We start from the raw sequence: 121,896 nt of genomic DNA on the forward strand, positions 1-121,896 counted from the left end.
AGCTCGTGTGCTAAAAATAGAGATGTCGACGCAGCAATGCAGTCAGCAGGAAGGGTTAACTGCCCAGAATGTCAGCGCACTGGGGTCTTCGGTACTTATGGAGCGGCTAGCCCACTGCACCAGTGTGGCTATGCTGCTATTTTTAGCCTGCTGGCTTGAGCAAAGCAGGTGAGCGTCTAGCCGCATTGGAAATTGCACCAAGTACACCTCCAGCCCCAGGGGAGACATACCCTTAGACAGGGAGAAGACAGGAGAGACCCAGAAGAAGAGGAAGACTGGGGGGGATGGGCTTTCTGCAAAGATGGTTGGGCTGAGGGGAGACAGCTGTGGTGAACAGGGCTGGCTGACAGGAAGCCTCAGCTATGCCGTGGGGAGGATGAAGCCCTGAAAGGAAGGCTGTCGGGTCTGTGAAGCCCAAGTGCTGAGGCTAAGCTCTGAGGAGCGGTGAGACTGTTTGCATTGCTTTCCCCAGCAGCCTGCGGCTTACAGCAGGACTTTCAAAAGTGTTCTTTGTTAGCCTAGCTCTGTTCTCATCCAATCAAGGGTACAACTCCCATTGACATCAGTGGGAGCAGAATTAGGCCGACACTGAACACACATGAAAATCCCGCCCTGTATGTCTGCTCCGTGCTCTGATTTCCTAGAGGAAACAAAATGCCAAAGGAAATGGAGAGGACCAGACCCTTAATTTCCAGCTATGGACAAATGTCTAAAGCACAAAGAATGCAGCTGTCGTCTAGCCGTTTGATTTCAAAAACCCAATTGCAGGGGGGAAATGAAAGCATTGTGAGAAGAAACATGGCCTGGTGATTAGAGGGCTAGTCTGAGCAGAGGGAAACCCAGGGTCAGTTGCTGCTTCGCCACAAACATCCTATGGGGCCCTGGTCAAGTCACTTAGACTCTCTGGCATGTCTACACTGAAGCTGGGGCCGAGCCTCCCTGCTTGGTAGACAGACTGGCACCAGCAGGGCTCAAGCTATCATGCTAAATATAGCTGTGTGGCCATTGCAGCCTGGGCTCTCAAGCCCATCCAACCCCCTGGGCTTGACAGCCTCAGCTGCACAGCTATTTGTAAGCACCCTAGCTCCAGCCCCATTGGTGGAAGTCTTTCTGCCGGGCTGGAAGGCTCATTCATAGCCACAGGGTAGACATACTCCCTGTGCCTCAGTTCCTCATCTGTATAATGGGGATAATAGCACTGCCCTGCCTCACTGGGCTGCTGTGAGGAGAAACACATGACCGGCTGTGAGGTGCTCAGATACTGTGATGAATGGGGCCATATAAGTACCAGATAGATGCTCTGATGATTCATCATTAAAATTGCAGCCATCTCAATAAACACGTAAAGAATACTTCAGTGGATAGTTTTTTCCTGGCTACCTGAGCAATACTTTCTGGTACCTGGCTTTTGATGTAGCTAAAAGATGATACTGAACTTGCCCCAGAGGCCTCCATTAAAGATTTATAAACAGCCCAGCACCTTCTTAATATCGTATCCCCTTACAGAATAGATACCAAATCTTCCAGGATCAATACCGGTCCCCACCACGACTTTCTATCATTCATTTGCTTCAGGATCTTTTTTTATTTTTTTATCTGTTCAACTGCAGTCAGTCAAGAAACAAAGAGTTTCCCTAAATGATGCCTTCTCATCTTTTTCTCTTGGGGCGTAAACAACAAGCACGATGGCATATGCGGGTCCTTCCGTTCCTTTCCCCAGCAACCCACATCCTCAGCCCCACAAAGTAGCCGTGGTGAGGCATTTAACTGACCTTTACACTGAAGGTGCAGGTTGGGGGTTGAAAGATACTCTGGGAAGCTGAATCAGTCCAAGACCTGAGCAAACAGAATTGTAGAACCACAGTATAGGAAGGGGACTCTGAAGAAGAGGGGGTAATCTAGTCTACCCCCTGCATTGTGAGACCATAAATAAAGGTCAGGGACCAATGGTAATTTCTGAAACATGGCAAATTCATTTCTCAGCTCTTTGCTACCTTAACGTAAGATTTGGGAGCAGGGATGCAGCTTCTGCACTCTTGGAATAATCACACATCTCCTGCCCAGGAGTCACCTGCTGAACTGCTGCTCTGAATTCTCCCCGAGGGGCCCAAGAAGTAAAGAGGAAGCAGTGTTCTGCAGAAGTCACACTGCCTGGTAGGGGAAGAGGAAGTGAGACTGAGTGCTTGGTGCTTGGGTCAGAGAGTGGAGGTCTGTGACATTCTCCTGTTGCATGTGAGTCTCTGATAATCCTTGTGGTGTTGGTTTAACTTTTGCTTCAGTAAAGCAGAATCCAGGGCAGAAACCCAGTTTGGACCAGGGAATTAATTGCCTATCACAGTAAAATAATAATAAGGATCCCTACCTAGTCTGACCCAATGACTAGACTGCTGCAGACTTATGTAGATAGGAGGCCTAGCCCTGTGACATTCTGAATGTACTGATCTCACAGGAGGTATTCATTACCCTATAGGATTGAGTCCTTTGTTTGCTACTGCGGCTTTCTACCCTTGTAAAACCACAGGTAAATCTTAAGCCCAGAACATCTGACATAGCCTGGAAAGACTGTAGCAGTGCCCTGAATGGGGAAATCTGAAAAGATATGAAATGTATATTGACTCAAATAATCCTGTGTCTCAAGCGATGAGTAAGAGTTTGGCAAGACACATGGGATCTGATTAGGAAATGAATGTTTAATGAATGTCTTCTTACAGTCTGCAGTTATCCTCAGGTGAGATCAGCGGCTTTTTAACCAGAGTCCACCCCAGTTTCTGAACCATCTTAAAATGCAAATACTTAACCCACATGCCAACCCCACTCCCACCACTCAGCTTAGAGGCTCAAATGTAAATTCTAGTCTTGGTTGAACTGTAGTATCTTAAGGAAATACAATAATGGAGGCATTTTAAGCCCTTGCCTTAACCTGCAATATTTGATTCGTTGAATCCTGCATCCCACAGCTCATACTGGGTGGGTTTAAATTGTGTGCAGGACAAATCATTGTTACTGTGGAATGCAACCTCTGGAGATGAAAATAAGCCTTGCATAGTGTACATACTGTCAGATGCAGAGGGGAAGAGAAAGAACAAAGCAAAGTACTTTTCACTGATTAGATTAATCTCTCCAGCTCCCCTGACACAATTCAGGATTTCTCAGCAAACAGAATCCCCCTGTTTTGCTAAAGCTGGTCTCATAAACTATTCACAAAGCCGGGGAATGCTGAGGGCAGAGTTAGGAGGTTTTTGCTCCCAGTGGACTATTCCACGACAACCTTTCCACCAGGAAGAGGTAGTGGTGTGCGTGTTTGCGTGTCACATGCATACACAGTGGTCTAGCTTGAAAAGAAATGAATACAAGGTCAAGTATAAAGGTGTTGAATGGAGCATTGCTGGTACTCCATTCTAGAAAACAGTATCCCATCTGGGTGTCCCATGTGGGCCTTCAGTTTTGACTGCTGCTCAGGCCAGACCTAGTGAAATGGTTTATAATAAGTTGTTGTGGTCTGTTGTAGGGTGTGAACCATCATCAGGCTTGCAGTCCGGGTGCAAGGAATGCTTTGCTTTGCTTGGCAGTCGTGAGACACACATTGCTCGCCATATCCCCTAAGAGGTACTCCAGATGGTAGACATTAACTCACAACAGATTGCCAAATAAATCAGAACTGTAAGGACAAGTTTGTGACAATCTATTGAGTGGGAAGTCTGGCAGTTTCATTATAAACCTCATATTTTAAAGGTGTGGAGAAAATCCCTGTTACACTGGAATGCATTTTGTGGCCATTTTAACTTGCGTGGTCATGAAACAGCACATCTTATTCAGGAGCCAGTCCCAGAGTTTTTGTTGCAGAAGTGAAACATAGATAGGGCAAGAAACTTCTTCCTTGTCTTTACTTGTGAGAAGAGAAACTTATTTGTTATTGCTACTTCCACACGACATTAGGCCCCCGCCAAGTTCAGGACCCCAATGGGGCCTGTGAAGCTACACATAGCGAAAAGAAAAGGAGGAATTTGTGGCACCTTAGAGACTAACAAATTTATTTGAGCATGAACTTTCGTGAGCTACAGCTCACTTCATCGGATGCACTCAGTGGAAAATACAGTGGGGAGATTTTATATACACAGAAAACATGAAACAATGGGTGTTACCATACACACTGTAACAAGAGTGATCAGGTAAGGTGAGCTATTACCAGCGGGGGTGGGGGAAGGGAGAACCTTTTGTCGTGATAATCAAGGTGGGCCATTTCCAGCAGTTGACAAGAAAGTCTGAGGAACAGTGGGGGGTGGGGGTGGCGGAAGAGGGGGAATAAACATGGGGAAATAGTTTTACTTTGTGTAATGACCCATCCACTCCCAGTCTCTATTCAAGCCTAAGTTAATTGTATCCAGTTTGCAAATTAATTCCAATTCAGCAGTCTCTCGTTGGAGTCTGTTTTTGAAGTTTTTTTGTTGAAGAATTGCCACTCTTAGGTCTGTAATCGAGTGACTAAAGAGACTGAAGTGTTCTCCGACTGGTTTTTGAATGTTATAATTCTTGACGTCTGAATTGTGTCCATTTATTCTTTTACATAGAGACTGTCCAGTTTGGCCAATGTACATGGCAGAGGGGCATTGCTGGCACATGATGGCATATATCACATTGGTAGATGTGCAGGTGAACGAGCCTCTGATAGTGTGGCTGATGTGACTAGGCCCTATGATGGTGTCCCCTGAATAGATATGTGGACACAGTTGGCAACGGGCTTTGTTGCAAGGATAGGTTCCTGGGTTAGTGGTTCTGTTGTGTGGTGTGTGGTTGCTGGTGAGTATTTGCTTCAGGTTGGGGGGCTGTCTGTAAGCAAGGACTGGCCTGTCTCCCAAGATCTGTGAGAGTGATGGGTCGTCCTTCAGGATAGGTTGTAGATCCTTGATGATGCGTTGGAGAGATTTTAGTTGGGGGCTGAAGATGATGGCTAGTGGCGTTCTGTTATTTTCTTTGTTGGGCCTGTCCTGTAGTAGGTGACTTCTGGGTACTCTTCTGGCTCTGTCAGTCTGTTTCTTCACTTCAGCAGGTGGGTATTGTAGGTGTGAGAATGCTTGATAGAGATCTTGTAGGTGTTTGTCTCTGTCTGAGGGGTTGGAGCAAATGTGGTTGTATCGTAGAGCTTGGCTGTAGACAATGGATCGTGTGGTGTGGTCTGGGTGAAAGCTGGTGGCATGTAGGTAGGCATAGAAGTCAGTAGGTTTCCGGTATAGGGTGGTGTTTATGTGACCATTGCTTATTAGCACCGTAGTGTCCAGGAAGTGGATCTCTTGTGTGGACTAGTCCAGGCTGAGGTTGATGGTGGGATGGAAATCATGGTGGAATTCCTCAAGGGCTTCTTTTCCATGGGTCCAGATGATGAAGATGTCATCAATATAGTGCAAGTAGAGTAGGGGCGTTAGGGGACGAGAGCTGAGGAAGCGTTGTTCTAAGTCATCCATAAAAATGTTGGCATACTGTGGGGCCATGCGGGTACCCATAGCAGTGCCGCTGATTTGAAGGTATACATTGTCCCCAAATGTGAAATAGTTATGAGTGAGGACAAAGTCACAAAGTTCAGCCACCAGGTTTGCCTTGTCATTATCGGGGATAGTGTTCTTGATGGCTTGTAGTCCATCTTTGTGTGGAATGTTGGTGTAGAGGGCTTCTACATCCATAGTGGCCAGGATGGTGTTATCAGGAAGATCACCGATGGATTGTAGTTTCCTCAGGAAGTCAGTGGTGTCTCAAAGGTAGCTGGGAATGCTGGTAGCATAGTCCCTGAGGAGGAAGTCTACATAGCCAGACAATCCTGCTGTCAGGGTGCCAATGCCTGAGATGATGGGACGTCCAGGATTTCCAGGTTTATGGATCTTGGGTAGCAGATAGAATATCCCTGGTCAGGATTCCAGAGGTGTGTCTGTGCGGATTTGTTCTTGTGCTTTTTCAGGGAGTTTCTTGAGCAGATGGTGTAGTTTCTTTTGGTAACCCTCAGTGGGATCAGAGGGTAATGGCTTGTGGAAAGTGGTGTTGGAGAGCTGCCTAGCAGTCTCTTGTTCATATTCCGACCTATTCATGATGACGACAGCACCTCCTTTGTCAGGATTTTTGATTATGATGTCAGAGTTGTTTCTGAGGCTGTGGATGGCATTGTGTTCTGCACGGCGGAGGTTATGGGGCAAGTGATGCTGCTTTTCTACAATTTCAGTCCGTGCACGTTGGCAGAAGTGCTCTATGTAGAAGTCCAGTCTGTTGTTTCGACCTTCAGGAGGAGTCCACCCAGAATCCTTCTTTTTGTAGTCTTGGTAGGAAGGTCTCCATGGGTTAGTATGTTGTTCAGAAGTGTGTTGGAAATATTCCTTGAGTCGGAGACGTTGAAAATAGGATTCTAGGTCACCACAGAACTGTATCATGTTCGTGGGGGTGGAGGAGAAGGAGAGCAGAAGGAGAGACCCCGAGATAGGACAGATTCTTCTGCTGGGCTAAGAGTATATTTGGATAGATTAACAATATTGCTGGGTGGGTTAAGAGAGACAGTCCCTGCTCTCAAGAGCTTACATTGTGAATAGACAAATAGTTGGAGGGGAAGTAAAGGCACAGAGAGAAGAAGTGACTTGCCCAGTGACGGACACAGCTGGTGAGTGACAAAGAAAGAACTAGCACCCGGGTCTGTTGACTCCCCGTCTAGTACAATATCCACTAGATTGCACTGCCTCCCAGTGCTCATGAAGAATTATTCTAAAAGAGGAGACTGAGGAAATGCTGGCGCTATTAAAGACAAGTTCAGACTTTCTTAGTAAGCAATTTTTCTCACCTGTGATGCTCGTAAGTAAATCCTGGTCTGAGCATTGCTTGCCTAGCTTGAACGAATTCTGCTTACTTACCTCCATGAACTGTTGGGAGCATCCATCTAAAAAAACGAACTACTACATGCTACAATAATGCTTCACCACTATAACATTGAAGGAAAAGTGTGTTATAATGGCATATTAATGCTGTGCGGTTATGCACGCAAATCAGAACATGCCAAAGGTGAAATAGTAGTTAATCACAAGATCGCATACTATCTCAGGCCTGGTCTACACTGGGGGTGAGGATCGATCTAAGATACGCAACTTCAGCTACGAGAATAGCGTAGCTGAAGTCGACGTATCTTAGATCGACTTAGAATCACTTACTTCGCGTCCTCGGGGTGCGGGATCGACGGCCACTGCTCCCCTGTCGACTCCGCTTCCACCTCTTGCAGTGGTGGAGTTCCGGAGTTGATGGCAGAGCGATCAGGGATCGAATTATCATGTCTACACTAGACGGGATAAATCGATCCCCAATAGATCGATCACTACCCGCCAATCTGGCGGGTAGTGTAGACGTGGCCTCTGAAACAATAGAATACAGTATGCTGTGGTTTCTACACCTTTGCAGCACGCTGTAATGCTCTTTTCATCCTGGTATGCTTACACTCGCATGGTGGTCCAACATACCATTAGTGACTTAGGGCACAACTGATTGGGAAACAATTAAGGTCTGACTTTTCAGAAGGGCTGACCACTTACACGCCTTTGGGCACTGCAGCGGCTCAGCACCTGCTAAAATCGGGCCCAGGGGGACTCAGATTGGGGCCCTGAAATCAGAGGCCACCTTTAAAAGCTTTGCCCTTAGAATTTTGATATTACTTCATTTTCAATGTATGTAATTGAATGAGGTAAGACCTGGATTCAGCAGAGCACTTAAGCACATGCCTAACCTTGAGCATGTGCTTAGGTTCATCCCTATTCAACAGAGAATTTAACTTTCAGTGCATGCTTGACTTCAGTGGAACTGAGTGCTCTTGGGCAAGACTGTGTGCCTAAGTCATTTAGGCTCTCTTGAAAATCCCACCCATCCCAAATAGGGATGCTTTCCTGAATCAGGGCCTTAGTCATAATCCATGTGCTCTCCAGTCAACAGGATAGTTTTGTTTTCCTTTTCAGCCTTGGGACAGGATTTTTTCAGTATTTCACAAGCTGCTTCTTCACAAAGTACTTGTAAAGGTTCCAATTCTGATCTTAATGGGGCCTGATCGAAAGCCCATTGAAGTTTATTTCCATTGGCTTCAATGGCCTTTATATCAAGCTCTTAATTCTCATCTTATAGCTCCAACTGAAGAAAATATTTAAGCACATGCTTAAGTGTTTTGTGAATTGGAGTCTTAATGCCAATGCCCTAAATACGCCCGCACATTTTTACTGTTATTTCCTTTTGTTACAATTCAGCTGTTGTAAATATGGTATATTGTGTCCCATTCATATCAATAACTTTCACAGAGTCTGGCTGACTAACCTACGTAGCAAAGCACATGGTAAGGCAAGATGCTGCATGCTTAGCTCGTTTGTTTGGGCATTAAGCAGCTTGTAAGAGGGTTGGTCTTTTATTCTCCCTCCCATCCCCGGACGCACCATTTTCTGTTTACCTTTATAGCTAATTAGTGAGTTTAAAAAAAAATCAACCTGTAGAAAGTGAGACACGCAGATTTCCAAAGGCTTGATTTGTTTCTAAGTTGTTCAGAGATAAAAATCCTGCTCACTTTTTGTCCTTTTACCAAGAGACTTCATATATAAACCCTGCGTGGGAGCTGCCTGGCTCAATGTCTTTCTGATTTCAAGCCAGTTCTTTATTCACTACCTTGATCCTTTTCAGCTGCAGCCCTTGTCTGCCTTGTGGTTCGTTATCAAAGGCTGTCTTGAAATCCAGATAAACTATGGCATATGCACTGCCTTTCTGAACTTTGAAAGTAACCGCTCAGACATGCTGAAGAGATTACACCAGGAGCTCTCTCCTTCCATTTGAAGCCAGCTATGAATTTGTAGGCTGTTCCTATGTGTTAATCCATTCATATAAAAAACCATATATAGAGAGAGAGCTGCCGCTCTGCCAAGCAGTAGCAGATGTCTGAGGCCTTGCAGATCGACTTCTTACCAGAGGAGAAATCAGGGACATCCATTCTAACTGTAACTAGTTACACATACATACCCGTCCAGGAACTGAGGTGGTCAAACAGTATGCAGGTAATCCCTGCACAAACATCTAGTCCCAAGGAAGCAACTCTGCCTCAAGAATTGACTCTATTCAGAGACCAAGACAGAAAGTAAACCTTGCATAACTTGCGTCACAAAGTACTGTACCATAATCAGTTAGATACCATACTGGCCACTGTGGCAGCCACTAGTACTCAGCAACTGATCACTCTCAGCCTTGGATGGTGGAAACTGCATTTTACAGGAAAGGGGGATATGGCAGAAAACCAGGGTTATCCCCCATTTTGAAGCATGTTATTTCTAAGGCCTGGCTACACTCCAACTTTTAACCAAGTTGCGACCCAGTTAGAAGAAATGGTTTGCGATCGCAGATAGCAGGATGTTTACTGCCATGTTACGAACCGGAGCCTGGCACATGGTTTCTTCCTGTATCCAGTTTGGCATTTTTGCATGGACAGGACATGCTTATGGGTCTGTCTGTAACCAGTTTGGCCTGTACACCTTCCTCCCAGCTTTCTGGTTGGTAGGACATCCCAAAGTCCCTCGCCCCTCGTGCTGTTCCGTGTGTAAATGCTTTGGGCACTCTGTCTGCCTGAGGCACTGTGAGATATTGAACTGGATTCTCCCAGGATACCCCAATACACACACGGCTAGGCAGTGATGTAGTTGTGGACACACGAACGTAGTTGACACATTCATGTGGTGCAAAAAGCAGCCGTGTGGTCACAACTCACCTGGGCTTGTTGCAGCCGGCTGAGCTGAATATCACAAACAGATTGCAAACACACAACGGTAGCTGTAGTAAACATAGGGCAGGGGAGGAGTGGGGTGAGGCCAGTGGTTCCACGGCTCTTTGATCCACAAGACACTGGGCCATACTGAGCAAGAGTATTGGGAGCTGATGGATCCTCAGGGCTGTAGGAGTGGCCAGAGTGGCTCAGCTAGCTGTATCTAGACAGAGTAAAAGGGATGATTCTTCATTGCCAGGCACCACAGAATATCGCTGCACCAAGCCCAGCTCCTCATGTTTGTTGCACAGGTGAGAATTTGGACCTTTGTTAGCAGACTTCGGACAGGGCCACATTCAACCAGCAGTGTGATTATACTGGGTGGAGAAGGACATACCATAAATTGTCTGGAGAAGGAAGCTTGGGCTGGGCTGTGTCAGGCAGTGGAGTGGGAATAAAGACTCCTGGTTTCCATTCCCATCTCTACCACTGTAACACTTCGGATGTCATTTCACATCCCTGTGCCTCAGCGTAGCCCTCTGCCTAGATGAAAGACGCTATAGAAATGCCAAATGATAACTATTTATTCTTATTCTTGCCGCTGCCCAGAAGAGTCATCGTCTGTTTATAAGCGCTCCTTCCCACACAGTTTGAGGTGTATCCTAGTTAATCATTTTTCCCCCTTTCCTGGTACTTAGTGCTTTGAAATACCAAACATTAATAGCACTATACGAGCTTCAGTTGTTCTGTTTGTTCAGCTTTGGGGTCATTATACCATCAACTGTCCCAGTATGAATTCTTTCTTCCATTACTCCCCCAGATTTACCCCTCTCTGATTAAATTAACGGTATCTTGAGCTGTTTGCCCATTATGGTGAATTCCCACTGAAAAGCATGGGAAAAATATGACAAGACATGGGATAATCAAATGAAAATTTAATGAGCACTTGCGAGAATACGTTAAGAGAAACACCAATCAATATAAAACAGATTTCCTGTTTTTAACACAAAATGAACCCATACTAGAGAAGTCACTTCCCCTAAACCCATGTCCCAACTAACCCAAACATGCCAGTAAGATTGTGTGAGATGATTGCTATTTAAATAAAATGAGGCAATTACCTGAAGGTGCTGGAACAATGTGTCCATAAAACACAAGTGCTAAAAGATGCCCACAGTGGTAATGCACTCAGAAGCTTTTAAACCCAAAGAGCTGCATGTTCCAGACACTCCTGTTACGGCCAATATGCAAACGGAATGGAAAACTGCTTGACATCATTTTGACCGACATTGTTACATTCCCTGTGCAGCATCTGATTCAGGTTTGTCTCAGTGCTTTGACTCTAATCTAAACGAATGCATTTTGTACCCTCCGTAGTCTGCGTTGTGTGACCAAGGATTTCAGATTCCCCTTTGTTCCTAAGAACAGCTGAATTCTAGGCAACAGCAAAAGCCAGTGGGGAGGTGTGCTGCCGTCAGAGGCGTGATTGCAGTATGTGTAGGCATACCAGAGTTCGCTTTCATTTAGCCAGTGCAAGGGAAGTAGCGGTGATGCTGTGGCAGCATGGACTTCAGTGCGGGCTAGTCCTTGAGTAAGTACCCAGAGTCCCACATGGTCTTGTATAACCTGCAGTGAAGCCCAAGTTGCCGCAAGCCTCACTGCTACTGGTACTTGCCCAAGCTAGATCAAAGCTAGCTCAGGTATGTCCACATATGCTGCTCTCACATCTCCGACTGCAGTGTCACTGGACCCGAGGAAGTCTGGTTTTCCTCACGCTTGCACCAGTATAACTACTGAATCCAGTGGGGCTGCTCCTGATGTACACGAGCACGGGAGACAAGAACCAGGCCTTTCCTGTGTGAATTCTGGTTGAGGGGAAATGGCGGGCTGGAGGGCAGAATTGGGACTATGGAGCCATGCGTCGAGTCCAGGTAGGTTGTGAGCAAATGTTGTTAGTGTGACCGGCCTTTGCGAATGGGTTTGGTGGTCTCCGTCTCGTGCCCAGTGGAAAAGCCACATACACATTGTTAAGCTATCTGATTGGCTGTCTCAGCAGAGAGGGAAAAGGGTTGATTGTTCTCTGAAGTTGAGAAGTTACCCCTCTAGGTCACGCTTGAGGCATAGGGTGGGGCAGCGTTCGGAAACTTGCAGCGATGCTGTCCATGCTGTCCCTGCTGTGCAAATAAGGAGAGCCATCTCATGTCTCAGAGCCATCATTCTTTCATCTTGCAGACGCATGAAATGCACACAAAGCATTTAAACAGAAAGGATTTTTAAAACGTCTCAGATGAATCACCTTTACTTAAGACTGGTGTCAGCAGCTCAAGGTTTTTGTTGGCCTCTTTGCTGTCATTTCCCTTTAAACAACGCGAAAGACTTCATTTTCAAGCATCTGTGCTTGATTTGCACACACCATCGCTGCAACTGTGTATGCCACTGGGGAACTGACCAGCTAGGTGCCCAACTGGCTGCTTGTACACACAGGAACCTCTTTACATTGGCAATTGCCATAAGCGTTTGTGCATAGAACTGCACTTTTCTTTTTTTTTCTTTTTTTTTTTTTAGTATCAGGCCTGCAAGGTCATAATTGTCATTTATGAATTACTATTACAAGTGTTTGGAAGGGCATCTGTCACTCACATCATGTAAAGTGTATCCAGATTGCAAGTGGAGAGCAATTAGTTTCCGGTACGTAGGGGTCATATTAACTGCCAGACTGAATCAGACCAATGCTCCATCTAGGCCGGTATGCTGTTTCTGACAATGGGGAGCTATGGCATAAAATGCCCCCGGGGAAGTGTCTTCCTAGTGTTAGAAATGCAAAGTAATCCTGAGGCCACCACAAAGGTTAAGAGCCAAGAAACTCCTGCGTAGTCCTTGAGTCTAATTCTTTCTTTGCTGTTGATTCCTCTCGGCCGGTTGTGTGCCCATCTTCAGCTAACACTCCCTTTGAAATCAGTGGAATGGCCAGATATTCTTGGCAGATCGGTAGTCGTTTCTGCTTGGGCCACAAGATGCATCTGACATACACAGTGACATTGCGCGTGTGTCCTGCCAGCTGTACTGTAGCTGGTCCTTTAGGCAATAATCAACAGAGTACAGCATGGTCTGGAGATTTGACTTCTTATGTTTTATCTAACAGCTGCTAAAATCCAGTCAGGCTGCTGCAATGGTTATCTTGGCTTTCATCCTGTATACGCAAAAACTAGAAAAACATTAAGCAGCAGATTTTTAAAGGTATTTAGACACCTAGTGGGATTGATTTCAGTGGGGGTGGGGTGCCTAGATGCTTTGGAAAATCCCACTAGGTGCCTTAATACCTTTTAAAAATCTGGGCCCAGGCCCCCACTTTAGCAGGGTACTTAAGCACATGCCGATCTTTAAGCACATGAACGGTCCCATTGACGCCCATAAGTTTATTCACATGCTTGAAGTTGAGCATGTGTTTATGCATTTACTCAACCGGGGCCCAAGGTACTGATTTGCAGAAGTGCTGAGTACCCACAGCTGCAGCTGATGTCAAGAGGAGGTATGGATCTTCAGCTGCTCAGCACATCAGATCCCGAAAGGGTTAAAGGGCCTGATTTCTTAGGCAAAGCCAGGAATGCTGAGCATCAGCATATACTAATGGACTATCACGCTGTGCTTAAATAATAGGTATCCTGCATCAGACTCCAGCAGACAGTATCCTCTATAAAAGTCAGTCACTCACAAAATAGCTATAAAATCCCGTGACTTGAAATCTTTACCCTGTTGGCATTAATTATGAATGAATCATTAATTATGTTGCAAGCCTCGCAAACAAAGTACCCGAAATGTACTTCACTACTGGCTTTAACACAGACTTCACAGGGTGGCTACTGTACGTGACACAACAGCGACCGACCACAGAAGCACCGGTTTTGAGGCTTGACAGCTCTGTACGACTTCCCCTGTTTTATTACCTAATGGTTACGCCTACATTTTGAATAATCAGCAGATATTAAATTATAACCAGTTGCTCTTGGAAGTGAGATCCAGTGACTAGGCCTGTGACAGACAGTTAACAGAAGACAATCATACTGATCCTCAGTGAAAACATACTGATTTGTTCTAATGGGAAGGAGCAGCCTCCAAAGGGCTGGAAGAGCTATGTTATGATGGGATTTCAGATCCTTCTCCTCCCAAGACCCGTGCACATCTCCCAAAACCCCTGTTGCCACTGCCCTGTGGAGAGCCCACAGAAGGGTTCTATTTCCAACTCTGTAATTGACTCACTGTGTGACCTTGGATAAGTCATATGGGGCCAGATTTCCCAAAGGAGCTCAGTGCTAGGTTTTCAAGAGCTCAGCACTAAGCGTCGGGGCCAGATCTTCAGAAGAACTCACTTCTCATGTAGGCACCAAATAAAGGCCTGATTTTCCAAACAGCTCAGCACGTTGGCTTCTGAAATTTGGAGCCTAAATGGCAGCTGAGTCCTATTGAAAATCTGCTGCTTAAACTCTTTAGGCCAAGCAAATCCTTGAGAAAATCACTGGAGTTGCTCCAGGGATGAATTTGGCTCTTTGTGCCTCAATTTACTCCTCCATCAAATGGGGTAATGAAACGTATCTATCTGATAAGAGTGGTATGAGACTCGGTTCATTAAAGTTTGTAAAGTGGTTTGAGATCCTCAGATGCAGAGATGTTATACTAAATGGGTACTTGTCCTTTATCAACAAGACAAATCCTCAGGCAGTAGAAAGGCTGTCTCATAACCAGCCAGAATTCAACCAACAGGTTGCTAGTTCAACACCAAAAGAACAAGGGACTGTTTACGCAGACTGAGGATCCCTGCAAAGTCAGACAATTAGGACAGGCTGAGGCCCCAAGATGCTGTGTGTGGCTTTTTCACTCCCTGCACTCCAAGCCTCTATGCCAGGCCAGCTGTCAGCCTGGGAACGGACCAGGGGAATAGGTAACAGTATGTGACTTTCCATTGCCTTCTACCTTGGGCAGTTATTCACCTGTAAAATGATACCAAGTCCAAATGCTCCACACAGTCACATTGGTGGTACAAGCGACAAGGCAGTGGAGAATCAGGCTCAATGAGTCCAAAACTGCTGAGTGTATTTGTGGAGGGCATGGTGGGTCAAGATTTCCTGTTAAACAAGAGGAAGGGAGGAACTTGTGATGTGCCCCTGCATCTACAATAAAAACCAAGTAATCCTGATTACCCTCCATGTCTCAAGTTCCCATCCACCCAGAGCTCTCTCTGCACAAAGCAGCTCATTCTCCACTGCTTCCAGCATGGGGCTTTGAATAGTAAACATCACATTAGCTCTGGTTGGGACCCTGTGATCTGGGGCTCCTTTCAATTGTAGGTTTAGCAGCCTTGGCTTAACCAGCCTTGAAAAGCCGTATCGATTGTATGAATTGTAGGCTTAGAGGACTTAAGTGCATAGAGCAGCTGTAGAGGAAGGTAGATAAACGATGATGTTTAGAAGAGATGCGGATGGTGATTGTGGGGGCTGAGGTTTGCCTATCTCATGGCTTCCTTATACGTAAAGCTGGTTGATATTTCAACCATTTTCAAAAATGTGGTTTTACTGAAATAAAAGTTTTCCTTGCGAAATGGTCGATTTTTGGACAAACTATTTCACTTTCTGATCTGGAGAACTGAAATGGAACATCTCATTTCAAACCAAAATTTTTCATTTTTCAATGTCACTACGAAGTGACAATTTCATTTTGACCCGTCTAATCATTTTGTTTCACTTTGACATTTTGTGTTCACAATTCAAAACTCTTTGGAATTTTTCATTTTATGGAAATGTGTGATATTTTGACTTTTCATTCCCAGGGATGAGGAGGCATTTCCTATGAAAGGACATTTCATATTTTTAACACCGCTCTATCCTAAGCAGCCCTGTAACTGAGAGTCTTGGTTGTTCAACCTTTCACATTCCGCACACTAAGGAAAAAGTGAACCGAAGGACCATGGGAACACAAAGGAGAAGTCTTAATATATCGTTTCACAAACTAAATTTACATTCAAACAACCAAAAAGAAATCCACAGTGGTCCTTCCAAAACTGCTTCGCTTGGCGCGTTCCAGTTTCTATTGCGTTCTCCCCATTTTGTGCACAACAGCCCTTTTGTTGAATATCACATCCGGAAAGAATTTAATACCATTTTTATTTTTAATTCATCTCCTGTGTTTTGTTTGGACTAATCCAGTGGAGCTCCAGTCTCAAGAAGTTCTTTTCCAGTGCTACTGAATTTCTTGTAACTTAACCCATTGACAACTTCAGAACATATTTCTGCCCTCATTAAAAAAGCATCATTATACATTCAAGTTCACCACAAGTACTTAGGTATGTGCTAAAAATCAGATATTGCTTTTGGATAAGGGTGCCTATCTCATTTCATTCATCAGGAGGCCAAAACAGTGCCTTATCCAAAGGGGAGACATCCTTCATCATTTATGCCAGAAGCTCATGAAATATCTGTCTTATGTCTAATTTTAAATTGATGTGAGATAGGCTTCTCTTCTTGTACAAGGTGATGAGAACTGTGAAGTGCAAAAATATAGGCTAAGAACAGGAAAATAAAACGGGAGCAGGATCAGAAGAACAAGTTACATTAAATATAGAATTTATAAGTAATATATATAGATTAAAAACATGGTTTAGTTGCACAAGTTCCTGTGAGGTTTATTGATAGTAATATTTATTATTCTGTTGAACTTCAATAGCACATTTTGTTCAAAGATCTCAAAGAAAGTTACAGACATTAATTAACTGAATCTCACAATGCTCCTGACAGATCGATCAATATTATTATCTCCATATTACAGATAGGGAAATTCAGATGCAAAGGAGCGAACCGCCTGATTTGCAGAGGTGTTGACCATCCACAGTGCCTATTTATTTCTGCTGGAGTTGTGGGAGGTCAGAACTTCTGAAAACCAAAGTGATTCACATGGTGTCACAGCAAATCCGTGGCAAGTGGGAGTTGAACCCAGGAGTCCTGACTTCCAGTCTCCTCTTTTCTAACTAGACAACACTCTTTTTTTTTTTTTTTTAATCCCAACCCTGAAAAAAAAATCTCTTGGATGAGCCTGTGAATGTTCAGAGCAGAGAGGCACAATTGTCACTTAAATGGTATATCCCCAAGCTAACATCTTAGTGCTAGCACTCTGATGCATGTGTGTGTTCACTGGAGACTGGTTGAACACACTGTTCTGTTCAGTTTGCATTGGAGTTTGTACTCTTCTCATCTGTGGTCAGAAAAGAAGGAACAATCCTGCAATGGCCGAAGAGGGATTAACTAGACAAACTGTAACAGACACCATTTAAATATTGACATTTACTGAACCGCAGTACTTACCTTTACCACAGTATTTGCAGTGTCCCCTATACGGTACTTAGACTATGAACTAGACAGGCAGGATGGTCCAGTGGTTAGGCAACTAGCCTAGGACTTGAGAGACATGGATTTGGTTCCCTTTCCACTCAGATTTCCTGTCACCCTGGCCAAGTTACTTAGCCTCTCTGTGCCTCAGTTCCCCATCTGTACAATGGGGATAATAGCACTGGCCTCCTCACATTGGTGTTGTGAGGGGAAATACATTAAAGATTGTGAGGACCTCAGCTAGTACAGTGATGGAGGCCATGTGAGTACCTTACTTAGAGAGAAATATAATTACTGGTATATGTATAGGTAACAAATGCCTCATTTTAATGACCTGCACTGAATGTGATTTTTTCCTTCTCTTGACTTCTATAGGCCAGTTCCTTGGCTGGTGTATTTTTGGTGAAGTTCCATTAACTCCAATGGAACTACATCAGTTTACACCAACAGAGGATTTGGCCCTGTGAGTCTGTCTAGAGGAATCCCTGTGGCCACATTTAAAGTCCATAAGTAGCCAGCCCAACACCATCTAGATTCTGATGTAGTAGTAAATGTAGCCCTGAGTCACCAAAGCACTTAAGCATGTGCTTAACTTAAACCATGTGCTTAAGGTCACCTCTGTTCAACAAAGCACTTTAATTAAAGTTAAACCTGTGCTTAAATCCCTTTGAAGTCAATGGGACTTAAGCATGTGCTTAAAATTAAGCACATGCTTAAGTGTTTCACTGAATCGGAGCCTGTATGCTAAACACTGTACACTCCTATCATATCCAGGTCTGATTTTTTCATTAAAATGTGCGTGTGTATATTACATATAATCTGAATGGAGCCCATATTGTATGCAGCATTAAGTACAATGCAGATGAATCTTTGAGCACATCTGGAGCCTCTAGCAGTTTGGGTCATGAAGAAAGTTAGCTGATGTGAAATAACACCCACATAAAATGGCTTTATATAATCCTTCCAAAGCGCTTGACTCTCAATCTGTGGATTTTTTAGAATTAAATCCAGATTCTGCTTTGAACTACAGATAAATTACATTTTGCTTTTATTGAAATATGTATCTTTTTGTTAATTAACAACAGGAAGGCAGGACAACGTGGAAGCGCTTGGAGGAAGTTCATTCAGGGATTACATGTTGTTAAAGAGATTCATAGCTGTCCTGCTCTATAGGAAGGAAATCCAAGCCTAGCAAGGATAGAGTTCCTAGATTAAGGCTGGATGGTTAAAGGCCCAGAATAGGCCTGCGAGAAATATCACTTTGAACGTGCCTCAGAAGAAACTGATTCAAGGCCAGAAGGGCCAACCATGATCATCTAGTCTGACCTCGTGTATAACACGGGCCACAGAACTTCCCCCACCCTCAAAATTCCTGTTTGAACTAGAGTATATCTGGTTTCGGTTGCTGTGTGTTTATCCTTGTGGGTTCTAAGATCAAAAGTAGTGTGTTAGGCTGCAACCTTCCAGCAAACAAATTTTCATCTAACTTCTCTGAGTGTATAGCAGGAACACAACCCGTTTCCTTTTCTGTGACCAAAAATAGAACCCAGGGAGATGCACACAACGTATGCAAATAACTGCAGACAGCCATAGCAACACAATTATTTAAAAGAGTGAGAGTAAAGGAACCAGGCTGGTATTTATCCTGAAGCCCAGCTGGAATGATGAATGACTGCAGGAAAGCACATTTACATGATGGTCATCAACACCCATTTCTAATTGCTTAGGAAAGTGCCTTGCACTGCTGACGTTACAGCTTTGCCGCTATTTTTGATGTACATCTTAATGTTGCTCAGCAACAAATGAAGTACATACAGCTTGTGAGTGCAACTTGATACTACACCAAATCTTGGCCTGTTCTCCTGCCATTAATATTAACGATACAGAATATTAATGGCTTTTCAGGAGCTGTGGATGTTACAGGAATTTTGCATGGGACAGCGGGGTTCCTGTAACTAGTTCTTTCTCTGTGTGGGTTTTCTTAAGTCAAGTAAACACTTAAGAGGCCATTTCAGAGCTCCTCACATTACTCAGATCTGTTGCTGGAGCAGCACTACAGATGTCACGTGAGGAGTCAGACAGAAAGAAGCACTTGAATACAGAACAAGGTTGTACAGTAAATGGAGGCAATTAGTAAAATCCATCCATCGGAGCCTCCAAATGACAAATGGCCCATTTTTGTTCACCGGGAATCTGTCATTCTTGGCTTCCCCAATTATAACGCCCATTGGGAGGGTAGCTCTGGGGGTTGCAGTGTGCTCTCTGGCTGGCCAAAGGATGTCACAATTCTTAGCTGCAGTCCACAAGGGCAAGAAGCATCACTTTGCAAACACACACAAACATTTTCACTTCGTGCATTCTTTGACCTGGTGAAAACGAGAGACTCTTCAATCTCTATGGAATCCATTATAGACTCATAGATTCTAAGACCAGAAGGTCTCATTGGTGATCATCTAGGCTGGCTCCCTGGACAGCTCAAACCAGAGAACTTCTCCGAAATAATTCCTGATTTTACTAGAGCCTATTATGGTTTTGACGGATGATGTTTTGAGACTTCGCTGAGCAAGGTGGCCTGATGGGCTTTTACTGCTTACCTGTGACTTGTTATCTTGAATAACCAGATTCAGGAAGTTTACAAGGCTTTGATTTGGTACAAGTATTAAACAGAAACCAGAATAATCCTGTTGCTGCGCAGACTTCTCACATCTGCACACTGTGACCCAATGGACTTCACAAGCACAAGCAGGGATGGAATACAAGACCGTCTTCTCCAAAGACACAGCTACTACCACTGAAGCTAAAGCAGAATCTGTTGGGCTCAAAAATGCCATTAGTTGTCATGTGATTAGGATCAGCCACTAGAGATCACAAAAACTTCTGCACGTCTAACAGGTCATCCAATCAGGCGTAATGGAGACACACATGCACCAACGAGCCACACTCCAAGAGACAAACAATTGGTACTCCACGTTTCATTGCCACAAAACAAACTAGTTTAGTAGGATTTATGAGCATTTTAAATGGCTATCAGATCTCATCCAGATCTTCCCAGGCTAACATTTTAGGAAGTGATCTTCATTTATGTTTCCCCCACAAGATACACACACAATTCAAACTCCAAACCAACTCAGGCAGCTATATCTGAGTCTCTCCCAAACACATTTACAAGGCTAGACTTAGCAGTCAGGATAACACCCTCAAGGCTAGGCTACAAGAAACTTCAAGAGAGGAGTCCATCCCTGGAGCACAGACAGCAGGGTGAGGTTAAAAAACCCCATAACTCAGTAAAGGCTTGTTGAGCTTGTGAGCCTGGGCTAATGACACTAATGTCCCTTGATCTCTGAGTTTTGCTCAGTTTCAACACAGGCCTCATATCCCCACCCAGGTTCACTCAAAACCAAAGTCAATACTAAGCTTTTGCCAAATATGGGCTTTGTTGCAAGTTTGGCACAAACCCCAAAGCCAGGTGAGTTCTGTGTAGGGTCGGGTTCTGTCGTGATCATTGTGCACAGATGTAATTTTAAGTGAAGTGTTTCCTTTTGTCTCACGGAACTATATTCCCCATGGTTAACTACCAGGTTCGTGGCAGTACAAATACTGTGCACACCCACTGAATAAACTTCACTGGATAAACTGTGAAGAACTGGGAGACAAACATCTCATTGACAAAGTATTCTGGAATAACTGTCTGGGCTGAAGCTGTTGCCAAATCCACCCAAACAAAGAAATCTCTCTGAGGCTGATTTAATGTTGTTTGAGCTTTAAAGATGCAGCAAAATGGGAAGGGGGAGGGGGGGATGATATCAGGATTAGGGCACTGCACTAGGACTCAGTAGATGTGGATTCAATTCCTGGCTCTTCCACAGACTCACCGTGTGACCTCAAGCAACTCCCTTAAATTTTCTGTGCCCAGTTCCTCATCTGTAAAATGCATACAGTAATGATGATAATTCCTAGCTCACACATAGCACTTTTCACCGATAGATCTTGAAGCACTTTACACAAGAGGGTGGTACCATTTTACAGATAGGGAAACTGAGGCACAGAGGGGGAAGAGACTTGTCCATGGTCACCCAGTGGGCCAATGGCAGAGGTGGGAATAGAATCCAGTGCTCCATCCACTGGGCCATGCTGTCTCCTTAACACTTGCCTACAGGAGTGTTGTGAAGACAGTGTATGTGAAGGTCTTTGCTAATACGGAGATGGGGGCCATAAAGCACCTATAGTAAGAAAATTAACAACAGAGGCATCCAAATGTTGACAGATCTCTTGCTGGGACTTTTCTACGGGATCTATCATTCTGCATTCTGAACTCTATGTTTAGGGGTATATGCAGAATGCTTTGGATGGAGTTTTAGCCATACGAGTCCCTTTCTTTTGACTAAATGCACAGGGTTCTTCTAGGAGGCAGCCCTGTCTCATGGAATTCAGGTTTAGAACAAATGCACACGTTCCATTAAAAGTTTCCTCTTTGCCACACCTGCTTCCTGCCCACTGGCCACTCCTTTGTTTCACTGTGGGGAAAGATCATTATTTGCAACAAGTATTATTTTGGGGACTGTGGGAGGAACTCAGAACTTTAGGGGCAACAACTTAGATAGTGACAGTTTCCAGTTTAGAGCTTGAAAACAATGGGCCTGTAAATATTTGTGCCCTCAAAGCGACCCACACATCCATTACACATGCCCCCCCTTTTGTGCGTGCTAATCACATAACTGGGTACCCAATCTGAATGCACAAAATGGGGGTGCATGTAAATTGCAGAGAGATTGCAGAGTGGTTCTTTTTGCAGGTGCTGACTTGGAGGCTGCTTCCAAGCCAGCTGGAAATTTGTCTCTAACAATTACCTCCAGAATCTAAAAATCCCCAGTTACTGTTGAAAGGAGCAATTTTTCATCGACAAGGCAAACTGTCAAGCAGTCCAACCTGGCAAGACCCATCATTGCTTTTTCTCTTGGCAGCTCAGCTAATCAACAACATGTTCTGCTTCCTTTTGTCTCCTTTTTCTCTCTTCTTCTCACCAAGCTGCTTTTCCCCGCCCTAATTCCAGTAAGGGCTCAGAGTGCTGGTGAGGTCATGCTTTGCCCAGACATAGTCAGTGGCTTTTTTAGGTTGGTTTCTTGAGCCGAAAGAAATCTTCAGTTATCGTCTTTTTTTTTTCCCCCTGGGCACCTTAAAGAATTTAAGCCTCCTTGGATTTCACAACCAGCAACAACAAAGTTTTTATAAAGCTTAAAACTGACACGGCAATATTTACAAGAAGCTCCCCTGGTAGCTGTACTCTGCAGAATTCTGCTCCCCAAAGCGTAATCTCCCGAAAGAGTATTCTAGGGACTTCAGCCCAATGATATGACTGGGGGGGATTTCGAAAGGCACAAAGGGGAGTTTGCTGCTCAACTCTCATTGAATGGCAACAGGAGTTGGGCACTTAACCCGCTTTGTGCCTTTGAATATCTCCTCTTTTAATTGTATTTCAGTAGCACTTAAAGGCCCCAGGTACACGGGAGCCAGGTTTGTATAATTTTTGGTGGTGCCCAGAACAGGTCCAAGCAGAGCTGTCCTGTCTATAGGATGCACTGGGGCAACTGCCCTGAGCCGCATGCTTTGGGGGACCCCACACTTCAGGGGGACGTGTGGTCCAGGGTGACCTGGGGCCTTAGCGGGGGGCCTGGCGCTGGCAGCAGCAAGTAACTTGGCCCCAGCCTGCCCCGCTGGCTCCTGGCATCACTCAAGGGAAGGAGAGGGGGCTTGGAGGAAGGGGTGGAATGGGGGTAGGGTGGGGGCTTGGGGGTGGGGTGGAGCAGGGGTGGGAAGAGGTGGGGTGGGAGCTTGGGGGAAGGGGTGGAGTGGGGGTGAAGGAGGATGGGCTGGGGCCAGGTCGCTCGCTGCTGCTGGCGCCAGACCCCTTGCTAACCCTCCAGGCAGCCCTGGACCCCACATTCCCCTGAAGCGCGATCCCCTCCAAACCACACAGCCCAGGGCGGTTGCCCCGGTCTGTCCTATGGATGGGACGGCTCTGAAAATATAAGCCCAAACATTGGTGGAGCCGGGCCCACATTCCTGAATATTAGTGGAGCACGGGCACCAGGGGCCCATATAACTCACCGCCTATGCCCAGGTGAGATCAGGGCCTCATTGTGATAGGTGCTGTACAGGACAGTAACAGAGATGTCCCTGCCTCAAATAGCTTACAAATAAATAGACAATAGGGAAACTGAGGCACGGGGTGTGACTTGTGCAAGGTCATCCAGCAGGCGAGTGAGTTCTAAAGAACTCTTCTGAGTTCTAGTCCTGTATCTTATCTCATAAGTGCATTTTTTCAGTTGGATGTGTGAGCTCCAGAGTTGGGAAGCTTAGAGGGGTGAAAGTCTCGACTTTCCTCTATTGGAAAAGAGGTTAAATTACATATCATTTCACCGCAGTGCATTTCTGTCAGTGTTTTATTGCTCTGTGTTTGGTTGTGGTCTCTTTCTGGAATTTCTATTTAATGGTGCATGTAAGTGCATTTATGTAAAGCAGGGAGATTATGAGAGGAATAGTCTCGGGAAAAGTGGGTCACCCTGATCGAAAGGTAGGAGACTGTGAGCATGGAGTCCAAAAGCCAAGGAACAGGGAGAGCTGAAGGACTCTGTGTGGAAAATATGAGACGCTCTCCCTGGGGTCTTGGTGCGGCCTGGATTTCCCACGCAGGCATTCTGGAGTCCTGCGAGTCGTGGATTCTCTGACTGGACCTTACAGCACTGGATTGGTGACAGAGTAGACATGACTCTCTGCGGTTGGTAGAGTGGACTCAACTCTGTGGGCCTGGCTCAGTGGTGATGGAGTGGACCTGAGGTTGTAGAATTGGAGCTGTGGAGGCAGAGTGGAGTGGGGTGTGACACTGTAAACCAGACAGACGGGGAAACCCTCTGCTTAACCACCCACTGGATCTGAGTGAGTGAGGTTTGGATGGTGGGATGGAGTTCTTCCCCCTTGATCAGTGGAGGAGAGAATGAAGTCTGTGAGGTGGTTTTGCATGCACTATGTGGGGTTTGCCCACTTTATTTTAGGTAAACATCTGCTGCTTGTGTTTACCTGGATACAGGTGGTGGTGATTCATATGTGTGCTTGGAAGTCAGGAAAAAAAGAGCTGGAAAGGGGAGCCAGGAGGTTAAATTTTAGTTTCGTGGAGTACGGCTCTGGGTGGGGGGATGAACCTAGGCTCACTGAACCCTGCCCCTCAGGCTACCGTCTATACCAGGAAAAAACTTGGGACATCTGGGTCTAGAAGCATGCGCCTCTGCTGTCTGAATTAGAAGAGCCAGGTCTCTTAACCCAGGCTGTAGCGGGCTCATCAAGTGCTCTTTGTCACCCAGCCAGTAGAGGGAGACAGAGCACCTTGGGTAATAAGCATGGGTTACAGATGTAGATTAATTCCACATGCCCTTTTTTCAATAAGAAATATTAAAAGTCCAAGAGCCTATTTACTCATGTTAGTGGAAACAATGTGTTGCCTAGAAAGAGCTTGTTAATTAAACCACTCCCTGCCATTTCATAGATCCCATCGATTTATCATAGGGTGAGTCACTGGCATCAACAGGAGAGTGGCCAGTTTTCCCTACCAGTCATCCTCACGCTGCTGAATGGAGATTCAGCTGTGAGAGGCAATAACCCACCTCACCCAGTAACACAGTGTTTCTCTCCTGCCCACAGAAGTGGTTGCTGTTTACCAGGGATAACAACTCACTATCCAAATAATAGTAAGCAGACTGTAGGCTCCAGTTCAGAAGCTTAAGAAGATCACTAGTCTATCAAGATCTAGTTTTGGGTCCTCTTTTGCTAAGAAGGAGGTCTGCGCATGGGCTAAAAAAATGGACGTGTGTGAAAAGAAGCTGTTATGAAACTTGGGGCTGAAAAGATATAGTGCTTGAAAGGGGGGAAACGAACACAGCTCACTCACCCCCCCCCACTCCGTATAGCGAAGTAAAACCCAATATGTGGGCGACAGTAAAGATAGCCTCAGCTACAATGTTTACTTAATAATTTTGCACAATAGCACCCTTTATATAGATAGACTTTGTTTTCCCTCTCCTGGTTATGCATGAGACCACTACACAGACAAGGAGGCACCATGTGTATAAAAACTTGCTGCATCTTGCCTAGAGGCAGCAAATTTAAAAGCAAAATTGGATTCTTAGGGCTTCATGGAAAATTACTAAACCCGCCATTCAAGGTTTGCTGACAGTTACATTAACTCTCTGTGTATTACATTTTACATTAGAGACATCCAGTATCCCTAGGTACTCACATACCATGCTTATAAGCATGATATAAGAACCTAGATCATAAAGCAAGACACAGACAGATGGTGAAGGCTTTCTTAAGGGAACAATCAAGGGCCCTGCAAAGACTGGTGGCTTAATAAAGGGAAAGCAAAGGGAAGGCAAAACTGAGCTATAGTCTAGTCTGGAGAAGAGGGCACTGGAGTGGGAGTCAGGAGACGTGGGTTCTTTTCCTTGCTCTGCACGAAAAATAGTACCTCACTTTAGTGCTTTTCATCAGTAGATCTCAAAGTGCTTTACATATGGGGAAACTGAGGCAGAGTTGAATTCACTTGCAGGCCAGTGGCAGAGCCAGGAACAGAACCAAGGTCTCCTGTGTCCCAGGTCCATGCACTGGGCCACAGTACGTCCCCCCACTAGCCAGCTGTCACTTTACTTCTTGGCTGTTTTCCTTCCCACCCTTTGCCCATCTTGTTTCGTTATTCTATCAGTTCTTTGGGGCCAGGGCTCTCTCACTATGTGTTCGTACAGCACCTAGCACAATGGGCCCCAAATTCAACTCAAGCCTCTCGGCGCTACCACAGTATAAATAATACTAACTACTCGGTACATTTAAAGATACTTCACAGCAGTCTCTTCAAACAGGCAGTTGTTTACTGAAGGTGGTCTCTTCTCCAGATTTCACTGGATAGGTTTAGATGTGAAAAAAGAGACTTTTTTTGTATGAACTGTGGAATGTTTTCCACATAATTTGTGTTTGTTCAAGGTCTGGCCGGACTGGGGACTATGCTTTTTGTCACTGGCAAAGTAGATGACTTCGGGTAGTGAATTGCCTAGCCTGGCAATAACTTTTCCATCTGCCGGGGTGTTTCTTTTTATGAGTGGTTTCTAATCTTCTCTCATTTCTGCCTGCATAGTCACCATATTCTAGCTTTCTTCATAGAGAAATGGCCTCCCTGCTGCTCACTTCAAAGGAGAGCGAATCAGTTTTTAGGGGCAGTAAAATGGTGACTCATTCTATACCTCACCAGGGTCAGCACAGTTCCTCCCACATACGGTTTGCAAGTGAAAACTCTCCTAAGGCAGCTGCATTTGCAAATGTATTTTTTCTTATTATCCAGCTCCCCTCAATGCTGCTCTTGAGAAATCACTCTTGCAACACACCTAAAAGGCCTCAGACAAGATCGGGGACCCATTGTCCTCGATGCCATCTGTACACATAGTAGGAGACAGCCCCTGCCCTGAAAAGACTCCTATGCATTTTTAGCAGAAAAAAAAAATTGGGGACTGGATTCAGATCTTTAGTTACATCAGGGTAAATCCAAATAACTCCTCTTCAGTTAGCAGTTATCTGGTGTAACTGAGACTGGAGTTGGACCTTTAGTAACCAATGTAACATAGTGCCGTCTTTCCAGTGTGCTTATTTCGTGGGCCAGTTTTCGAACAGGGGTGTATCTATAAACAAAGCCTTTGCATCCAGTGAGCACAGCTATCCGCAGAATCCCCCGGGTGTAAAAATGCGTATTTAAGCCTTACTGTAATGAGAACTGGACTCTCCAAACACTTTGACCCTCCCACCTCCTCTCAAGCCCACAGTGCTCCCCTACTGAAAGATTCACGCCTTTGCTTGCATACGGGTTCTCTCCAAGAATGTGGCATGCAGTTGATTACCCTGAAATCTATAGAGAAAATAGGTCAGGTTCCTTTATTAAGCAATAATCTATTAGGAGTGGTTCTGTGGCTTTGGCCTACTACTTACTACAAAGCTGAGGGCTAAAAGCAGGGTCAGAGCCAAACTCTGCCCATTACTTGAGGTAATTCCTGTAATTTTCTATTAGATTATGGGTATAAAATGTTCAGAAGCTTTTGAAGTATTGGAGCTTTTTTTCCTTTGAGAATTAATGTTCATACACCATATTTTGAGGCTCCTGCTTTCTCAAGGCATGCTGACTCCCAGCTCTTCGAGTAATACATGCTGAGAGAGGCAGAACTGGCGGTAACAATAAATTCAGTCGCGCCAGATGAAATTAGGGCAGTTATAACATTGCTCTGGCTTGGCGAAGTTTTGGGCACAGGTAACCTACCAGAGAAAAACATAAACAATGCTTGCAGGGACTCAGAAAACAATTACTAGACATGTTAACTCATGCATTCCCTCAGAGCCGTAATCTGGCCCAAATATCTCTCTTCTGCAAACCAAATAAAAATCCACTCAGGTGCTCCGCTTTAGACCCACAGACCTTTTCAGTAGCGATATTACAGGCCTGATTCTGATCTCAAGTGCACACGTACAAATCAGGAGGAACTTCTTTGCAGTCAATGGAATTACATTGGTCTAAAGCGACGCGAGATCAGAATAAGCCCCCTGGCAGTAGCAAAACTTCTAGCACGTTGACTGGAGCGAATGGTTACAACAGTCATTCACCTGTATCAGGCTGGCTTTTTGCCAGCTACAGCAACATCAAACAGTTTATGCAGGTTCTATGAAATGATACTTTAGAGCAAAGCTGCAAACAACATGCCGTGTGCTCACGCACTGGTCTCACAAAGCTCCCACTGAGTTCTGTGGCCCAGCATCGGGCCCTAACTTTGTTTTGAAACTGAATTGAAACATTTGCTCCGCTCTTGGTTTGAATGACTAGGGATGAGTCATCTTCCATGTCTTTTCAATGGGAGGTCATATGTTTTTAAAAAAACTTCCCTATGGTTTTGATCACTTGTAAAATTTCACAAGATGTAGCTGGTTTAGAGCATAGTGCAACAGTGCATCTTTTCCAAGGGGCAGACATGTATTTTTATGTTTTCTTGCAGCTCTCTTATGAGGCTGACCTATCCCACCATTTATGACATCCAGCATGTGCGTCTATCTGTGAGCAACTCTCCGAGCTCATGAATATGAGCATATATCACAATACACAGATAAGCAGAAGCTTTTATCTGTAGCTTAACAATAAAATACAATACTAATATTATTCCTGATTTGTGTTACTGTTGCATTTGGGAGCCCCAGTCGTGGACCAGAACCCTATTGTGCTAGAACAAAAGGACCATCTTGTCAGCTATACATCTTGCTCAGTAGTTAGCAACGGGAGCTGCCGTTAACATGCAAGGCATAGAAAAAAAAGTGGCTTTAGGAACTGGTTCAGGCTGATTGCATTCGTCACGGGCCACATGTGGCTAGTCTTACTCCCACTGGTTGCAATGGGACTGCTCACATGAGTTAAGCGAATGGGATCTGCCCCATGTACGGTACAGTGAAGTGCCTCAACCCACTGTACACTGGGGATCCCTCCGTTTGGCGTCGGTAAGAAGTAACAGCAGAACTTTGGCTGTCATGAAAATCCAGTCATATTCACAGAGTGCTGTGGAATAGCTAACAAACCAACAATGGTTTTCTTCTTCACTGCTTCAGCGAAATATGCAACAGAACTGGGCTCCCTGCTTTGATGATGAGACTGCAAATGTATGCAGTGTCATTCGCAGCATTATAAAGAGCAGACAGTTCAACAGCCAACACCGTGGGAAATGAAGACAGTCTCGCAGAAGAATACTGGCTCAAAGGGCAGAGCAGTGTTCTCCAATAACAGCTCGGCCCCGTCAGCCTCATGTGTCAAGATTTATTTTTTTTTTCCATTTAGGCTAAAGAGGGAGCTCACAATTTAGATCTGCTTCCTTGTTTGTGTTTTTCATCTGCAGAATATTTGCCCCCAAAATGTTGGAGTTAGTTGGTATATTTGTAAGCTGAAAGAATATCAACCACAATGTTATTTATAAGTTTGCTTTTGACAAGCACCTTTGGTTTCTCTTTGCAGCTCTTTTTAGCATGCTAGCACCAGCCCTGCCAGCATGAGTCCATGGACCCAGCCTGGCTCCCAGCTGTGGTGTAGAAATACCCATGCACTCTTAGTCTTCTAAATGCCTCTTGTGAGGTTCTGAGTGCTCTCAACTTGTACTGCATCAATAGGAGCTTAGGGATCTAAGCATCTTTTCGAAACCATGTAGCTCCTCACAGAATTTGGCCTTTAAGCATTCTGTGCTTCATTTCCCTGTCTGCAAAATGGACATAATTATTAGCTACTACAATCATCAACCCTTTTGGGGGTCTCTAGAGCGCTGTGTTGAGCCTGGCATGAAGCAGTTTTCCATCCTGGAAATATTTTCAAGAGTGAAATTTTTCTCCGTCTCGAATTGGGATGAAGAGTCCAAATCTCAAAAATATTCTCAAAGCCAAGCTGTTTTCCATCTCAGGTCAATCAAATTGTTCTATTTCAATGTCAAGTTCTTTTTTATTAAAGCCTTTTGGTCAGTCTAATTAACTTACCTTTCAAAACTAAAAGTCATTTTAAACAGGAAAACCAGGATTTTTCGTCCCAGAAATGTAAAACAAAACATTTCAACATTTGTGGTGCTTTTCTTTCTTAACTTTTTTTTTTTTTTGAGTTTGAAAATTCATTGAGCCTGACCTGGATTCACAAAGAGAATCGGTTTCAACAAAATCTGCATTTTTGGATGAAAATGATTTGCCAAAGAATTGCCGACCAGCTCTGCTGTTGTGTTACACAACCCCTCTGCATGTTTGCTAGTTTGCTCTGTGTATTATGAGTTCAGACAGAGTTCCTATGAGCACTTCAATTAGTAGACCTTAAAGTTCTAGCACATGGCGGGTCCCAGATAGCACCCTGCCAAGTATATCCAACCACCATATTCCTTCCAAAGCCCCCAGCCACCCTGCCTTCCAGTTACCCCAGAACCTTTCCCTCCAAGTGACCTATCTTCTGACCAGGAGGAAGAGAGCAACAGCTTTACCCTTAGCAGGTTCATCATACGCCCCTCTGCTGACCTTCCTGTGCCTCAGTTTCCCTGCCTGTAAAATGGGGACAATTCTTAAATACATCACAGGGATGATTTATCTAAATACAATGGGATTCTTATTGATTTTATCACGTAGAATTTTAAGTGCTTATTCCTAATTTTCTCTAGAGAACTGGGGCATATATAGACAACTACTGTTATGAGCTTGTTATGGGTTGAGTTAAAACTTCACTCATTCTGATGCATGAACGAGTCCTCCATTTAAGATAGCTGTAAGAGACAGTTGAGGGGCCACACCAAAACAAAGCCTAGGGGAGTTTGCCCAGAAACTAGCGCCATGGGGGCAGAGGGTTCGCCGCGGTATTGTGACCAGGTGGGTGGGGATGTTTGAGAGAACACACAGACAGATACTGAGGTCACAGACAAGAAGAGATAGAGACAGAGAAAACAGAGGCAAGAAAAGCCAAGCAGGAGCCTGTAAGCACAGCGTCACCCTGGAGAAAGCTAGAGAGCATTTTTGTTGACTTAAGGTTTTTTCGGGGTCTGGTAAGCTAAGAAACTGCTCCTTATTGTTCTTTGTTCCTTCTGCCTTCAGAGACACGGGACTTTGTACATTCTCTGTAAATAAACAAGATTGCATCCAAGAAATACCTGCCTACCACCAATTTCTACTCCCACCTGGAACACCAAGAAAGCCCCAAACTTTGATTAGCCACTTGGGTGAAAAGGAGGCAACACTATTCTAGTTAACATCCCTGTTCAATATAAAATACCAGCTTTCCTGGTGTGATTATCCCTACAATGTAAACGTTAACAAATAAAGAATACAATACCATTTATTAAAAACTCTATAACCAAAAAAAGTCTCCCTTATTGTCTTTATCTGAACCTGGGCCACTGTCTCTCAACACCAACAAAACTAGAAAAGGGAAAGAAAAGATATCCAGATAAATTAAAAGGGCTCCTAGCCAGTAAGCAATGTGCTACAATCTCTATTCCACCATGTAGCACCAGGAGCTATAGATGAGATGAACAGCAACTCATAGATGATCACAGAGGAAGCTGACCATGGCTCTAAACAAATGTTTTCTAAAATAGCCTCATGACAGAAACACAAAAGAGAATCCCCGTTCTTTGAGAGCTCTATTTTGGAAAATACTGTACCAATCCCACAATTACTGCAATTTCTCCTAAAGCCTTCTCGAAAACAGATGATCCAAACAATATTTAAATACATCTCCCTTGGATGAAAGCTCCTCCATGTCTCTTCTGAGATTCCCCACACATTTTAGTTTGCTCTCTAACCTTAATCTCAGTCATGAGTTTGCCTGACTGATCAGCGTCACCCCACTCAATCAGCTCCAACAATGTTCTGACTCAACAGGGTCACTGACCATCTGTGGCAACAGGAACCAGACAAGACTATAGAACCACAGCCACAGGCTTCTGACACACAATGAATCTACCAGGAAAAGAAGTGGGGAAGAAAAGATGTGGGGTGAAAACCACTTTGGGACACTTATCACCTACCCTTAGGAATAGGTCTCAGTAAGTGATCCATGGGGTCATACCCTTATACATTTCATGTCCCACTGGGAGAATTAGAGATTGGCATTTTATTTGACTCATTGCAAATGTGTGTTTGGTTCTTCGTTGTTAAATCTGTATAGTGGGGAACTATGTGAGCATGTTAACATTCTGGTAAGAGGAAACTGTTTAGATCATTTAGATCAGGGGAACATATATGATTTCTAAGATATAAGCTAAATTGGATCAGCCCTCCTTGTAGTATATATCTTCATATTCATTTCAATGTATTTTACACTGTCTGTGCATTTTCAGTTTGGAGTGCACCCTGGATTTTTTTTCTAATAGTGGATCATGACGGAGGTTTTCACAGCTGGCAAGGGGGCAGCAAGGACTTTTGGAACCCAAGGAGACGTGAGAGGTGGCTTGGAATAGTCAGAGAAGCATATTAGCAAGGTACTTTTGTTAAGCACTAAAATAGCTAACTAGGTTGATATCTAAATGTGAATCACGCATGCAGCCTGGCCATTGAAGGTATCTGTTCATGAACGTGGCACCCTAATACTGGATGAAACCTTTGTGGAAGCAAATAAACCCAAAGGACTTAGAAAGACTAAATGGCTCAGGGCACGATTCATTCGTATGAATACAACAGTATCCAAACTGACAGGAAGAAAAGTGCTTTGAGGGCAGATTCTGAAAATGACTAGCATCTATACAAAATGCAGACTCCCTGGGTCGGTCTCAAGGGACCACCCGGCTGGCAAAAGCTCAGGCTGCATTTCTCCTTATTCTCATAACTAACAAGAGCATGTCTTCCTTGCCCACGAGTTGCAACTTTGTCTGTGCATGTAGGTCCCGGCTCCGCCTCAGAGGCCTTCTGACTTCTGGGTGGGCACAGTTGCAGGATCAGGGTCTTTGATCTCAGTTGAGTCACTGTCAAGTGATTTAGGCATCAAGTTAAGATTTTGTTCCCTGCTTATTGGCTTTATTTAGTTAATTAGTTTGCATGACAAATTTTAAGCAATTTTAAGCACGCTGTAAATCAGGTCTATACTTGGCATTTGTGCTCAGGCAACTTAATAGAGAAGACAGATGCAGGGTGAGAGAAAGGACGGATTATTTATTATCCTATTGTACCGTGGAGCTGAGGCACAAAGAAACTAAGTGTCTTGCCCAAGGTCAAACAGGAAATTTGTGGCAGAGTCAGGAATTGTACCCAGATGTCCTGACCCCCAATTCAACCAAAAAAACTGTCCTTCCTTAAAAAAATAAAAACCGGATTTCTTGTCATTGATAGTACCCTGTGTCTAGTTTTTGCATATATATTTTTGCCATGCATGTGTTGGTCATTTTTTCTTATTCCACACAAAGAAAATAAAGTTAAAAACATGGGCCCTGGTCCTCAAGTGGGTCTTAGAATCACACAGTGAAGCATAGGAGGTGCAGTGCAAAAATGGCTTTTGATTCAGGCCTGCCAGTGCCCCAGGCCAGTCCCCTAGTGGAATTTAGAGCCACCTGAAATTGTGCCAGCTGCCAATCCCTCCCCACCCCCACCCCTGCCCAGCGGCTGCTGGCTAGTTGCTGAAAAGCCCCAGTCACTGCCCTTCGCATTCCCCACAGGGAGGGGAATAATGTAGGAGCTGCTGTGCTGGCTCTGTGCCTCCAAAGGATTTTCCCATGGCTGGCTATGCCTGACTTAGGTTCAGTTTGCACTGGAGGAAGAGAGCAAAGAGGCCACAATGCAGAAGAAATAAAGATCATGGGCCAGACTTTCTCAGACAGGGGAAAGTGGGATCCCGTCTGGCCTTTTGATGCCAGGTTTTGATGTCCCGTAACAGATGAGGGTAGAGAGAACAATGCTGTTCCTTTGGGTTCCTAGATGACTGAGTTCCTTTAAAAGCAGATGAGAAAATAATACTTTGTGCTTCTCTTCTACCTTCTGCCCAAGGATCTCAGTGCAGTGTCCCAGCATTAATGAATGAAGTCTCACAGCCTGCATACAAAGTTGATAAATATTATGCTCATTTTGTCTATGAGAATAGTGTGGCTCTGCAAAATTAAGGGCCTGATCCTTCAGCCCCTGGCCCTATCACCTTTGCCTCTGTACATTTGTGCACTTACTTTGCATGTATAACAGTAACTGTGAATGATTAAATCCCTGGTTGTGTGCACACAGGGGTAGCTGTCTGCCTGGCAGGCTGCATGCATGCATGCATGGAGAATTGGGATGTTCATGCAAAGCAGCAGGAATGCACTTCTGCACTCAAAGTATATGAATCTTCTGGCTTAAGATCAGGATGTAAGTGATTTTACCCATGGTCACAAAGCAGAGAATGAGGCAAACACTTAATCTCATCAGCTTTCACTAGTTATAGATTTCCTTTGCTGGAATATTTAATGTATTACAAGAACAACTTCCCCCAAGTTAAGCAGAAATCCTACTGGTTTGGAAAAGCTTTTGCCTTTGGCCCCCAAGGACAGTTCTCAGCAATGTGATAAAGGAGTGAAGCTACTGCATAGGTAGCAGGCTCAAGTGATTGCTTCTCTGTGCTGGGGTCCAGTTGCAAAGCACAAGAGGATCTAGGATCCTTGTTTTTAGGCTGTCCCTGTTTCAGAATGAGCCTGATTCTCCTGTCACTGCAAATGACATAAATCAGGAGTAAATCTGCCAAAGCCAACTGAGCTACACTGGTGTGAAGCCACCATGAGACTAGGAGCAGGCCTGTAGTTTCTCATCCATAATGAAGCAGCTCAGGGAGACGTACTCACACTAGCTCTGATCCCGCTAAAAGTAGAGCATAGCTGTGACACACAAGCTGCAGGACGGGCTAACTGCTCCAGGTATGTGCTCAGGGTCTCTGATGAGGACATGCTCAGAGAAGCCAGCCCATCGGACCACCCGCACTGGCATGGCTAGGTTCTATTCTGAGTGCACCGCTTGGATGAGAGCCAGCATGTGTGTATCTCCTCAAGCTGGGACTCACGTCCCCAGCTCCAAGTGCAGACATACCCTACGATTCTCTTTAAGGGCCAACTTTTCAGCTCCTTCCCATCGACATGCTCCAGCCTTGACATGAGGGGAAAACCTCTGAGAATCAGAGGGTAGTTCATTTTTCTTGTCTTCACTCAGACCTTGGTCTCAGTGGTGCCAATTTTTATAACGTGGACACCTGTCCAGTGGGAAATGAACTCAAACCACCACATTCATTTTATGCCAACCACCAAATCGCCATCTGAGATCAATGACTCTGAGTCGTTGCTCATCTTGGTCAAATTTGAACCAGTGACCCACAAGTGAAAGCTTCTATAGTCATCTGCCAACAGTGTTCAGACCCACTCATTGAGTTCTCTACTAGTTATTGTTATTTATTTGAAATGCTATTTTAATATTGATTTGAATAATTGTCTTTGGTTGTTTATTATTTTAAACAACCATTCATAATAAGCTAGTGAATGTAATTATGGCTTTATTTATTGAAGTTACTAAATATGTAACACTGAGGCAGTATTTGTTGGACAGCGTATATAGACTTTATTCTTCAGGTGGAGATATTTAATCAGCGAAAAAGATACAGGCATATTAATCAAAGGAAAGCAACCTTAACTACAATATTTGCAGCCCACAGAGGCTATAATTACTGCACACTACTCAAATCTCTCTTTAAATCTATAGAATCAACAATCCCTTCTCTCTGGAATGTATATATCCATGAATAACTTTGCTGTTTTCCAGTGGCAGGTGTATAAGGAACAAGACGATATGCCATGAATCTAAGTTTGCAGCTAGTTTAAGATGACTGGAGTAGCTCGGGGGGGTTTAGAATGGGTAGATGAGATGTTTAGAAAGTTGGCAGTTGTACTTGTTAATGATTACAGCAGTATTTCATCCATGTTATGTCTAGTCCAGTCTGTTCTCTACTTCATATGCACAATTTGGGTGAGGCTTTCAAAAGTGCTTGGGAGATGATCCACAAAGGGATTTAAGTGCCTAACTGCCACTTTGTGTGCCTAGGTCAAAAATTTAGATCCTCAAAGCAACTGCTGCTCATCTAACCTCGTAAGCACCTAAATTCTCTAGATGCTTAAGTTTCCACCAGTAAAACCCCCGCGGTACCTATATTTCTGCCGGCGGGTGCCACCTAAATTCTGATGCTGCTAAGATGCTCCGTGCCTGAGCCCTAGCGGGATCCTCAAACTAGGCGTTCCCCCACCTCACCTACTGGATCAGGCCCTGTGTCAAGGTTCCTCCCCCACTCTGAACTCTAGGGTACAGATGTGGGGACCTGCATGAAAAACCTCCTAAGCTTATCTTTACCAGCTTAGGTCAAAACTTCCCCAAGGTACAAAATATTACACCCGTTATCCTTGGACTGGCCGCTACCACCACCAAACTAATACTGGTTACTGGGGAAGAGCTGTTTGGACGCGTCCTTCCCCCCAAAATACTTCCCAAAACCTTGCACCCCACTTCCTGGACAAGGTTTGGTAAAAAGTCTCACCAATTTGCCTAGGTGACTACAGACCCAGACCCTTGGATCTTAAGAACAATGAACAATCCTCCCAACACATGCACCCCCCCTTTCCTGGGAAATGTTGGATAAAAAGCCTCACCAATTTGCATAGGTGACCACAGACCCAAACCCTTGGATCTGAGAACAATGAAAAAGCATTCAGTTTTTTACAAGAAGACTTTTAATAAAAAATAGAAGTAAATAGAAATAAAGAAATCCCCCCTGTAAAATCAGGATGGTAGATATCTTACAGGGTAATTAGATTCAAAAACATAGAGAACCCCTCTAGGCAAAACCTTAAGTTACAAAAAAGATACACAGACAGAAATAGTTATTCTATTCAGCACAATTCTTTTCTCAGCCATTTAAAGAAATCATAATCTAACACATACCTAGCTAGATTACTTACTAAAAGTTCTAAGACTCCATTCCTGGTCTATCCCTGGCAGAAACCAGCATACAGACAGACACAGACCCAGCTTGATTGTCATGCACATTGTGTAGAGAGTTGTCACTTTGGATGGGCTATCACCAGCAGGAGAGTGAATTTGTGGGGGGGGGTGGAGGGTGAGAAAACCTGGATTTGTGCTGGAAATGGCCCAACCTGATGATCACTTTAGATAAGCTATTACCAGCAGGACAGTGGGGTGGGAGGAGGTATTGTTTCATATTCTCTGTGTGTATATAAAGCCTGCTGCAGTTTCCACGGTATGCATCCGAGGAAGTGAGCTGTAGCTCACGAAAGCTCATGCTCTAATAAATTGGTTCGTCTCTAAGGTGCCACAGGTCCTCCTTTTCTTTTTGCGAATACAGACTAACACGGCTGTTCCTCTGAAACAGACCCTTTGTTTCTCTCCCTCCTCCCAGCTTTTGAAAGTCTCTTGTCTCCTCCTTGGTCATTTTGGTCAGGTGCCAGCGAGGTTACCTTTAGCTTCTTAACCCTTTACAGGTGAGAGGAGCTTTCCCCTGGCCAGGGGGGATTCCCAAGGGGTTTACCCTTCCCTTTCTATTTATGACACCCTGCATAAAACACAGCTACAGGAGGAGGAGGCAGTGCCCTCTTTACACCCAGTGGTTAGAGGGCTCACCCGGGATATGCTGTTTGAACCCAGGTCTCCCTCCTCCCACGGGAGTGTTCTTACCACTGGCCTACAGGGTATTCTGGGGTGAGTCTCTGTCTCTCCTGTAGAAGCTGTTCCATTTTGTATAAAATACTTAAATGTTCATTGCGCCGGAGAGAGGGGGAATGTGAATGACTCTCTATCCCAGTGGTTAAAGCAGCCGCCTGGGAGACTCAGGTTCCAGTCCCTGCCCCAGTGAAGATTTAAATATTTCATAAAAAGTCACAAAGGGATCGTTTCTGACATTCTTAATCAGGACAGCTCAGCCACAGATGATTACAGAAGAAGGAAGCTTGGTGGTATAGTGATACATCGAATAACTGCACTGCAGAAGCCTGCATCATTTAGATTTTAGAAACCACTAACTTCAACCCAAGCTGTGTTGACAGAGTGGAAAGACTTTTAAGTTGCCCCAGCTTGGAAAATAGTTGGTCTGCTTTGAAAAGTCTGGAGTTACTTTTTCTGATTAAAACTGTCTTTGTTTCAAAATTCATTTTCAAATGCTTTTAATTTCCAAATAAACCAATGCCCCGATGGAATTATTTAACTGGCACAAACGTATTCCAGCTAAAATAATGATAAGCCTAACAAAATGATAGGAAATTGTTAATCCATCATTGCATAACTTCTACTTGTGTATATTTCCGTAATCAAAATTCAGCACGATCTCCAATCCAAGGAAAACATTTCAAAGAGTTCATCAAATGCCACACGCTTCCAGGAATATTTTCTAAAGCCGATACAGAGCTGGAAAACTTTACACATTATAATCCACCTTCCGACTTATATATATTATGTTATGAAAAGATGCAAATTCAAACACCAGTTTGTACCCCAGTTATTACAAGACATCACCCCTACAAGATCTGCTAGCTGATGCTCTCCTTCCCTGCATTAAGCAACCTTCTAATATGTTCTAGCAATTCTATTTTTTTTATACTCACGGGCTTTTTGTTGTTTGTTTGTTTTTTAAATCAGTCTTACAGGCCCTGATTCGGGACAGAACTAACGCATGTGCTTAAACCTCCCAGAAGTCAATAGGACTTAAATACATGCTGAAGGGCCCTTCCTGAATACAGAAGCTTTCCTGAACTGAGGCCGTATTTATCCAGTGCAATACATACAACTCAGGATACAGTGGAAGCTCCAGATAAGCCCTTTAGAATGTAATACTGTCAATTTAAACACAACCACCAGTTTTGAACTACTAATTCTGTCCTTACAAGTTGGGGTAACTTTAAAAGTTCTGCATGCCAAGCCACTCCCTAGGGGCTGGGAGAGAGGAGGTCTTGCAGGAAAAACTCCTAAGAATAACCATGCCTGCGGAAAAAATTTAGGCTGACGCTTATATTTTGTTGATGTTGAAGTTAGCAGTAAAGCTATTCCCCCTGAAGCAGTTATGTTTGAACTATATAGGTAGAGTATGTGTATTCTGTTCAAAACATCATCTGGTTACAGACATCTTTCAGTATAACAACCACGAGGACTTAAAATAGCCTCTACCCCTTATCAGACACTTTGCTTGTTCTATACTGATGATCGTTTTTCATCATACGGTTGCCCACACTAAACAATATGCCAGCAAGAACTTGATGTAGCCGGGGAATAATTTGGGACCACATTCCGAGGTAAGGCTGGTGGGTCCCCGTGAACGTAAATGAACTGAAGAAAATAATGGTGGGGCTTAAGCCACAGAAATGTTTGTAGGTTTTTGTGAACCGTGAATCCAACACTTTACTTTCTCAGTAGTTCCATAGGTAGCCCTGGAGCAGTTGTCTAGGACGGTTTGAGAGTTTCTGAAAGGATACTTGGCTGGCGGAAAAAGGGAACTGAGCAGGATAGAATAGGATTTAATGCTATCCCATAATTCCAGCCCACTGTCATGATGCCGTAGGCTAAAGTGGTCTATCCGTGGGCAAAGGTAGGGAAGAGGGGTTTCGTTGTTATAACACAGGCCTGGGAGTCAAAAGTTCTGGGTTCTAGTTACTGCTCAGTCTTGTTGTGACCCGAGCAATGCGCAACCTCAGTCTACCCAACTGTAAAACTCAGACGATTTCGACTTCACAGGATGTTGTGAGGTTTCATGAATGGCTGTAAAATGCTCGGAGGTCCTTGAACAACGAGTGCTGCGAAAATGCAAAGAAGTATACTCTTCTTGGAGAAAACGAAGCTGGGCTACTTTTCTGGAAGTGCTAGTGAAGATGGAAGTGCTGAATTTTGTTCTCCTATAAGCTAACTTTCTGAAGACTCATATGTTCCCTGGCGACATATGTTTTGTTACAGAGAGAAAAAGCATAAGCAGCTTTGCTGGCTGCACTTCTCAAGTTCAAAGGCAGTTCAGAGGAATAGTATTTTGGAGACCCAGATATTTCCATCCAAAAGCTAATGTACACCTCTGGATTTACCTGTTCCTCAAATTCTGCATCGCATGTTTAATAGTTCAGAGCTCGCTCTGTTTTTTGTTACTCACCAAATATTAACAATACACTTTCCACAGACAAAAAAAGAAAATCCCAGGTACGGTGTAGTTAAATAATATGCCCCAGGGTGAATTACAGATAGTTTCAGACTTAAATGTGTGGGTTTGATTTTCAAAATACCATACAGTGTTTCCAAGAAATTACATATGAAAGTCCATGTACTGGCAACAGCACAAGAAATTAGAAGCCTTTAACAGTCAAATGGGATCTAAATATTGCACATGGCTGCTCGTGTGACTGTATGGCTCAGAAATGGGTGTGTAATGGGGTACATATGAATGTGTCATGATCCTTTTTTGTCCTTTATCCACTCAGTACCTGGTTAGGTATCTACAAACAGCGTAAGTAAAACCAAGCTTTTGAGTGGCGTTTTCATGGATGCGAGTAAGCTTTTCCTAATTCAGCTCGTGCCTCATTCTAATAATAAATATAAGCAGCATAAATGCTTGGCTACACCTTTCATTCAAGAATCGTACGGCACTTTTCACCTATATATGTCAGAGAAATATATTATCTCCATTTTATAGATGGGGAAACTGAGGCACAAAGTAGTGGCATGACTTGCCCAAGGTCACACAATGAGGCAGTTACACAGATGGGAACATAATCCAGATTTCCTGCTTCCCGCTGTGTGAACTAGCTGCAGGAGTTACTGCCTGCAACCTTCCCTTTATTTTAATCCTTTTTCTTTATGTCCCAGTCTCTCCCTTATCTCCTTTTCCCGTCATCAGTGTCACTCTCTAATGACGATTCTTCCTAGGCCAGCTCCCATTTCCACTGGCCCTTTCCCTCACAATGCTCTAGTCTCATTGCCCTCCACCCTTTCCTTCACCTGCCTCTCTTGTCTTGCTCACCTTCTACTCTCCTGCCTTCCTGCCCCATGCTTCCCAGTCCATCACCTGGTTCTTCCTGTAACATATCTCTCACTCAGGTGTAGTGGTCCCCACTCATGCATGCATGTTGCCTCCTCATCATACCTTCCCAGGTGTGGGATGTGTTCCCAATGCTCAGGGCCACAAGGAAAGTGCTTGAGAGAGTATGAAGTAGTTGGTTCTGACTTTTTTCTCCAGCTGCCTACATTCAATTCCCCCATGTTACACTGCTGGTATATCTGCACAGCAATGGGGTGGCACATGTAGGTGTGGAAGCAAAAAAAGAGAAAAAGGAGGATCTGGGGTGGATGTCTTAATCAATTTAAAAATAGAGTAAAAAGTAACCCTAACCCTAACAATGCAAGAGTTGTAAAAGATGCTGTTTCTCCTTGCTTTTAGTTTATAAGAATGAAATGCTGACTTAAGCAGAAACCTTGAGATAAGGTAGCGTCTGGAGGGAATTTGTATAAACAAAGGATAACCGTTAGCTGTTAATGTACATAACGGGAAAGTATAAATACTTGTCTTACGCTGCTTGTAGGGGGAGGATCTGCCTAAGGTCAGGGGACCCCCTGTCCGACTGCAGTCTTTCCTTGCAATTGCTCATAATAAACTGTCTCTGACTTGTTGCTAACAAACGCAGAGTGAGGACTTGTTTTTTTCCACATACCGAAACTAGGGCATTGTCTACACTACAAAGTTAAGTCAACTTTATGTAAGTCGACATTGAGCCTCCAAACTAAGCAAGTGGATCTTGTGTGTCCTCGTGTCAGCGGAGTGGGTTCTCACTAGCAGTGCCTGCATCGATGCACGGCGCAGTGCACTGTGGGTAGCTATACATATATAAATGCATGCAGCTCATTATAAAAGTGGCATGTCTGTGGGACAGAACCAGAACGACTGTTCGCCACCCTGGTCTTTGGGTACACTTGCCGAAGCTCTTTTATTTTCATATGGCACTGATGCATGTTCCTGGTGTAGCCCTTCTCCCCCATGCCCTGCGTGATCTTGGCATAGATGTCACATTTCTTCTGCTGGATTGGAGCTCTGCCTACACAGACTCTTCTTCCCCACACAGCGTTAAAATCCACACCTTCTGTGTACTCCATGCTGGAGCGTGTTTGCAGCCATGAGTCTGCATGATCAGCTGTGCTGGCGAACTCTCCACGCTGATCATAGAATCATAGAGTATCAGGGTTGGAAGGGACCTGAGGAGGTCATCTAGTCCTACCCCCTGCTCAAAGCAGGACCAATCCCCAATTTTTGCCCCAGATCCCTAATTGGCCCCCTCAAGGATTGAACTCACAACCCTGGGTTTAGCAGGCCAATGCTCAAACCACTGAGCTATCCCTCCCCCCTTTCATTTGTTTCATTTCATCAAACAAGAAATTAACATTCAAAAGTTCCCAGGGCTTTAACAGGGGAGGAGCTGTTTCCTGTGTACCTGGCTGCCATTCAGTGAAGTTGAAAGTGCTCTACAGAGTGGTCACAGCAGAGCCTCCTGGAGGCCAATTCATTTGAATTACACAACACAGTGTCTACATTATCCTCATGTCAACATGGATGTCAAATCCAGCGCTATGCCTCTCGCAGAAGTGGAATACAGAAGTCGACTTTACAGGCATATTTAGGTCAGCATAAGGGACTTGGTACTGTAGTCACTTACATGATTAGATCGACTTAACGTGGCTTCCATCGACCTACGTTTGTAGTGTAGACGAGGCCTAGCTTTGATTGAGCTAGCTTGCTAAAAATAGCAGTGTAGCTGCGGTGACACAAGCCCCGGCATGAGCTACACACCTGAATACAATCCTGCCCAGGATCGTTGGTATGTCCTTGGATGGCTACACTGCTACTTTTAGAGAGGTAGCTTGATCAGAGCTACCTCAGGTATGTCTGCACATCCCATCCCAATTGCAGCGTAGACATACCCTGAGAGGCCTATTGAATGAAGATAGGGTGAGAAGGACCATGTGGAATCCCAAGTTTTGCATAGCAGCAGCCTCTAATAACCACAGGCAGGAGCTGTAGGAAGAACCTTGCTCATTCCCTGCAGCCCTGGCTGTGAGTAGTATTTCAGCTGGGATCAGTGACATTTGGGAGGCCTGGAGAGTGAAAGTGGAGAGAGGAAGACGTGCTATTATAAAGCAGGGTGAAATTACAGAGAATGGCAGGGAAGTGAGGTAACAAAGAGATAGAGGGGATAAAAAGAAACAGACGGAAGCATTAAAGGAAAGGAAAGAAAAAAGAAAGAAAGACAGAGACATTTACTTGAAAAGTTATGTGAACCAGCTGGTATGCATCTTGATGGGCATGTGAAAGGGAAGAGTTGCTGGGTGGTGTACCCCAGGGAGCTACCCGCCGCTTATTAGATATTCTCTCTAAGGATGTTGTTGTTACTAATGCTGTACTTAGAAGGATAAATGGGCTCACAGTATAGTATGATTAGCTCTTACAGTATTTTTGTAGCTTGGTATGGGAATCTGAAGTTTCAGCACTGATCAAAAGAGGAGACTGAGTCATCCAGCTTTAATTATATCTAAGCCCCTTCGTTTTCAGTTTAAACTGATTTTTAAGGAAAAAAAATCCTGGGCTTTACAAAAAAGTATTATTCGTTCTTTTCGTATTTTCAGCCTACTTTTGTGTCATTCAAATGTATAAAAAATAACTTGTTTTATTTGGAAAATACAATGCATTGCATGAGAGAGATGTATTATGATAACACATTTCTCTGTGTGTATATACAAAGCTGCCTGGTGAAGTACGTCTATGTATTAGTCTAGAAGATACACCCAATAAACAAACAGGCATGCAGGCAAGCTCTGAAACGCATGCGCATCTGAACATATTGTGAATCTCATGCCCACCACATACACATTTCAAACTGCTAGCAGATAATGGTTTAAAGATCTGACACACTAACATGGGAAGAAAACGAAAATCTGTATTAGAATATATTCCAGAACACAAGGAAGTATTTGAAAGTTTTTTGAAAAAAACAAGAACAGGAGAAAAGGATGAAGTTGAATGTATGCACTGCAAATGGTGTGGCCCAATTATTCAATAGAACTATTAGCCTATAAACATTTACAAGTCTACAACAGTAAACTTTTTATTCAAATGAAAAGTTTTGTTTGGGGATTAGAGATATTGTTTTCTTAAACTCAGAGGTGGCATTGTGTTTTGAGTTGTGTTTTAGTTCTGCAGCAAGCCACAGTGAATTCCATTCATCAAAGCATTCATCTATAGGATACTTTTCCACCCTGTCCTTCCGTCCACCAAAATAAACCGTGATATTTAACCAGAAAAATTATTATTATTTTTTGCACTGACTTTCAGCTGGTTTTGTTGTTGTAGTAATAAACACCAATAAATTCCTGGGACAAATTAAATAAAATAAAAACCAAAAATGAAGGGTCCTAGTTTAACTTTGATGTAGTCAACAGGGGTAGCCAGTAGTAGCTTTTGTGCCTGATGGACTGCAAATCATTCATAGACTGAAATGGCCAGGAATGTTTCTAGTGGGGAAGAAACAGATTTCTCCCATCGTCATACATTCATTGGGAATTGGCTTCCCTGGGATACTAAACTTTTCAGGTACCTGTGGTCTTTCCTATGGGAGAATAAACTGTAATGAGCAATTCAGCTATCAGCAAGTTGCAGAAGAAAACCTGCTGAAAGTTCTGCCACCTGCTGTTAGGACTATCATACTATACATATGTGTGTATCTTAACGATCTTTATGGGGGAAATGATAAAACTGTTCTTTTTTCTCCAGTGCATGAATTTTTGAGGGCAAGACACATTGAGTTACTTCTCATGAGACAGATTCAGGAGTGATTCTGCTAGCGCTGAGGTACAGTATTTATGTTTGTAGATATTATAGTCTTCTATAAAACTCAGCATTTCTGTGTAGAGAAGTGATACCTTTTATTAATGTGGGGGCCTCATTTTGCATCTGAGCTGCATTACTCTTTCCTCACAGAATTTTCACATGCTTTTTCTCAGCTGTTGAGGTTCTTTGTTCGAGAGCTAGAATTTCTGATGAAACCAGATCCGACTTTGATTCATATGAATGAAATTTAGATTGTAGGGTTTGAATAGCCACTAGAATTCTTTCTTGTGAAACTTTTGAAGTGCCCCCCAGTTTATTTAGAGTGTCAATTTCTAACATAATTGGACTTTCCCGAAAGCTGAATGGCCAAAATAGACCAGCAAGGCAACTGAGAGGTGAAGGGTGGGGGGTAAATCCCTACTCCTGTCATCATTTATCCCTTCTTGTAGTACTGTGGTAATGCCAATTGATATGAATTTTTCTATCTTTCCTCCCTTCCTTTAGGAAACATAATCCTGGAGGGGGGAGCTAAGCACAAAAATGCAGATTAGAGGTTATAATACTAAGGGAAGAAAAAATCTTATGGTAGGGTGCACAGGGGAATCTGCCTTTAGATATAAGCAAAGAAAGGGAGAATATTGTGAGTACACAATTAGACCTTGATCTTGCAATCAGATCTGCATGGATGGGCTCTTGTGCTCTCCCAGAGCCACATTGAAGTTAATAGGAACTTTGTGTTGGTGCAACGCTCTGCCCACTTGGATCCAGTTCCCGGTTTGGAACCATAGTCGTTTACATTTAATACAGACAAACAACTGCAGCAGCCGAGAAAAAAGTCTGAGAATAAAGTTACTACCACTCCCCACTTCTTTGAAATCACTTCCAAATTCTCAAAGGAAAAAATCAGTGAGAACAAAACTGCAGCACTATATTAAAATAAGGGGAGGGAGGGCAGAAAGGCAGATACACACCCAAGGAATGAGCTTTTCTTTACTCTCTCAGTACTGACGTAAGTCAGATGGAACTAGATAAAGAATCTCCATTCCAGCAAGAGCATTCATTTATATACTGTTTGTAGAATGTGCAGTAAATATTGCTAAAGGTATATAGTCCCTCGGGTCAGAGTTCTGTGAGTTTGAATCATAGAATACCAGGGTTGGAAGGGACCTCAGGAGGTCATCTTGTCCAACCCCCTGCTCAGAGCAGGACCAATCCCCAATTTTTGCCCCAGATCCCAAATGGCCCCCTCAAGGATTGAACTCACAGTCCTGGGTTTAGCAGGCCAATGCTCAAACCACTGAGCTATCCCTCCCCCCTTGCAGTATAGTGCATTGATGAAGAATATCTTTTATAAATAGCCGCGGACTTGGATTCAAGAGTTCCGAGTTCAATTCTTGACTTTGCCACACACTTCCTGTATGAGCCCTGAATGTGTAATTAGATTGTAAACTTTTTGGGGCAGGGGACTGTCTCTTCCTATGTATTAATTCAGCTTCAAGCACAACGGGGTGTTGGTCTCACTTGGGGCCTCTTGAAGCTACCGTAATGCAAATAATAAATAATAGTAAGTCGATTGGTGTTATGAAGCGAGTTGACGATGTGGACTTGTAGGTTTATGGAAGTGTATGTAGACACTGCAAGACTTTATTTTTAATAACTATGCTGTATAACAGTTTTTTATTGAGAAAGGTAATTATATGTTAGCGCTATGTGGACTCCAAAGTAAAAATTTGATTTTATAATCTATTAATTTGTAATTTGAGTTTTTTGCTGATTTTTGTGGGGCAACTTTAAAGTTGGATGTACATTCAATCAGGGGAAGTGATGGTGACGCGGAGACAATTATATGGCAGTAGGAAAATGTTCACTTCCTCACATTCAGGATGATCTCTCCCAAGCCAACTCAGAGACTTCGACCCACAACTCCTGTTGATGTTAACGGGAGTTGTGTTTCTATATCCCCTAGTCGGCTTTGGAAATCTCAGTCTCTCTTTTTGTATTTTTAAAATTTCAACCCCCCCCCCCACATATTTTAATACTCCTTTCTGTTTTTTGCCAAACTTACCAGAAAAACACCTAGGCTGAGATCCAGCATGTGCCATTTTAGGAGGAATTGGGTTGGGGCAGGGAGAAAGCTGAGCATTGGAAAAGTTTAAAAATTCATATTATAGTGGGAAGTTATCTTCAACCTTAATTATGATGCAGCTACCACAGCTCCTTAAATACAATAGCTGTTCACTGTTGGGTCCCCAAGGCCATGCCTATTCATACAGTGCTGCAGCCATGCAGCTGTACCACGAGAATCTCTTCCCCAGACCTAGCGCTGTACACACGAACGCTTATGTCGGTGTGGGTGAATATTCCACCCCTAGGTGCCCAAAGGTGGAATATGCACACCCCTAAGCGACATAAATTTTGCCGACATAGGTTGTCGTGTAGACATAGCTTAAGAGGAAAGAATTTTAGATGGCGTTGACATGAATAACCTCTTCAGAATCTGAAAACTCATACTGAGAGTAGCCATAATTCTGTACACTGCCTGTTTTAAGAATGATATCGCTTGTAATCTTTCAATTAACAGATGTACTGAATATAACAGTAATGAAGAAATGCTATGCCACCAAAAATAATCTCTGTATTGTTTTCCTTTGTATAGGTTGCAATACAAGCGATGTGTGACTGTAATGTATTATAGATTCTAGAAGCTCTGGATTGATACCTTGTTCAACCCCCAAACAATAAATCAAGATGCTTTTAATGACATTTGAACAAGACTGCTGTTGTTGTTCATTCCAATAAGTTATCATTTAAGAGTTATTTGAAGGCACACAAGCTGAAAATATTTGTTTACTAAATTTACTGTATAGCTAAAATGTCTTATTTCTATACATGCAAGTTTGTAGTTTTTCCTCTTTACAGTTATTTGCCTTATGCTGTCACCTAGTACAATCATTACAGTACCAAACACAATAGAAAGGGGAGTGTTTGCACATGTTGTCACTGTGAAAACACCCTTGCTTCCTGTCTCAATCTGAGAACTAGAGAGTAGTGACTGCACACAGGTCATAATCTGTGGGCCTGATTCTGATCTGACAGTGGTGTGAATTGGGTTAAATGGAGTAATGATGGCTAACATTGAAACCAGTGCTGTTTCACGAGTTTAAAATGAGAGATCAGAATCAGGCCCTATTTGTCAGTTTCCATTGTAACTTTCACTCTCCCCTGCCATCTCAATTTAGCACTCTGATAGTAGCTGGCTCCTCCAAATGTTTGGTTCACACATCTTGGACTGGAAAATGTTCTCTTCTGGTCATGCAGGAGGAGAGATGAGTGATTTTAGGACCTGATACATGTGATTTATACACACAACCTCTTTCTCTCTCCTCCCTCTCAGATGTTAGCCACAAGTTTAGTTTGGATCAACAAAGTCAAAGCACAGAATATTTTTAGAGTTATATTAATGATACACTGATATTAACAACCCAGAGGAAGAGACATAAGATAAACACAAATAAAAAATAACTAAATGGAAGTGTTGTTACATTTAAATCTAGCTAGTATAGGAATCTAAAGGCTGAGACTTGAAATTGCAGAAACTATATTTAGCTTCTCCCAAGCATATTTAGAGAGAGCAGACTTGCCTGCTGTAGGGCCTATGTAGCTGGCAGACTACCCAGCCCTGATGAAATGTGGACCTTCTGCTGTCCTGGAACTTGTCCAGTTGTCTAAATTTATGGCAGCCCACTGACCACCCTTTTCCTGGCAAGACAGGATCTATGGTTTCTCCCCCTCACTGATGACTTTTGAAATACCTCAAAACTGTCAATTCAAGTAGGACTAAAATAGAATAACTCCTGTTTCTAAGCTGTGCTGTATTCAGGATGATATTTTCTCAGGATAACTGCAATGATGGGATATTTGATTACATTCATTGGATTTGAGTCTCTAGCTTGACACCACTGTAACTCAAGTAATTGACATGGAGTTAATCCTATTTTACACCCATTGTCCTTTCAGGGAATGGAGTTAATGTCCTTAATCCTCAAATCCAGCTAACCTGCTTGGTGTAGGGCCCACGCCCTCATTTCAAGACTGGCCAGGAGTTGTTACTTCCAGTCCCATTCCCAGCTTGAACTGGTTCTGGCTGGTAATAGACTCCAAGGGACTGTAACATCCTACTCTGACCACACTCCAGGCAGTCCTCCTGGTTATGCCATCTTTATGCCACCCCCAGATTCCTCCATGCTGGGTGAGTGCCGGGTTAGGGCAGCTTTACAGCCCCTCTGAACTGTCAGGACATCCTAAAGGGGCTATATTGGGACTGAGGATCTGGCCCATTTTTCTCACTGCTTGAAAGTCATTATTTTAAAAAGTCCTGGTGCAGTTTAAACTGTAAGTTCTGTGGGTCACAGTCTCCAATTTGTATGGCACTTTTACGCATGGTATGTTAGATGTAATATGAATACTTATATGTTAAGCGGTTAATATTTCTCTTTTCCTGAGTACATGAATAGATTCTTAGTGATTATCTGTACCAGAGCATCCTCCCTTCAAAGAAAATAACAATACAAATAATGTTGACAATGACAAGATTATTACCATATTTCTAAATACTGGCTTTTTATGTATGCAGGCATGTGTGAATTATTCCTTTTGCCCTGTTAAAATGATGTTTTTGTGAGTTTTAGAAACAAGACTCTGGATGTTCTTCCTTTTCTCAGTTTATGCCACAACCTTTAAAAAGAAAAGCTTTTTCAATAGGCAGATCACATGGTTCCATTGTCTAACTGTACATAAATGGTGTAGAATCATGCAAATTCGTATCGGTTTACTCATCCATGTTTTTAATAATGAATAGGTATGAAAAAGTCAGGTAGCCCTCTGGGAAAATCTGTTTAATTCTTTAATTGTATAATTCAATCCACAGTGCATCACCAGATGAATAATTGGTTCTGATGTTCTGAAGTCTGCATTCCATGCTGGTTTCTAGAAAAATGTCTACATTCCCTTTGCTAATTGAAAGAATCTGAACTGACTTCCAACTTATTATGATGGGTTCAAAGTATCAGAAGGGTAGCCGTGTTAGTTTGTATCCACAAAAACAATGAGGAGTCCGGTATCTGAAGAACACACCATGCGTCTGAAGAAGTGGGTTTTTTACCCACAAAAGCTTATGCCCAAATAAATCTGTTAGTCTTTAAGGTGCCACCGGACTCCTCGTTGTTTTTATGATGGGTTGTTTGCCTATGGTATTGCCTAGTTCACTAATCAGGGCCCCTCTTTGTAGCATCACAAACTTAATGCTACTGCATATCAAAATGTAGCTTTTTATGCCTCTACCTGTCCTTAACTTTTTTAAACCATATAATTGCTGGTAAAAGAATGTCTGAGAAGTTTATTAAAATAATAACACCACCTCACTCTTATACAAAGGAGGTCAGTATCATTATAGCCATTTTACAGAAAGAAAAACTGAGGCACAGGGAAGGAAATAACTTACCCACAGTCATACAGCAGGCCAATGGCAAAGTAGAACCCAGGTCTCCTGCATCCCATTCCAGTGCTCTGTCCACTAGGAAAGACTACCTCTCATGTAGCTATAACAAACTATGCAGGCTCTGATTTGGTGAGAGATATGGTGCACATATATTTTTAAATAAAAATCACTTTTTCTTTACAAAGCAGTTGCTTTGATTCATTAGATATGTATATTCTAGCAGACTGTAATTCACCCTGGTACAGAAGACTAGACCAAGGCCCTTTGTACCACTTAAGATCCCCATCAGAGTTATGTAGGGGGTCTTTGGACCACAGGATGGATTTAGCTGATGCTGGGCTAGCACAGAAGATCACTTGGGAAGTGGGCTGGAACTGTTTGGGGGGAAGTCAAAGGAAGAGGCTTTGGATCCACGGTTTTCATGGGGTCACTGGATCTACAATTCCCTACCCAACTGGTATGAAGGGGCTACAGATGGAGCACCAGCTGTACGTGTGTGGAAATCCAGCCTGCCTAGGGGTACAGGAGAGAACCTGAACAGTAGGGCTTTATGTGAATGGACTGAATTTCACACTTAGTGCTCATGATTATACCTTTCAAATAGTCTGTTATATTAATTGAACTGTATATGCATACCAGCAGTATTTGATTATGCTCCAAATGACACACATCAATGGTTTAGTGTACATAGCCATCTTGCTGATTAATTTACACAATACATGAAATTTAGATAAAAAGGGGCACAGCACCTGTACCTTGCACTTCAAATAATGCTCATCAGTACCTGCAACCTAAGGAATGAAGGCGTTCTTTGTGGAAGAGAACTTAGTAACCACGGCATATACACGACCTCTAATTTGAATAAAATTCCCTTGCTCAGAAATAACCTCTCTGTAAATATTAAAGCGCCATCATACTTCAAGGCATTCATAAGCCTTAAAAATTTATAAAAGTTACTTTGAAAAGCAGTTCTGCTCTGAAAAGTGACTGTAAAAGCAACGTGTTTATTGATGCTCAATTATTTCTACTTGCTGAATGCACACTCCATTACAGGGCTAACAGGCAGGCTCAATTCTTAACTTGCGAATCAACACCAAAAGAATTTGCAGTCCAAATTAGCCCTTCAGTGACACCTGTGCAACCCCAGGGTCTTCAAAAGATTTGCACAGGTGTCACTGACAGAAACTTAGTAAGCAATCGTATTGGTTATGCACAAGAAGAAACCAAATCTAGCTCATTCTTCGCTGTGATAGTTCTGCAGTGCCCCAAAGTAAAAAACCGAAAAACGTAGTTTTATCACTGTTAAGAGTCTTATCTACTTTTATGAAGAGGAACCAGATCTGTTGAGTAAGGTGGTGTCATTTTTCAGCGTAGAAGTGAATTTTAAAGTATCAGCTCAGCTTAAAGACAAAGAAAAAAATGCCTGGAGTAATACATGTTATTTTGTGCCCGTGTTTCACAACCAGTAGTTGTCAGGGGACTTTCCTGCCCTGTTTCTGTATTAAGAGTAACGGAGGCAACAAAGGGGAGGCGGTGTTCTGTTTTGTTGTGAGCAGCCCACTAATCTGACTGCCTAGTTTTATTTAAACAAAAACATTGCAGAGAAGAGAGGATGAAAACTTAAAGAAGACAAGCGACATGTAAAGGGTGGTGGGGAAGAAATCAGTCAAACTTAACTTTGCCTCCAAAGAAAATTTGGAACAATATGTGCCAAGGTGAAAATAACAAATTGTTAGGTGATTACAAATTCCCATTTCTTATTTAAGGGTTTCATATCCAGTAATCAAATTTGTTTTGACCTGGCACATATTTTTGGAAACTTTATTCGGAGGCAATGTTAAGTTTGGGAGAGGGACATAAATTGGGGGAGGTAATAGTAAGTGGTGAAGGATTACTGACAATCAGGAAGCAGCTGGATCGCTACTGTAAAAAACTGGCAGTTCTCTCGTGAGGCCACCCTGTTAGCAGATGCTGTTGATCCTGCTGAGAGACAAGTATGTAACCTTTTTCTTTGGTCCTTTAAATATGTTTTGCCTGCCTTAGAAGTTCACTTACTTTAAAAAATACTAATTTGAGTATAACTATTCATTATCATTATTTTATTATTACATCAATCAAAATATAGTTTCTCGTCACTTTGACCATAACTAGAAGAAATAGTAACAAATATTTGTCAATTATTTTGTTGTTTGCAGTGTTGTTGTAGCTGTGTTGGTCCCAGAATATGAGAGAAAGTGGGTGAGGTAATATCTTTTATTGGACCAATGCTCTTCTTCAGGTATGGAGAAGGTAACCAGAGAGTCCAGGATAAAAGGTATTTACAGAATATACCTTGTATTTAGCTTGGACACACTGTTTACCTTCTCCAGACCTGAGGAAGAGCTCTGTGAAGCTCGAAAGCTTGTCCCTTCCACCAATAGAAGTTGGTCCAATTATTTTGTTGTCATATAACCTTTAAACAGGATAGACATAGAAAATTGTTATGGGAAAAGGTACAGTCATACTAAAAATAAGAAATTAATAAAAAGATGATTAGTAAAGTTGAAAGTGTAGAAGTCGAAAATGTATTAAACTTTTCATAGAATAATTCTTCTACTGCAACCCCCCCCACACAAAAAACCCAACAACAATAAACTCCTAAGTATGAAATAAACAATTAAGGGACACAGCCACTTTATTCATATCACCTGTTCCTCCTTAATTTACAAGGACTGCATGCAAATCATGACTCCCATCTAGGCTTAACTTTGCTCTCTCTTAATTTGCATGAGTATATGTAAAGTTAAGAACATGTTACTAGGAGACTATAAAACCTCATTTCCTTACCAAGGGATCTATATATTTAATATACTTTAACTAGGCTTGGAAGGATTAAATTTTTATTGGTAAATGTCAGCAAATGTTAATTTCACCATACACACACACAAACCAAATATTTCCATTGATAATAATTGAAATTTACAAACAGGAAAAGTAAGAAAAATGTCACTTAGGAACTTCTTAGAGTTTGATTAAGGATACTTACTTTATATATTTTGCCATCAAGTTCACCATTTGTGTTTTAATGGTTATAAAGCTTTAACTTTACAAATCTTGCTGTCTACTGTTGTTGAATAAAGCTTTAACTTTACAAATCTTGCTGTCTACTGTTGTTAAATGGGTAGTGATCAATGGCTCCATGTCTAGTTGGCAGCCGGTGTCAAGTGGAGTGCCCCAGGGGTCGGTCATGGGTCCAGTTTTGTTCAATATCTTCATAAATGATCTGGAGGATGGTGTGGATTGCATTCTCAGCAAATTTGCGGATGATACTAAACTGGGAGGAGTGGTAGATACGCTGGAGGGGAGGGATAGGATACAGAAGGACCTAGACAAATTGGAGGATTGGGCCAAAAGAAATCTGACGAGGTTCAAGAAGGATAAGTGCAGGGTCCTGCACTTAGGACGGAAGAAACCAATGCACAGCTACAGACTAGGGACCAAATGGCTAGGCAGCAGTTCTGCGGAAAAGGACCTAGGGGTGACAGTGGACAAGAAGCTGGATATGAGTCAGCAGTGTGCCCTTGTTGCCAAGAAGGCCAATGGCATTTTGGGATGTATAAGTAGGGGCATAGCGAGCAGATCGAGGGACGTGATCGTCCCCCTCTATTCGACATTGGTGAGGCCTCATCTGGAGTACTGTGTCCAGTTTTGGGCCCCACACTACAAGAAGGATGTGGATAAATTGGAGAGAGTCCAGCGAAGGGCAACAAAAATGATTAGGAGTCTGGAACACATGACTTATGAGGAGAGGCTGAGGGAACTGGGATTGTTTAGTCTGCAGAAGAGAAGAATGAGGCGGGATTTGATAGCTGCTTTCAACTACCTGAGAGGTGGTTCCAGAGGGGATGGTTCTAGACTATTCTCAGTGGTAGAAGAGGACAGGACAAGGAGTAATGGTCTCAAGTTGCAGTGGGGGAGGTTTAGGTTGGATATTAGGAAAAACTTTTTCACTAGGAGGGTGGTGAAACACTGGAATGCGTTACCTAGGGAGGTGGTAGAATCTCCTTCCTTAGAAGTTCTTAAGGTCAGGCTTGACAAAGCCCTGGCTAGGATGATTTCATTGGGGATTGGTCCTGCTTTGAGCAGGGGGTTGGACTAGATGACCTCCTGAGGTCCCTTCCAACCCTGATATTCTATGATTCTATGAATAATTATGGTCTGACACCCCCCACGCCCCTCCAACAGTGAAAATGTAAGTGGATAAAAATTGGAAAAAATGCTTAAACAAACATCAATAGTATTCATCAATATTATAAATAAATCAAAATTGAGTTCTGACAAGCCTAGCTATAACTTTAACAGAAAGGCTGCTGAAATCGAAATGGTCAAATATTGGTTGGTAAATGTACCAATCAGGAATGTCTACATATTCTTACATTTATGTAAGATACTGTGGATGGGATTTACGAAGTGACTTATGCATTGCAACGCTGAGCAACATCGCACTTAGAAATCACAGGAGCAACATTGTGAACTGCAAAGCCATGTTAGGGGCTTAGGCACTCTATACAATGAATGGGGAGAGACACGCACCTCAGAGTGCAATCCCACAGCTTGTTAGGTGGGGAGCTGCCTAAGCTAACCAATGGGAGATGCTTAGGAGAAGGGTGTGGGCTAAGCCCTGCCCCTCTCTCAGAGATAGGTACCTAAGTTTCTGGGCTGCAAGAAGGCGCCTAGTTCTGCTTAGCAATCCACAAACGGGATCCCACCTCCTGGAGTCAGGTGGCTTGGGAGCTTAAGCGATTTCTTGTAGGACTGAGTTAGGCACTCCACAAAATGGGATGGGGATGGCATTGCCCATCTCCTAACATTTAGCCCACCGGTTAAAGCACTTTCCTAGGATATGGGAGACCCAGGTTCAATCTCCCCTTCTCTGCCAGGGGGAGAAATGTGGGAGACCCCTGTTCAAATGCTAGCAGGAGAATACTCTGTGAACTATTCTGATATAGGGTTGTGGCCTAATAACTACTTAAGTATTTACAGTGGAACCATCATTGGGCCAAAGGAAGGATTGAGCCTAAGTTTTCTACAGTCCAAGTAAGGGCTCTAACAATGGGGATAAGGTTAGAAAGTGGATGGTGACATCTTTCTCTGTCGGGATTTTGAATGGGACCTGATCCAGTAAGTGTGTTCAGAGGCTGCCTAGTGGATTAGGCCCTGCATGTGATTTAGGTGGCCAAATGGCTATCTTTCCCTGGTTTGTGAATTGCTCTGGGGCTCAGGCTATGTCTACACTACTGTGGTAAGTCGACCTACGCTAGGCAACTCCAGCTACGTGAATAACATAGCTGGAGTCAACGTACCTTAGGCTGAGTTACTGCGGGGTCTAAACCGCGGGGAGGTCGACGGGAGAAAATCTCCCGTCGATTTATCTTACTCTTCTTGTCGGGAGTGGAGTTCAGGGGTCGACTGGAGAGGGATCTGCTGTCGATTTGGCAGGCCTTTAGTAGACCTGCTGTATCAACCGCTGGTGGATCGATCTCAGAAAGTCGATCCGGGCTGTAGGGTAGACCTGCCTTAGGTGGGAGAGAGGTCTCCAGATGCCTAGAATGAGGCAGCAGTGCACATGTCCAGAGGCAGAAACTTAGGCTGTAAGTTTAGGCACCCCCAGGATTCAGCATGAGTTTTGTGGATCAAGGTGAAGGGAAAAGTGGGAGTTAAGCACCTAAGTACCTGTGTGGATCCCACCCCATATATTCAACACAATCAGTAACCACAAAGATAGCATTTTCCCTTTATTTATAGAAAAACCTTAGTGCTCATTCAAAATATTTCACTGGTAGAGAAGTTAGGGAGCTCTGACATACATTCTCAGGCACCCTTTGATTAAATTAGAGCCTGACTGCAAATACATGTGGGTAATAATAAGTAAGAGCCAAGGGCTCGGACTCAGGATTTAGTACTGTGCTTTGAACAAGAACTGATTCAGACGTTAACAGCCAATTAAAAAAAATAATTAAGCTTAGATGCCTTGGCATTTGAGTGGCCAACCTGAGACATCTTGGACCTGATTTTCAACAGTACTGAGCAGCTGCAGCTCCCATTCAGTTTAACTGAAGTTGTGGGTGCATGGCACTTCTGAAAATTGGGCCTACAGGGTCTCACGTTGGGCATTCAAAACGAATGACCACTCTTGAAAAGTTTTGGCTAAACCCCACTTCGCCAGCGTCACCTCAGCTCGGTGGAGGTCCCTGACCAGCGTAGCTCAAAAGCGGTTTTGATTTGGGGTCTTGAAATAAAGGTGATCGCACAAGCAGATTATTTGGTTTTGGGATCCAGGCCAGGGCCTTGTTTCCAAAAAGATTATTTTTGCCAAGGCCAGGGTCCATTTAACAATCCCTCTCTCTGCTTTGTTTTAATCTGTTGCCGGTACAAGTCACAGAAGTTCCTTTCGCCGGAGGAGAGGGAACAGCTCGGGCAGCAGTTATCCCCTGCAGACGTGCTTCTCTCGCCTGGGAGGGTTTTTTCCCCCGACACAACACCACAGCCCAGAGAAAACAAGGGCGGCGGGGGTGGGTGGGTGTGTGTGTGTGGGGGGGGGGGGGATTAACACCCTCCCCACTCCCAGCGCTGCAGAGGGACTCTGGGGCAGGTGCAGTACCTGAGCCGATGTTGAACGCCCTGCTGGAGGCTGCCAAGCCAGGGCACCCGCGGGGGTTGGCACGGGGCAGCCAAGCCCCCCCCCAGCCCGAGCGCTGCCCAGCCCCGAGGCGCCCTGTCCCACCTCCCTCCCGCGGGGGAGCGGAGCGTGACCGATCCCCGCGCGCCCGGGCAGGAGCGTGGTCGGGACTCGGAGGCCGGCAGGTCTCGCCCGTCCGGCGGGGGCTGGGGGGCGGGGCGCAGCCGGAAGCCGGCGAGACGGGCTGAGCGAGGGGCGACGGCCCCGCTCCCGAGGTCCACGCGGGGGCGGTGACTCACGCCCGCCCAGACGCCGGCCAGGGAGGGGCGGCAGCGCGAGCCCCCGGGCTCGCGCCGCGCATGCGCGGCAGCCCCAGCCCGGAGTTGTGAATGGTGCGGCTGTTTGGCCGGAGTTTACGAGCCGGGGAGGAAGTCGGAGGGGGAGGGGGCTCGAGACGCGCGGCGGCGGCAGCAGCGCGAGCTCTGGCGGTTGCTGCTGCTCCACTCTGGGCGCGAGGCGGCGCGGCCGGGGGGAGGGGGCGCTGGGAGCCGGGTCGTGGCGGGGGGCGCGAACAAAGGGCAGCGGGGCGAGCCGCCGGGGCTGGGGCGGCGGCAGCAGCGGCGGCCCCACCATGCCGCGGGTTGTCCCCGACCAGCGGAGCAAGTTCGAGAACGAGGAGTTCTTCAGGAAGCTGAGCCGCGAGTGCGAGGTGAGGGGGGACCCCCCCCCCGAAAGGGGAGCCGTTCCCGCCGCTGGGGGGGGATGGGGGAGCCCGGTGGGCAGCCGCCCCCGTCCCGGGCCGGTGGCGCCCGCCGGCTGCCCGCCCGGGGTGCGCTCGCCGCACTCCGCCTCCCCTTATCTCTCGCGGCCGGGCGGGATTCCGCCTCTGATTTGTCTCCTGTGCCCCGCAGATTAAATACACCGGCTTCAGGGACAGACCCCACGAGGAGCGGCAGGCCCGGTTCCAGAACGCCTGCAGGGACGGCCGCTCCGAGATCGTAAGTGCCGCGCCGCCCGCACCCCCCATCCCATGCACCTGGGCCGCTCGCTTGGCCCCCGTGCGCCGCACAGACCCGTCGCCCGCGTGAGCAACCCGGAACTGTGCCGAGCCCGGCCACCCGGCCCGCTGCCGAGCGCCCGCCGCCGCCGCCGAAACAAAGCTGCGGATGCGGAACGGCTCCAGCGGCAGGAGCCACTTCCTTATTGCCTGCCCCGTTCCGGCGCGCCGAGCGGGAGAGCCCTCGGCGCGGCCGCTGCTGCAAATTGCCTGCTGTCGGCGCGGCCGGGCGCTTGGTCCACACGTTTATCAAAGCCCAAACTCCCCCACCTCCGTAGGTTGCGTAAACACCCCCCCCCCCCCCCCGCCGCCGTGTAACTCACTGTTGCCGCCGCCGCCAGCAAAAGTGTTTGGACAACCGTGTTTTCACTTCATAGGGAATAAAAAGGGGAAACTAAAAAGCCAATTTAAACCCAGCTATCCGCTTCTGTAAAGAAATACCTGTGTCTTTCTGTCCAGCAGCTTAACTAAAATGTATAGTAACGTTTTAAAAATACTTTAAGGAAGAGGAAAAACAAGGAGGAGTCCTTGTGGCACCTCGGAGACTAGCAAATTTATTCGTGGGCTAAGACCCACTTCATCAGATGCATGGAGTGAAAAATACAGTAAGCAGTATATATGTTATAGCAAATAAATAAATATTGCTTACTGTATTTTTTCACTCCATGCATCTGATGAAGTGGGTTTTAGCCCACGAAAGCTTATGCCCATATAAATTTGTTAGTCTCCGAGGTGCCACAAGGACTCCTCCTTGCTTTTGCTGATACAGACTAGTGCAGCTACCACTCTGAAACCTTTAACACTTAAAGTCATTGATTTAAAACTCTCATGGATGGGTGGGGCAGAGTGGATGCTGTTCAAGGGATGTTTTGTAGAAATGTTTTGTAGAAGTTATCGGTTTCGGTATGTAAGATTCATAATACGTATTCTGTGACTTGTTTACAAAGTATCCCATGATTTATTTAAAAATAAGTATTATAAGATAAATACATCAGATGTTGATTTAAACAATTATTTACTTATCTGTCCCCTAGGGAATCGGCCTTGCATTGGAACATATAGTGGTTGTGCTTCTAAAGTGTAGCATCCAGTTGCGGAAAGCTTTAGTTATAGATGTACTCTAGAAAAGAAAGGGAAGATACATTTTCATTAACATTTAATATTCTCCATATACCAGTATTTGCTTTTATAAAAGATAATTTTAGAAAACTTTTTTTGCCTAATAGTAATAGCTAATGCTGCTATTACTAGAGGAATAAAAACATATGTATCTTGTACATTAGGATTTAAAAGTAGTGTTATGTATGTGAAAAAGTACTTTATAGCCAACAAAATGATCTGTGAGAGTATATTGGCAGTTCTTCCTTCGCCATTGCATATATTGAAATTATAAGCTACTTATTTCAACTTTAAATTCTTTTGTCAAAGAAGTAGTGACTTCCAGGAATAAATAAGACTAATATGAAATTGTTCTGAACTCTAGCCTATCATTTGGTTAAAATGAATTAGTAAATAACCTTGATATACTGAAATTTAAAATGGAAAAAAAATGCAGTCACCGAAAGCTTTTTGAAATAGAGTAAATCTTTTCTAAATCAAATAAGGCACATTTCAAACTAAACTTTAACGTTTGAAATATTGGATTTTTTCTTAGTGATGGTACTAGTCGACCACTGTGATCCATGAAGTAAAAGAGAAGATTAATATGGCTCCATGTAGTCAAAAAGTGACTAGAATTTATTTCCTGATTTATTTCTGCTTGATGCTTCTTGAATAAGATCTGTATTTTGTAGCGTGCTTGTTAGTGATATGGTTGTTTGTACAGTTCCTTAAAACATTCATATTGAAGTCACCGATTTTTTTTTTTAAACAATGAAAATCGTGGCAGAGTTTTCCTCTTCATTAAGGGTTTATTTCAAGTGAGATGAGGTTTTACCTGATTTTTGATATTTGTAAGAATTTTCATTTGTTGTGGCATATATTTGGCTTAATAAAAGACTTCCATATGCTTATCGTAAACCTATGTTACTACATAGAAAAACTAGGGATTTTTTATGCACAATGTACATAGTGGAATATACCTTTACATAAATTATTAAAATAAGTTACTGTATTCACTTTGTGAATAGAAGAGGGGAGTATTCTAATATAGCCGATTCCTATTATACTAGTTATTATCTGTTTTCAACAGTTGTCTAATACAGCTAGAGTGTATTGTGTATTGTAAGTGAGCAAAGTTTATAGAGAATCTGTAGAAAAAAGTAGATACTATTCAAACCCCTGCGTAGCAAATCTCTTGGGTTTGTTTAAATTATTGTATCACTGAGCATGATTTTTTTTTTAGTTTTAAAAAGTTTACTGTTGAAAATAATTATGGATGGAGAAAAACATAAATTTTTGCTAGCTTTTAAGGTTCCTAGACCGGTGGCAATGCACAGTATACATCTGTAACCGACCACTTCAGTGAAAACTTCAGATCTAAGCTTATAATTAGTTACAGCTAATACGGTTTGTGAAGAGTTGTTTTTGTAAAATGGGAAATTACTGTCTCTTCACTATCTCATTTCTGTGCCTGCCATCTCTCCTTGCCAGAACTCTGCCCCTTAAAATCTCTGGTGATGCCTGTTACACACAGTTTTTCAGTCTATTATAATAAGAAGAAATGGCTTCTTCTTTTCTTGACCTAAGACATCTGGTTTGGTCCAGTAAGACTGATTGCTTGTTACATATCCATTTAGAAAGTGAGGGTATTGTATGATCAAAGTTTTAAAAACTAACCAGTTAATTCAGTAAAAAAAAATTATGTAGACGATTTGCTATAGATAAAGAATTTAATCTCATCTCTACATAGGAAGGTTTGCGCCTTGTGATGGCAGCGTGTCCAGAAGTAGTCTAAAAGTAATATAAAGATGGAGTTAGGACATGAATGCGTCATACAAAGGTCACTGTTCTCTAACTTCAGACCAAAGTGATCATGACATGAACAATTTTTTAAAATCAAACAAGTCATTACTGAGATGTAGTCTTAAATTATCAGTGGTATATTGTTTCGCGTATTTTGAGGAGAAAGCCTACCTATAGCCACAATAATCTTCCAAAAGTGGTGGTTGTGCATGTGCAATAACTCCCCTGACACTTACTGTACATAAATACTCAGTTAACCTGAATGGTTCTGAACAAGTTCTTCTCGTCTGTTAGGTAATGAAAAGCCCTTTTGGAAAAGAAAAATAAATGTAACCAATAACCTTTACAGTCTATTGATCCATAAAACTACTTTTGAAACTTAAAACCCCCCAAACCCTGTGTTAAGCATATTTTCTGGGTAGATTTAAATAGTCTTGGTCTCTTGCGTATACATATTTTATAATCACCTATAAATCTTTTATGGTAAATCTTTTAAGTTCAAATGGAAATTGTTTTTTTTAATGTTGAACACTGTGACAACAGCCAAGAGTTTTAAAGGGCCATATCCAACCTAAAACAACCGCTGGCTGCCTGACCTGCAGAAAGTCTGTGCTATTTTGAAGTCACTCTATAACTTTGGTATCAGAGTGCTGATGTGGTGGCCTGTTCCTCCTCTTTGTTGTGACTGCATAATATTGGTTTAGATGTTACATGACCATCAGGTTTCCACTTGCTCTGTCATTTATGGCAGTCAGACTCATGGGAATGACATCCTGATGAGGATGGAAGACTGGAATTCCTTCCATGGCTGACATCTAATCAACGTGGGAATAACTTGAAAAGCCCTGGATTGACAGGCACCCCTCTCTCCTTTCTAGAGCTCAACCAGAAAGCCAGAAATAGGGTTTGTGGGACTGTAGACTACGTGCTAGCTCCCTACAAAACACTAATGATGATGGATGGTCAATACATCACTGATTTTTTACGTACATACCGATAGTAGTCAGACATGCATATCTGCTGATTGGGAGAATAGGAGAGGCATCCCCAGCCTACACACAGTAGGGTTCCTTTGTGTGTGTGTGTGAGTGTGAGGGAGAGAGTGAGTGGGTTGGGGAAACATGGCAATAACAGCCACGTTTACATGATACATTAGATGGGCTATTGGATTTTGTACATGGACTATTGATCTAATATAATTCGTTGGGGGGTGGGGGAACACAATGCTGCTAAAAATTCACATGATAAAAGTCTCACTATTTTTAGATAGCCTGTATCTGGCCTATAGACTAAGGCTGCACAGTTCCAGTGGGCGTTGGCATGCATTCATATTTTCTGTCCTCTTTTCCCCGTCTTCAAGCTTTTCTGTGATTTCCTGGATACATGTAAGGATTTCTTCTCTTAGTGCTGCATGCTAGGTTGACTTTTCCCCGAATAGAATATATTACTGCAGAGCTAGCATCCATGGGCCTTCAGAAACTTGTGCAGTCTGGAAAGCTGCAAAATTCAGCTGGGTCAACCCTTTCAGTGTTTTGTATTAGCGTGTACATGTTTGTTTTTAATAACAGCCTTAGTTTTTAAAGGCTAAAAATGCAGAGAAGATGGTAGTAAAGCTGCTTGGCCATGTTGGTGTTACTGCATTGTTGATTCAGAACAGTGTTTCAATCTAGAAAATTGTTTTTCAAAATATTGTATTTTACATATGAGCAAACAAAAAACTACAAAGTGGGAAAATGATGTAATGCAAGGAATCTCCACCAGAGTTCTGATGACAATGGCTCTAGTTCTATTCTTATGGTTTACATGTTACATGAACCTGTTGATGGAGTACATCCTTAAGTTACACTTCTGTCTAGCTTTTTACTACACGTTTTCAAAATGTTTTTCTTTATACGTTTTGTATTCTAAACAGATTAATATACTGGTGCAATATCACCTTGATACTAATGACCGCTGTCGTCAATTTTAATGACTGTCTGTGTTAGCTTAATGGGAATGCTCAAAAACTGCTTATAAGAGAAAGTCAATAGCTAAAACCTAATCACGGGATATTAGTCTCCTTCTGCTTCAAAAATGTCAGGGCAAAGCAGGTTTCATGTTCAATGTGAGAGATATTGATCCTGTGACACTGTTCTACTACAATGACTTATACAAAATGATGCAGAGCGAACTATATTTTAAGTGATAGTGCAGTAGAGTGATTTTTTTATTACCAGTAAATTGCTGAATTCTGTGTTGCTTAGAGCAGTGGTTCTCAAAGCCAGTCTGCTGCTTGTTCAGGGAAAGCCCCTGGTGTGCCGAACCGGTTTGTTTACCTGCTGCGTCTGGAGGTTCGGCCGATCGCGGATTCCACTGTCCGTGGTTTGCTGCTCCTGGTCAATGGGGGCTGCAGGAAGGGCGGCCAGCACATCCCTCGGCCCACACTGCTTCCCGCAGCCCCCGTTGGCCTGGAGCGGCTAACCGTGGCCAGTGGGAGCCGCGATCGGCCGAACCTGTGGACGCAGCAGGTAAACAATCCGGTCCGGCGCTCCAGGGGCTTTCCCTGAACAAGCGGCGGACCGGCTTTGAGAACCACTGGCTTAGAGGAAACATCTATTTTATGCTCCTCTCAATAAATCATCTCCCTAATTCAGCTTATTTTGAGCTGTATTTTTATGTACTTCTTATGAATAAACTGTTTTTTGGATTAGTATTCTTTTAAATTTAAGTGAATAATGGTAGTCAGTCCAGAAATTTGATTACAAGACATTCTATTTGGTATAACTGTGTTTTAAGGGTATGTTCTGGTATAAGTGTGTATCCGTGTATGCATATTTACACACTGTACTATAGCATAACTGAAACAGTGAATCAGAATTCTACTTCTACCCACATTGTTTTACCCCTCCCAGCTGTGCAAGTTGGAGCTCTCTTTCCCTGTTTGAATTGCTGTGATATGCATGAGTCTAAACTTCTTGTGAATGAAAATGAAACTTTATTTTCAGTTGAAGGTCATGGTTTTCTTGAATACAAGGGTACTCATTTCTGATAAGGTTAAGTTAATGTACCTTCAAGAGTTTTTGAGAGAGCATATAACAGATTTCTTATACATGGAAATCTACTAATCTGGATTTCTCTGAAGTGTTTGTTCACTCACACACTAGCTATGGTGGCAATAAGATTTCGCAACTTGACAGTGTAATATTATATAGTATATGGAGGGGGTACATTGATGGTGCGTTCGCTCACCTGTCTATCAGCATGCAAAATAAGGGTAAATAAATATTTTCCTTGCATTTTTGTCTTTAGATCTCAGGTAATATGCCTCCTGGATTTATATATCTGTGAAAAACAGATAGGATTTTTTTGTTCAAAATCTGTGCTCCCAGTAACAAGTCTCTGCAGCTCACTTTCTTCTGAAAGTTCTTCTAACTGGGAAAAATGCTACTTTTTACAACATGTAAGCACTTTTTTAGTAGGTTTTGGTACTGAGTTGTTGGTACGGGATTTCCTGACAGAATTCTGAAATAACAGATTCTAATGTCAGCAAAAACTGATTTGAAAGAAAGTATTGATTCCATGTTGTATTTTATATCCGAAGCAGCCAATGGCAAATGTTGTCAAAATGGAATCAGATGTTTGTAACTTAATACTTAAGAAAAATGATGAGTGCATGTTTTTGACTTTAAGTATTCTCTATGCTGCTTGGCTTAAGACATAAACTGATGTAAAAATAAATGACTGCCTGCATAATTTATGTAATGTCTTGCTCCCTGATCCTGTTTGTATTGATTTTTCTAAAAGGCTTTTGTGGCCACAGGAACCAATCTGTCTCTCCAGTTTTTTCCGGCCAGCTGGCAGGGGGAGCAGCGACAGACACCGACCCGGGAATATGTTGACTTTGAAAGAGAGGCAGGCAAGGTAAGAAGGAAATTGTTGCAATTCAAAGATTTTTGTGTGCAGTGTCAGTGGGCTTTTAATATAAACTGTGTGTTGTTCGAAATTCTTAGTGTTCCACAGTTCAATGCATAGTAGAATTAGTTATAAAAAATACCAGTGAAAATTATTAAGATGAAGTCTGCTGAATTTCTCGAAGGATTGTTAAAAATAAATTTAATTGTAACTTGTTTTAAAATACTTTTTATTTTTCTTGGGGAAAGGTATGTGGGGTAATACTTGGTTCTTTCCTTCTATTAACTTTCATTTATTTTGGAGGGCAGAAGCCCACTTCTTCATAATAAAATGCTTAGGAAAAACTGAAATTTGTTAGTTTTTAATTTAGTTAAATTTAGTTTAATTTAGTTTTTAATTTAGTTTTTACACCTTTGGGACTACATTCAAATTACAGACCTTAACTAGCAAGTTATCTTTGAGACTAATGAAAATTTCTCTCTGAGCACATTCCCTTGGCAGGGCTCAGGTTGGCAATTCATATGAAGTGTAGGAATTGCTTGCTCTTGTTCTTCCACTAGACATTTGTGCTTGACTTTCACCATCGCAAATTATAAAGAATAAATACTACTTTTAAATAAATTGCTGACTCTGCCTGTTTTGCTGTTCTGAAATGGTTGATCCACAGACTAAAATTCCTTAATGGCACAGTGGTACTCTATTAGTGTTTAGGTTATGTCGTTCATCTCAGAAAACTTGTTTGAGAGGTCACTGTGGTAAATTTACTGGGGATTTTTTGGGGGTTTTTAAATGTATGGTTTCACTATATAGGAAAAACACTTAAAAACAGTGCTTAGTGGATATGTTTCTCTATACTATGTAGGCTATAGGGGCCTGATCCAAAGCCATTGTAGTTAGTGGGACTTTTCCATTGACCATGGGCTTTGGGTCAGACAGTGTATATACTCTTGGACTCCTCCCAGGGCCGGGTAACTTTTCTGTACTTTTTGTTTTCTAATAACTCTCTTTTTAGAAAGATTCTTAAAGGGACTTCCTCAACTTAAAACTCTCACTATCTGTTTTCAACCTCCTTTTGTTACAAGTAACTACTAACATTAAAATAACTGAAAGACGAGGAAATACTTCATAAAGTTTTACATAGCCTGTTGGGTTTTCCCACATCAGTATAAAAAGGAAAATCCGATTGCAAAAGCACAAAAATTCTCAGAGGACTTACTTGGGGTCAAATATGGTACCTGAAGTTTCTTTTTAACTCATATTTTGAAATTAACTGGAGTTCAAGTTGATAATATCATGTTTGTGTTTTGTAAACCTATTCTACTGTAGTGTGGAAGCCTGCAAAAGTTTTTAAAAAACACATTTTGGGCAGGGAGCAGTTGGGGAAGGCTGGGTACTGGCTTTTGTGGTGAACAAGATGAATTGAGTTTGGCTCTTACTGAAAAATATTGATTCTGGCTCATAATTGAATGAGGAATTTTTTCTTGTAACATAGCAAACTGAAGTCTGTTTTTGCCTATTCCAAAAATAAACAATTTTATTTACTTCCTTAATTTTTTTTTTTAACTTTGTTTCCTTGGAATGAATTTTTAAAGTGGTGAATTAAGAATTTAAGAATGGCCATACTAGGTCAGACCAATGGTACTTCTAGCCCAGTTGCCTGTGCCAAATGCTTCAGAGGGAATGCACAGAACCGGTTAATTCATAAAGTGATCCATCCTCTGTTGTCCAGTCCCAGTTTCCAGCAGTCAGAGATTTAGGGAGACCCTGAGCATAGCATTGTGACCCTGAACATCTTGGCTAATAGCTATTGATGGACCTATTTGCCATAATCCTATCTAATTTTTTTTTAACTCAGTTGTACTTCTGGCCTTCACAACATCCCTGGCAATACTTTCCATTTATCAACACTGAATTTCATTTGCTATTTTGTTGCACAGTCACCCAGTTTAGTGAGATCCCTTTGTAACTCTTTATGTTCAGCTTTGGAGTTAATTATCTTGAATAATTTTGTACTGTCTGCAAATTTAGCCACCAGATTTGCAGGAACTTAGTATATGCTACTGCAAAGCCAGATAGAATTGATCTTATCACTATATACTACTTCTTGCTTTTTAGATGTTAGTTTATAGTAAACTTTCAGAATATTTGGCTAAATAGGTTGTCTTCCGTATTTTTTCATTTAAGGCCATTTACAAGTAGAAGATCATCCAATAAAACATGAATGGTATTGTACTGTACTTTGAACAAATCATGAATTCCTGGGTGTGATTTAACGTTATTATAAATCACATGTGACATCAAGCTTGTACTATACAGACTTGTTTTAAAGTGAATCTGCTCCCATAGCATGTTGAGAAGAGAAGCAAACCGGGCCGAAGTGCATTATAAACAGAAAGCACCTGATGGCATTATAGTATTGTAGTTTAGTTGTCTGTCACTTACTCTTTATATAACTTTGTAAGGAGTTTTATTATGATTTATTTATTTTTTTTTGCACATATTCAACTGTCTCTATGCTCAGATGTGATTTCTGTAGCTCCATGCAACATTTTTTTGTAAGCTTTAACTCTTGAGGCAGTGGCATAATGTGTGTTTGTTCGTCACTGGAGCTGTGCCAGCAAGGCATGTTTTTAATTATATGAATAAAATATAGGCTATTGAGGGAGCTGTCATTTAATTATTATTCTAGGCATAACTCTGGGATCCTGAATGTAGATAAAGTTAAACTTACAAATACTGGAATCTTTTTATTCTAGAATTCTTTACTGTTTCAGAGTGTTTGGTTAACCAACTAATGTCCCAGAAATAGTTTATTCAGAATTTGTAAGTGCATTACTGCCATCTATAAACAGTTTTTGTCCTTAATCATGTAATTTTATTCTCCAGATAAACAGTTTTCTAAGGAAGCTTTTAAAAAACATTCCATAGTTGAGACCAGTTTGTTGTCCAAGGATAATGAATTAGCATCCTGTTCTTTATCCACAGAATAGGAGTGTGACATACGAGGCCTTTTCGAGGATAACAAATTCCTTAATAGTTATTGGGACTCTGGGGGATAGATCTTCGCAGACAGATAAGTGCAGTTTGAGTTATTTTGTACCTACGAGGATATATACATTCTAGAGGCAAATTTTCTAGAGCCTAAAGATCATAAAACAAAATCTTACAACAATCTTCTAAAAATAAAAAGCTCAAAAGAAGTGTAGGAGTTACACAGTGGATCAGACTTGTGGCCCACCTAGTCCAGGGTCCTGTCTGACAGATGTTTCACAGGGAGGTTCAAGAAACCTAGCAGTAGGCAGATGTAAGGTAATCTGCCCACATGAATGTCTCATCCTCATCCCTCTGAGTTAGAGTTCGGTTTAAACATTTTTTTTTGTTTTTCTATGTCCCTAATAGTTTTTGTCATGCTTCTCTGAACCTATTCTAATTTTAGAACACTATTTGATGTATGGCAACCAAATATTGCACACAATATTCCAGAGGAAGCTGTGCCACTGAGTTATATAAAACTTTATATTTTTCCCCATATTAATCTCCATTTCATTCCTTATGTAGTTTAACATCTTGTTTTGCTTTTTTTGATGACAGTTGCACATTGATCAGAGGTCCTCCACACAGCCTGCCTCCAAGATGCCTGTGTCTTTTCTTGAGTTCATATAGTAAATTTAGACCCTTGTAAAGTGTTTGAGTAATTGAAATCTCTTCTTCCATTTTGCATTAATTAGTATTGACATTGTCTGCCGTTCACCTAGTTTAGGTCCCTCTGACATTCATCACTCTTCAAATTATGCCGTGTTTGACATCATTAATAAATATATTAAACACTGGACGGAGTATGGCACATTGAGGCACCCTGCTGTTAACCTTTTGCCAAGATGTAAATTGACCATTTATTCCTATTTTGTTTTCTGTGTCTTACCAAGTTTTTCATGCATGACCGTGCCTCTCAGACGATGACTTAGTCCCTCATAAGAAGCTGAAGAAACTTTCTCAAGGTCCCGCTGGAAGTATAAATAAATTGTTAACCAGTTCTGCTTTATCCACTACTTTACTGGCACATTAAACATTCCTAGACATTAACAAGACAGACTTTTCTTCGCTGAAAGCACGCTGGTTGGACTCAGTCATGTCCTGATGTTCACTTCTTAATTACCTTTCCAGCCAGTTTACTGAGGTGACGCATACTGGTCTGTAATTCCCCAGATCGCCCCTTGCACCTTTTTAAAATAGTTTTAGAATATTGTTCTATCCTTCAGTCCTTTGGTATGGTGGCTTTTTTTAATGGGATTTCATATTTTTGCTCGCAGCTCAGCTGCTTCATGCTTGAGCTCCTTCAAAACTCTTGGAGGTGTATCATCTGGGCCTGATGACTTATTTCTTTTTAAATGATCAGTCTGTTCCAGCATCTCTTCTTCTGACACCTCAGTCTCTTATAGTACCTCATCTTTATTGCCAAAAAAGGTCAGGTTGGTAATAGGTATTTCCCTGACATCCTTTGTGGTAAACTGATTAAAAAAATGAGTTAGTTTCTCAGACATGTCCTTATCTTCCTTAACTGTTCTTTAACCTTTGGTAATCCAATGGACCCATCAATTTTTTTTCTGGCTTTCTGCATTTAAATAATTTGTTTTTATACCTATTTGCTCTTAAATCCATTTTTATCCTCCCAGTTTTCCTCTTATGTACGCCGTATGCATAACTCTAATGTTGTCATTGCAGACTGACGCACTTTCAGAACAAAATCTTTAGGTTAGCAACTTTTTTAGCATCTCCATACTTACTGAGATTCATCTTTTTCTAGTGGTCTAAACTCGGCCATCCACACTGTAAAGGCAAGATGTCAAATTTCCTAATACCAGCCTCTAGCCTCCTAATATTTGTCAAAGTGAGAATGAAGATAGAATAATTGTATGAGTTAACTTTTATAGTGGGGAGCCGGCTATAAGATTTGAGTGTTGCATGGATTACTATAGTTTCTGAAGTCCTTGCAGCATAGGTTTTGGGGAATATCCAGTCTTTGGGTTTTTTGTGATTCTCCTTTGTTCACACTTTGGCCTCTGTTTACTAGACTGAATTGTTGCAGTTGTGTGGTTTCATATTTTTTTCAATGTGAGAGAGAAGTAAAAGCTTCATCTCCTTAAAGATTTGATTGAGTCTATCTCTTTGTGAAATTCAGGTAAAAGAATTCCTCCACCTTTTTAAAAGGAATTGTGCAAACCTATGAGTTATCTAGACACTTACTACTAAAAATCTTGGTAACTTAAAATGATTTTTCTGTAATTTATTGGAATGCATCTTAAGTTATTTTATCATTCTGATTGAGTATTGGAATACACGAGTAGCTGTGATAATTATTGGGCCTTAGAACTGGATTGATTTTCCAGATAAGCTTTAATTGGTATATGTTCATTTATTTTGGTTGGGATTTGTAAAGGAGCCTAGGAGACTTAGGCACTCAATTTCCAGTGACTGTCAATGGAAACTGGATGCCTAACTGTTTGGCTGCTTCAAAAATCTTCCTTCTCATGTTCTTTGATGGTAAAAGCTATTGAATCAAAGCTGGTAGCAAAGGGATGCCACTGATGTGGAGAGTAAAAGGATTACCTCTGATGAGGATACACCGTTTTAAAGGAAAGAACTCTAAGTCTTCATCTTTGCTTGTAGCTGTAGCACTTCAGTATAGACACTCACTACAGCGACAGGGAGCGGTTTATCACATTACTGTAGTTCAGAGGTGGGCAAACTATGGCCCGCAGGCCACATCTGGCCCCCGGGACTGTCCTGCCCGGCCCTTTAGCACCTGGCTGGGGAGGCTACCCCCTGGCCCCTCCCCTGCAGCCACGCCGCTGCATGGGCAGCGCTCTGGGAGGCGCGGCAGCGTGTCTGGCTCCGGCGGGGCTGCCAGACATGCTGCTGTGAGTGGCATGGTAAGAGGGTGGGGAGCGGGGGGGGGGGTCTGATATGGGGCAGAGGGTCCCAGGAGGCAGTCAGGGGACAGGGGGTGATTGAATGGGGCTGAGGTTCAGGGAGGGGGGGCACTCAGGGGACAGGGAACAGGGGGCATTTGGATAGGGCACAGGTTTGGGGGCGGACAGGGGATGGGGAACGGGGGGGCTTAGATAAGGGGTGGCATCCCAGGGGGTAATTAGGGGCCTGGGTCCCAGGAGGGGGCAGTAAGAGGACAAGGCGGGGGCGGGGTTGGATGGGTGGAGAGGTCTGAGGGGGGCAGTTGGGGTGGGAAGTGGGAGGGGTTGGATAGGGGGCAGGGGCCAGGCTGTTTGGGGACGCACAGCCTTCCCTACCCAGCGCTCCATACAGTTTCGCACCCCGATGTGGCCCTCGTGCCAAAAAGTTTGCCTACCACTGCTGTAGTTGATCCACCTCCCTGAGAGACAGTAGCTAGATTGATGGAAGAATTCTTTCACCAATCTAGCGTTGTCTATGGTGGAGTTTAGGTCAGCATAGCTGCATCAATTGGGTGTGGATTTTTTTTTTCCAGTGTAGCCCAGCCCTTAGTAAATGAAGATCTCTTGCATGATATAAGCAATTAAATGCTTAGTAGATATTCAGCTAAAAGGTCAAGCAGGTTGGCTTATTGGCCTACCACAACATACTTTGTGCCTGACATATAGGAACAAAATAACTTTTCTCGTACTGAGGGTTATTATACCAACCACAGGTGTTTGCCAATGTAAGGATTATCATATCTCCTGTTTACTGGTTATTATATTTTCAGATGTTTGGGCTAAAAGTAGAATATCCATACATCTCCTCTGCTTCGCAAAGATCCAGGCTTGTAGAGAAGATAAGAGTAGACAAGAAAACTAGGATTTCAGGTATTAGACAATACCACAGATTATGTACAGGCAGGTTCTTTGCTTTCCTTTATGGAAGAATCAGGATAAACATTTTGTCCTATTCTCAATCTATCTTCAACTTGTCTGGAACTCAAGACCCAATTATTAAGTGCATTTAGTTTAAACAGGTTTTTGAGGTAGTGTAGTTTGTGTCAGTTTATTTTAACGTCAAGAATTGAGTGGTTGGTGAGGAGGTCAGGAAGTGGTAACTTTTTAAGAAATCAATCCACCCAAAAAAATTGTTAATGGTGTCTGACTTTTGGGAAATTCTCCTCAGACCATCTCTTGTCTGTACAAAACTGAAATTAATCTAATTTATTATTCTGACTAGAGTAAATTTTTCAGGAATCTGAGGTATAAAAAGCTTTATAATACCTCAAAACAACTACTTTGTTGATTTACTAAAGAAAATTTCTAGTCATCGTTGGGAATGTTCCTCATTAGAAGCTGATTGTCTTCTGTGCAGAATAAGCAAGATACTGTAAAATGTTATTGGGTGATGAAAGCTAAGTAGCTACAAAAAGTACAAAAGACAAAAATTGAATAACTTGCATTAGTTTGTCTTAATACCATACTATTTACTGAATAAATATTCATACATTAGATTCTTAACAGCACTGTGTGTACCATATGTGCTTAATTTCCTTCAGAAAGTTCCTTATTTAACCAGGTATTCAACAGTATATAAGATTTGGAAGTGGGGTAAAATAGTACAATAATTATAAGCAAAACGGGCAATTTTTAACTGTCTGTCTCTCTCTTTTCAGCATAAACTATAACATTTACATTGATTTGTTTCTGTGGCGTATGTGAAACAATTTTCAGTTTCTCTCACATTTTCTAGGGAAGTTTTACAAATGACACAATCGCCATAATTGGTACTCTTGTTGGGTGTCTCAGCAGAAAAGCCAAGGATTTGAATGGATATGAAGGTTATAGACCACACCTCCCCCCCCCCCCAAATAGAAATGTTTGAAGCATGTTTACAGGGAAGTTTGAATAAATCTTTTGCCCATCTCCTTGAGAAGCCTGGGCTTTCCATATATATGACAATTTTAGTTAACAAAGGTTAACAAAAATAATGGTATTTCATTGTATTTATTACAGTGGCTCTCAACCTTTCTTGATCTGCAAACCACAAAAGCTTAAAAAAAGAAAAGAAAAGAAATTGTCCCATGACCTGATTTGTGAAAAATTAATTGCAAATTTGTCAAAATGAATGTAATAAAATTTAAATAAACCAAAATGAATGGATTGAGAGAGAAAAATAACTAATACATGCAATCTAAAAGTTGAACTTGCTTTTCCAGCCATCAGTTTTTCTGTGCTGTTTTGTAGGAATGGATAGGTAAGGGTTCTCTCCTCTTCCTGTCTGCTTTCCTGGTGGAACTGGCTGCATGGTCTATTATAGTATTGCTTCGTGCTCTGCAGAACTGAGTTGTACGTGGGAAGAAGAAGGGGGCGTTAAAAGTTGCTGAGGGATTGGATGATAGTTAAAGGGGCAGAAGAAGTGAGTTGCTTTCCTTGCCCCTATTCGGTCCTAGTAGCATCCATAGTTGCTGCTTTTCTTTACATTAGGTGCTTTCTAATGGATGCACTCTTGCTATGTGTTTCTGAGTTCACTTCACCAATTCAGAAATGGTAGTCTAACAGACTAACAATATGTAATAGCTCGCCTTTAAACCTTGGTGCTCCATGTTCTTGGTGGGAAAAAAAACACACTGCACCAGTTTTGCGATAACTCCTGTTTCACTTACATCAGTTATTCTTCATCTCTTGTTTATCCCTTTTGTTATATCTTTTTGCTGTTTTTCTGAGCTGCCTGCCTTATCTCTTCCCCCCCCCACTCCCCACCCTTGAGAGCAAATGCTATCTACCATAATGCCATCCTAGTCAATTTTATTACTAGTAGCCAAAGCACTGCAGTTCCTGAGTACTACCTTATTCCAGAATAGTGCAGAACACTGATTATTCCTCCCTAGTCTGCTGCCCAGATGTGTGGCAGAATTCCAGTTGGCAAGCATGGTGGTCTTGCCATGTATAAATGCTTTAAGGGGAGCGCTGTAATTTATTTGTAAATTTAATTTCCCCTTTCCCCCCACCACCCCCGCTACTATTTAGGTTACATTTTACCATGTATTGTGTCTACATTTAGATTAGAGGAAGCCCTTTTTGTAGTTTTTAATTGTAATTCAGTATTCTCACACCATCTCAGAATATTGAAAATAAATTTCCTCACCGATTTTTTGTAATTTTCCATCTGGAAAGCATATAATGTGTCTAAACATGGGAGAAAACAGCACAATTTTAGTTGTGTGAGTATGGTTTGTTAGTGAAATGTATGCATAGTTATAGTTAGACTTGGAAATATTGGATTTTTATCTGTAAATGTTGATTTCACCATACACTTAGAAACCAACAAAAATATTTCCATTGATGATCAGAATTTACAGATAGGCAAAGTAAGAAAAATACAGTGTGAGAACTTACTGCAGTTTGGTTTAAGGATATTTACTTAGACTTGTGAAGTTGATAGTTCGCATTTTAGCGGTGATAAAACTTTTAAGTTTTTGAATCTCACCATCCGTCATTGACACCCCCCCCTAATTTTCTGAGAAAAATTTAAATAGATAAAATAAACATGAATATGAAATTATATAAAATAAAATTATATAATTGAAATTATATAAAATAAAAATCAAATTCTGCCAAGCCTAGTTTTAATAGAAGTGTAGAAGCATTTTTCTTTTTAATATTGCATCAAAATGACAGCATTGTTCTTTTAAAAACATATTGTATTGCACCTCATTAAAATTAAAGAATTGCAGTTTTTCAAAAACTGCCATTTGCGTAGTAGAGAGGGTAAGGTTTAAGTTTAAAAGCCTTTGCAGGGTTTGGTCAAGTATAATGTATGCCCCATGCCCAGTCCAACAGTTCAGAATTTTTGATTATGGGAATTACTCCAGGTTTGCATGTTGGTACCTGTATTCCAGAATGCTACTGTATCAGGTTTTATCTCTCAGAAAATAATTATGGGGAAATAACTATCTCTCATTTAAGAATACAGTTTCGGTACAATTAAATTTTAGTTTTTCTCCACTGACTTCTAAACACAGCACTGATAATTTTTCATCAAGGAATAAAACCTGTAGTACTGGAAAATTTTATTAATCATGTCTGTTCTGTTATTGTTAGCAGTTCTCTTCAGACCAACTGTGTAGTTCGTTAAAACTGCTAATTAGCTTGTTTATTGTAATCAAACATTTAACAATCCTGGAAAAGGTATCATGTTTACATAGTCACTGTAGTAGCAAAAGATACAATTGCTAATAATATGACTCTCACTTTTCTAAAAGCTACATTAAAAAATTCTATGCAATTCACTGTAGCAGGAAAAGTGTTTTTCTGTTTACTTACGTCTCAGAAACCCAAACTCATAAGAACACGAGCAACCATACTGGGTCGGACCAAAGGTCCATCTAATCCAGTATCCTGTCTTCGGACAGTGGCCAATGCCAGGTGCCCCAGAGGGAATGAACAGAACAGTGATCCATCCCCTGTCGCTCATTCCCAGCTTCTAGCAACAGTGGCCAGGGACACCATCCCTGCCCATCCTGGCTAATAGCCATTGATGGACCTATGCTCCATAAACTCATTTTGTTCGTTTCTGAACCCTATTACAGTCTCAAAACTTAAATGTATCCGTGACTTATTTTGGCAATATGGAAAGCAATAGAAAGTTGTCTGTCATAGTTTTGAACTTCGAAGCAAGTGTTTTTCTAGCTGGAGCTGACAAATTGTGTTAGTAAAAATGAATGGCACTCCATTAATATTGAGATGCGTAAATAATTTTTAAAAATAATGTCCTGAAAAATGATTTTTTTTGTTTGTAATTAAAGCAGGCACCATTTAAACATTGCTAAGCTGCTTAATGACAATCCATCAGCTTTTGCTATGGAACGTGCTTTTGGAAGATGCTCTAGGATTTGGAATAAATATCCCGTTTACAAGACTTTGTTACTCTGAATCTGAATCCATATTTTTATATTGAGTGGCTATACTAAGGGAATGCTACTATTTGTTTTCCCAATAATTCTTCCAAAATTGGAGAGCTAAAATATAGATGTAGTCAGTGTTGGCATTCTTGGATAGAAATTATTGCAGCATTTTTCGATATTCATTTTAGCATCAGAATGTTCTGAAGAGTTAGCATTTTGAGCGTGATTATCAAAAGTAGTTCAGTATTCATTTAAATGGACAGCTATGAATCTATTCATTTGTGTGCGAAAAGACTCCCATTACACACCTAAAACTACTGAAAATGAGTACCGTTCTCCCTCCTTGTTCTTGAGTGTTGAATATGGCAGGTGATAGACTCATTGCTGAAGTTAAAACTAAATGACACACTTTTCTGAGAATGTAGAGGGTGGAGCTGATTCACCGTGTATCATTCCTGGAAACCATTTGTTTCTTAATTTAGCTGTAACGAGTTCCAAGGTACAAAAACAGAATGAGCAAAGGATACTTTGCTCTGTGGTGGGAGAGGGAAAACTCACTGGAGTTTATAAATGTTAAATAACACTTTGACTTGCTTAGATTATAAAGAGCTGTCTAAATAATTTACAGATTAAATATTTAATATTAGGCTCAAATATTTTTAATACTTTGCCATCCAAAATTTTAGCAAAACTGCACTAGAGTTTATTAGCAATTCATAAGGACTTCTGGAAAGTTTGCAATGCAGTTGTTTAAAGAGTATTTTATCCCTTTTTTTTTATTCAGCAAAACTCAAAATGTCCGTTTTTTTTTTTTTAGCCCTGAAATACTGAATTACGAAATGCTGTTTTTAAAAACAATACATAATTTTTCTTATTTTATATAAAATGGTAGAATTTCTACTATACAGTCCAGCATGTAAATGTTAAAAGCTAATGTACCGTAATGTTCACTTCCATATGTTTCTTCAGGGTTTCCTCAGTTTCCCAAGGCTAATGGCGCATAGTAAATATAAGCCTTGATTTTGAACTCTAGCTTTCTAAAAATTGTGGAATGTGATTTACAAAATTAATATTGTTTTGGATATGAGGTGTAGGTGATCAACTGCAAGGGGGCAAATGGTAGAATTGCAATCAGATTTAACCAAGTGGGAGGCACTGTACTACAAGATCATAGACGATGTTTAAATAAGGAACAACCAAAAGACTCAGTGGCTTACTGTGGCTCAGTGAAAAGGGGGAAAATACCCATGGTAAAATGATTACAGTTTTGTCTACAAAGCATGGTGACATTTACTGTGTGGGGAAAAAAGTCATACCCATTGGAAATAGGGCCTAGTTTGTCAGGCATTGAGTAGCTTCCTTTTCGTCTTCATGAGATTTTTAAGACCAAATTTAAGTCACTAATTTGGCTACATTTAGCTTTCAAAAGGATGACTTTTGTTTTAAGAATTTTCTCTAGGTGATTGAGAGTTAAAATAGATTATTTTTTCTTTTAAACAGACAACTTTCAAAAGAATGAACTTGTTAAAATAATCTGTGTTCAGAGTGCCCATGATGTAACACCTCTGTTTAGAAAGATCTAGGTAAGCAACCCAGAATTTAGAATATTTATATGATGATCACTTGCATAAATGTCACCAGTTAATATGTACATCTAAGAATCTGAGGTCAGAGAGATTAATTTCAGGCTTGTGTCCAGGAATGCCAAATAAAATAAGATAAAAAATAACTTGCACATTGACATAATTTAGCAATTTGAGAGTTAACTTGGTATAATGATAGTGGAAGAACTAATAGCACTGTCTCCAGCAGGGTGTATTGTATAAATCACTAGTCAATTACATAGTCACACTTGATCTAAATCAGTATTTGGATCGTGGTGTATTGTGTACAAGTCCAGTGTGCCATCCAGTTTCTTTACTTTTGTTTTCTTATCACCATAGTCTGCAGTATTGATAGCTAGAATTACTCTTTCCCAAATGATAATTTAAGGATTGACTACAAATCTTCATTAATTAAAATGTATCTGTTTTACTTAAAACTATTTTGTAAAAGTAATAAACTGTGTTTAGCTCTGAGATTAAAAAATGATGTACTGCTGACTGGTTCATAATGTGTTTAAAAATATGTTGGAGACTTATATCATCCATTTGAAGTGAATCAATGAGAACTTGATCTTAGTGTGTTGTTTATAGTAACAATGTAAAAGCCTGCGTCTTTTAGTGATTGCTAATATAACCTTAATGTACTGTTTCCTTATAGAAGAAAACTAGTTGGCACAGAGTGCATAATGAAACTAACAGACATTCTGATTAGTTCTGTGTCACCTGTAACTGGGTGATTAGTTTTTCTTTAGTTTCTTTGAGCAGAGTTATGTGAATGACCAATATGTAAAAGTATTATCTGTAGCAGGAGTTTTAGGTTGACTGCTCTTAAGCTATAAACTTGTTTTAAACTTTGCTAATTAATCTGCATGTCACAATTACTGTTGTAGCCCATCCTATTTTACCAAAAGGATTTATTTTTAATGATATGCAAGTATTACTTTTTAAAATAAAAATTAACAAGTTAAAGGGCATTTTTTCCTAATTTACATAAGTTAATCTTAAAATTATTAAAATATTGGAGGAGAAAGTTCCCATCCCCTCATTTAGTGCCATAAATGCTATCCTACAAAGTGTTAACATGTTTTCACCTCACAAGTGGCCTCTAGAGTATATAATCCAACTTGTAAAGTAAGAAGCTTTGTGACTCTCTAATGATGTTGCCACATGGTATATTTGGGGACTTTAATAGAAGTTGATAATGCAAGTAAACATGTATAAAAAAGTTTAGGTTTTCTGAGGTAACTGAAAGCTAAAGATGGATACATAACTTCCTAACTGAATATTTTACTTCTCTTGAACAGAGTTTGCACCTTTTAACAAGTGGGCCCTGTACATAAACCAGATTTCGAGTAGATGAGATGATAAAAAGTTAGGCTTACCCTTATGAAATTTCTTTGACTGGGAGCAAATATTTTATAAATATTTTTTACATGGGAGACAATGTTTGGTAAATTAAACCATTGGAGAGACTGCTGTTTTAAATAGCTAGTGTTGGGTATGATTCAGAGACAGGTGTGATCAACATTGGAATTTAATTACTGTGATCAACCAGCAAACAGGCAGTTGACCGAACACTTACGAATGAAGAGATGCATGTGACGAGACTGGAGCAATGAGTCAGAGCTGAGTGTCTTTTAAAAGAATGCATCTTGGTCCAGTGCGTTGGAATATGATAGAAAACAAAAGAGAAGGGGGCATACTGTTTCACTGGGGACTATTATTTCCTGGGGGATTAAGTTTGTCACAGTGGTGGCTGTGGCTGCTGTTTAGTGTGCTGATTCATTAGTCAGTGGGTGGTGAGAACTGTGTGCAATCTGTGGGGGAGGAAATGGCTCAGTTGCTTTAGGGAGAGGGAACTCTTCTTTTTGTAACTGCAGGATGTGTGGATGAAGTATACAGATAACATCTGCATCACATCAGTAAATCACCCTGGTATTGTGTGATAAGGATTTACCAGAGGACTTAAATAGGATGGGAAACTGAGAACTAGGTTTAGTGTCTTGAATACAAATAAATTGACACTTTATCCCTTTCAGAATAATTGAGAACTCTCCTCCTGTCCAGTTAGTAAATGCGATGGGATTCAGTCATATTTTAGTTCTTAAATATATGCACTGTACTGAATCTTTTACAATCAGTCCCTGGCCCTTTCAGAGGGGGAGTTGATCATGATAGGGCAGTGGATTGCACATGCACAAATTTTGAGGAAAAACACTTTACAGTGTAAATTATGAGGGGAGTAATAGTAACACTTATATTTAGGTTGCTTAACATTTTCCATTTTGTTAGAAATTTTTTTAAAAGTGCAGGGTTTTTTTTTAACACACAGTGTGTTTGTGGTGTGCTTGCTGCTTGACTGAAATATACCATATGGTCTGTTCATTTAGGGGACCGTGTGCTGAGCCTAGTGGCCTGCTAGGCAAGGCTGAGAGCTTCTTAACGAGGCTTTGATCTCTAAGCCCTTCAGCACCCATCAACCCTTTACTAGGGGGCGGGACTACTCAGGAAGACCAGGGCTTTAAAAAGCCCACTTCTAAGCCACCCAAGGAGCTAGCGGACAGGAGCAGCTAACAGGGGAGTTTTGTAAGGGAGCTCTCCAGGTGAAGGAGGAGCGATTACATGACCCTTGGGATAAGTTTGTTGTCTGTAGTATGTTTGTGGGATCAAAGCCTCAACAAAGGAACAAGCTGCATGTAGGTACCAAGGACATAGGAAGGATAGGAGAGAAGTCCTGGAGGCCAAATTTAGGCTACTAGGTAAGAGATTGAAGTCCAGAACCTCCATGGTAGCATTTTCTGAAATGCTTCCAGTTCCATGCACAGGGGCAGTTAGACAGGCAAAAACTGTAGGATCTCAATGCATGGATGAGATGATGGTGTAGGGAGGAGGGATTTAGATGTATTAGGAACTGGGGAAGCTTTTGGGAAAGGGGGAACCTATACAGGAAGGATGGGCTCCACCTAAACCAAAATGGAACCAGATTGCTGGCATTTAACATTAAAAAGATCATAGGGCAGTTTTTAAACTAAGGGTTGGGAGAAAGGCAGTCAGTGCAGAGGAGCATGTGGCTTGGACAGAGACATCCCCTAGGAGAGGATCTATTAATGGAGAAGTCTCTATGTCCTACTAAAGAGGAGAGAATGGAAGAAGACAAAATACGGGTAGGATCTGATGAGAAACAGTCAAATGAAATAGTCCCATTCAGTTACATCATGTAATGGCAGACAGCTAAAAAGTGACAAGGTTTTTAAGTGATTATATACAAATGCTAGAAGTCTAAATAATAAGATGGGTGAACTAGAGTGCCTCATATTAAATGAGGATATTGATATAATAGGAATCACGGAAACTTGGTGGAATGAGAATAATCAATGGGACACAGTAGTACCAGGGTACAAAATATATCGGAAGGACAGAACAGGTCGTGCTGGTGGGGGAGTGATGCTATATGTGAAAGAAAGCATAGAATCAAATTAAGTAAAAATCTTAAATGAACTGTACCATAGAATCTCTATGGATAGTAATTCCATGCTCTAATAATAAGAATATAACAGTAGGTATATATTACCGACCACCTGACCAGGATGGTGATAGTGACTGTGAAATGCTCAGGGAGATTAGAGAGGCTATAAAAATAAAAAAACTCAGTAATAATGGGGGACTTCAACTATCCCCATATTGACTGGGTACATGTCACCTCAGGACAGGATGCAGAAATAAAGTTTCTGGACACCTTAAATGACTGCTTCTTGGAGCAGCTAGTCCTGGAACCCACAAGAGAAGAGGCAATTCTTGATTTAGTCCTGGGTGGAGCTCTGGATCTGGGCTGAGAGGTGAATATAGGTGGACCGCTTGGTAATAATGACCATAATATAATTAAATTTAACATCCCTGGGGAAAAACAGCTCAGCAGCCTAACACTGTAGCATTTAATTTCAGAAAGGGGAATTTCAGAAATTGAGGAAGTTAAACAGAAACTAAAAGGTACAGTGCCAAAAGTGGAATTCTTGCAAGCTGCATGGAAACTTTTTAAAGACACCATAATAAAGGCTCAATTTAAATGTATACCCCAAATTAAAAAACACAGTAAGAGAACCAAAAAAGTGCCACCATGGCTAAACAACAAAGTCAAAGAAGCAGTGAGAGACAAAAAGGCATCCTTTAAAAAGTGGAAGTTAAATCCTAGTGAGGAAAATAGAAAGGAGCATAAACTATGGCAAATGAAACGTAAAAATATAATTATGAAGGCCAAAAAAGAATTTGAAGAACAGTTAGCCAAAGACTCAAAAAGTAATAGCAAAACATTTTTAAGTACATCAGAAGCAAGAAGCCTGCTAAACAACCAGTGGGGCCACTGGACGATCAAGATGCTAAAGGAGCATTCAAGGAGGATAAGGCCATTGCGGAGAAACTAAATGAATTATTTGCCTCGGTCTTCATGGTTGAGGATGTGAGAGAAATTTCCAAACCTGTAATTAGAGGAGGTTTTGGAACAAATTGATAAACTAAACAATAAGAAGTCACCAGGACCAGATGGCATTCGCCCAAGAGTTCTGAAGAAACTCAAATGTGAAATGGCAAAGCTACTAACTGTAGTTTGTAACCTATCATTTAAATCAGCTTCTGTGCCAAATGACTGGAGGATAGCTAATGTGACACCAATTTTTAAAACGGGCTCCAGAGGTGATCCTGGCAATTACAGGCTGGTAAGCCTGACTTCAATACCGGGCAAACTGGTTGAAACTATAGTAAGGAACAAAATGTCAGACACACAGATTAACATAATTTGTTGGGGAAGAGTTAACATGGTTTTTGTAAAGGGAAATCATGCCTCACCAATCTACTAGAATTCTTTGAGGAGATCAGTAAGTATGTGGACAAGGGGGATCCATTGGATGTAGTGTACTTAGATTTTCAGAAAGCCTTTGACAAGGTCCCTCACCAAAGGCTCTTAAGCCAAGTAAACTGTCATGGGATAAGAGGGAAAAGATCCTCTCATGGATTAGTAACTGGTTAAAAGATAGGAAACAAAGGGTAGGAATAAATGGTCAGTTTTCAGAATGGAGAGCGGTAAGTGGTGGTGTACCCCAGGGGTCTGTCCAGGGCCGAGTCCTGTTCAACGTATTCATAAATGATCTGGGAAAAGGGGTAAACAGTGAGGTGGCAAAATTTGCAGATGATACAAAACTACTCAACATAGTTAAGTCCCAAGAAGACCGCATAGAGCTACAAAAGGATCTCTCAAAACTGGTTGACTGGACAACAAAATGGCAGATAAAATTCAGTGTTGATAAATGCCAAGTAGTGCACACTGGAAAACATAATTCCAACTATACACACAAAATGATGGAGTCTAAATTAGCTGTTACCGGTCAAGAAAGAGATCTTGGAGTCATTGTGGTTAGTTCTCTGAAAACATCCACTTAATGTGCAGTGGCAGTCAAAAAAGCGTACAGAATGTTGGGAATCCTAAAGAAAGGGATAGCTAATAAGACAGAAAATATCATATAAATCCATGGTATGTCCACATCTTGAATACTGTGTGCAATTCTGGTCACCCTATCTCAAAAAAGATATATTGGGAAAAGGTTCAAAAAAGGGCAACAAAAATGATGAGGGGGATGGAACGGCTCCCATATGGGGAGTGATTAATAAAACTGGGACTGTTCAGCTTGCAAAAGAGACGACTAAGGGGGGATATGATAGAGGTCTATAAAATCATGACTGGTGTGGAGAAAGTAAATAAGCAAGTGTTGTTTACTCCTTCTTATAACACACGAACTAGGGGTCACCAAATGAAATTAATAGGCAGCAGGTTTAAAACAAAGAAAAGGAAGTATTTCTTCACACAACGCACAGTCAACTTGTGGAACTTCTTGCCAAAGGATGTTGTGAAGGCCAAGACTATAACAAGGTTCAAAAAAGAACAAGGTAAGTTAATGGGGGATTGGTCCATCAATGGCTATTAGCCAGGATGGGCAGGGATGGTGACCCTAGCCTCTGTTTGCCAGAAGCTGGGAACGAGCGACAGGGGATGGATCACTTGATGATTACCTGTTCTGTTCATTCCCTCTGGGGCCTCTGGCATTGGCCACTGTCAGAAGACAGGATACTGGGCTAGATGGACCTTTGGTCTGACCGAGTATGGCTGTTCTTATGTCTTACAGCAGGACCTTGAAATGTAGCAGAGGGATAGTAATAGGGGGCAATAAAGTGCCTTTTGCTGGCCTCATGAAGTTCTGTGCAGTGTTGTCTGCATTACAAGCTGCTGAAAATTTCCATTGCAAATTTTTGTTTCATATGGCACTGCTTGTTTTTAGCTTACTGCCAGAAACACTCAAGATTCCATTAACACTATGCGTGATACCACCCTGGTTCCTTGTTTCAGCAGTCCACATAAGGAGCTGGAATTCTGGATAGGTACAGAGAAGTGGTTTCTCCCATCAAAATATGTTTTGGCTTAGATGAAGATGCGCTGTGCTGGGAGCCAGAAGATGATGGGTTTTGCACTTGGTTCTTCTATTAAATTAAATTAAATTCTGTGCCCTTCACAATCCTTATTATTGAGAAAGGCCTCACAGGTTACACACACAAGCTGGTAATAGAACCCAGATCTCTAACGTGGTAGACCCAAGTCTCATCCAGTTAGCTCCATTCTCTCTGAGTCTGCCAAATATTTATTCTTGGCTGTGCTACTGCATATGTAATCTGCTTTTTCAGATTGTTAGGCAGCATCCTCTAATAAGTAGTCCCCAAGGGATATTAGCCTTCTCTTGCTGATTGCTAATCTGCCTTATCTTTTAGCTGGCATGTTGGGGGGCGGCTGCTGCTGCTGCAGTGCTGAACATTTAGGGTTCAAAATCTGCTACAGATGCACAAGAGGAGGGTTGTTACAGGTACACATAATAGAGGTTGAGTTTTATGTTCTTTTTGAAAAAACATGAGAAATTACATATGACTGTTACTTAAATTACAAAATTAAGCATTCAGAAGTTAGAAAATACAGTAGCAGGTTTATGGTTGCCTATGCAACTTGAATTCTGCTTTGTGTGTATACATAGCTATACAGTGTTTAGTGACATGATCAGCTGCTATCTTCTCCAGAGGATCCCTGCTTCATTCAAGACAGGCTGCTCTATATATGAGGCAGCTATTTAATATTTCTTCTTAATCTAGTTTTTCATTGTATGGTCCCATGTGATGCTTCTCTGCACATTATCCAAACATTGAACTGAATATGGAATTTATTGCCTTAACGATCTTTTCTGTGCTCATAGCGATAATATCTGAGCTTCACAAACCAGAATGAATTTCAGATATCATGACAAGCCGCATTAGGGGGGAAAATGGAAAAATTTTGAGTAAACCATTTTAGCTTGAAAATAGATTCTCACTTAAGTTTTGATGGTATTGTTGATAACAGCTACATTTTTCAGCCTAATTTTAATCATAAACAGTAAAAATAATTTTGTAATAGGAACGGAGAATCTTGGGGCCTTAATAGAATTACTGTAGTCTTTGACTGCCTTACTATGATCCAGCAACTTCTGAATAAATGATTTTGGAGTGCTAATATCAGATTTTAAAAGATGCCATGCCTTTGGATTTAGAGGTGTGTTGGTGATAACTGCTCTGCAACAGGAATTTATTAAAAATTGTCAAGGTTTGGAAATTGAAAGGGAACCAGAAGAGTTATATCTAAAAAGAAGGAAATATGTGGTTAAACGGTTTAGGCTACAGTGGCAAGCTGTTTCCCTTCTTCCAGAAAGAGGGGAGAAGAAAAGGAGCCTTTAAGTTTTTCTCTAAAATAAAGGAAATTGCACCAATATGCTTGGCTGGATGTTTTGATGGGAGAAATGTGTTTCGATGTAGGGGGAAAGAGGGTGACATAAATACATAGCTTCTAATAAGAATTTTTTAAATACAGGTTTTATTTTTTATACAAGTAATTTGAAAATTGTCAGTGTATTTATATGCTGTGGTGGTGTAGCCATGTCAGTCCCACGATATTAGAGAGAAGATGAGTGAGGGTAATATCTTTTATTGGACCAACTTCACCTTAAAATATGTACTAACTACTTATTAGTTCTGTCTGTTCTACTTTGTATTTAATTGTGACACTGAGTACCTATCCCAGACCAGAGGAAGAGCTATATGTAACTTGAAAGCTTTTTTCTCTCAGCAAAAGAAGTTGGTCCAATTAAAGATATTACTTTACCCATCTTGTCTTTCTAGCATACTTGTAGTTCATTCAAAAATCCCCCCTTTCAAATTACAATTAGTTTTCACTTCTGAGTTGTTGTGATGTATGCCTGCTGAAAGCAGTACAACTGAGGGTTAAAAGATGGAATCCCAGAACTTCTTGAGCAGGGGTTCTCAAACTGGAGGTCGGGACCCCTCAGGGGGTTGTGAGGTTATTACATGGGGGGTTGCGAGCTGTTGGCCTCCTGCTTTGCCTCCAGCATATTTAATAGTGTTAAATATATAAAGAAGTGTTTTTAATTTGGGAGGCGAGGGGTCGCACTCAGAGGCTTGCTATGTGAAAGGGGTCACCAGTACAAAAGTTTGAGAACCGTTGTTCTTGAGCTTCTCTGGTTACCAGATGACTTTAAGGTGTTGGTTTTGGTTTGTAAAGCCCTAAATGGTTTGCATCCTGGCTGCTTAGTTGTCTGTTTGGAACTCACACAGGGTATCATCAGAGGCACTCTGCACAAACAGCTTCTAGAGTCAAAGGGAGGGGGCTGGCAAGCAAGGTGTTATCAGAGTGGGCTCCTTGGCTTTGGAAGTCACTTCCTTTGTCTGTCTAAGACCAGATTTGGTGACTTTCAGGAAGTGCTACACAACTCCCAACCCAAGCTTTTTGTGATTGATCAGTGCAGTTAATTGGAGGGATTGGGAGGCTTGGTGAAAGAGAAGCCTTTTGGGGGTTGGGAAAGCTTGTTAGCGCTTTGGTGCTTTTGTTTAAAATAATTGTATATTTTAATGAGCCTAAAATAGACACAATTGATATCCTCTTAACCTCTCATTTCCTTCTAGTTCCTATCCTCAAAAAAGCTGACTCATGACTCTGCCTGTCTCTCAGGGCATGGCAGCGCTTTAACGTGGCTGTGTAGTTGCAGCACCAGGGCTGGGAGAGAGCTCTCCCAGCACTGTAAAAAACAAACAAACAAAAAAAAAAACCCACCCCCACGAGGGGAGAAGCTGCCAGCGCTGGGAGCACGGCTGCCAGCGCTGGGAGCACGGCTGCCAGCGCTGGGAGCACGGCTGCCAGCGCTGGGAGCACGGCTGCCAGCGCTGGGAGCACGGCTGCCAGCGCTGGGAGCACGGCTGCCAGCGCTGGGAGCACGGCTGCCAGCGCTGGGAGCACGGCTGCCAGCGCTGGGAGCACGGCTGCCAGCGCTGGGAGCACGGCTGCCAGCGCTGGGAGCACGGCTGCCAGCGCTGGGAGCACGGCTGCCAGCGCTGGGAGCACGGCTGCCAGCGCTGGGAGCACGGCTGCCAGCGCTGGGAGCACGGCTGCCAGCGCTGGGAGCACGGCTGCCAGCGCTGGGAGCACGGCTGCCAGCGCTGGGAGCACGGCTGCCAGCGCTGGGAGCACGGCTGCCAGCGCTGGGAGCACTGTCTGTGCTCTCACTTTACAGCGCTGAAACTTGCATTGCTCAGGGGGTGTTTTTTCACAACCCTGAGTGAGAAAGTTTCAGCGCTGTAAAGTGGCAATGTAGATAAGGCCTCAGAAAGCTGACTTTTGATACCAGTCTCTTCAGCTGTCTCCCTTATTTCCTTTGTCTCTGTGCTCACTGAATGGGCTGTTTACAACTGCTGCTTTGTTCTCTCTCTCTAGGTACTTCGGTCCCCATTACATAGTATCTGTTTTACTATATTTAAAACCTGAAACAAGATTTTTCTTTTCTATCTCAGTGTGTAGGTGAAATAATGTTTGTTTGGTACTGTGTACGTGTGTGTAGACCTTGTTGCGGGAAAGTGAAGTTGTATTTAAAATGTGTTGAAGTTAGTAGCCTGTTTTAGTTCTTGGAGCAAGTTACATAGTCTAGATTCTAGGGCCAGCTCGGTCTCCTGCACTCAAAAAGCTCCCCTCTTGGTCAGCAATTCAATTATTTAGGTGAAGTGCAGCTCTTGTGGAAGACATCCTCATGGAGGGAGAGGCAACATCTCAGGTTAGCTAGGTTTTGAATAAAAGGACAGACCTTGAACTGACCTCTTGTATTCAGTGGAGAGCCAGTGCAGGAAGTGGAGTGATGTGTTTACAGAAACCTTTGTTTTTAAGCTGATGAACTGCTGTATTTTGTACTAGTTCAAGCCTTTTCAAACCTTGTTGTTTCATACTGAGGTATGTTGAGTTCCAGTAACCCAGCCTAGAGTTCACAAATACATTGATTTTCTTTGGATGGAGAATAAAACCTCTGCAGTCATCTGGTCTGTTAATCTCTCTCTCCCATCCCTAGTCAGTCTCATGTGTAAACAAAGACTTCATATCAATCTCTCAGAAGTAGGGGAAGTTTGGGTTTTTCCTTGTACCTCCCAGAGTGTGTACCTCTACCCTTTCTGTGGGTTTCCTTCCTTAACTGTGAAATGAGGAACTGGGGCTGGGAGGGCAGGGGTGGGGCTAGAATCCCAAATGTGTCAGGACAGGAACTGTCCTCGTTTTGGGATACTGTATAGCACCAAACACAGTATTGCTCAATAAATTGATGATTTAGTTGGTGTTGGTCTTGCCTTGAGCAGGGGGTGTTGGACTATAGATGACCTCCTGAGGTCTCTTCCAACCCTAATCTTCTGTGAGTCTATGAAATAAAAATGAGGATCGGTGCCAAGATGGGCCTAAATTCTGTTGCAGTGCCCCCTGATATACCTACCACATTGGTGCAGCAGCTAAGGTAAAACCCAAAATGGAAGTTTTTAATTGATAATTTAACCAAAATGAGTAAACAGTCCATACACTAAGCCTTGTTTTAATATTAAATTCAATCTGCTTTGTGCTGTCAGAGTTTTCACTATGCTGCAGCTTATATATTGAGCGCATAACATTGAAGTTATCGGGAGAAACAGGAGATTTCGCTAGATGGGCTCTTGGTAATTAGGAGAGTGTTGGAGACAGTTAAGGAATGTGGAATAAGTACATTAATTTAGATGTTTCACCTAAAATGATCCAACACTGGAATAGTAAGAATTTGTATTTCTGTTAAAAGAAAAGGAGGACTTGTGTGGCATGGAGAAATAGTTTTACTTTGTGTAATGACCCATCTACAACCTATCCTGAAGGCCGACCCATCACTCTCACAGATCTTGGAAGACATGCCAGTCCTTGCTTACAGACAGACCCCCAACCTGAAGCAAATACTCACCAGCAACCACACACCACACAACAGAACCACTAACCCAGGAACCTATCCTTGCAACAAAGCCCGTTGCCAACTGTGTCCACATATCTATTCAGGGGACACAATCATAGGGCCTAATCACATCAGCCACACTATCAGAGGCTCATTCAGCAGCACATCTACCAGTGTGATATATGCCATCATGTGCCAGCAATGCCCCTCTGCCATGTACATTGGCCAAACTGGACAGTCTCTATGTAAAAGAATAAATGGACACAAATCAGACGTCAAGAATTATAACATTAAAAAACCAGTCAGAGAACACTTCAATCTCTTTGGTCACTCGATTACAGACCTAAAAGTTGCAATTCTTCAACAACAAAAACTTCAGAAACAGACTCCAGTGAGAGACTGCTGAATTGGAATTAATTTGCAAGCTGGATACAATTAACTTAGGCTTGAATAAAGACTGGGAGCAGATGGGTCATTACACAAAGTAAAACTATTTCCCCATGTTTATTCCCCCCCACCCCCCGCTGTTCCTCAGACTTTCTTGTCAACCGCTGGAAATGGCCCACCTTGATTATCACTACAAAAAGTCCTGTCCCGTCCCGTCTTCACCCCACCCCCCGGCTCTCCTGCTGGTAATAGCTCACCTTACCTGATCACTCTCGTTACAGTGTGTATGGTAACACCCATTGTTTCATGTTCTCTGTGTTTATAAATCTCCCCACTGTATTGTCCTCTGAATGCATCCGATGAAGTGAGCTGTAGCTCACGAAAGCTTATGCTCAAATAAATTGATTAGTCTCTAAGGTGCCACAAGTCTTCCTTTTCTTTTTGCAGATATAGACTAACGCGGCTGCTACTCTGGAACCTTGTATTTATGTTGTCAGTAGGTGTCAGAGTTCACCTCCTGATTGAGTTGTATCAGTGTAACATATGCGTTTCTTAGAATAAGCTTTTGTGAAATAAACTGTTCTAGAATATAGGTTTTCCTTCGAGCTCTGCATATTCCCACCTGTGGTTACCGTACCACCTTGTGGTGCCTGACAGTAAAACCTTCCTCTAGCAATGTCAGCTAAAGCAGTGGTTCTCAAAGCCGGTCCGCCGCTTGTTCAGGGAAAGCCCCTGGCGGGCCGGACCGGTTTGTTTACCTGCCATGTCCGCAGGTTCGGCCGATCCCGCGGGCGCGGCAGGTAAACAAACCGGTCTAGCCCGCCAGAGGCTTTCTCTGAACAAGCAGCGGCCCGGCTTTGAGAACCACTGAGCTAGAGCACTCCCATGCCACTCCACCCCTCAGCATCACTCTGTACTGAGAGTGATGTTAGGGGGCTCATTCCTTCACCCACTTATTTCCCTGGTCCTTCTCACACAAACAGAGAGCAATGATATCCGAAGTCCAAAGGTGCAAACAATTCGATGTTTATTGGGGTGAACTTCCAGCAAGCATGATTCCAGTTTCCTTCCTTAGTGTCCCCCTTCCCTGCTCTGACACCACAGAGCCTTACCTGTGTCCCTGTTCCCATTCCCTCCCCTTAGCAAAACGTGATTCCAATTCCCCACCCCCATTCCCTGTTTCCATTCCCCCCCTTACTTCCTGATTGAGTGCAGACGATATAGTAAAACTTGAGTTCCGCTTAGCTATACCTTAACCAATCATTTTACTGAAATTTAACTAACCAATCCTAACATATTGTAACATGATTATTTAACCAATTATATCCCACCACCTTAATTAGTTTACACCCAGCAAAATTAATTATACAGCAGACAGAAACAATCAGAGAACCAGACAGAGACCATGCAAATAAACAATAGTAAAGTGGGAACTAGAATGACAAAACAATACAGAAGTGAGGATTTCACAACTACATCTATTGATAAGTTTCAGAGTAGCAGCCGTGTTAGTCTGTATTCGCAAAAAGAAAAGGAGTACTTGTGGCACCTTAGAGACTAATCAATTTATTTGAGCATAAGCTTTCATGAGCTACAGCTCACTTCATCGGATGCATTCAGTGGAAAACACAGTGGGGAGATTTATATACATAGAGAACATGAAACAATGGGTGTTACCATACACACTGTAATGAGAGTGATCACTTAAGGTGAGCTATTACCAGCAGGAGAGCCGGGGTGGGAAGGGGGACGACTGGACCTTTTGTAGTGATAATCAAGGTGGGCCATTTCCAGCGCTTGACAAGAACGTCTGAGGAACAGTGAGGGGTGGAGGGGGGGAATAAACATGGGGAAATAGTTTTACTTTGTGTAATGACCCATCCACTCCCAGTCTCTATTCAAGCCTAAGTTAATTGTATCCAGTTTGCAAATTGATTCCAATTCAGCAGTCTCTCATTGGAGTCTGTTTTTGAAGTTTTTGTTGTTGAAGAATTGCAACTTTTAGGTCTGTAATCGAGTGACCAAAGAGATTGAAGTGTTCTCCGGCTGGTTTTATGTTATCTATAGATAAGTGAGTTCTTGCCAGACAGGATGCTATCAAACTAATTTTCCTTTTACATCTTCTCGACACTTCCCTTTCTCTGGAGGTGATAGGCACTATCAGGACAGGATTGTATTCCTAACAGTCCAATAGCACCTTCTTTCAATGTGACTAGTTTGGAATATGAGGATGTGACCGTTCGCTTCCCAGCTTATGGCCGCCTCTGCTGCTTAGCCAAAGATCTTAGCCTAAGAACAGGGCCTCAGACTGTCACAGTAAGAGAAGGCCCTTACCCCGGCAGACGGTGATTTTGAATCTTTCTTTTATACCTCTGTAACTAGCTAAGTGATAAGAATACACCTAAATTCTTAAGAGTATAGGCCTTTACAGACAGGCCTGAATATCTATATCCTAACAGGTGAGACTATATAGGGGGCAGAGCAGCCTCAACACCTCAGTTCCATCCAACCGTGTGCCTGGATGGATGTTGACTTCTCCAGTCCCATCAGCCCCAGTTGGCTGAGGTGTGGAGAGAGGATGAACACAGCCTCATGCCTCCCACTTGCTCTGTATGGTGTTTTGTAGTTGAGGAAGGCCAATTTTTTTAAAACACGTAGCTGATTGGCTGGAACTTCTGTTGGGACAGAGAGTACTCAGAAAGGACTATAAAAATCTGGGCAATCCTGACCAAAATCCTGAATTTAGAGTTCTTGACATTGTGTTCATAAAAAAAAGTGAGAATTGCAAGTCCCAAAGAGGTCCATAAGTTTCTGCTGAAACTGGAGCTTATGGAGTATGGATATAAAACAGCTATCCACCCCAGTTTAGATGTGGGGGAAGGAAAGCTTTTACTCTGGGTACAATATGTCTACAGAGCAGGACAGTATTACATAGTAACTACTGAAATCTACTTAACGTTTTCATGAGTTACACCACACTGCTCTGTTTGACATTTTAAAAAGTCAGCAAACTTAAGCTGTCAAACCCCTTTAACACAATATCCATTTCTTTTTAAATTTCCTGTGAGGAGATTCATCTCTGTTATTTGGAGGGGAAATACTTCAGCTTTAAATCACAGTATTATGTACCACTATGTAGACTATAGGCTCTTAGTGACCATTACAATTTCTCTTATTACTGTGTAAGGTACCATGCAAAGTGTGGTTTGGTAGAAATATTTAATCCTCTGTCAATTTACCTTTTACAAATATTAGAAAATAACATTAGAAAATAGGCTTCCCCAGTCTTCCGTAAATTAAGACGTGCCACACACAGTTTTTGCGGTTTGGATAGTGTATTACGTTAAGCGCTGCTTTTTTTTTTTCTCTCTCTTTAGTCTTCATTTGTTTATTTTAGGCTTGAGAAGAGAAATTGGTGTTTATTCTTTTAGTATTAAGAAAAATAAATTTGTGGCAAAAGCAAAATAAAATTCCCTCTGAGTGTAGAAAAGCATTTTGTCTAACATTTGTCTAACACTTTTTTAAAAAAATTTGTGATAAATCTTACATTGCTGATAGTGTGCCACTATATATATAAAACAAATAACATAACACATAAAACAAATGAACATAAGAGGTGGTCTGACAAGAAACACAAGTGACTTTAAGTGTAAGCAGCAACAGAATTTTCACCACACACCGGTGCATACTGGTTTATAAACTGGGGAAATAAATTAATTCCAGTATGTATAGTGTGCAAAATACAATATCCAGATTATTAATTATAGTATATACAGGCTTTTGATTAAAATGTAGTTGGCGGGGAAAAACGTTAAGGGGAATGTCAAGTTACCAACTGGTTCAATCGTGTTTTGTATGTAGCGTTGCTTGTATCGGAGTAGTAATTATAGAAATATAGTTAAAAAATAAATACAGTAACCATTTGTATATACAAATGCTTTTAAACTCAGATGCATGTGTCTGCCTACATTTCAGGTGTACTTAAAGGCACCTATGATTCTGAATGGTGTCTGTGTTATCTGGAAAGGCTGGATAGATCTGCAGAGACTGGATGGTATGGGCTGCCTGGAATTTGATGAAGAGAGAGCACAGGTAAGGCAGTCTCAAACCTTGTGGGCTACCCATGTACTGAGTATGTAATAAGTATGACAACTACTACTTTTTAAACAAGTGCATTTTCTTTCAGGAGAGAGAATACATGCAGTTATGAGGCTTCGGATTTAGTCAGTCATCAGCATAATCGCACCCTTTCATTTGTGTCTGTTCTGCCTTCAGCTATGTGTAAAAAATTCACAGAATACTTCTAGTGTGGGAATTCATTGACTTAAAAATCTGTAGCTCCAGTTAAATTCATTATTAAATGAGATTGAGAGTTATTTCAGGCGTGGATCTTGGGCCATTTACACATGCTGAGAAGTACACAGCACAAATTTTGAGTACTGTAAAAAAAAAAATAATAATAATAATTCTCCACTCTGCAGGAAAGGATTGGCAAACTAGTAGTGATACCAAATAGTGCAAATTCTGTTTAAAACTCATTAAAGTTTTCAATGACTAATGCCATTCACCTAAAAGCAAACGCAAACAAAAAAAGCCCATTCCAATTGATTACTGTCATCCATCTGTGTCTCCCCCCCACCCCGCCTCCGAACAGTTGTCTTATTACTTTGCTTTTCTTTATCTTCTTTATAGTGGCTGACTCTGCTTTGTATAGGTATGACATCTTTTGAGAAAACTGACAACGTTACTAGTGTAAAGTGAATAATTAAGTTTTTCTGAAGCATACAAGAGTGTAGCAAACACTTACAATCTGTGGTTTCATTAGATGGGGAGATGACTCTTTAAAATACAAATTGTACATAAAAATTTGATTGCATCTCTGCAAGATTATTTACTAAAGAAATGGTTCGAGGACAGAACCACATGCTTAAAGCATAAATTCATAATTTAATTCCTCTGCTTCTATCAGAAAGCTGATGCAGCAATTTGTCACAGCTGTTGACTGAGTCTACCTTTGCTTCAAAAGAAAAAGAATTCAGAGGTATCCAATGATAAACAATACCAGTAAAGATCATTTCGATCATCCATTATCAACCTGTATTTTGCAGAACTATTCAGTGTTTATTTTTATAGTGTCAAAATTGTGGTAGCTGCATGAGAGATCCATGAAGATATGGTCTCTGCCCCAAAGAGCTTCTGAATAAAGAGGGAGGTAGCAGATGAGGGGAAAAGATGAAATAAAAAGCAGAAAGATTGAGCAGATATGTTAAGCATATATTTTGTTCCATGTGGGGGATCAGGTATCCCAGCAAATCTCTCTCTAATCTGTTCTTTTAGATGTGAAGTGATGGTGCCTTGATTAACTCTGTTTACTCATTCTGTTTAAAACTTTTTCCTCATGTTTAGCCTAAACATTACTTCATTAACTTAAGGCCATTGCTCCTTTGCCTAATGTTTCATTTTTGATACTGCTATTTTTAACTTGAAGGTCTTGTCCTCCCTGAGTTTCTCATCTTTACCACTATATACAGTAATTGCATCTGCCTTAATCTATTTACATCTTTTTATCCATCATTTTATTATTTTTGCTGCCCTTCTTTGTATCATTCCTACTCATTCCTATAGGTTTCCTAAACTTTTGGGCCCAGAACTACCCCCTGTTCCAGATGTGGTTGAAACAAGACCATTTTGAGTGGCCGTATTGCCTCCATAGCTTTATGTGACTTCTAAATCAGAGAATAGCATTGACTCTTTTTTGCAAAATGTTGCTGCAAAATTATATTTACTACTTTCTAAAGATTCTACTTTCGATAGATGTTTTCCAGATAATATTTTTATTGCTTATTAGTGCTCTTCCTGGTTCAGTGTGGCTTCATATTTCTTGCTTAGATTTTTTCAGTAGAATTGGTGCATCATTTCAGATGGGCACTTTCTGAATATTGGAAGAAATAAACTTAGAGAAAAATAAGAATTACTTTCACAGATCCCCATCACTGGGATACATGCCCCTCTGAATACAAGGCAAGAATCATCTTAAAAACAGTGACCATTATGGCCACAAGCTCCTTGCTCATGCATGGAATGATCCATGAGATTAGAAAAAGGAGGAGGGGTTGGATTCTGCAGTAGCTTGGAACCTGTTCCTTACTGTTTTGAAGACAGTAAGTTTGACACTACTGCAGAGAACCTCAAGGCACATTTGACAAACCTTTCCCCTTTGTCTTTCCTGTTTCCTTTTGGGGATATTCTCTTTTTTTTTGGAATTACTTCAGGCAGATGGGTTCCACAACAGTATTCGTTTAGGCCAGAGATTCTATTCCTTTATTCCAAAAAGGAAGGGGGGGCTTAAGTCTTATACTGGCACGGAGTCTTAAACTCAGCAATTTGTTTAAAGTTCCATATTAATGCTATAATTCCTTTGTGTCCTTGGGGCTCTCAGTTTGAGAGATGCATATTTCCACATTTCAGAAAGGCCATGTCATTGTGAATTCATATATTTCTGAGTCAGACAGAAGCACCGTCACTGGTGGGCCTTCCCTTTTGGAATGTCCACAGCACCATGTGTCTATATAAAATGCTTAGCATTGGTGACATGGCTTTTCTCAGGAGTAAAAAGATGTTATGTCTACCCTTAAATGGATGATTGATAAGAATTTGCAGTTATTCCAGAAGCGGCTGTGGTTACATTGGAACAAATCCACTATCCTACCAGCTCAGAAGCAAGCCTTTATAATGTATGAGCACTACTACATATCTCTGTGCCTCAGATTTCACCTCATTCAAGACCTCATAGCTGTTCTGAATGTGAATTTGCTAGTTCCATTGAGAACATTTGTTTCTGAGTGATATGATCTCTCATACTGGGATGGCACTTTGTCATATGACGCATGAGACTTCTTCAAAATTAGTTGAATGTGCTTTCCTTGAAAAGCTGTTAGAGTGCCCGATTAGACTAACTTAAGTTATGGACACTGCCACAGCATGTTCTGTAAGGTGTTCCAATCTTTCCCCAAGTACTGGAAGTTGTGATAGGCACACAGTCTACAATTAAGAGCATCAGTGCTGGCACCATCCTTCTTCAAATCTTAAAACAAACAAAAACTTAGAAGCAGAAGTAGAAATGTTTTTTGTGTAGAATCATGTATTTGTTTCACTTCATAGCTAGTACTATTTCATTTTGTTTTGAATTCTTCGTTTTAATTCAGTGATGAGCAATTTGATGGTACTGCAGGGAGAATTTCCATTGCAAATCACCAAACTCTTGGTGATTTGCATGCTCTTGGCACCATGATCACAGACACTTCTGGAAAGCAGTGGACTTTGGGGTTGTGTGCATTCTGAGCACACTGATCTGAGCTCTTGGTGTTAGGTCCATGATTCCTTACCTACCCTCTGCTGTAGGTAGTGATGTTGGGAGCATCCTTTAACTCTATCAGTTTATTTTGTCCAGGTAATTAACTAATACTGCCTGTGGTGAGTAAGCGGTCCTGGGTGAACGAAGGGGGGACTGATGCCATCAAATTGTATAAAAGCTACGCTTTCATGGCGGGGGGGAAAGGATTTCTAGTCTTTATGATTTAAATAAGATATGGAAATGGGCAATTAAGTTGCCAAATCAAACCTATCCTTGTCCTGTAGAGATACCATGAAAGGAAAACTATGAAAAAACTGTGTCTTTTAAAAATCAATATAATCTGGAATCGCCATCTGTTGTTGCATACCATTGCTACGGGCCAGAGTTAAGGCTGTTTGAGTGCCTTAGTTGTCTGTCTGCATACCCTAACAAATTTGGATTTCTTTTAAGCCTTGCCTTAACTCTGAATTTCCTCAGTTTATACCACTTCGTTTTCACCCTTAAGCTACTGATACATACTCTCAGCCTTAACGCCATTTTAACAAATGTTTTTGTCTTGGAATATATCCCCGCACTGAACATTTAAATCCATGAGGGAATGTACATGCAGCCTCTAATGTCAGTGCTTTCTTGAAGTTTCTGAGCTCAGGGTGCTGAGGTGGAAGCATCACACCAAGAGTGTGGATCTGCATAGGTATATACCTATGCAAACTCAAAATTACAGGTGAGTAACCTTCCTTTTCAGTTTCTTCTCCTCCGTATCTTAGTATTAATGAGTACATGGTTATGTTGTGTTGCGTTTTCCATTTAAAGAAGAGGTTAAATTTGTTTTTTAAAAGCAAATTACCCATTACTGAAAGTGTGCCATTTGAGCAATATAATTCTTCTTTCCGTTTTACCAACCGCTCAAAAGACACATTCTAATTTTCTTGTATTTTAACGTGTATTAGTACTGTAAGCCACTGGGCTATTTCTTTAACACTCTTCCTGTATTTCTTTTTCCTTTGTAATTTTAAATTGGTTAAATCATAATTTACTTCCACTTCTGAAACTCTTGTGTAATGTTGTTAATGGAGGATGGCTGGCTGCTATATTTCACCCCAGAAGTGATTAATTTCAGAGGACTAAGTGGTCTCTGTGCATATTACACACATAGCTACTATATAAACAATTTTGTAATTTACATAGCCTCCATTTTTGGAAAGTTTACCTTATAAAAATGTAATCTCTCCCATTTTCTGATTTCATCACTATTTTAGTTAATACTGGATTCAGACTAATTGATCTTCTTTTCTTCCACCTTTCTGGAATAAGAAACTATCTACTACTAAATCAGTCTTTTGACAATGAATTTCATATATGCTTTTTTCAAAAGATACCATGGTAATTAATTTTAAAAATAAAATTATACTGAAGTATTTTTATGTTTTTGCTGTTTGATATGTAATGTACCAATCTTCTCATTGTTAAGCAGTCTGTAGCACACTACCCTTATTAAAGGCCCCGTTCAGCATGGTGATCAGGCACATATGTAAATTTAACCAGCATATTGTCCCATTAAATTCAGTGGACCTACTCATGTGCTCAGTTACTCGTGCTTGAGTACTTCGCTGAACTGGGGCCAAAATTCCCATATTTTAATCCATGGACTTTTGCTGTTTCTGTCTCACATCTGTCTGTGCTTCAGTGCTTGTGTATTTTGATATATTAGCACTACACTAGATCCTTTCCTTCTATCTCTTGATATTTGCTATGTAGATCTAGATTATTTCACTCCTGACTTTTCTGACCAAGTAGCTACAATGCCTACTAAAGCAGAACTGTGTTTATTCACGACAACCTCTGTTACTTCTTATGCTTTTGTATTGACACCTCAGAAATGTTTTTGCATGCTTTTCTCATTGATACTTTCAGTATTTTGTTACTAGATACATTGTCTTCATTGTAAAAACAAGGTGTTTGGTATATTTTTTTGGTACTGTACAATGCTCCAGGCTGAAACTGTTAACTTTTTTCAGCTGTCACCTCAAATCCACTGTCTATAAAAGTTCTTGATGAATGTTCATTTAATTTACTTCATAATGGGCTGCAGTAGCCTGAAAGCAGAATTTTTTTTTTTATTTAAGAAAATGATAATCTCACATTTTTTTTCTCAGGCTTTGGTGAGCCATCCTTTCAGCCATCAACATACATGGCTAGTCTGGACATCAGCAAATTGTTTCTCTCCCTCCTCTGAAGTCTTAATTTGGGTTTTATTCCAGGTTTATGAGGGTTTGTTTTTTTTAATATTCTGGCTGAAGCTAGAACTTAAAGAAGCTATACTGATTCATCTTCTAGTCTGCTTATTGAACAAAATCCTCCCATGGCTTAAAAGATTTAAGGTACCTTTTTGTGATCACTTTCCACCTTTTGAAACCTTGACTTCCAACCTGAAACAGAGTTCCTGCTTGAGAAGATCGAATAGTTAGTTAATTGCTTTTGTTCCCGTGGAGACTTTCAGAACTGTCATTACTTAACTTCTTAGAATTACGGTGTTTTCCAGCCTTGAGTCCAGACAAATGCTTAAAAAGACTTGTATATACATTTCTGCATCTAAATGGTTACCAAATTGTTATTGGAAACTAAATGACAAAATTATTGGGCTGTTCTCTGGATCATAGATACTCTTGGGGTGGGGGAGCGCTTCTCTTCATCAATACACACACGCATCAGCATATGCATAGCTGAATTTTTAAAATTTTTAGGCTATCTTTGAAAACTTGTTTTTCCACTTGGTTTTGCTTAGCTTAAAATACTGCTGATCTCTTATTTTTTTTAAAAAATCCATTTTCATTAAAATTGGTAAAGTAGGTAATTATGAATCTGCATGGGTTGCCTACATTTAAAAAATGAGAGCTTTTCTTTAGTCCTCAGTAATCCGCTAGACCACCTCTTTTAGTTCTGTCCTTCTTAATTAAAAGAAATGAACTCTATTTTCCCTTCCACTGTCCCACCATAATGGATATATATTACACCAATATAAAAATGGCCAAAAGGAAACAAATTTGTCGTTTAAAAATAGAAGTTACTGGCAAAATGATATCTTAATGGCAGCTGTAAACATTGTCCTTTGATATATCTTTCTGGAGACTGAGCTATGAAGATGTATTGATTGACAGATGTTTGTATTAAACTGTGTTAGGCCACAAGAGAGACACTCTTGCATCATTTCACAAAATAGCTTTAGGGTGTAGGATAGTGCCTCAGGCAAGAAAAGCAATTTGACATTCTCTTAGGCTAGAGACATGTTCTCTTAAATTTAAAAGTTAATGCACTTAATCCCTTGGTATATAAAAACTGATCTGAGTTCTTGGGAGTGGAACATTTGTCCTCTGTAAATCAAGGTTAACATTTCTGTTTTTTAAAGAGCGAGACCCACTTGAAAATAACATACGACAGTTATTAGTGCAATCTATAATTATTGTGACTGAAAAAAGTTAATGGTGAAAAGAGATTTTTTTTATTATTATTATTTTTTTTCCTGTTTCACTGTTGACCTTTATGGTCAGCTCATCTCGTGCTGATCCTTAGAAGCATCAGTGGGAGAAACAGGAACTCACCTTTTTATTTTAAATTAGCACAAATTCTTCTAAACTGACTAAACATGTCCCTTTACTTAAAGGGTATATGTAAATTTATTATTGTGGTAATACTGGCTTAGAGAACATAAAAACTTAAATCCAAAATGTTACCATTTTTAATAGAAAATATTGAATAGATTTTATAAAAACAAATTAAGATTACTGTCTGTCTTTTTTGTTGTAAAGAAGTACTAAAATCTCGTGGGTTTTTTTGTTTTGGGGGTTTTTTTGGTTTTGGTTTTTTCACCCAAAACATGAAAGTCCACTGATATCGGTAAATGTTTGTGTACACAAAAATTGGGGGAGGAATATTTTCTAGCTTTTTACACCTTCGTATACAATTTTGAATTTTAAATGATATACTAAGGGATGTGAATATTCATTTTTGGTCAGATGTCGCTCTAGATGCAAAGTGATGAAGAGTTTTACTGCTAATCTGTTAAATTATGTTTGTTTTCGAGCATAAAAGTTGAATGTAAAGAACCTGATTATCTCATTTACAATTATCATTAGTTTGTTTAGTGCTGTCATCTATCTTACAAAACTACTTAATTTTTCAACATCAAAAATGAAAAATATTGCCTCTATAATATAAGCTTTGAAGTTTCCTTTAACTTCTTGGTTTAAGCAACTTAGTCAGACTCCACTTTGAAACAATATTTTTAATTCTTTAAAAAGCAGTTCTGATCTGCCACATGACTTTTAAAAGAGGCATTGCATAGCTCGAGATTTGTCTAGATGATTTCATATCCCATTTGTTCAGTTTCCATGTGAATGGATATCTTGTCTAACTGCTAAACCTGCACATTTATTCTTCAGTCTGAAGGTCAAGTTCTGTCCTTTCTGACTTCTGACCTCTAGAATCTATTACTAATGATGACACAGATTTTTCTCCCCTACTCCCTGTGGTCAGCCAAAAATTTTGTCTTCTGGTTTGGTAGCAGGAGGATGCATTGGCACAGCAAGCCTTTGAAGAAGCTCGGAGAAGAACTCGTGAATTCGAGGACAGAGACAGGTCTCATCGGGAGGAAATGGAGGTGAGGGTTTCACAGCTGCTGTCAGTAACTGGTTAGTACTTTACCAAAAATCTAGATTGTTTCCTATAACTTGTCTGTATGTACAATGATCGGGAATTCCTGTTTGTTTTAATTTTGCTGTTAAGAAAATAGTAAAGCATGATTTAATCTGCTTACATTATTAAAACTTGAAAAGGCGCTTGGAAAACATGTTTTTATTTGTGTAAATGTAAGTTGATGTTACCATTTTCTCTGTAGGTGGCCCCAGTTACTGGTTGCAGACTCGTGACTAGGGCCCTACCAAATTCATGGTCCTGAAAAATGTGTCACGGACCGTGAAATCTGGTCTTTTTCTGTACTTTTACCCTATACTATACAGACTTCACAGGGGGAGACCACCGTTTCTCAAACTGGGGATCCCAACAAAAAGAGGGTCGTGTGGGTGAGGGAGAGATTTGCAAGGTTATTGTAGGGATGTTGCAATATTGCCACCCATAGTTCTGCACTGCCTTCAGACCTGGGTGGGTGGATAGCGGCAGCTGCTGTACCAACTCTGAAGGCAATACGGTACCACGCCATCCTTACTTATGTACTGCTGCCTTCAGAGTTGAGTCAGAACCCCTATAGTTACAACACCATGAAATTTCAGATTTAAATATCTGAAATCATGAAATTTACTATTTTAAAATCCTATGACCGTGAAATTGACCAAAATGGACCCTATTCATGACATAAAGTCTGACTTTTTTTAATCATTAAATAAATGCTAGCAGCTCTGAAGAAGGGGCATTTTAGCCAGCGGTAATGAGGGTCTGCCACCTTCTGTCTCTTTCACAGACACTAGAGAGGCCTGGAAATTCTGGCTGCTGCTCCTGTTACCATCAGTCCTTTTCTTTATGGGTAGCAATACCAATGAACTGATTCAGACCCTGCTAACTACTTTCTCCTGTGGCTTGGCCATATTCCACCCTCACCTTCCCCTCTTGTTGGACCTGCTCCCGAGCCCCATCTTCATCTTTTCTCACTGGGTTTGCTCCTCTGGCCAGCTCTGTCCTTTCTCTTGGTCCTAGCTCCTTCTCTTCTCAGTGAGAAGACAGCAGGAACTCAGTGAGCCTGAGGAAACAAAGGAGCCTGAAGGGAAGGTGGAAAGCAGGAGCTCAGTGAGGCCAGGAAGGGGAAGCCAGCGGGGGGGGGGGGGGGGGGGACTGCTAATGTGGATAAGGGAAGTGTTGGAGAGTTAGAGAAGATGTTGCAGGCAACAAAAGGTATAAGAAGGGAACCAAGGTGGTGACTGTTTGTTTGAATTCCTTTGCCATGCAAGGTTTTTACTTCCTACTCCCTGCTTCACCTGTAGCTGCCTATTCGGCTCCCCATAATGGCACCATGACTAGTCCTCTCTCAAGCTTTAGGGTTGAGTGATACAGGAAAGAAATCTATCTTATCTCCTCTTGTCTTCATGGTCATGCAGAGCTCTGTCTCCTTGCTAAGTGAAAAGGTAAGATCTGGGAATGAGACCAAGAGGAAGGTTTGGTTCAGAAAGTAAGTCAAGCTGGGGAACAGGCCTATGGAGACTGGTGAAGTCAGTAAGCTAAGAGTGGAAGGCATGTGGAAGAGCTGCGCTGGGCTGGTCTCTAAGGAAAAGCTAGTTAGAAAGGCCTCAGGCAATTTACTTGGTTAATTACGGGAGAGTGCCTTCGCTTCCTCTACTCTAGGAACTTGTAGCACTGCCATGCAGTCTTGCCAACCCCAAATGTTTAAAAATGCATAATCAGTCCCCTAGCACCCCCCCCCCCAAATGTGATATAAGCTTAAGTCATGAGATTTAAAATAAAATAAATGTTGGGTACTTTTTGTTTACCTTCAGGTGCTGTAATCTTTAGGGTTCACAATTTCAACGTTTTCTCTGCAACCATAAGGGGCTAGAAAGCTACTCTTTTTCATAAAAACTGAGATTCTACTGTTAAGCTTGTACAGCCCCAGTGAAGTCTAATGGTGGATGAGTTCTGAGGTGTAACTAAGAGCATAATTTGGCCTGCAAACATCTTATTCATTGAGTTTTCACAGTGCTGACAAAAGAAACATTTTAGAATTGACTTCTTGGAAACTGAGCACATTTAATCTGTAGTTGTTGAATTACCATAAGGGTGGAACCCCACCGATACCAGTATTGGTTTCTTTTGAGAGTAAGCTACACTTTTAATTAATATTAAAAACTTGGAAATCTTTCAACTTTTTATACTGCTTAGCGTGGCATGATCAGCAAATCTGGGAACCACTAGACTTTTTAACATCTCATCAGTTCTCCTATGGATTGCAACAATGTCTGTATAAAATTAGAAAATTTCAGACTGTAGTACTATAGTTGAAATAACTTTAATAGAGACCAGATTCTAGTTTGAGAGAGAGAAATCTTGTAATACTCCACCCACTCCTACCCAAAAGAGAGGCGCCAGCTCTTTGGAAATAGTCATCCAGAGCTTGGCAGCATATGAAAATGATCACAGATTTTGTTCTTTATTTACACAGCTTTCTTTCTTAGTAGAGATGTTTGCTTATTCTTAAAGTCTCTACATAGATTATTTTTCAAATATAACGAACAGGTAGATCATTGCCAAAGAACGATCCCTATACTAGGCATATAACAGTTCAACTATTTTTTGTTAATAAAGAGAGGGTATTATTTTTTTAACGACAATAAGGTTAGGCACAGTGATACTTTCGGAAACATAAAATAGAGACTGCAATGGCTGCATAATAATGAAACTTTTGGTAGAATAATAGAATAGTAGAAAATAGAAATAGTAGAAAAGCCGTGCTTTTTAAAAAAAAATCTGTTTACGCCCACAGGCATAATAAAAGTTTTTTTTAGAAGATCTATACAGTGTATCTGAGATTGTTTGTATCTTCCTGTCATGGTCTGTTTTCAATATGGATGACCCAGGGATCAGTGCTAGGACTGTTCTTTAATATATTTATTTAAAGATCTGGAGGCAAAGGTGGATGGTAATTATTTCAGATACTAGAGATCCGATCATTGTGGTTGGACAAAGCAGCAGTTATTTGAATTGAGTCTTTGCTGAAGTCTTGGAGCTGGCAGGAGGCTCTCAGCTGTAAAGTGATCTTGCTGCTCCTGCTGTCTCTCTCACAGGAGTCTGTTTCCACACCAGAGAGGTGGGTTGGAGGGCTCTGGTTCCTGAAGAAGTTAAGGTGTAGTTCCAAGAGTATCTTCCCATGCTGTGTGGACATAATACAGTTTATTTCAGTAGAAATTTCACTTTGTATTTTAAATGAGCTTCTAATACAGTGCCAGCTAGACTGCCTTTGTTGAAGAAATGATTGCAGGACCCCAGGCTAGTGGAGTCAGAATATGTTGGAAGTAACATGGTCTGTATTCAGTCACAGAAAGCTGCAATCATCTACTTTCTGCCGGCTGTTTAGTGCAACAGGAGGTACCAAAATGGTGGTCTTACAGCAAGGAATGGGTAACGTGAAATGGAAAAATTACAGTGTATGCTCCTGTTTCATGGTGTCTACAAATAATTTTTGTGAGGGTTAGCTTTGTATTGTGGGACTTACTTATATAATGGAAACAGTTTTTTGAAAGCTTGGATTGTATACATTCTATGACAAAAGCTCAAATTTTAAAATTTTCTCCCAGCCCATTCTGTTGTGCATAAGCTTGGCCAGAGATGTTCTGCTGAGTTTAATCTTCTTGAGATTGAGTTGTGCAAAGCTTTCTGAATATGTTTCATGCAAAAAAAAATTCAGTGGTTTAAAAATTTATTTTTTCTTGTTTGTGTTCATTTTGCATATTACTGCAGTTCTCTCTCTGTAGTAACACTGCAAGGAAAGAAGTAGAGTGGTTTGCTCTTCCCTGAAATAGTCTGGTCTGTTTGGTGTCCTGCGATAAATATTTGCACGTTTTTAAATCTAGGATACACACACAGTGACAAATTAGTTTCCAACATACCTCTCTGGTAATGCCCCCACAAGGATTTTTCTCTTACAGCTAATTCTCACTAAATTTTTCTCCATTTTACTTACCCTGTAATTCCTAAATAAGTAAGTGATCCTCACAGTTCCAAATTTCCCAATTTAAGGAAAGTTCATTACTTTTTGATTTCTTCCTAATTCGTCCCTTACCCTGGGGGGGAGGGGAAATCCCAGAAATTTTGAAGGAAATCCTTCTACATGTACAGGATAAAACCTTGGCTCTGGATCCCATCCATAAAGTTTCCAGGGATGTATAAGGGCCACCCATGGAGAGGCCATGTGCTTCTTTACCAGCTATGATCCTGCTTCCCTCCCCCCCCCCCCCCCCCAAAGAGCTCTAAATCATGATCAGGCCAAGAGTTGTTAACTTACATTCATAATTTGGATTGTGTGAATTCCTGATCTGTACTTTTGCCTAGAGCCATCATAATAGCTGTTTCTTTGTTTAAAAGGTAGCATGAAATTGCAGCTTTTTGGCATCTTATGCTGAAAAATTGACCCAACCCAGTATCATGTTTTCTGTAGTGAAATGTCAGTTTTTGAGGCAGTGTAACTTTAAAGAAAAGTTTTTAAATCTAAAATAGTTAAGATTTTATATTGATGTGAAAGTGTTCTTTTCTAGGATAAAATCTGAAATGTTTTCTTTTGAGGAAGTATTGTTTAAAGGCTAGTATAGCTGTTATAAATATATAATTAGTATTGATTTCTTTCAGTCAGTATTTCTCCATTGCTCAGCCCCCTTCTAACCTTCATTGACTGAAAGAAGATGCTTATATTACAGTATTTCCTGATTTGCAAAATTGATTTTCTCTGTACTATATTCAGCATTGATTGTGTACAGAACATAAATAATTGGTATTTTTTTTAATATATGCACTTTGTAGCACTTATAGGCTAAAATTAGCTGTTTTGAACGTCTTGTGGAACAGTAACATGGCGAAATGATTATTGGAATGTTTGACTATGTTCACATCTTATGATCTCAGACATTTTTTTTAAAAGTTTATGTTCAGTTTGAAATTTGTTAAATACAGTAAAATAATAAAAGGTCAGTTATATCTGTGTGATGGATTCCATTAGACTTGAAAGATCCAATTTGTCATTTGGACCAGACACATTACCAATATATGATAAGTTGCAATATGATTGACGCTTCTGGATGAGCGTGGCATATATCCAGAAGGAAAGTCTCACTTGTATTGTCTGTGTTTGAAGTCAGTAGAGCAGTTTCAGATCTTTCTTACACTCAGCACTTAAACACAAAATCCAACTCATCTATTAGAAGTTGAACTGTTTGTGGGCTTTTAGTAAAGGAAACAGTGTCTTTAGAAAATAGAATTTACAGGAAACACAAAATGGAATCTTGATGGAGGTTGATGTTAAATGCTTTATATAATCTTTGTCAAGAAAGCTGCTAAATTTTATGTTCCCAGTGATTATTTTAAAAGCTTGTCAGTAGGTAGGTGGTCCTAAAAGCAACTAACTGCCGTTCATTGTTCAGGGTTTTTTCTTGTTCATAACGTAGCTTGATTTTTCATTTATTATTTAGTAAATAATAGATGCAGATATTTGATGCCAAAGAATATAGCATATCTAATCTGTTTATCCCCGTAGTATGTAGCTGCCAGAAAACAATTAAGAATCACATTACAGTTGCCCATGAAAGAGACTTCTGTGACCATTTCTTGATTCATCCTGTTTTAGATTTTCTGGTCTCTCCATGGGAAATGTATGCTTTAAATATGGAGATATTTGAGGTCATATGACCTAATAAATGTAACCAGCTAAAAAACTAAATTTTTTTTTGTTGTTGTTACTGGTCATCAGTGGTAAATACTATGTGTAGCTTCATTTCTGTTTAAATGAATACTGTATATGTTCTTGTCAGCAATCAAAGTATTGATACCTAAGGCCATGATTTTCCAAAATAGGACCCTAAAGGAAAGGTCCACAAAAGTTTCAAAAGTATTCAACCCAGTAGCTCCTATTGAAGTCAGTGGGTGTTGTGACAAAGTTCCTCCTCTGCCTCGGTGGGTCCTGTGCTTATTGGCGGATTTGCTTGCCTCAGAGATTCATGGCAGCCCTCCGTTGGGCCGCTCTTGCTAGTGGTTCAAACCTGCCATCCACTCAGCTAACCTCATCGCTGGCCAGCCTGGGGGAAACGGAGAACAATACCCGCAGTCTCTGTGTCCCACCTAGTGGGTCGGGGACAGGGCAGGTCCCTTTCCAATTTAGACCGTCCCTTCTGGCGCTTCTCACAGTCTGGGTTAACTCTTCCATATCCAATCAGGAGTTGGAGGGATGGGCAGGAACCCGGGCCCACCCTCTACACCGGGTTCGAGCCCAGGGCCCTGTGGATAGCAGCTGTCCACAATGTTCCCTGTATCAGCTGTGTGACAGCTACAACTCCCTGGGCTACTTCCCCATTGCCTTCCCCCCCCAGCACCTTCTTTATTCTCACTGCAGGATCTTCCTCCTGAAACCTGATCACGCTTGAACTCTTCACTCCTCCAGCAGCACTCCTTCTCACTCCCCGCTCCTGGCGTGCCACTGATGGGAAGTCCTTTTTAAACCAGGTGTCCTGATTAGCCTGTCTGCCATAATTGAATCTAAAAAGTTCTTAATTGGCTCCAGGTGTCTTGATTAGCTTGCCTGTCTTAATTGGTTCTGGCAGGTTCCTGGTTGCTCTAGGGCAGCCCCTGCTCTGGTGACTCGGAACAGAAAACTGTTCATCTAGTGGCCAATATATTTGCCTTCTACCAGACTCCTGTACCTCACTGGTCTGGATCTGTCACAGTGTTCAGCACTTTGGAGAATCAAACTACCTATTTAAGATCCGACATATGGACTTAGAAGCCTACCTTTAGGCTTCTACTTTGAAAAATTGGCCTAAATTCATACCCATGATTATTAATATTTGTTATGAGAACCCAAAAGCTCAGTCAGTATCAGGGCCCCCCATTGTTCTGGGTGCTGTCAAAATAAATAAACTGGTCTCTGCCTTGAAGAGCTTACTGTATAAATAAACAAGGCAGACAATATGTCAGCAAAATGTCAGATCCATAACACCATACTTCTAATTTACTTAAATGGTGTATTCTAAGACTATTATTTAAAATTAGGTCCCAACTTAATTACCTGACAGGTCTGCACTTAGAATTTTTGCTCCCGGCAGCTATTGATGAGCTTTCATGCACCAAATGAGGTGTACAAACAAGGAATCCTAAACTCTGGACTTGATAGCTGAATGAGTGAGGTATAACTTTCAAATATTTGGTCTTAATTGACCTTTAAACTTAGGTAATGGTGCCCCTATATACATTTTATCTATCCACACCTAGTCATGGGACCTTCCAGGGACTGCTTTAGCCTCCAGTGCAAGTTGGAGCAAACTTGTAGCTGGTTGTCATGACTCCCAAGGGTTTGTTCTGGCAGCCAAAGGATTGCTGATCTACAGCCCTGACATGTCCTCGGGTGGTGAAAAGTAGGGTGGACTAGGGCAGGTTATTCTAGCTTTATCCCACCCAGGGGTTCCTCTGCACCAGGAAAATACCTAATTAACAGTGTCTACCAATTTTCCAGTAACTTTGTGCCATTGGCTAAGAAGAAGGGAAATTGTAAGCAAAGTAATTTGTAGTTACTAAACACAATGCTGTTGAGGGAAAATTTTATGGACTCTAAAATTGTCCTTTGCTGTTGCACATTCTTTCTCACCCCATTGTGTTAGTACTTTAGTTAGCCAGATCATCTCCTTAACCAGAAGAACATAGGGAGGACTCTGGGGTTGGACAGTCATCTAAAATTCCCTCTGAGATTATTGTCTTCCCCTCTGCCCCACATGCACGCGATTCCATCTTGTGTGTGGAGAGTGGAGTGTTCTGTTGTCGTCGTTGTCCTCTCTCTGCCCCTAAACCTAGCTAATGCCCAGTGGTTCCTGACAAGATAGGGCCATCTTCATAGAAGTCCTCTACCTTCCCCTCCCTGCCTCCCCCCCAAATCTAATCCTCAGCAAGGTATCCATGTGCTTTTGGATCCCTTTACCTATAGCTGCCTCCAGGGTCTCTAGATAGGGGCAGCAGCTTGGGGCTGTAGTGTCTTTTCTGGACAACTCCAGTGCTCTAAAGGGAGAGTTGTTCATACCCCTCTCCCGGCTCCTTCTCAAAGAATCTCTGAATCAATAGAGATGCTTCTGTAAGCTCCAAGGTGGAAGTGAGGTCACAGTACCAAAGAGACGGGAGGCTTGTGTGTATAAGGTTCTCTCTGCATGGATTTATGGGTGATAATCAGGGACATTAACATCTGACAGTCCCTGTCCTGCAGAGCTCACAGTCTAAGGCCCTAATCCTGCAATGAGCCCAGTTCTCACACAGAGCTTATTGCGGAATCAGGGCCTAAAACGAGACCCCATAAAGAGGTATTACGAATGGAAGAATGGGGGAGGGGGGATAACGTAACAGCGATAATGCATGGTTACATAGATTAGTTATATGTACAGTTTAGATTATTAATTATTTGTATTGTGCTAGCAGTTAGGAACCCAAGGTACAAACCAGGACCCCACTGTATTAGACATTCTACAAACATAGAACAAAAAGATGGTCTTTGCTTACAACCTAACTAAAGAGTAGTTGCTTTTGAGTCAGCCACAGTTTTTGTTTTTAAGTAACAAATTAATGAAAAATAAAATGTATTCTATACTAGCCTACTACCTTTGCCATTATCCATTGACCTATACTTATACTGGAGTGAAGTTCTGACACAGCTGTCCAAAGTGAGTGTGCAGATGAGCATAGCAGCAAAATTGGCTCCAAACACCCTTTCTTTTGTTGATCTTTGAGAACAATGGCAATTATTTCGGCTTTAAAGTCTCTTTGTAGGACTTGATCATAGTACATTCTCTACTCTTCTTTCTCCCCCCCACACACACCTTTTCTTTTTCTCTTTTTCCTTTTCTTTTCTGTGTCTAGACCAGTTCAGTATAAATAACAGTCTAGACTAACATGTCATGAGGAGGATTTCAAACGTCTTCTGCCAAATAGGTTCCTGCATTTCTTTCAGTCATCATACCATCTCCTACTTTCTTTAGAGATTTTAGTTGGCTTGTTGCCAGTTATAATTCCTTCCATATTGCAAAAGAGTTACATGGTTTCATGTGCTGAAAGTTGAGTGAAGTTTCTTGGGTGTTAGAAACTCCCTGTGTTTCCACAGTATTAACTGTTCTATTTCAGGATATTTAGAATGAAACTGTCACTGTTAATCATAAAACATTAGGTTTAAGAAACATCAGTACGCTGGGTTCTGTCTATATTTTTGCAAAGTCAACAAATTGGTAAAATACAAGCTCTTCTCATAACCAAATGTTTATGCCAAGGTAATTTCTATTTTATCACTTTGAATAATTGTCGTTCATCTGTTCGTAGTGAAAAGTACCAAACTCTTGTAATACATTTATATTGATTGTTAAGCAATTCCCTGAGCATCAAACCTAGGATTTTCAAATAATCTCTCATTCAAATTTAACTTCAGCATCCTGCTGAAAAGTGGAGTATGCAGTAGTAAGATAATGATTTTTTTCCCTCAAATTTGGTGTGTGATTCATTGAAAAAATATTTTGTTTCTAAATTGAAAAAGGCAGATGCAGTTTTTTGTTTAAATGAGTCTCCCTCAATGTTCAGAAACTCATAGCACAAAATTTAATGACAGAGTTGCATGTGTGTGACTTTTTAGTATTTTCTTTAATTTTTGAAATAAGCATCTTATGGCTAATTATTACACCAGTTCCATAGGAAATTGCTTATTGGTATAGAAGCATCAGGTTTAAAATACAGAGCATTCTTTGAATCATAAGTTTTAAACCTGGCAAAGTTGACTTACGCTTTTTATGTTTCTGTGGTGGATAAATTGAATTCCTGGTATTATACTGTGTGGAGGTTTTCCAGATACAGCCTTACTGAAAACTGAGGTTCTGTCCTGTGTCAATACTAAAGATCCCATAAAAGTTGTAGATTAGCCCATGGCTATGGCCAAAAATGTCCATACTTTTGCCCAGTATTATGCAGTGTTCTTGCCACCTGCACATTGCTTGGTTTCTACTCTCCACCTGAGAAGTGACTAAGTTTTAGTGAGGAAGTGTTTAATTTATTACGTGTGTTTGTATTTAGAGATACACACACACACACACATTTATATATAATATATAGGTTTCTTCGTATTCCTGGGATCTAAAGAACTATCTTGTTGTTAAAAGAAAAGGAGTACTTGTGGCACCTTAGAGACTAATTTATTTGAGCATGAGCTTTCGTGAGCTACAGCTCACTTCATCAGATGCATGCCGTGGAAACTGCAGCAGACTTTATATATACACAGAGAATATGAAAAAATACCTCCTCCCACCCCATTGTCCAGCTGGTAATAGCTTATCTAAAGTGATCATCAAGTGGGCCATTTCCAGCACAAATCCAGGTTTTCTCACCCTCCACCCCCCCGGTGGCCTACATGGTTTGGCAGAACGGTGATTGATAGAACATGTACATGTTTCATACATTTATACATGTACAGGTCAGTACAAATAAATGGGGATGACTCAGTTCGGTTGAGCTGTCATTTCACTGTCAGAATTGTCTGTGTAAATCCCCACTCGTTGAAATGCAAAATTACGTCTTTGTCTATATTTACTGGTACAATAATAAGATACTGTAATGAATACTTTTCAGTACACTTGAGCATAATTTGTCATTCCTTTCACATTATTTGAAAGAGCAGAGCTGGTGGTTGTTTCACAGTGGCTTGTGCAAAAACTTACAACTAGCTATGATGTCATAAATCATGTGGGTACTTCCATAAATTTAAAAGAAAAGGCCACCATAAGGAAAATTATAAATGTAACCATATGCTTGTACTTTTGAGTCTTCATTGAGATTTGACAGTAAAACTACTGTGGACATTTTTTTTATGAAAATAAACTTTTTTAAAGCAGAAGTATGCTGTCAAGTGATTTGCTGTTTTTACCATTAGATGTGAAAACATGCACTGAAAGTAAATTTAATAACTACATTTATCTAAGGTTTTGAATTGAGACAATCAGCAAAATCGTAAATGTAGATAGCATTCCACTTCTTTCCAAATAGCAGGAGACTCTTGAAACTAGAAGCAATGATGTAAGCAAAAAAATAAATAAGGTTAACCTTTTGCTAACTAGTCTCAGTGATAGTTTGGGTATGCTTTTCAAAATTACAAAATATGTTTTGTAGTAGGAAATAACTATGCATCACAATTCTCCTTTTGTTGGAAGAAAATTGTACTGCAGCCTCATTAGAATTGAATAGTTCAGGTTGTACCGTCATTAACACTGTAAAAAGGTTAATGAATTAATGTGAAAATAGTGATTTAAACAAAGTCTCTAAATTATCTGTCGTTATATAAAGGAGGCAGGCAGTTTACAAAAGGCTTCCTTGGGTGCAAGGGACAGATGCCCACTAGCATTTAAGAGCTTTAGTGCTGCATGTGATTAATAGACTATTTCCTTTTTTAATTCAATTGTCTGCACACAGAAAGCTTTCTGAAAAATCAGGCATTACAATGATGGGAGCTGGAATTGTCAATTTTCAGCTGAGAGGCAGGCAGAAAGGAATACAGCTTGCTCTGAGTATCACCAGTGTGTAAATGGTATAATAAAGGAAGACCCAGTCCATGCCCCAAAGGGCTTATAATCCAAATTGGACAATAATGTTTGGACACACAAATGCATCAGATCACTAGATGAAACTTTGGTCTCAAATTAGGTCTGATTTTTAGCACAATTATTTGATTATTTCTGATTGGCTTAATAGAAGAAGTATTTTTAAGGAAGACTTGAGAGGATGACTATTTGGAGGACCAGCTGTGGAGGGACTTTCAAGCATAAGGATCTTCATGGAAGAAAGGTGATAAGGGCACTTATGTGGGGAGCTTGGAAAGAGTATAGATAATAGGAGTAAATGAGATGTAGACAGGAGCTGAATTGTGCGGAGCCTTGAAGGTGAAAACGAGGAACTGAAGCTTGGATGCAGAAAATGAGAAGTCATCTTTGGAAGGAATCTAAGAGCTCAGTGATATGATCAGAACATTGAAGAAGTAAGATCTTAGCAGTTGCAGTCCATACTGAATGAAAAGGTATGAGATGCTGCATGACCAGAGAGGAAGTTGCAAAGGAGATCAGATGACCACAAATGGACAAAGGTTTTTTGTTGTGGGAGTAGTAAAGAGAAAATTAATTTTTAGAGTAATTGTAGTGGAAGGAAGAATAGTCAGAATTTAGCTACAGTCAGATAATATGGAAGAAGTTGAATACAAGTCACAAGTTTCCATAACAGGCGAAAAGGTAGAGTTCACAATAGGAGAGAGTAGATGGTTTGGTTAGGAAAGCGTTCAACTTTTCCCATACTTAGCTTGAGCTAATAATAGGATATCCAGCAAACCATGTCGGAAAGACAGTTGGAGGTGCAAGACTGAACAGAGTGGAAGTTAAAGAGAAGTAAATTTGAGAGTCATCAATTTAGCTGAGGCAGGGGCATGGAAAGACAAGGACATGTGTGAAGGAGAGAACAGAGTACTCTGAGGTATGCTTGTGGAGGAGGAGAACATGCAGTGTCACAAAAGCCCAAGATTAAGGAGTGGATTACTTGACTGTTTAAAACTGGCAAATAAATAAAGGATGAAAATAGAAAAGAGGCTATTCCGTTGAGGTTGGGTTGGTTTTGTTTTTTTTAAAATGAGGTAACATATTGTACTTGAAGGCAGAGATAAAGGAGTCAGGTGAGAGGATGGTTTCAGAGTAAGGGAGAGGAAGCAATGAGAGAGCAAAAAAGGTCTGGGGTTAGGAGGGAATAGAGTTGAGCATATGTGTTAAACAAGTTGAGATTAATACTTGGAGTTAGCTGAGAACAAGTTGCATGTTCTACAAGTAGGTTAACTGCAGTAATGATGGGAAAACTTCCTCTCTCTAAATAAATTCAAAAAGTAGGACTCAAAAGAAATACAAGGAACAAATAAGTACAGTAATGATGTAATTTTTAGTCACTGTTCTGGAACCACACTTCAATTACAATATTTGCATTAAGTGTTGACTTGTAAATTAGATCATTACTAAGGCTCTACTTAATTTGCAATATTGCAGAAATTGCAGATCCCACAATATTAGGCATTCACCACAATTTTGTCATCTGGGTGCCTGACAGCAGGGGCCATCGGCCACCCTGGGTGGCTGACATTGAGGACAGGTTTTCCAAATTACCGCAAATAATAAAGGTCCATGATTACTTTTCCACCATTTTTCACTTCTTGTCTGTAACTCAGCTGCAATTATTTGACAATCATCCAGCAATTCAAGCAGGGCCTTAATCATTACTTAAATAACTGATGTCAACGTTACAGCAAAGAGGAATGAGGCCAGAGGTGGTAAGACTAACCACACACAAAAAAAAAAGAAAGGGCCAGATCCTCAGCTGGTGTAAATCATTGTAGCTCCATTGACTTCATTGGAACTATGCTAATTTATACCAGCTGAAAGTATGGTCTGCAGTATTATTTGCATTAGTGCCTGGAATAATACCTGATTGTGCTATGCACTGTACAAATATAAAATAAAGAAATATATCAAGATATTAGAATACTTAAAATGGAAAAAAATAAAATTGTGAAACATTTCCTTGACATCAGAAAAATATAAGATCTAATTTTTAAAAAATCTTTTCGTATATTGAACAAGAAAAAAAACCTTTTAGAAGAGCTTGCTGAGTTAAACTTTCTTGTACAATTAGAAAATCGTGGGGTAAATTAGACTATCACTTCGAAAGGAATAAAAAAATCCTGCTTAAAGAGGCTTTGATATTTATTAAAGGCACAGTTTGTAATATGTTCTTCCAATCTTGTCAAGTTGGCCGCAGCTGTTAACACCTTTGGCACTCTTAAATAGGAAGTCAGTAATGTTTCCTCCATGTCTTCAAATTAGCAGAACCGGAGGCAAAAGTAAACCCTTTTAGACTAGTTTAAACTCGAATTAGTCTAATGAAAAGCCTATAGGGAATAAACATGATCATTTTATGTAGATCTTGAACAAAAAAAATCCCTTAACTAGATTTGTCCTGTGCCTCTATCACTGGATGTTAAATCGAGACTTTTTATTCAGATGCAAAGAAGAAAATACTGTTTGTGGAACCGCTCATTACACTCTAAGTGATTTCCAAACAGTTATGAAGGATGGTTCCTGCTCAGAGGAGCTCAGTCTAAGCACAAACAAGTAGAAACAAGGCATGGGAAGGGAAATAATAGGCAAATTATATACAAGTCTGCTTGATTCATTATAAGTAACATGGCAAAAATGGGTCTTTAAGGGTATGTCGACATTTCAGTTAAAAACCTGCAGCTGGCCCAGGCCAGCTGGCTTGGGCTGCAGGGCTGTTTTAAGTGTGGTGGAGACATCCAGGCGTGGGTTGGAGCCCAGGCTCTAGGACCCTGCAAGGTGGGAGGATCCCACAGCTCGGGCGGAACGTCTACACCATAATTAAACAGCCCTGCAGCCTAAGACCTGTGAGTCAAGTCAGCTGGCGCAGGCCAGATGTGGGTGTCTAATTGCAGTACATGCATGGGCTAGCCCCCCAGCCCCGCCCCTTCTGCCCAAGGCCCCCCGCCAGTGCTGCCCGCAACCACTGGCCCAGTCCCCCAGCTAGCCCCCCAGCTCCAAAGGAGTGCTGGGAGGGTGGGCAGTGCATGGCCCCTGAAGCGCAGGAGGGAGGGCAGCGCGTGGCCCCAGCCTGCGGGGGCAGGTGTGCAGCAGCCATAGCCTTCCCAGCTCATGAGCACAGGAAGATGCGAGGCCCCAGTCCCAGCAGAGCACTGGGGGTCTGGAGCCGGAGGACTGGAGCCACATGCTGCTGCAGGGAGCAGTCACAGCAGGTTACGGGGTAACATCTGGTTGTTTGGGGAGGCAAAGCCTCCCCCAGCCTATGTGACCCACCGTCCATGAGTACAAGACATATCCTAATGGGGATTTAAATGTGGATGGAATAGGGGCCTTGTGTCCCAAACTCAGGGAGTTGTACTGTTCATATGGGGCTGCATGGAAGAAGGCCCAGAAGTGATTGAGAGATTGACAGATGCGTGGATGAGGTTGAGAACATTGGCATAGCATAAGGTGCAGAGGGCAATGTGAAATTTGACAAGTGGGGATAAGTTAGGAGGGGCAGTTATAGAGAGAGCTTTGAAGGTGGTCTGACAAGAAGTTTAAATTTGATAGAATATGAATCCCGCTATTAGCTTCCCATCCAAAAAAGGGAGTTACATGAACAAGTCACTGCACAAGAGAGAGGAGTTTCGAAACAGCATTTTGTATGTACTGAAGGGTGTCAATTTGTTTGTTTGGGAGGTCAGAGAGGAATGGTAGTCTAGACCATAGCTAGTGAGGTCCTGAACTCAAGAGCTGGCTATAGAGACAGAGGGGAAATGACAGATCTTAGAGATGTTCAGGAAGAAATAGTGGTAGTGTTTGAATATGGCCTGGATGGGTGAAGAGGGAGCAGTCAAAAAAACCTACCAGATCCTGGGCCTGAACGATGGTGGTGTCAGCTGAGGTGAAAAAGGAACCATAACTTTTTAACACTTTACTAGCCACAGGAGTTGAGCTCCTTGTAGTAGCAGCCATTAAAAATTTTGTGTTTAGGCGATGTATGCTTTGCTGCATAAATCCATGGTGGATGAGGAATTCAAATGGCCATATAGCTGCAGAGGAAACACTAAAATATATGGGATTTAATTTGTCCTCAACTATCAGTGTTCCAGGACAAATGGTAAGATTTCCAGGGCTTACATGTAGGCTTGCTGTGATACTTGTCATTAAGAGAGTAGACAGGGTGGGGATATACTTGAGAAGAGAACTAAGGTTAGAGAACTTAACTCTCCACTTTCAGATTTATATTTTTTAATTGTCAGTTTAGAAATTCCTTGATTTTGGACACTTGTGTTTATGAAAATGACAACATCTTATTCAGATGTTTATCTTCTAAGATTATATTTATAACCCGAACTGCAGGTTAATGATTTGTTGTGTTCGGGTTTTGTTGTGGTTTTTTGTTTGTTTGTTTGTTTTTTTGGCTGGGGATTTATTTTTAGACTCTTAAAATGTTCTCACCAGAGTATATATGATTTCAAAATTATGAACAGTTTGACCATTGTCAGCCTTAAATGGATTTCCTCTAGCAACAGATCAAAAAATGTATTGGCCTTTATAGCTGCAGGCAAATGCCTCCGAAAACAGAATATTCTTCATGGTTTCTGAATCCTATTATTCTGTGCGGTGATACTTCTTCACTTGAGCTGGTTGCTGTTTGCACAATAAGGAAATAAAAACTTAACTAGTGAGGCAAGAGAGACAGTTTGACACACCACCAAGAGGACAGACCTGCCATATTACTGTGTTATCAACATAATGAAAAGTAACATTTTATATTAGCTGAACAGCTTCTTCTCTAATTGTTTTGGTTAGTCTTGATCCTGATGGAGTTGGTATTGTGATTAACTCAAATATTTAGAGAGATTCATTTCTTGCATTTTTAGAAGCATTGACATTAAAAATGTGGCCTGTTTCTGTCATAGAACAAGAAAATACATCCTATGCACTGTTAGATGTTTTTACTGGATCTCTGTCTCAAATTTTGGTATTATTACTCATGACTTAAGTAGCAGAAAATCTGATACAGTTTTAATGGATTTATTTATATTTCGTGGGTGTGTGGGTGGGTGGGTGTTAATTCTTCACTCCAAAACAGGATTATAGTTAACATCTATCATATTAATAAATTTCAGGAGAGGATTTATTTGGGATTAATGCTTGTGTGTAAAGCTGCCCTGTTATACTGTAGACATCCCATCTAAGGTCCTGCAAATGCTTACAAATGTTTAATTTTACACATGTGAATAGTCCCACTGACTTGAATAGGACTACTTATGCATAAAGTCAAGCAAGTATGTATTTGCAGGATTGAGGCCCAAGTTAACAGCTTTCTTCTCTGGCCTGGCGTTGGAGTCACTGAGATGTATCGTCCTGATTGACTTAAAGTTCTGAGTACATGAAGCTCTTACAGAGTGGTCTGAAATACTATAGTTTCATGGTTGTTATTCCAGGTAAAAGAGAACTCAGTGTACAGGTGGATGGATGTACTACAGATCTTAAACGAAATGTTAAGTTTGGATACTGGGAGAGTGAAGACCAAATTCTTGTCATGATTTGACTGTTGTCTCCAGGCTGCTTGTCCAGTTGAGATGTAGAACCCCAGCAGACGTGGACGTGCCAAACTGAGGATCTAGATTTTTGTCACGGAAAATTTGTGGTACAGACAGAGGTCATGTATCCATGATGAGTCTCCTGGAGCTGTCATCAGCCTTTGACCATAATACTGATTCTGAGGTTATGGAGATTTTTCACATGGTATCTAGCAGGAGTGGACAGACTGTGCTTCAGTGACTCTTATTCCTTCCTGTCAGAGAGATTCCAGAGGCTGGTGATGGGCAGTTTCTCATTGCCCCCAGCAAGCATTTTTGCAGGCTTCTAGTCTCACTTTGGTTCAGTTTTTGTATGTGGGTGGTAGGGGAGATTGTGAGATGGGTGGGCTGCATTGTCACCATTGTGTGGCTGGCATTCAGCTCTGCATTATTGTCTGATCGAGACAATGCAGTCACTTGGTTTTCCGAATGGTTGACCTCAGTTAAAGCATGGATAAAAAGGTCAGCAGAAGCTCAAGTCAGACAAGAGGGTGGTGATGCTGGTGAGTAGGGGATGAATTTGCAGGAAACAGCAGGGCTGATATCTGCACCTCCAATTAAAGGAATGTTTCCATCCTTTTTTCAAATGAGGCGTGCATCTTTTTGGCTTCAAAGAGACTACATAAAGGTCTGTCCTCTGACGCAGACTTAACCATACTTATCCATGCCTTTGTTAGCTCCAGATTGTATTAGTGCAACATGCTATCCATAGGGCTGCACTGGAAGACATCTAGACACTTCATTTTTTGACAGAATGCTGCCATTTGCCTACTTAGTGCAAGTCTATTGTACCTGTCCTCCGTAGACTTCACTGTCCTCTAGTTGCCTTCTAAGAACAGTGCAAGGTGTTGAATTTGATCTGTGAAGCCTTAGATGGTTGGAGTCTGTACTATATTTAGTAGCCACTCTGCTACCTCGGACCTCTCCCATCTGTTGAAATAAATTAAGTAGTAATTTAACAGTCCTTAGATTTGAACATCAGGAACTTGTGACACAGCATTTTCAGCGTAGGGTTTTCTACTCCAGGGTGTTCTTCCTCTGCTGGTCCATCAAAACCAGAACCAGACCTTCAAAGGATTGTGTGAAGTCTTGCTTTTACTAAAGTTTTTGCATGAAGGTGGGTGATTAAGTAGGGGGTATTGATGGTATTTTTGTATTTATAGTATGTATTTAACCATTTGAAGTGTAAATTTTGTGTCATGGAATTATTTGTGGTCATAAGCTTGTAATTAATGCATTTAAAAAATCAACTAAACTGATATTTCCAAACCATACCTTTAACTTTGAACATATATTTATTAATACAGGCAAGAAGACAAGACCCTAGTCCTGGATCTAACTTAGGAAGTGGTGATGACCTCAAACTGCGTTAATCAACAGCAGCAGCAGACGTGCCATGGGTCTGCACATATGCATTGCTTATACTTGGCAAAAGATTAAATAAAAGACCAGAAACTGTGATAACTGGGTTACTATGGTCTATTTCCTGACCTGCGGCAGTCACAACCAGCATGAACTGCCATGGTTTGCACTATGTTTATGTTACAATATCTGCATTTCCTATTGTAAGCATGTAGCCAGTGGCAATTTGAGATTGTTTTTCTATGCAAGCTTATTTTTGTTGGCACTATTTTAGTGAAATGGAAACTTAAGCAGCTATAAACCATTTTCCTCAACTCTAATAAAAAAAATTGTCACCTAAAAATAGGTCAAGACATTGCAGATTACAATTTTTTTTTTGTTTTTGGTAAATTGCTGGAAGCCAAGGCTTTCCAAGCTTAATTTTTTTTATATGGGCTTTGGAAGTTTTGGTTGTCATTATTGTGCTCCTGCTCTATTTTAGATATGCATTCTTGTCTTTTTTGCAATTTTCTTTATCTTCAAAATTTGCAAGACATTTTAAAGACTTCTGACATTTTTTGCATTATTTACAAGCTAAACCCAATAGCACAGAGCTGTCAATCAACTTTCTAACATGCATGTTTGATTGTTAAAGTTGCAATATCCTTTTAACTGCTAGCAATTCATTGGTTCCATTTCTTACAATAAAATGTTTTTAAAATATTTTTGATGTCACTGCATTCTGCCCCAGGATCTAACCTAGCTTCTATTCTGTACTAAATGAGTTTGGGTGGTAAATATAGCCCTGTATATAGTACCTACTGAGACTCCTAGGAAGTTGCAGGCTGGCTTCTGTTTTATTCAGGGATTTTTTTAAATAGTTCTGGAAAGGGATATTGCAACTTCACGATTGCATTTGACAGCATGTTAAACTGGGGACAAAGGTGATCAGCTGCAATGGTGATATTGTATTAAAAATCATGTCCAAGATATCTGCTTTAAGTGTATTTTATATCTTATGCTTTTTGTAAATTTATGCTGAATGATGAAAGGAGAGATTTGGGGTTGTGTAGAATCTCTCATACTGTCCATAGGACACTTTCTTTTATTAAATCGTCTACATATAAAACTAATTTACAGTATATATGGCATTTTCCAACAGGGTAAGATTTGGGATGGATTCATTTGTGTGAATAATTTTTGTAAACAGGCTTATTCCCAATTTTCCATCAACATCCATTACTTTAAAGAAAAAACTGGAAACGGCAGTGTCATTTGGCATTGTTTGAAGCTGATGCTTTCTGTATAGCTTAATTAATTTTTTGTTATTTGAAATGATCTTTAATATTAAAATGCTGAAGCTAGACCACTTATTTTAAAGAAAAAATTATGGTTTCATGATAAATTTTGAAAATGAACTGAAATTGTGTATGATTAGGATCATTAAACATTTGTTTTTATATGGTACCCTTACTGATGGCAAAACATTTGAATTGAAATTATATGAGGTCTTGCAAAAGTATAAACAAATAATGGAAATGTGACTGGGACTCCTTGTACATTAATACCATGAATATTTAACAGTTCGCTAAGACAGTTGTCTGTAACTGCTGTGACAACATCAAAAAATGGAAATACTTTGATATTGATACATACATTTAAATTTGGCTAATCTGACAGAGAAGGTTTCACATTCTTTGTGGTTCATTTTATTTTCCCTCTCCCCTTCCCTGAAGAAGCATTTTTTTTCTAAAAAGCTTCTGTAATGTGATATTTAAGGTACCCATTGTTCTCGTCCTGGATCCTCTCTGCATCCCCTGTATTTTCAATGGAATAGTATGAAGATTTATTTTACATAATTTTCCTAATGGTTTCAGATCATGGTTCCAAACCATAAGTACATGGGAAATTATACTATCAGATATAAACTTTACTATCTTTGTGTAAATACTGAACTTTCCCTATCATCATTTAGCATTGTGCTGCTTACTATATCTTAATGCTGGCATTAAGATCAGAAACCCTTACCCTCTGCTGGTTAGTGCAGACTTTTTAAAGTACGTTTTAAGTTATTGATGCAATTTGATATTTTTCATAATTTCTATTTAAACAGAAGTTGCATCATCCTTTCTTGAATTCGTCTCCTTTAAGAGTTGCCTTAAGCTACAGGATTGCTTTTGCTACCTTTTGTGTTGTATGTTTAACTTTCATAATAAACTTCTGTGTAGTGAAAACAAATGGCTATCAGTTTTATTTCTGACCATTTTAGTGATCATCGCTAACAGGTTTGTTTCCAAATTGCTGTCATTTGTCATTTCCAAACTTACTGTCCATTTTAAAAGCAACAGTGACATCCAGTGGTCATTTCATCTCATCCTAACATCCCCTTTTAGTATTGATATTCCACAAATATTAAAGATTCCCAAAGTACTTACCATTATTGTAAGGGCACACTGTCAAGGTTGAAAATTTGACTGACTTTTCTTGAAAGAGTTTTTTTGCATGTAGTTTGACAACCAGATTTACTCTAACCGTA

At 41.3% G+C, this 121,896-nt stretch overlaps 1 protein-coding gene across 9 annotated transcripts; it reads left to right on the forward strand.

Moving 5' to 3' along the window:
* The first annotated feature begins 57,244 nt into the window (after positions 1-57,244).
* CBFB (core-binding factor subunit beta) lies at positions 57,245-121,556 on the forward strand. 9 transcript variants are annotated; one of them, XM_073307485.2, is made up of 7 exons: positions 57,245-57,397; positions 57,600-57,686; positions 64,433-64,549; positions 92,719-92,835; positions 98,359-98,478; positions 100,659-100,785; positions 119,327-121,556. In XM_073307485.2, the coding sequence occupies exons 1-7, from the start codon at positions 57,320-57,322 to the stop codon at positions 119,344-119,346; spliced, it is 666 nt and encodes a 221-aa protein (XP_073163586.1). In that variant the 5' UTR covers positions 57,245-57,319; the 3' UTR covers positions 119,347-121,556. The 9 variants fall into 9 exon arrangements, with proteins under 9 accessions (XP_073163586.1, XP_073163585.1, XP_073163590.1 ...); XM_073307484.2 differs by having other exon boundaries at positions 100,659-100,754; XM_073307489.2 differs by lacking the exon at positions 98,359-98,478.
* Positions 121,557-121,896: the final 340 nt, after the last annotated feature.

This window comes from Lepidochelys kempii, chromosome 12 (assembly GCF_965140285.1).
Source record: "Lepidochelys kempii isolate rLepKem1 chromosome 12, rLepKem1.hap1, whole genome shotgun sequence".
Lineage (NCBI taxonomy): Eukaryota > Metazoa > Chordata > Testudines > Cheloniidae > Lepidochelys > Lepidochelys kempii.

Bases quoted from the DNA above. Each gene is read 5' to 3' on its own strand.
- CBFB (XM_073307484.2), top strand. From the start codon at position 57,320: ATGCCGCGGGTTGTCCCCGACCAGCGGAGCAAGTTCGAGAACGAGGAG. The intron at 57,398-57,599 runs GTGAGGGGGGAC...TGTGCCCCGCAG, and splicing joins AGCTGAGCCGCGAGTGCGAG to ATTAAATACACCGGCTTCAG. The intron at 100,755-119,326 runs GTGAGGGTTTCA...TTATTAATACAG, and splicing joins CTCATCGGGAGGAAATGGAG to GCAAGAAGACAAGACCCTAG.